At 38.3% G+C, this 144,179-nt stretch overlaps 2 protein-coding genes and 1 pseudogene across 4 annotated transcripts in view; 2 read left to right on the top strand and 1 right to left on the bottom strand.

Moving 5' to 3' along the window:
- GPR15 (G protein-coupled receptor 15) overlaps nt 1–9,597 on the top strand; it is a 10,820-nt gene extending 1,223 nt beyond the window's left edge. Inside the window, exon 2 of one of the 3 annotated variants that reach the window (XR_009402202.1) lies at nt 472–1,058. Coding sequence is in view for 2 of the 3 variants with exons in the window: in XM_059388152.1 (XP_059244135.1) it covers nt 6,907–7,989 (1,083 nt within the window). In the remaining variant the exon portion in view is untranslated. Of the gene's footprint in view, nt 1–471; nt 1,059–6,869 lie in introns of those variants that run through there. The other 2 variants (XM_059388153.1, XM_059388152.1) reach the window with 2 other exon arrangements.
- A 42,247-nt stretch (nt 9,598–51,844) lies between these two features.
- CPOX (coproporphyrinogen oxidase) lies at nt 51,845–67,508 on the bottom strand. Its single transcript, XM_059392113.1, has 7 exons — nt 66,884–67,508; nt 64,331–64,474; nt 63,973–64,083; nt 62,236–62,377; nt 59,410–59,628; nt 56,130–56,234; nt 51,845–53,892 (listed from the first exon to the last, which is right to left on the bottom strand). The coding sequence occupies exons 1-7, from the start codon at nt 67,413–67,415 to the stop codon at nt 53,805–53,807; spliced, it is 1,341 nt and encodes a 446-aa protein (XP_059248096.1). The 5' UTR covers nt 67,416–67,508; the 3' UTR covers nt 51,845–53,804.
- Nucleotides 67,509–67,833: 325 nt separating this feature from the next.
- Nucleotides 67,834–116,595, top strand: LOC132010586 (large ribosomal subunit protein eL19-like; annotated as a pseudogene).
- The last annotated feature ends 27,584 nt before the right edge of the window (nt 116,596–144,179 follow it).

The following is a 144,179-nucleotide window of genomic DNA, read 5'->3' as shown; positions in this document are numbered from 1 at the left end:
CTCCAGAACTACCTCTGTGATGAAGTCACATGGTAAATAAACCCAGGTAAAAGGGAAGTCTGAAAGAGGAAGAAGACAAGGACATCTTAATTCATAGTCAAGGAAGCTGAGGACAGAGTGAATAACTGACTTATCAAGCTTAAATAGGGTGCACTGACTAGTTTTGTTACATTGGACAACTTAGTTAATCTCTTAAATGTCGATTTCTTTTCTCCAAAATATGAATGTTGAAAATATTCCCTATTCCAATTGACCACAGTGAGGAGTAAATGAAAAAAATGCATATAAAATGTCCAGCCCAGGCCTGTGGCATATATTAAATAATCATTACACTTTAGTATTTGCAAATATCTGTTGAATATCGATAATGTTTGGCTAGGGTCACTATAAACAGCATCTAAAAGCCTCTGATTCCCCTAGAAGCTGGAAGTAAGCCATTTATAGAGGTAGGTGTCCTGCTCTCTTCGGCAGGTTATCGAACCTCTGGACTAACTGCAGTTGACCAGGAAAGACTTGCAACAACCAGATTCCCAGGCTGGGTTCAGAGGATACTTACATCTTCTTGATTCAGGAGGTCGGTGTTTCTCGGGAAACCTGTAAAGGAGGATGCCGCTTGGCATGCATCAAGTCTGCATAATGCATAGAAAACACACAAGACATAGTTCACTTACAATTTAGCATGGACTTGGCCGTGTCTGTGTGTTTGAGGTTGTGACAGTCTTGCCCACTCAGCACAGAGGGCGTGAACTGCCTCATGACACCAGTAGCACTTCTCATTTATCTCTGCATTTTGCATGTTTTCTATTTTGGGTGCTTGCTTGTTGTGTGAGCAAAATCCTTAAAAATTAATGGGTTTAGGGGCACCTGGGTGGCTCAGTGGGTTAAAGCCTCTGCCTTCGGCTCAGGTCATGATCTCAGGGTCCTGGGATCGAGCCCCACATTGGGCACTCTGTTTGGTAGGGCGCCTGCTTCCCCCTCTCTCTCTGCCTGCCTCTCTGCCTACTTGTGATCTGTCTCTGTCAAAAAAATAAATAAAATCTTTAAAACAAAATTAATGGAGTTAAATTCTGCTTCCTTTCCTTACTCTGCTCCTCGGGAAACAGTAGCTGGCCTGACACATTTTCACAAGTGTTAAGGATGATTTAGTGCAACCAAGTACAGATTATGAAATTTAGATTTAAAAATAAACTTGAACTAGATCTCTGGCTTAATTTGTTAATTATGGTTCTAGTTTCACCAGGAAGGTGTTAAGTCCAATAACTGAAAATCTAGATATGCAGGTATTGTAACTTGTGTTACGTGTTTATGTGATGACTCCTTGTGTGAGAATTCCCTTCAATAACAAATTCCCTTATATACTTAAATATTATTTTTAATCACACCTTTTTTAGAAACTGAAAATTATCGTAAGAAAGATATATCTACATTATGTCTTTCTCCTACAATTTTATCCTGGTTGTTTCCTTATAAACTTTGGAATGCAAAAAGAAAAATAGAAATATATGCAAGCTGTGGGTTCCAATCAACAGCCTTCCTCAGGAAATGTCTCAATCTTTGAATTTCCTTGTGCCGATTCACTTTAGGACAATGGCGAAATTAAAGAAAAGGCAGATAGAAAAGTGCATCTAGAATGGCTTTCCTTTTAGCAATTCCTGTCAAATTCTGCACAGAGTAGTGAACTATAGTTGTTTAGATGTTCATGCTTCTGAAGGACAGTGAATGAACCAAATGTACGTGAGAAGTTTAAATCATCCTCTATTTTAATATCATCAACGTGAGTCTTTAGCAAGTGACTCTTTCTGAGTCCCAGTGTTCTCATTCATTAATTGGATATACTGGATGATCAGTAATATCACTTGCAACTCTAAAATTTTCTGATTCATAATTCCAGAAGAAGAATCACGTAACTCCAAAATGGGGTTGTCATAGAGCCACATGTTTAAGTTTCACTAGAAGATTCACGTATCTATACTTCCAGTCTAGACAATGTACGAAAAGACAGAGAGAGTGGGAAATGCAGATGGATAAGGAAAACAAGGAAGTCTCTATGCTTCTGACTAGAAAAGATACAGCAACCCGGCCTTTGCTGTTCCAATGATAAACACGAATCATGGAAAATGGAAGCCGTCTAGGAATTTTGTGAAAAGAAACCATTGGAAATAACTCAAGATTCAAGCATAATTCAATCCAGATCTACAAATATTAATTGGCAGTCTGTCATATGCCAGACATTGTGCTGGATACGGGGAACACCAATGTAAATAAGCACACTTTTTGTGATGCACAACCTAAATCCAGATTAAGTCAACTGTTACAAAGAAGCCTAAAGTGTATGTGCCTAAAATAGGAACAGCACTTTTGTTTATGTCAGTGTAGGGGACCAAAGGAAATAATCTAATAAGTGAAGTGGGGGAAGACCCTGGTAACAGCAAATACATGCCATTTAGTCTGGCATGATATATTACTTTATATTACACAACACTCACTAAGAGACTGTCCAAATAAAAAAATCAGACTCTTAGAAGATAAACAGATCTCTTAAACTGGTCTGTTTAAATGCTTATACCCTTTATGATACTCAAGTAAGAAACGGACAAGAGAATGTTTCAAACGAATGTATGATCACTCTGACCAATAAGATCAAGGAAAAACAAGGGGCGCCTGGGTGGCTCAGTGGGTTAAGCCGCTGCCTTCGGCTCAGGTCATGATCTCAGAGTCCTGGGATCGAGTCCCGCATCGGGCTCTCTGCTCAGCGGAGAGCCTGCTTCCCTCTCTCTCTCTGCCTGCCTCTCCATCTACTTGTGATTTCTCTCTGTCAAATAAATAAATAAAATCTTTAAAAAAAAAAAAAAAAAAAAAAAAAAAGATCAAGGAAAAACAAATACTTTGCTTCATAATCTTTGTCACTTATTCAGGAACAAATCAGTAGAACGTATGCATAGAGATTTCTTTCTGCTATTCTCTTTGCTCTATAATCTGATTAATCCCTACCTAATATGTGGGGAAAAGCAGAAGTAATATGCAATAATGCCAGTTATGGTTGGCTGTACTCACACAAAACCTTTAGCTGACTTGTGAAGCACAGTCTGCAAGTAACCACTAAAGGCTGTGTGACAGATAATATATTCCCTTGAGCAGGTATCTCAGTGAACAACACCTTGCTCTTTCCCCATCTTCAACACTTAACCCAATTCTGCATGTATCTCAGGAATTGAAATGCAAAACAGGGAGGGCCCAGAAGTCTAAGTTAATTCTGAAAATTTTGTGAGAACCAGACTGGAAAACTGCTAAGAAGTTCATGTTTAGGGGCACCTGGGTGGCTCAGAGGGTTAAGCCTCTGCCTTCGGCTTGGGTCATGATCTCGGGGTCCTGGGATCGAGCCCCGCATTGGGCTCTCTGCTCAGCAAGAAGCCTGCTTCCCCCCCCCCTTCTGCCTGCCTCTCTGCCTACTTGTGATGTCTCTCTCTTTGTGTCAAATAAATAAATAAAATCTTTTTTAAAAAGTTCATTTTTTATTTATATTCAATTAGCCACTATATAATACATCATTCATGTCATATATAGAGTTCAATAACTCATCAGTCACATATAACACCCAGTGCTCATCCCATCATGTACCCCCCTTAATGCCCATCACCCGATTACCCCATCCCTCCCACTAGAAGTTCAAATTTAGAGGTTATTTGAAGAAAAGCCAAAATAATAATGAAGCATAACATATAAAGTTGGTTAAGATATATAAATTAGAGCACTGATTCTAAACTTTATTGTAAGAATCACCTTGGAGGCTTATTAAATATAATGTGTTGGAGTCCACGCCAAATGATTCTGACTCAGTAGATCTGAGACAGGGTTCAGAAAGCTGCAATTTGGGAGTCACCCCTGGTGATTCTAATGGGGGAAATGTGGCCTAGCATCCACTAGTTCAAAACAGTGGCTTTGAGAATCCAAAAAACACTTCAGTTGGTTATTCTTATGCTAGAAACAATGCAGAGATAATGGATGGTCTCTCCCTTCAAGGGGCTCATGATCAGCTTAGGAGGTCAGACATCAAAACAATTAACCATGTGAAAATGAGGTAATAAGAACTTAATAAGCAGTATTGTAAAAGTTCTTAAAGAACACAAAGGTGGAAGCAATTATTCCTGCCAGGAATGGAAAACATAATATGTAAAGTTGAATATAAAGTATATCTATGTACTTGTATGTAAAATAAGGAAGGTTACACATTTTTTTCTGGAAAAACAATTATTAAAAGTGAGCATGTGTGTTGTCATTCAGTTATTAATATTTACATCTTACTCTTTTTTTTTAAATCTTTTTTTTTTTTAATCATCACCTTGTTCTTGCTGCCTTTTCATAGGCTTATAATATCCAGTGTTGTTTCTGAGTTTTGGTCTTGTCTACTTGGTTATTTGTTGTTAGTATCCTCATGTTTATTTCAAAAAACAAAAATTCTAAATTCTAAAATGACCGTTGCACTAAGCTTATTTAGAACGATGACTTCCCCTACTTTATCTAGTTGGCTTTTATTGTGGGTTCTGTCTTATAATAGCTTTGCACTCGGAGTTATTAAAAGCCCAGGACTATGCTATTTGTTCCGTTTTTGCCTAAAACACTTAATCTGTTTTCCGACTTGGGTCCCAGGATAGTTTTGATACATGGTAGATACTCTCGCATTGCAACATTCTACCATTAACTATCATATTCCAAAGTAACTGTATTTATGATAAAGCAAAACATTTGGTCTACAGCTGCTTCAAAGTTAGTGAAGAAGTCAGATTTATTTGAGATAGTTTACACCAAACCAACAACTTTTGAATGCTGAAAGAAAATTTAAGGCTGACAGAATAAATATAGGCCAGACGTTTTCCTCCAGAGTATGAGCGTAAACTTTTTTCCATTTTATAACACATTTTTGCGGAATTCTGGAGACATGAGAAAAATAGATATAGATACAGAGAGACATATATAGATGTAGTGTTTCAATATTCTATGTTTACCCCATCAATCCTTGTCAAGTAAATATTGTCCTACTTCAAACTATTTGACAAAATGAATTTATTCTATTAAATATGTAAGACTTACTCAGTGGGAAAGATTTCTATCCCAGAAATGTCAAAGCATTAATTAGTTTCTCTCATCTGCAGCCTATACTTAGAGAAGGATACGCCCCCCTGAACAACACAGAGCTGGCAGGGACACAAAAGGAGGCAGAGCCAAGTCATAAATCAAATTCCAAGTGACTTTCTGGGACGGCCCCCAGATCAGGGGAGCCCTCATCCTTCCCTGCCCTACACACACTCACACATCTGAGACTGGGGTAACATTAGAACACATCAGGAAAAAGAGCAAAATCACTCTTTTCAATATATTAATTATGGGATAAATAAAAATTCAGTAGAAAGGACTTACATGCTTATCAATGGTGTTTTTAGCCACTGGCATACATTTTTCTATGCAATAGTAATATCAACCTGAAACTGGAAATTTGGCAATAAAATGAGGTGGAGGGAAAGAGAAAAGGAAAGAGCCTTGAGCTACGTTGGCCAGTAAAAATTGTAAGTGAATGGAGTCAGTTTCAGAATTTATATTTCACCATAGTTTTCCATGTAGAAAAAGGAATACATGAGAGAAAAATAGGATAGGATCCTTCTGATGTTAGCCTGTTTCTCAAGTGTTTTGAAGGAACCCCAAATCTTTCTTTTATCATCCCTGTACCAGCAACTCTTTTATAATGTCACTTACTAGAGGTCTGTCTCTCGCTAGGTCAGTAATCCCCAATGTGAAGCTCACTGATGTGTGAGCTTTTTTTTAAAAAAGTCATAGTTCAAGAGCTAAAAAATCACTGCTACAAGGTGTGAAGAAGAGAAGATCAGAGGGGACCTAGAGTCTGCTGAAGGGTAACTATTTGAAGATTAGTAGAGAGCAAGTCTCCTAGTCAAGGATTTTAAATCTAATAAAAGGAACTTCATTGGTTAAATTACAATAGCAGATAAGAGTGTAAAAATTGCAATTTTTAAACCTGTGCCTGTCAGCTACATAACTAACAAAAATGCCTACAGTTGAACCAAAGGAATACATACTTGCTAGTTATACTGGACCATGAAACCCAGAGTTTTCCTAATTAATTCAAATAAACTAGCATTTCCAAAGCACCTATGATGTGTAAGGTACTGTGTTAAAATTTTTACATGTTATAACAACAACAGCACAAGACATATTCCCAGTTTCTGGAGGACTTTTTAAACTTACTGAACAAACAGTATTAATTATGCATGATCCAAAAGAGCCAAATAAGTGTAAAGAATCCCATACCCTAATTGGAATCATTATGTTTGCTGCAGATGTGGATGTATATGATTAAGGGAATTATTAATTCACTCTTTCTGCAGTGAAAGACTATTTTCCTCGCTTCGACGTAATTAAAAGGAGGATCTTTGTCACCGTCAAAAATCTAAAAGAAAGTATCTTGTATGTGTAACAGTTAGATCAAAAAGATTGTCAGTGTCAGAAAAGCAAAGGATATGTTTAAAGTAGGTAGGGGGAAAACAGCTAATGTGTTTTTTTAATATCTGGATTTAGAGAAAAAAAACAATATCTTCAAGACAAAAGTCAAAAAGCACCCCAGTCTCCAGGGCAAATGCAAATAAAGAAAACCACAACCACAACCACCAAACACCAATCAGGGTGGTGTTCCTTGTAGGCCCTTTCTGAGGATTGGTAGAAACTGCATTTTTTTCATCTCTGTTTTTATGCTTGTCCCAAGATCTTTTAAGGGGTGGGGTGGTGCGGGTGGTGGGGAAGAGGCAGCCAGTAGATAAAAGAAGCCACCTGTGATTTTGAAAATGTATACAAAAACTTCCTAGATGAAGAAATACCAGATTTGGCAGCCGATCTTTAGCAATGGACCCAGAAGCAACCTCAGTTTATTTGGATTATTTCTACGCTACCAGCAAAAATCCTGATCTTGAGGACACCCACTCCCATGTTCCTTATACATCGATCTTCCTTCCAGTCTTTTACACAGCTGTGTTCCTGACTGGAGCATTGGGGAACCTCATCCTCATGAGCGCCTTGCATTTCAAACGGGGCAGCCGAAGACTGATTGACATCTTCATCATCAACCTGGCCGTGTCTGACTTCATTTTTCTTGTCACATTGCCTCTCTGGGTGGATAAAGAAGCTTCTTTAGGACTGTGGAGGACAGGCTCCTTCCTGTGCAAAGGCAGCTCCTACATGATCTCAGTCAACATGCACTGCAGTGTCTTCTTGCTCACATGCATGAGTGTTGACCGCTACCTGGCCATCGTGTGCCCAGCCATATCCAGGAAATTCAGAAGGAGAGACTGTGCCTATGGAGTCTGTGCCAGCGTCTGGTTTATCTCCTGCCTGTTGGGTTTGCCTACTCTTCTGTCCAGGGAACTCACCCTGATTGATGGTAAGCCATACTGTGCAGAGAAGAGGGCTACATCCATGAAACTGACTTGGGCCCTGGTGGCCTTAATTTTTACCTTCTTCGTCCCTTTGGTAAGCATTGTCACCTGCTACTGTTGCATAACAAGGAAGCTGTGTGCGCATTACCAACAGGCGGGGAAACATAACAGAAAGCTGCGGAAATCCATAAAGATCATCTTTATTGTCGTGGCAGCCTTTGTCTTCTCCTGGCTGCCCTTCAATACTTTTAAGCTCCTGGCCATTGTCTCTGGGCTGCAGCAAGAAGTCTACTTTTCATCAGCTTTTCTCCAGCTGGGCATGGAGGTGAGTGGGCCTCTGGCATTTGCCAACAGCTGCATCAACCCTTTCATTTACTATATCTTTGACAGCTACATCCGCCGGGCCATCGTGCACTGCCTGTGCCCTTGCGTGAAGAACTATGACTTTGGGAGCAGTACAGAGACATCAGATAGTCACCTCACTAAGGTTCTCTCCAATATCATTCATGCAGAGGATTTTGCCAGAAAAAGGAAGAGGTCTGTATCACTCTAAAAGTGACTGTGACATTTCAATCTCTGTTCATAGACTGGAGAGTTAATTGGTGTCAGCAACAAAGAAAGAGGAAAAGTATTGCTGATACTATTCATAGTGCTTCATAAATACAAGAAGAGTTTATTTTTAAAGAGACGACTGAAAAGTCCCTGTGTTCATGGGTATGATTGTGTCATATGCTGGTTTGGGGTTTGAGTTTTGTGTTTTTGCTTTTATTTTTGTTTTTTTGTTTTGGCTGACTGGACTTCTTTGTTTTTAATCAAGTTCACAAGGCAAATACAACTCCTATGGTCCTTGAACTCTGACAGAAAGGTTCTGCTTGGATCAGTTCCTTTCTTCATGATTGCTTGTGTAACGTTCAGGACTTTTCCTCTCTCAAGAACCGTGATGCCTTGATCCACACCACCCTTCACACTGGGCTCCAATTGGACTACATCTGAATGATTCTGCCCACTTTCATCTAGTGAGAAAAGTGGTAACAATGCAGATAGCAAAAATTATACCTGTGCCCTGTAATTAATTGTTACTGAGTAATAAATTAAGAGTCTGGCCTTAATCTTTACAAGTTTGTATAGTGATTCTTCACTGTTTTCCAATGTTATCTTTCACCTTTTGCCATTCACAATAACTTAGGACTGGCAAAAAATTCATGGGGGAAAAAACATTCTGTATTGTGTTTATGAATCAGGACTTATTTTATCACATGCTCTTCTAGAATATCTTAACAAGGGAGCATCAGGCAAAGTTTAACCTTTGTTTTCCTTGTAAGGTATATTGGTAAAAATATATCTCATTATGATGGTATAGTAACTATTTTTCAATAGAGTTTTACTATGTTCTTTGTTTTCATTGACTTCATAAATTAGGATATGACTTTGCTTTAATTACATGTTTTTAATTACCCAGTTATTTAGTTATCAAATGAAAATGTTACTGCTAATATAATTGGAGATCATCAAATGCTTAGCTACAGCATCATGTGGATTATCATTTTGTCTTTTAATTAAAAATATTAGTGCTACACATTCCCTATGGCATCATTTGTGTAGTGTATATAATTTTTTGACTTGATTCAGTAATATAGTAAGATAGGATGCTCTGTATTCAGCTGAAGTTAAAAATCCATAATGAAGATACTACTGGTATTTCATATATATACACATTTTTCCAAGCCTGGAGACTTTCCTGAACTCTTTCACCTAAGAAACATTAGGTCTACTTGTACCTGCACTCCTTTTAAAGACTTTGAAGTTAAAAACATGTAATTAGCAGCAACCACAAAAGACTTTACTGCAGAAAACATACTATTGTAAACATCTTTTGATTCAAGAGAAAATGGGTTATGTTTTGACCTTCAGTGGTGACTCAAATGAATTACTATGTACCTCTAAATATTAGGTTTGAATATCAGAGAAAGCTTAGAATCTTTTCAGGGATCAAGTAATTCAAGTTCATCCTATGTATCTTTCACATTAAGAGAAATCTCAAATATTGGGCATATTCTTATAATCTGTTTGGAAGTTGAAAGTATAGTTTTTGGTTTTATAAATCAGTTAATTTGTTAATTTCTCTTAAACTTTTATCAAATAAAAATATTATTTCCTTATATGTGTATTCTATCTTATATTAATTTCTATCAACACATTACTATTAATAATGATATTATAGCAGCCTTTTAATACTTTTTCATAAATATAGAAAAAAAGGACTATAAATCATAAGAAAGAAGTTTTCTTGGAAAACTTTAAAACTGAATTCAAAACAATTAAATATATCTCCAAATGTTAAACAGAAACAAAATACAGAAGGTAGAAGACATCTGCTTTTTAAAAACAAATCAGCAAAAGCACTATTACCAATCAGGAAAATAAGTGTCCTTGAGAAATGCTACTTTAAAAAAAATAGCTCAATCAATCAGGTAAAGTGTTAGGAAAAGAAAAAAAAATGGGTTATTAGAAATGTTGGGTCACTGAACAAATCATTTTAATCTTTCATATCTAAGGGTAGTTGGTAATATCTAAGTCTATAGAATTCTCAAGGACATTATAAGACTCATAAATATAAAGGTTTTTTTAAATCTTGAGTTAAAAATTATTATATAAAGCTAGTGGGTTTTCTAAAGTGTTGCTTTAAATTTTTCAAACTAAAAGCTTTCCTGGATGCCTCAGTTGGTTGAGTGTCTGCCTTCGGCTCAGGTCATGATCTAGGGGTCCTGGGATCAAGTCCAGGTTGGGCTTCCTGCTCAGAGGGGAGTCCTCTTCTCCCTCTGCCCCCTCTTACCCATCCCCATGTCCCCTGCTCCTGTGTGCACTCTCTCTCTTTCTCAAATAAATAAATAAAATCTTAAAAATAAAATTAAATAAAATTTCCAAACTGGAATATCAAGTGACAATCACTCTCATTTAACAAAGATTAAGAATCTGCCTTACTTCTGTTTCATCCCTTTAGTTTTTTCTGGGAATATATAAAATAACATTGAAGAAAAGTGTATTATTGTACTTCTTAACATCTTAAGTAGATATGCTAATTTTGTATATTAGAAAATCTTGCGTATTGTATATTCATAATGTTCCAATGATGGAAGGAGAAATGGACATAATTTTACAGATAGAATAACTCTGATAGTAAAAAGTTTGAAACTTGATTAAGTTGGTGTGTCATACATGAATTCCTCTAGTAGGAAATGTAATTTACATTATAAGAGCATTAAAAGGTTTATTATAAATTATATGGCTATAATTTATAAATCATTATAAATCATATATTATAAAATACATGGTTGTAATTTATATTTTAAATTACATGTATCTCATTTTAGAGATTTTTAAACCATAATATTTCCACATTTTAATACAAATTTATTTATATGCATATATACATACAGATACATGTAGAAACATAACTTGTCAAGATTTTTATGATCTCGAATTACTCTGAGAACTACTTGGTATTAATTTCACATCATTATTAAAACAAATCATTACACATTGCCATGAATTTTTCTAGAAAGTTAATCTGACAGCCTAACAATTGTGCCTTGCCAGTTATATCTAAAGTTAGAAAAACAAAACAAACCTTAAGAGTAAATATATAAGGAAATCACTGCAGAGTAATCTTATTTATTGTCATTTGTCTAAGTGGTCCAAATCCAGGACTTTAACAACAAATATAAAAGCACAGTCATCTCCCAAGCATTTCTCAAGCAATTTTTCTTGAACTTACCACAGAAAAGCTCTCCAAGAAAGTCTGCATGAGATGTCATCAAATAACTTATAATTAATTTTAAAATCAACGTACGGAAGGCGCACACAGTCACAAGCACGCATTTACTCCATTTGGGCCATAGTGAGAAACCAACCAACCTGATGCTTCTGGAAGTCCCATGATTTGTGCACTGTAACAAGTCAAAATCACCTCTGAGTGAGACTAACGCTAGTGAGAGTAACAGTCTTAAAGGAAATCTATGTGCGTGACTGAAGGTGGAATATTACTAGGGGTCACAGTTAGTTTTTAAATAGATGCAGAAATGTACAGGATGGTGGTGAGCTGAGTGAAAGAACTCTTCTATGATTCATCTCGACTCCTTCAATCATTCTCTATACCCCCTGGCAATCTCAAAAGTGAGAAATGACTTGTCAGCCGTGCGTGCCACAATGAACAGTAAGCATCAGTTTTCCTGCAGAGTTCATTCAGAGAAGTTAAGCCATATTAAAATAATAACAAATATTCCTGCAAAAGAGCCACTGGTATAGCCAGGGAGCGAGATGATGGCATTCAGTACCATACAGAAGTGCCAGGAAAAAAAACTGGAGGATAATTCCAACCATCCGAATATCCGTAAACAGTTACTTGATTTTGCCTTCCACAGAGATTGGTATGGATAGGACTGTCTGTTGCAAATGCTGCGTCTTGTTTTAAATTCTTTCCTTTGAGTCAACATTCTTTGTTTTTATCAAGTCTATGAGTAAACAGTTATGACTAGCCTTTACGTAAGTGTACAGGGAAAAACTGTAGTACTGGTTACCTGATTGTACACTGCAGATACAAAAATCCACCCGAGAATGAGCTAACTTATCGCTTCTTTGTCTTTGTCATCTGCTTAGTAGAGTTACATTTCTGAAGTATAAAAATGGGAATTGCATCCTAAGACTGCATCATGCAACACTGAAAAGAAAACAAACAAATCTACTTTTAAATATCCAATGTGTCAAATTGTTTTTGAAGTGAAGGCTTTTATGACGAGTTAATTCACAGTAAAACATAAACTCACATGAAATGTCTATTTACTAATCTCAAAGTGGGGGGAAGTATTCTGTTAGTTGACTGATCTTATTAAATTAAAAAGTTCTTCGTTTAAGTATGTGAGTAACAACTTTATAATATCCAAAGGTAACTTTTAAATTATGGTGGAACTTTTTTAAGTTGACTATATGTGATTAAGTTAAATTATAGTTAACTTGGGCAAGTCGCTGATTTAGAGAATTTATGATACAATGTTCATAATATTTTTATAATGCTCTACAGACCTAGTAAAAGATATCAATTTGATATCATTCAGAGACTTTCTTATTTGTTACTTGATATACTAAGCTAGTTTCCTATCACTGCCATGTTAATAAGAGTTAGGCTTCATATATGAGTACTTCGTATGTCAACGCTGATGGGACAAGACATTTTTATCTGCTGGCCCCTATGAGTTCTGATTGGAAAGATTTCACTTCCGTATTACCATTAGTTCAAAATGAAATATAAACGGTTCTCCCTGCTAGAATACTTTATGATCTATACTGTATAAATTCACTCTTCCATTTGCTCTTAATTATATACAAGACAGAAGACATAAATATTCTCGTGGTATTCTTAGATCAAATAAAATGTTACGCATCAAACAATATGTGACTAAAGACTATTTTTAATTTTTAAAAAATTTCCTGTGGGAGAGTCTTCAACAAGCAACTTTGCTCTTTTCCTTTTCGGAGAAAATCATTTAAGAAATTTGTATTACAAAACTTTTACAAATCTCTAAATTTACAAATTCTAGAATAGCATACCATTTACTTTATATAAATTTAAGACAGTGTAAACTATTTAGAGCTATGGTATGATGTGTAAAAAATTAAGCAGAATTGAAAGGTCAATTCTGCACGTTTGACCTCACCCACCGGGTCATTTATTGCTCATCACATCGTAGGTCAGTGGTTTAAATTTATGCCTTTTATGCCATAGACTTGTGGAGTTCCTTGAAAATAGTCAATAACTCAAAAATTACACTGTTCTTGCAGTGTCTATTGTACACAATGTACTATGATAGCCCAAAATTTGTTGTTATAACTGAGGGATTCATAAATATGCCTAGAGCTGTCACTTATAATACTCCTCGCTCTTTCTCTCTCTCTCTCATACACACACACACACACACACACACACACGCAAATACACAAACACATGCTGTACAAATGCAGTTGATAAGTACCTATTGAATCTTGTTGCTAATATTTTCTAAAGTACTTGACAGAATGCAAGAAAGAAGAAAATAAAGAGAAGAAAACATATAGTAAATAGGAAATATAAAGAAAAATGGCATATGTAAATATATCAACAATCACAATGAAATTATAAGTGGATTATAATTCCCTGTTAAAAGGTGCAATAAATAGCCTGTTCCCACAGTCATATACTATATACATACATAACTAATAGACTGTAGGATTTAAAGAGGTAACAGTAGAACTTGTCTCTTCATGAAATTTATAATCTCCACAGTTACCTGTGTTTTTGAACCAAGGAATGAAGTACTGACACGCAAGAGGAGCTTGTTAGACCAGGAAAAAAAAAAGAAGGTGAAGTCAAATTGCTTTCTTTGATCTTTTCCAGTGTTTAGGGAAAGGCCCATGAACAGTCTTATATAAGTTACTTCATGTAATTGCCATTTTGTATATGGTTGTTTCTTAAAGAGTGTCACATTTCCTTAAAGAAATGTTCATATTGGTATCCCCAAATAAAAATGCCTTTGTTGTTTTTAAAGACTCTCAGGTATAAATGATTATTTTAAACACGGGAATGCATATTATTATGTTTAAATTTATTTTCAAATGACAAACTAAAATAAGATATGCAAAGTAGATAACTATACAAATCTTGCCCAAAGACATTGATTTAATGAGATGCCCTCTCACTTACCCTTCCTTTTAGACCAAAAACAAAACTGACAACTCAAGGGGAGAAGTGGCAACTGAGAAATGAAACTTGACCCATGGTTTCATGTTTAAAGCAAAAGGAAAAAAGAAAAAAGAAAAAACGAAAAACAGATTCAGGCCAGTTAAAGGTAGATGGAGGTGGCTACTCCATTTTAATGAAAAAGATGTCATACAGTGCACCTGACTCATGTGCATTAATAAAAATGTTTAAAATTAGAAAATTAGTAAAGAATTGGAAAAAAGTAAATGCAAAACTGTATAACTTATACAGTGTTTAGGATTATAAACAACAGCAATTTCAATTCTATAATTCAAATATAGAAAAAAAATACTACCAATAAACTTATGAAAATATTTAGCATGATAATCAAAGACAGCCAAATTAGAATAATAAAATACAATTTTTACCTAGTCAATTGGCAAAGACTTAAATGTTAAGTACTGAGTTGACCAGGTTTGGAGATGTGAGGTATGGGCAAGATTCCCTGGACTGTCGACGGAGTATAAGTTGACTAAGCTAGAGAAAATTTAGAAACATGCATAAAAAGCAATTCTGCTTCTAGGATTTTCATGTAATCATGGAATATAATTGTGTATGTAATTATGGCCCTGTGCAAAAATATATGTGCATGCATTTTTATTTCAGCATTGTCTGCAAAAGTAGAAAAGTGAAAATAACCTAAATGTCCACTGATTGAGAATTGACTGAATAATTAAGGTTCCTATACATCCTTATAATGGAAGATGATATAACCTTTAAAATACTCTACCATGTACTGACATGAAAAAGATCTTCATAATAAATTAAATGAAATTAAGTTAAAAAAAAGAAAGAGCAGGCTACAAAACAGTACTTCGAGAATAATCACATGGTTGCAACTATATCATTTACATTAGAATACAGCAATTCCAGAACCCTATAGAGCAAAATGTTAGCTTCGTTCCGCACTACATAGCAAGGTAAAGGGAGATTTTTATTTGTGTTATTCTTTGTATTTTCTAAAAAGAATATGCATTAATTTTGCAGTAAGAAAATAAAGCTGAAGTGCGCCTTGGTGGCTCAGTTGGCTAAGCTACTGCCTTTGGCTCAGCTCATGATCCTGGAGTCCCAGGATCGAGTCCCATTAGGGTTCCCACCTCCACTGAGAGTCTGCTTCTTCCTCTGACCTTCTCCCCTCTCATACTCTCTCTCACTCTCTCTCTCTCAAATAAATAAAGAAAATCTTTAAATAAATAAATAATAAAAATAAAGCTGAATTTAGTTCAAGTTTTTTTTTTTTTTAAGATTTTTATTTATTTATTTGAGAGAGAAAGAGAGCACAAGAAGGGGAGAGAGGCAGAAGAGAAAACAGACTCTCCACTGAGCAGGGAGCCCGATGCGGGGCTCGATCCCAGGAACCTGGGATTACAACCCTAGCCAAAGGCAGATGCCCAACCATCTAAGCCACCAGGCATCCCTAGTTCAAGTTTTTTAAATGAAGTACACAAGTAAAAATAGTAGCTAAAAGTAAATTTGTTGTAAAACACTAATTCTGCATCATAGGTCCTCCAGTTCTTCACTGTACTGTATTTCTTTTTTTTTTTTTAAAGATTTTATTTATTTATTTGACAGAGAGAAATTACAAGTACACTGAGAGGCAGGCAGAGAAAGAGAGAAGGAAGCAGGCTCCCCCTGAGCAGAGAGCCTGACACGGGACTTGATCCCAGGACCCTGAGATCATGACCTGAGCTGAAGGCAGCAGCTTAACCCACTGCACCACCCAGGCACCCTGTACTGTATTTCTGATTTCTGAGTGAGTATAACTCCTACACTGGCCTTGAAACTTTCCCTAATAATTTAATGATTCTTTTCAATAGGGTCTTTCTGTTACCTGTACAAGTACCTGATTCCTTAAGAGTAACAATTTCAAAGTTGTAACATATTTAAAATTTTTAAATGGTGATCAAGGCTTGACCATTCCAACATTCAATCCCCGTTTCCCAGTGCCTTCCCATGGCACAGCAACACTGCCACCTGCCTATGGAGTCACTGGAGGTCTGTCCCCTGGCTAAGGAGAAGGGAAGAGACATTCTTCATTTGTGTATATCTATATCCTTGTTCCAAATCAGGCCCTCATGACTGTTGAACTAAGTTGACCATTCTAGGATTATCACACCTTTGGCTAACATTAAGATAAAGAATTTTTACAAATATTAAATATTCCAGTTTGTAATATTACTTCTTTTGCTTCTAATATGTTGTAACTATGAGGGCCTGGAAACCTGTACCCAGTTACACTTCATTTAGGAACACGCATCTCGCCATTCTCCTTTAACTTTTTAGGTCATTCTAGTTGTATTTTGATTAGAGAAATAAGTGGTATAATAATTTTTACTTAATTCCTACTCAGTTCTTTCTCTCTGGACATTGATTTCCTATTTAAGTGGAAAACTTTTCTTTGGTGCAAATCCAATACTATTTGCAATAAAAAAAAAAAATAGTGACTCGCAGTTATAATCATACGAGAGTCAAGAATTCCTCCAGACATTGCCAGGATACTGTAAGCCTTTTCACAAACTCCAAGCCTATATTTCATATTAGACAGTAACTAATGTATATGACTCTGCACTTTTGAGAGGAAATGAGGAAATGGGTCAAGTAATTGGAAGATAAACTCTATAGAAACTAAGAAAATGCCAGAGCAGCTAATAGTCTCCTTCTGGCACTACCTGGGAAGAGCAGAGCTAGCTTAACTCAAACACCATGGTATAAAACATTTAAATTATTAGCTTATAATAGTCATCATGATATAGCTATGACCACAGGGAGAGTGATATAGCACTGTGGCTAAAGAACACAGATCCAAATTTGCTATCTATAATCTACAAAGGTGAGCAAGTTTCTTAACATTCCTGTGTCTATTTCTCTCCATAAAATGTGGACAGTTACACTTGCCTTAGATGATGTCTACTCTAATTAATTAAAGTGAGAATGTAAGGAATTTGGCACAGTATCTGGTACACATTAAGAGCTGGATGAGGGGTGCCTGGGTGGCTCAGTCGGTTAAGTGTCTGCCTTCCACTCGGGTTATGATTCCAGGATCCATCCCCATAGGCTCCCTGCTCATCAGGGACTCTGCTTCTCCCTCTGCACCAACCCCCCCCCCACTCATGCTTTCTTTCTCTCTTGCTCTCTCTCAAATAAATAAAACCTGAAGAAAAAAAAAAAAAGAGAGCTTGATAAATGACCATTGAGAAACAGCACCATTTTGTAGATGAAGGAAATTGGATTCAAAGAAATCAGATTTCACATCATTCTTAATGAACTGGACCAAAAACAAAACTTTGATTTCAATGAAACCCAGGGCTACTTATGTGATTCCAAAACTTATGCATTTTCCACTTCATATTTTTTCCCCCTCTGATTCCCAGATTCTTTAATGGATTCTGTTAACACCACAACCTTCCCTTGTTTTAGTTTATTCTTTCTATCTTTAATTACTCTTCAAATTCAAGCTCTATTTCTTATTTTTTTCTAATGTGAATATCTCAAATCACTAAACCCTTTACCTATTTATGGCTAACATAATAAAGATACTGTTCAAGGGAAGAGGAAGTCCACTTTATTGAAAATACAATCTCAAAAGAATATTTTCTTGCAACACATTTCCCTGAATGTGATCCCCTCATTGTGATTCATCAGAAATGACATCTTCTGGGGCGCCTGGGTGGCTCAGTGGGTTAAGCGTCTGCCTTTAGCTCAGACCACGATCCTAGGGTCCCAGGGTCCAGAATCAGGCTTCTTGCTCAGTGGAAAGGCTGCCTCTCCCCCAACTTGTGTTTTCTCTGTCTGTCTCTTACAAATAAATAAAATCTTAAAAAAGCAAGCAAGAAAGAAAGGAAAGAAAAGAAAATGACATCTTCTATCCCTCTCAGTGGTCACTAAAAATCTGATATAGACAATCCAACATATGCTGCATGTAAGGAGGGGACAGCTGTCTCTTTTCCTCCCTCTCACACCCAACCCCACATTAAAGGACAGTAGCATCTAAGACAGTGACCTCACAGGAAAACATTTTCTTTTTTTACAGAGCATACAAATACTAGGTAAGAATTATAGTCTCATATTCTTTCTTTTTCAAATTTTTTCTAGCCACCAATTTCTTATGATATTCCCAAAACAAGAAGAAAAGAGAAATCCAGTGTCAAACTCCCACCATAGACTATGTGTCTATGGACTATGTCCCCAGAACTAGTATCAGACACTGAAAGGTTCATCATCTTATGAAATGCTGTTTGCTATGACAAGAAGCTGCACTCGCTGCTCTACGTGCAGAAAAATAGACAAGACTTGTCCTCTAGGAACCTCATTTATACTTCTTAGAAAACATGTATAAATTTGCATAAATGACTCCTGAATATTAGTAAGGATTTCCAAGTGGAGCTTTAAAAAAGAAAGGGGTTTTTCAAATTAGGAACATTATATGCTGCCCCAAACATGTAAAATCTTGATTTAAAATTTATTTTAAATAAATAATATTTACTCTAAATAAGAAATAGTATTTTTTCATGCAGCATTTTTAAGAGGGTCAGTTAAGAATGTTCTGAGGTAAGATGACAATAAGGTCAGTAATCCAATGACCACAATCTAGGAGAAGGGAAACATAATTTCTTAAGAATGAGAGAGCATAGTATTCAAGAATTAAACCTGCTATTTATTTTATAAGTATACATGTTTTTTGAGAATAATTATCGCAGCTTGCTTTATTTTGGAAATATATTAAAACGTTAACAATAGTTGTTTTAGGTAGTAGAACCAAGGACAATTTTATTTTTATTTTTAAAAATTTTTATGCAAGCTTTACATTTTTTTCTAATGAATATGTATTTCTTTCTTAAACTGTAAAATAAAGGATGCTGAAATAAATGTCAGATGTGGTATAAAGCATGCATTAATGTTTCAGCCCAATTTTGTCTCTTCCTCTAAAGTCAAAACAGGATTTTTTTTAATATCATGTTCAATTTTAAATTTAATATCCATAACTTTGGGATTTATTAACTTTGGACAAAGCCTCAATAAAACTCAACCAGATCATATTTGTTCTCATATCAAGTGCAGAAAGTCATTGTTCAGTTCAAAGCTTCCAATTTACTTTTACATTAAATTGGCTTGCTCATTAAGTCAAAGGTGAGGCTAGTTTGTGTGTATAGATATAGTTTTTTAATCTTATTTTAAAATACCTCAACTTTTCAATTAAGTGCAAATTAGAATTGATTAGATAATAGTTGACTATGAGCTTTACCATTTAGTCCATATGATCTATTTTAAAGTATTTGCAAACAACATACTTCTCAAAAAGTGTAAATATTCCCAACTGAAAGATTTCTAAAATATAAGAAACTAATTTTTTAAATTGAGCAATCAATTAGGGAAAATGTTGACTTTTAAAGCTTTTCTCTGTCACTTCGACTTTCCTAGAAACTTTTCTAGCTTTCAGGATGCCTAAACATTGTTCACTAAGCACTCAAGGAAGGAAAACCACTGGCTTGACATCCATTTTCCATTGTAACTGTACAGCTCTTACCAAAAAAAATGCACAGGGCAGATGAGTTGTAACAAGTATCTGCAGTTCTTGGGGTACCTGGGTGGCTCTGCCCCTTCTACAGACCCATGCTCTCACTCATTCTCTCTCTCAAATAAATAAACAAAATTTAAAAAAAAAAAAAAAGTATCTACAATTTGCATTTCAATGATTTTTAAAAACAGAGATTAAGAACAAGACCTATGTTTCCAGAGTATTCATTTAGTACCAAGGAACTGCTGAATAGTTTGCATGTTATTGTGCTTAATCCAACCTGTGAGAAAACCTATCCAGTCCTCCTTCCTTTTCTTTTTCCACAGTGGTCAGAGCACTTTTTCAGTCTGAACCTTTCTCCCCAGCTTCTCTACCTTCTTCTCTCAATAAATCTCTTTCATACTCCATGGGGTCTGCTTCTCTGCAAACCTGAACTAACATATAAAGAAAAAATTCTGAGAGAAAATATAAATTTCTAGGGTTAAAGAAGCCTTTCGGAAAATAGTTTCTTTCAGACATGTCAAAGATGGAGCATGTTGTACATTGGAATAACAAGTGTTTTGTGCATTTTTATACTGTTAAAGTCATATGTTAAGCAGAGAACTATAAATATGTGCCTCTGAGAAGTATTTTGATTAGCTGTCTTAAGAAAAGTCCTCGATGACACCTCAGGTAATAGGTAATAATTCTCAGCTCTATAGTGATGGCTACTATTGTAGTCATCGTTAGAGTTTATCTATTTGCACTTTTCTACTCTTTTCAACCTTTCACCCACATACCTAGAAAATTAAAATGAAGAATGCCTTCAAATAATGGAGTATAAAAAACATGATGTGATGTAGTAGAAAACATAAAGGCTTTAGAATCAGCAAAATATGAGTTGGAAACCACAACAACAAACCACTAAAGAAGTCTGTGTCACCTTGAACAAGTTATTGACATTCTCTGGCTCAGTTTTCTCACCTGTAAAATGTGGGTAACGTTGTTCCTTGGCGGTTATTGAGAACTAAATGAGCAAACTTACGTAGGTGATGAGAGTAATTTTTGTTTTGTTTTTAAATTCTGTATGAATCCTGTATGCCCAAACACAGTTACATATATTTCAAAAACAAATTTTAATTTAAAATAATTTAATTGTGGAGACTTAAGGTTTATCAAGTTGCTGTTAGAGTATATATTAACTATATGTAACATTAAAGATAAGGCAGACTATATACATAAATGGATATGTTTGGATATGTATATAGCCAAAGACGCAGACCCAAAAAAACAGGGTCCTCGTTCATGGTTAATAAATTTATTACAGTGTCTGGGTGGCAAATTTTATAAATTATATTTGAGAACTACTTTGTTCAAAACATTATAATACATTTATTATTTAGGTCTAGCTAGGCCTGTAACAGAAAACACCTCTAAAGGGATAGGATGATCAGTCCTTACTCCTGTGGCTTATGTGTTTTCTTGGAAGTCTCTAAGGTTTTTCAACTGGATTAATCAATGCAGATATGTGCATGCCTATAACTCTATCATAAATTATGTATAAAGAAGGAGAGAAGGACCTATGGATCTACCAAATCAGGATAGCTTTTTGCTCTGAAGATAGGAGAAAATATTGGCTATAGTCAAAAAGTTCTCTCTTAGAAAGTCAAAACCTTTCTTGGCTTTGACATTTTGATGACTTAAAATACAGAAAAAAATATCCACAAAAATAGATCTGCAAATATTTTAAATGCTCCTCAGACTGAAAAATTGAAAATATCCCAAACATTTTATGCATGTCTCTATGTAGGAAAAAAATAGGAAATACGTAATAATATTCTTCCCACCTGTAATTCTGGTGCCTACAAACAACACTACCTTCTGGAATAATTAACTCTGTTTGGGGACAAGGGATGGGTGGGGAGGTAGAAGGGACAAGACGATGGGAAATAGGGGAAAGATTTGTCACTGTTACTGATTTTCCATTTATTTTAGGAAAAAAATTCTTTCCCTGTGTTTTTTTGTATCTGAGAAGACTAGCCAGTTGAGGACCTAAGAAGTTGAGAAGCCTTCTCAGGGAGTGAGAGAGCAGGCAGGCAAAGCCCTCGAGAAAAACTCATGTTCTCCAAATTGCACATCAGCTCTGCCCTGCGGGCCCTGACCCAGTGGGAGAGGAAATGACCTGTGGCTTCTACTCCCTCTACCCCTCCACCCTTCGGTAACCCTACAAATAGTGGCCATGAATGAATTACTTCAGCCACTGAACCATCTTCATGTGAAAGCCTGGCAACTCTAGCCATTTCTCTGCTTTCTGTTAAGGTCAAAACAACATTTATGGTTTTTAACATGTTAAATGGTTGTTTTCCCCCCTTGTTTTACTGTAAAACATAGAATATGAAAAACAAGAGAAAGACCCTCATGATCTTTAGAAATAGTGCATTTGAAAATTTCAGCATAAAGATCTAGTTAAATTCAGACTTAATTCAGTTAAATGTTATGTGCCAAGTTTAAATGCAAATTTGGTTCTCTGCATTTAAAGATACATAACTGTTTACTATGTTCTGTTTAATGCAGACATATCACAATGTGCATGATAGATAAAATTAAAGGCTTATTTATATAAATTTTATAGAATACAGCACAAACATTGCTGTCAAAGGAGTTGTAAAATCATCTAATTTAACCCACTCATTTTTCAAATAAGGAATTAAGTGAAGAATTTTACTCAGAACCCTAATTTTTTTTTAATTTTTTAAAAAAATCATTGAGCTAGGTGTGTCTGGGTGGCTCAATTGTTAAGCATCTGCTTTCAGATCAGGTCATGATCCCAGGGTCCTGGGTTTGAGCCCCGAGTCGGCTCTCTGATCAGCAGGGAGCCTGCTTCTTTCTCTATCTCCCTCTGCCTCTCCTCCTCTTTGTTTAATCTTTCTCTCTCTCTTTCTTTAATAAGTAAATGAATTTTTTTAAAAAATATTTGAGCTAGTATACATGGGTACAATTATAAATGCTGTTAAATTAAGACAATGTTATATTTCTGTTTCAGCTGTTAAATAGCTACTGCCCTGAGTCCTCTGGGTGCCCACCTATCATAGCCTTCTGTCACCTTCCTTAGGAGCTCCTGGACCCTTCAATATCAAGCAACTAAAGGATTAAAGTCACTCTGCAAGCAAGAGGCCTTTGGGCACCAGCCTAATGAGAGGAGAGTATCTTTTCAGACTGGCTGGTGCCCAAGAGAGTACAGACTGTTGACAGTTTTTTGTTTTGTTTTGTTTTGTTTTGTTTTAAGATTTTATTTATTTGATAGAGACAGCAAGAGAGGTAACACAAGCATGGGGAGTGGGAGAGGGAGAAGCAGGCTCCCCGCAGAGCAGGGAACCCTATGGGGGGCTGGATCCCAGGACCCTGGGATCATGACCTGAGCTGAAGGCAGATGCCCAACCACTGAGCCACCCAGGTGCCCTGACTGTTGACAGTTGTTGAGTATCACCCCTGCATGCAGAATGGTAGCAACACAAATTCCCAGCTGTATTGGACGTTTGTTGTTTGACCCAGCATCCATTCTCACACTCCACCCCCATCCCTGGCAATCATCTATCTGTTCTTTCCCACACAGCTCCTATGTTTTGGTAAAATTAGAACCCACTCTCAGCCCCTGGAAAAGCCTGGATAAACTTCAGGTTCTCGGTAACTTCCATCCTCTGGCTACAGGAAGCACAGGGCCAGCAGGCGACCGCCCCACCAGGCTATCCAGAATGCCAGGACAACACTGCTCTCTCCCTTCCCAGGCCCTGTTGAAATTTGTAACCACCTTACTAAGAGCAAGGGACCCAGTCTTGGAATAAAATTAACATTGTTGACGGTAAAGAGATAAGACAGAAAAAGCAACACAAAACAAAAGAAACTGTGTCCTTAGTGGCATGGCTGAGCTGCTAGTTCAACCAATCCTGAAGTCCTCCCTAATTTGGACTTTCCAGTCACCTGAACCTAAGCATTTCTTTTGTTGTATAAAGCCCTTCTGAATTGGGTTGTTGTTTTTTTAATCTGAAAGCTTATGGGACCTCATATGCTAATACCATGGCTTCCCACCTAAGTCTGCTAAAATTCTCCAGGACAGCCCTTTCGTTAAATTACACCACAAAGTTACAGAACAAAGCAGAATTTCTCAAAATGTGTTCTGAAGAATGGTTTAAAATAAAAAATACAAGAAAGAAGTGTTGGCTAGTGTATGGAGACAAAAGAAACTTCTTGCACTGTTGGTGGGAATGTAAATTGGTGCAGTCACTGTGGAAAACTGTATGGAGGTCCCTCAAACAATAGAACTCTATGATTTAGCTATTACACTACTAGTCATTTGCCCCCAAAATACAAAAACACTAATTCAAAGGGATACACGCCCCGCTATGTTTATAAAAACATTATTTGCCATGGCAAACTATGGGAGCAGTCCAAGTATTTATCAACAGATGAATGAATAAAGACTAATATATATATATGTGTGTGTGTGTATGTGTGTGTGTATACATATATATATATCAAATATTACTTGGCCATAGAAAGGATGAGATTTTGTCATTTTCAATGACATGGTTGGAGTTAGATCATATTATTCTGAACAAAATAAGTCAGTCAGAGAAAGACAAATACCATATGATCTTACTCATATGTGAAATTTAAGAAACAAAACAAATGAGCAAAGAAAAAAAAAAGGGACAAACCAAGAAACAGCCTCTTAACTATAGAGAACAAACTGATGGTTACTAGAGGGGAGGTATGTGGGGGATGGGAGAAATAGGGGATGGAGATTAAAGAATTCATTTATCATGATGAAATAAATTAAAATAAAATATAATGATTTTAAAAAAAAGTATCCCGAAGAGCACAACTTCTAAGAGAAGTTGATAGTTACGGTCCTGGAGAGGAACAGCTCAACACACAAAGTCAAGTAGATAGACCTGGATCATCTAACCAAGAAGATTTGTGGTATACTCAAAATACAATTTAATTTTTTATTCTCATTCAATTTTTTAAAATTTATTTAGTAGTACAATAATTCCCTGCCCATGCTTAATGACCTTAGCAGATCTATTGACTTTTCTACTTATTCTTTGGGGAAGATCTTTAAATCTCTTTAAATAGTATTAATTCAGAAAACAGAACAACTTCTGTTCTTTCCTGCCCCTCACCATTCACCTACTCACCAGCTGCTAGGGGAAAGGTGGGGAGGGGGTAAGTTTGCCAGATTTTGTAGATAAAAATATAAGATGCCTAGTTAATTTGAATTTCAGATGAATAACAAGTAATTTTTAATATAAGTATGTCCCAAATATTGGATAGGATATACTTATAATAAAAAATGTTCAACATTCATCTGCAATTCTAAATTAACTGAGCATCTTGTATTTTATCTGGCTGCCCTAGGTGAGCCCAGGAAAAAGAGGTGAGTGACTTCACGTCCCTTGGGCATAGCAGATGGTGAAGGTGACTCATATGTGCCAATTTGGAGAGTTCTTTGGACATTGCATCCGAGGAGATCTCTCTGGCATCAACTGTCAAGACTTAAGGGGTACTCCTTGTTCCCTCCTGACATCCATCCCATTTAGCACCTAGTCCACCAGCAGTGAGGTCCCACAGTGATTACCACCCTCTGCATTGTCTTATGGGAAGCAGTGAGACATCTTTGGCCCTTTGCAGCAGGAAGCTCCCAGATTGGCCACCAAAATGCTAATAAGTCAACTTTTGCATCAACCTCAGTCTGCAGTGTCCCTGACATACGGGAACACATATTTATCTCTTAACTAGTCCCACGGAAGCCACTGGGCTTGTAAGAGGCAGCAACTTTCCCAACAGTTAAAAGTGGGGACCCCATAGCACAGTGACCAGCCTTTCCCAAGAAAATCTCACAAAAACCTCTCAATTCTCTGAAAGGATCCAAGAATTGTGGAATAGGTACCCAGATATTATGCTTGTAAAGTCTGCATATGGTGACTTAGCAACTCACTTGGGAATTTAGCATTTATTTTATCTTGATGCCTAGCTGAAATTTCAATTTTACATTCTGTTATATAGGTTTCTTTTCTGGGAAAATTCTCACAACTTTTAATATAGCATACATTATGAGTCTACATGAAGGGGTGGTAGGTTGCAGTAGTTCCCAAATGTATTTAATTACATAAACTTTTTTTTCCTTTTTTTCGGGAGATTTGAACAAAATGGGTGTTCTGTGGCACAGACTTTGGAATGCATTGTTCTAGAATATTTTTTGTTTTGTGATTGAAAGCAAGTTTAAGAGGTCTGAGTCCAGATTTGAATTCTGGCTCTGCCACTTAGCGTATAAATTTAGGCTCTGTGCCTCAATTTCTTTAATTAATTAAAGAGAATGGTATCTACCTCACTGAGTTGTTGTGGAAGTGAAATTAGTCAAAACATGGCAAATAACTTGGAACAGTGCTTGGCACAGAACACATACTCAATAAATTCAGCTTCTATTAGTAGTAACAGCATTGGTTGCGGTCAAAGTAGGAGTCGTGGGGCTGCTTACGTGATCATTATGAAATGGCAATCTTAAACGCATTGGGACACTGTGTTAGTTTGCAAATCCACCTGTTTCTACTTCTACAGATCTGAAAAGCAAATGTTTCCGTACACTGGAATATACCTAAGTGAATCAAAATGCCCCAGGAGTCCTTTAAATAATACCATAATTTTTTAATCCTCTCGTGTTTAGGAACACAAAACTTTTTTGAAACGTTGGGCTTCATTTTCACAGAGTTAGAAGATTCTATAATTAAGAACTACCCTTGCTGCTATCATTAGGTAATTTTTAGAGAAAGGAGAGAACTTCCTCTCAAAGAAAAAAGAACATCCTTAGCAACTTTGGGTAAGAATAATAACAGCAAAACACAGAGTGATCTAGTTCATAACCAAACTTCTGAAACATGCAACCATTCCTGCCATGCGATTTTTCATCACTCGCAGCTCTGCCTGAAGCCCCCGACCCCCAACTGAGAGAACCAGCTACGCACACCACTGTCGTTGCTTTTTGAGCAATGTCTCCCTTTCATGTGAAACTCAGCGAGGGTAGAGGAAAACACCAAAAACACAAGCCCCGCTAGCACACACCCCAGGACCACTCCCTGGAGACGCATGGTTGTGTCCTAACTTGCAGTAAGCAGCACACGCCAAGCCAGGGGGGACGCTGGAGACGCCGGGGAGAAGTCGCAGTCAGGATGTTTGGTTCTGAGTAGCACGGAAAGCTTGAGTAGCCATGTAGATATTGCATTCCCAGTATTGACAGACTGTATTCTTATGGGACGAACTATGCCCCTGCCCTCAAATAAAAAAGGGTGTGTTGAAGTCCTAACTGCTAGACCCTTAGAATGTGACCTTATTTGAAGACAGGGATTTCCCAGAGGTAATCAAGTTAAGATGAGGTCCTTAGAGTGGGCTCTACTCCAACAGGACTGATGCTCTTATCCAATGGGGAAAAATGGACACAGACATACACAGAGGGAACATGATGGGAAGAGAGGGAGAAGATGGCATTTACAAGCTACCAGAGATTGGAAGAGAGAACAAAGCAATTCCTTCCTTAGAGCTTTAGGGCAAGCATTGCCCTGGTGACAGCTCTCAGACTTCTGTCCCCCAGAATTATGAGAGGACACATTTCCATTGTCCTAAGCCATGCAGTTCAGAGCACAGCTGCAGCAGCTCTGGGAAACTAATAAATTATCTGAAAGTAGATCTCTCCCAATGTGCCAGTTCCTAAAAGCGGCCATCCTATCCTTCTTCCTGCCCACTTTCAATAACTCCTCGAAATCCAGGAGCTCTCCAATGACGTTGGTAGAAATTCTACATAGGAGAAGCCCACATCATGAAGATACTAAGGAGATGAAATTAAACTGACGAGAATGCTGTTTTCTTATTCTCAATTTTTATTTCAAATGGTTAAGAAACCATCTCTTTTACTGAAGGGGTAACAGGTATATTCTTCTGAGGGAAAACATTTGTGTTAGAGGCCAACCAAGTTGCATTAAGAATACAGACACACCTGGAAATGCTGCTAGTTTGTTTCCAAACAGTATGGATGGCAATAGAGTCAAATATATTTCTGGTTTCTCAGCGCATGTACAAGTTACATTTACACTATACTGTAGTTTATTAAGTGCACAATATGTCTAAAAAAAGACAAGGTACATAACTAGAATTAGAAAATACTTCATTACTAAAAAAAAATGTGAACCATCATCTCAACTTTCAGTGAGCCATAATCACCTATCACAAATCATGATAACCCATACAATAATAATGAAAAACTTTGAAATGTTGTGAGAATTACCAAGATGTGACACAGAGACACGAAGTGAACAAATGCTTTTGGAAAACGGCATTGAGAGAGACTTGCTTGCCACAGAGTTGTCAGAAACCTTCAATTTGTAAAAAGAAAATGCAGTATCTGTGAGGCACAATAAAATAGCACACAATGAAATGAAGTGTGCCTGTAAATTTTAATTTTACCAGATAAACCCTGGGATTCAGCCAATGATAGAAAAGCCGCAGCACTTACTGGCTCTACTTCGTTCCCTGTAACTAGCAGGGGGAAGCCTGAGCCCAGCTCAGCCCTGCCCATGCCAGCTCCTGAGCCACCCCAGTGTCCTCATTTAGGGGGCACGACTGAAACAAAGTTGGGGGAGGAGGAAGTGGGCTAATTGCCTCATGTATGCCCTGACCACTGACTATTTGCTGAAAATGTCTTCCCTACCTAAAAAAAAAAAAAAAGAAAAAGACAGAAATTTTTGGTGACTCAATCGCCTTAAGCTTCCTGGTAAAGCACATACTTCAAAGCATACCTTAGAAAATGTTCACAGGACTTAAAAACATTTTCCCTTTTTTCTATTGTTCTCTTTCTTCATCCTTCCTGCAAAACACCCTATGGAGGCCTTTACTCCTCAGGTCTCTAATCTGAATAGTGGCACATCAAGTCCAAAGTTTCTGGAGAGAAAGATTAGACAAATGAAAATAGGGCTATACATTTCATGGGATTGGACTCCCCCAAAAAACACTAGCTGTGGGGCTTGGCATGAGGACCTTCCCCATCTGGTTACGGAGACCTATTTCTCTGCATGAAGGCAGGAAGTTGGACTGCATGGCTTCAAATGACCCTTGCAACATGAAAATCCTATGACTTTGATTCTCTGTTCACAAGAGAGGAGGGTATGGATCCTGTAATCTTCTATCTCTGGTTAATTTTAAAAAGAACAAAAAGAAGAAGTATCACTGAAAACATGGAAACATTACTGAAGCACAGTAGAGCGGTTTTATGGTAGATGCCTATGGCAAGTGTTAGAGCGTCCGATGATCCTATAGGGAAATAGAGAAGTAAGTCTTGCAACTAGAAAAGACCAAGCCATTCCCAGGCTGTGGGCAAGCAGAGACCTTGGTCGCCTTTCTGCACTTCATGTTCCACCATTTGAGTCCAAAGCCTTATTACAATCAAGGGAAGATCTCCGTCTCTCTCTCTCTGTCTTTTTCTCTGTCTCACTCTCAGATTATACAAACTCTTACTTCACATTGAAGATACATCTTATATTCTCTCATTTTATCAGCTGATGTTCCAGGCTCCCAGGAGGAAAAAGATGGCTTGCCAAAGTTACAATAATTCAAGGTGGCACAGTAGCCCGAGATTGGTAACAGCAGAGCTTGAATCTGTGTTCAAAGGGAAGCAGAGGGGGAGCAAGACACCGCCACACTGAAAGAGGAATCATGCCCCACCCGCAAGCATCACTGAAGGGGGCTGCCGACTTGAAGCAACCCCACAGACAAGGAGCCAAAGGAATGAATACCCTTGAAACCAACACAAGGCATTTGAAAAACATTTCAGCCCTTGCTAGTTGACGTACTTCTTGAAATAATTCCCACAATGTCCCGAATCAGGTAAAAATGTATCCTTACAGAGGAAAAAGCCAGAGGCAGAAAATTGTTGTGCCAATGAACTCTCTAAGCAATGCAGAATTTTTGGTGGGATAGATATAAATCTAGAATGCTTCCTTACGCCCAGAATAAGCTCTTTTACCTGAGAGAACAAGGTTGTCCAAAAAAAAAAAAAAGAAAAAAAGGTCTTAAATTTTGCTACTTGTCATTCTTTGTAATTAAATATCCAAGAGACTGGGTTTTGTTTGGATACACTCAGTGTGAATCCAGGGAACCAGTGACCACACTCCTGGACTTAACACTGGTGGAAGTCACTCTGGAGCCCTCTCTTAAATGCCCAGCATTTGTGTCAGAAGGCCATTGGAATCACACTTCTACAGTCTTACCCTAAAGCTATTTCAATCTGAGAATCTTATACTATGTCCTGTTTTAATCCCATGTCCCCTCCATGTTGGATCTATTTTAGTTACATTCCAATGCCCCAAAGCATAAGCCAAATTCTCTACAAAGTCTCATCAGGAGTAGCCCATAATATTGCAAATGGTTTCCACCTTTTGCTCCCATACTCACAAGAGATGTGACTAATCAACTGTTTCTAGTTCCTGGAAATTGTGAAATATGGTAGTGTCTCTGTCAACAAATTCTCTTGTTAACCAAAGGAATTATCTTCTGCATCCTTCCTCTTTTAGTCCCTCCAGGCCTTTCCAAATGGTGTTCATATATACTACAAAAGCCTTATTAGAGTCTATTGCAGTAAGTCATTACCACATAATAATTGCTCATTCCCCTGCAATTAACCTTCAGTTGGCATTGCTTATAAATTATGCTCCTCTTTCTTATCTGCTCCTGTTGATCTTGTAACATCCCTGGTAGTAAGGAGTAATCATAATTAATTAACATTTAACCTCACGGTGGCCATGCTATAAATACTCTGGTCAGCAGTTTGTTTTCTTACAGGTTTGTAATTTACAGCATTTACAACTAAACATTTACAACTAAACCAGATTTCCTCCATTTCTGAGTGAAACCAGAATTTAACTGAGGCAGGGAGAACATCAGTTAGGGGATATAACATTTCCTCTCTGTCTTATGCTTTAAGATAAATGAAATCCTGCAATATCAAGTTGAGAGAAAAAAAAAACTTTCTTAATGCCAAAGACAGGTAATTTTTAAGATAATGCAAGACACTTAAAGAACTTGTCATATCCAATAAGGAATATAAAGGAAGATTCGCTTCAAGGGAATATAGATAATTATAAGATAGTTTATTCTTGGTCCATTCATTTGCTCAACAAATATTAAGCATCACCAAGCCAAATATTTGCCAGTTGTTGGCAACTGGCTTTGTTCACAGGCTCTTCCCAAACTTTAGATGTTGCCTGGAGGGTAACTACCAGGTCATTCCACCTACTACCCCTGGATCGGTCTGAAACAGGTGGGATTAAGGAGGATGGATCATAGATCTGGCCCACTTTGCCATTCCTTACCATCTTTCAGCATTTTTATTATAGATATTGATTTATTCCAATGCATAAGAATAATACTACCTAATCCAAACCCTTTGATCAGAGTGATTACAAGAACATGTATAAATAGACAAAAAGAAACATTCCAACTGAAGTCCCGTTTGTTCATCCGATTAGAATTTTATTTTATTTTTTTAAAGACAGATGTTTTGGTCAAATAGTTGACTTTTTCTATCCTGTGTATGGGGTTAAATCAATTTCTCTAATATCAGAGTTTCCTTTCACACCCACTTTATTCACTGTCCTGCTGCCCAAAGTCCTTGTGTCTAATGATACCAGGCTGACACTACCCATCCTGATAACACACTGAATTCTTGCCAACAAGAAAGAATGCTCATGAGATGCAATGAATAGTTAGGGACTAAACCATTTTAAAATATTATTGGTTTACTTACTTTCTAGAGGATATACATACAGGAACAATAATAAAAGTTCAGAGGAGCCAAAATCTTTCTTCCCCCTCCCACCACATAAATTACCTCCTCCTTTACAAACAAGTGGTTATTTACAAAGCTGGTTAAAAAGTAGTTTAAACTTATGATTCATTTTGAATTTCTCAGCCACATATTTTGTTTTTCTCCAATTATTTAAGAATTATTTTATTGCACGTATCATTCCAAGTAATTCAACATTGTTGTGATTTTTTTAAAAACATAGAAAAACAAGGGAGGGGGAACATGGTACTCGTTTTGAAAATGTCATTAAAATCAAATTTATCTCAGGAAGGAAAGGAAACCAAGAATGCAGCTTAAGCAAAAAGATTTTTCTAGTATTGTACTTGTTGACTCGGAGGTGACTGATGATTAGGAAAATAAACGCACCCACCCTTTTCTGCTATTCAAAATACCTTCTTTACACATAAACATGCAGAATCTTACCTTAAAGGGGACCATCAAGGCTACTCTATCTCTGCTCTTTTATTCCTACTAAAGATCATTCCTTGGTGTTTTGAAAAAGTTAAATGAAATCCGGAAAGCCAAATAGAGACAAATAGAAGGAGGGGAAAAAAAAAAAAAAAAAAAAAAAGAGGAAACCAGATGTGCGCCTGTATTTCATGAAGAAGGGTTTCTGAAGGCTTTTCGTAAAACGTCTTTGGTCTAGCGAAGGTGGAGGTTGCCCAGAGCATCGCGTGCCATTCTAGAAGGGCCCTGGGGCTGACTCATTTGCTCTATCATTTCTTGCGAAAACGAGAGGTGAGAGCTATCACTGGAGAGCAAAGGGTGACTTGGTGACTGATCTCTTTACTAAAATGAGTAAAGCAATCACACGCGATGTTCAGTCTCCCCGCTCCCAGAGAAACAGAGCAGCTTTATAGAAAGGAAGTTATTTCTATCTAAGAAGACAGGTGGCAACTGAAAATAAAAATGAAGAAAAGAAGAATAAACATCTTTTTCAGATTTGTATCAGCAGTTACAAATAATGAGTGTTACTCCAGTTCTCTTCTTAACTGCATATTGCAAGTTAAAATAGAATTATCGTGTTTGTAAAGTTGTCTTTTTCAAGTTCTCTGCGTTTCTAAATGTGTCACTTCACTTTTAACTGTCCAAAGAACCCTTTAAAGTTTACTTCCTCTAAAACAGGTGCAATTTTAATAGAACGTTGGGGCAAAAGCCACACACCCACCCAAAGTGTTGAGGAAGGAGCGTGGGAGCAGTGGGAGGTAGGAAGTCATAAATGCCCTAAGAGAAGTCGTGGGACAGTCAGAGTTCCTTCCCTCCTGGGGCAAAGGGGCTGGACTTTTGATTGAGCTGAATTTCAGGGACAGACTCTAACGTCTTTTCCTGTGGATCTAGGGAGGAAACAGTAACAACAACAACAACCCTTGTGAAGCACTTAACTTGAGTGGGAGGAGGGAGAGACAGACACTTTTCTAAATACTTTATAAGCCTATCTATTTTAGTCCTTCAAACAATCTGGAGAAGTAAATATTGTTATCCCAATTTTAGAGATGAGGAAGTTGAGACACAGGGTTTAAGAAGGAGAGGAAAACTGATGAGATCAAGGCAGACTGATCCGTTTGCCATTTTGGAGTCTAGATGTTTCTAAAGCAGATCTACGTTCTATGTGACTGGACAACATTTTTGTATTACTTCAATTAATGAAGCATGTTCTCTTATATGATCTCAATTTATCTTCATTAAAGCACTGATAGGGGTGCACAGTGGCCCAGTTGGGTAAGTGACCGACTCTTGGTTTCAGCTCAGGTTGTGATCTCAGGGTTGGGAGATGGAGCCCCACTTTGGGCTTCGCACTCCGCAGGGAGTCTTCTTAAGGCTCTCTCCTTTCCTCTGCATCTCCCCCACCACCGTGCTCACTCTCTCCAAAATAAGTAAATAAATCTTAAAAACAAAACAAAAAGCACTGATAGGATGCTCTTGCTGTTAAGCCTCTTACTCAGGTAAGGAAAATGAGTCTTGGGATCACTCATCCAGGAAATGATAAAGCCTCAACTAGAACACAAATCCTGTGCCTTTAGTTCTTTAGCTTTTTCAGTTTTGCCTTCTGCCTTTCATCTCTGCTCCCACTCCTTTCCTTATGAATCATGGGAAGGCTCTGATGTCTGTAAATTCTCACATCCACCTGCGGTGAGAACTGAAGTGTTAGTCCATCAGCTCTTCAGCTTTGTTCCCTGTTAAAACGTGAAAACCCTTAGGAGAAGGGGCACCTCAAATCTTTCATTTGCACTTCTGTTTAATAAACTTTACTTTTTAGAGCAGTTTTGGGTTCACAGGAAAATTGAAGGGGTGGTACAGAGGTTTCCCACACACCCTTAAATGAATGGGTTTGCCCCACACTTGCACAGCCTTCCCCATCATCATCAATTTGATGAATGTACAGTAATGCATCATTATCACCCAAAATTCATTGTTTATGCTAGGATTCACTCTTGGTGTTGCATATTTTAGGGGTTTGGATGAATGCATAATGACATGTGTCCACTATTACTTTATCACACAGAGTAGTTTCACCGCCCTAAAAACCCTTTATGTTCTGCCTATTCATCCCTACCTCCACCCTAACTCCTGGCAACCACTGATCTTTTTATTTACATTTCTAAATGTAAATAGTTTTTTCAGTTTGGGGGGTGCCTGGATGGCTCAGTGGGTTGGGCCTCTGCCTTCGGCTCGGGTCATGATCCCAGAGTCCTGGGATCGAGCCCCGCATCAGGCTCTCTGCTCCGCAGGGAGCCTGCTTCCCCCTCTCTCTCTGCCTGCCTCTCTGCCTACTTGTGATCTCTCTCTGTCAAATAAATAAATAATAATAAATCTTTAAAATCACTTTTTGATGAGGGTAGATGAACATTAGAACAACAAAAAGACAAAAAAACATAGAAGATGAGGGCATTTCATTCCCAAGGTATATGGAGTGATGTGGGTTGGGGAACTGAATATCAAAAGAAAAACCCTAGCAACTTTTTACAATTGAGTTAAGAGACGCAACTCTCTGCCCCAGCCATCCATACATCTTGCTGAAGGCTCAGCTCATGGATTTCAAACATTTTTAACAGTGAAAACCTATGTTGGAATAAAAGCTTACATTTATGTATATATATATATATATACACATACATGTGTATATATATATATAATATTAACTAAAAATGTAATTGGTAAAATTTTATGTTAAAATGAAAATTTAGTTACTTCAGGAGACAAACCATAAGTGACTCTTAATCTCACAAAACAAACTGAGGGTTGCTGGGGGGAGGGGGATAGAGAGAGGGTGGTGGGGTTATGGACATTGGGGAGGGTATGTGCTATGATGAGTGCTGTGAAGTGTGTAAACCTGGCGATTCACAGACCTGTACCCCTGGGGATAAAAAATATATGTTTATTTTTTAAAAAATTATTGAAAAAAAAGAAAATTTAGTTACTTCAATGAAAGTTATAGTCTTATACACACCTCAGCATCTACGTCTGCTAACAACCTCCAATCTATTCGTTTAAAATTGCTGTTGTATGGCATTGAAAAAATCTAATTTATAATAATAAATAATACAAATAGTTCCTTAAAAGAACTCACCTGGCTGTCTTGGACTATTTCCAATAAACTGAATCAAAACTTCTTGAGGGCACTACTTTCTTTCATTCCCTCGTATAAATATGTATCTAAAACATAAAGTTAGCATTAACACTATCTATATAAAATTATCAAAATACGACCAAGTTATGTGCTCAATTGCTTTTATCTGAGTGTTGACATATGACAAAAACATTCACCAAAAGGTATTCTTGGGTCTTGCCGGAAACACGATCACATAACCATTATGATGGTATACTTTTAGTGGTGTGCCTTCATAGGCTTAAATTTTGCATGTGTCAAGCTATAAGGCTTTCTAAATCAATCACTTATCTATTAGAGCAATCTCTGAACAGAGCCACGGTAAATGCCGGAAGAGAAGACTATTGAAGAGGACTAGTCTTGCCAGATAGTCTAAGATATTATAAAACTCTAGTAATTAAACTATTTGTGTGTTGGAATAGATAGACAATCAATGAAAGAGAAAAGAGTACAGAAATAGACCCAAATATATATAAGAGATATGAATATGATAAAGTTGAGCAAAAAAAAAGTGAATTTACCATTTTTGGGGGGGAAAAAGCCATATGGAAAACAACAAAAAAAGAACCTGGATCTCTCTCATCCCTTATGTCAAACTACATTTCTGGTGCAGGGATGTGCTAGACCTGCCATACACCAGCTGGCAGTAGCCAATTGTGCGCATCTTTTCCTAGTTCACTCTGTGTTCGGTTCACATTGATAGCTTATAATTGGGCATGGTGAAAGTGTTTACACTTCAGTAATTAGCAAATACTACAAATCAGGACTCTTCCTCTTGGTAGGAAAAAAAAAATACATGATGTTTTTTTAAGAAGATAATATGAAGACTTCTTTTAGTAATTTTAGAGGTGATAAAGTTTTTTACAAAATCCAAAATATTTTTTAAAAGATAACCTACAAAGACTAAAAATCCTCTTCTCGGAAAAAGCTCTACAAGTAATGTTAAAATTAAAATGTCAAAATGGGGGGAAATATGTACACATATAAAAAGAGGGCTAATTTTTCTTATACAAAGAGCTCTAACAAATTAATGGGAAGAAGCTGAGCAATTTAATATAAAGGTGAGTAAAAGACAGCAGTTGATAGTTAACAAATATAACAGGCTAATAAATCTATGAAAAACATGCTCAACCTCATCCATAAGTAAGAAATCCAAATTAAAAAAAAAAAGAACAAGAAATACATTTTTAAATTTATAAAATGGCAAAAATCTAGTGTAGGCTGTGATGCTGGGGTGAATGTCAGGAAACCCACTCATTCATTGCCATTGTAGGACATTATTAAATTAAACAACATTATTAAGTGAAATTTGCAATTCACATTCTTTCCACCTCAGTAATTTGACAACTAGGAATTTGTTGTATAAGCTTTCATGTTTTCACAAAAATGAGCAGACCAAGATGATTGTTATGGAACTGTTTGTGTTGTAGTTATCTATTACTGCATAAGAAATTACCCCACGATTTAAAAGCTTCAAGTCATAATAAACCTCATTATCTTATACAGTTTATGTGTCTCGGGAGAGGTTCTCGGGCAAGACTGTAGGCGAGGTGTGGGTGGAGGCATCTGAAGGCCTGACTGAGGCTGGGAGATCAGGTTCCAGTGTGACTCACTCATATGACTGACAAGCCGAAGGATGCGCAATTCCTCACCCCACAGACTTCTCAGTCAGCGGAAGAATGGAGGATCCCCATGACATGGTAACTGGCTTCTACCAGACAGAGCGACCCAAGAGAGAGCAAGGCAGATGTCCCAATGCTTTTTTATGACCTAGTCCTAGAAGTTCCACATCACTGTATCCATATTTCCTTCTTCTTACATGGGTCAGCCCCATTCAGTGAGGGATGGGGATTCCCAAGGGCAAGGCCCGCACATGAGACTCACTAGAGGGCATCCTTTGAGGCTGGTTACTGCAGTCTAAAGTAACAATGACAAAAAAAAAAGAATCTCAGTATCCATTAACAAATAAGGTGCTGGTTAAAAAAATTGCTTAAACGAAATGTTATAGAGCTTTTGGAAAGAAGGAAGCAGAAGCATCCTGTATGTGCTGCCACAGAAAAAATGACCCAAATTTGGAGCATACGTTTATATGTTTATAGTAAGAATCCCTGAGTATTCTCATAAAAATAGGCATATAGGCGTAATTGCATAATGATATACATAAGAGTATACAATTTCTGCAACAACTTATAAGGAGTTTTATTAGTGGGTAGAATTGAGGGTGATAGTGGTTAGGGATATGTAACTTTTTGTTTTTTGCTGTATACCTATGTGGGTAAGGTTTGAGAAAAATATTACTATGTACATATATTACATTTATAATTTTTAAAGCTCGTTTAAAAATATGCTTCATAGATATTTATAGGACAGATAAAGAAGGGGGATGTTATTTTAGCCAAGCTCAGACTTCCTCCTTACTCTAGCTCCTGCTCAGAGCTGCAAGGAAAAACTTAAGAGGATTTTCTGAATTGGAAGATTGAAGTCTCCCTAATCTCCAGGTCTCTAGACTCTGCAAAACTGGATTCACATGAGACGGGAGTTATCCCAAAGCAAAAAGCCGCGGTGGTGGATTTCCCCCTATTCTGAGGCCACAGAGTCCTACGGAGGGTCTGGCAGCTGAAAACGTGCAGGAATGGCAGGATTCCCAGTGGGTAGCAGTTACACAGGGTCACTCAACCAGCACGGAAAGCCTCTCGACACTGCAGTGTGAGTTAAACTCAGCTACCCTGGATTTCCAACGCATCTGCTACCAGGAGAACGGGGAATGTGAACATCGTTCCTGGAAGATCCTCGGGGACTGCAAGAGTGATCACTTACGATGAATTATCAGGCTGGGGATGTGGGCCCAGCTCAGTGTATTACAAGGTCAAGTTTGTATTACAAACTTCTGTGACAAATTCAAAAAGACCTCCGCTGGGTTGAGGAAGAGGGCAGTTGAGGACTGTCCACAGCAAGCATGAGCAAGCTAGAGTTATAGGTTTTTAAGGTCTCCTCCTAATAGTTCCTATCAAAATGCCACAAACACAATGATAATAACTATATAAAGACGCAGCTGACATTTATTGAATGCTGATGATTCATTTACTAATTATGCCCATTTTACAGATTAAAATGAGGAGAATAGGAGAAGCTAAGCAATCTTCCCAGGGATATTAGATAACTTTTTTTGGAATTTCAGTTTTAACAAATAATTCAAAACAAATAATTAAAAAAAAAAAAAAGTTGAATCAAACATTTTAAAAACTCCCAAAGCACTTCTGCCTAAGAAATCAGAAAACCACTGATCCAACATTTGAACCAGTAAGTAGAATTTACAGAAGGATAAATTTCTGTTCAGTATAAAGCATAAACGTATTCATAATTAAACTGTCAATCACGGAAGGAAATTGCTTGAGATAGTAAACTTCCCATCACTGGAAATGTTCAAGGGAAATTGCAACTGCCACCTGTTAGGTGCATAGTAGAGAAGTGTGAACAGCGTATCCTGGGGTTCCTTTCACATCTAGTGTCTGATGTTGCTGTGAGAATGGAGGCTTCTATTTTGTTATCCTTCAGGTTGAACTGAGTTGAAGCTGCTGACTGCAGAAGGCGTGATTAAGCGTGTCTCCTAAGATTGTGGGGTTTTAGTAATAGTGAACAGATATAAAGTACTTAATTATGTGTTTTGCGCTGTTTTAAGTGTGTTACATATATTAACATAAGTAATCCTTTCAACCACCCTAATGAGACAAGTATTATTTACACTGAATTATCTCAGGTCCAAACCTCAATATCTTGCTACAAAATCCATGCTCTTCCACACTGTGATATTGTAGTGAGATAGTCGCAATTATAGGACCCTACCGGAGAAGAAGAGTTTAGCTAAAATACTGCAGATAAATGAATAAACAGACACAGGAAGTGGTTTGTTGCATAATAGGGAGTTTCTGTCCATGTTTCTAGTTATGTCTCCAAAGCACAGGTTGATACTTTGAAAAAAATCAGTGCCAGAAAAGCCTCCATATCATTAACATTCTTTGCTTCTGAATTGAGTACAAGTCAGCTTAATCTAAAATGTTTAATTTAATGAAGAATAAAAAAAACATACAGAGAAAACCATAAAAATGGCATTAGCAGAGAGTAAGTTCCCTGGTCTTTTTTTTTTTTCTTTATTTTTTCCATAAAGAAAAAATAGGCTTTGTTTTCACAGAACTACCACCTGCATTTACAGGTCCCTTATTGAATGCAAATCATGGTGACTTACTGAAAGATACCCAGTTGTCCGGGGAAGTCTTGACTCCAAAGGAGCTTTCCTAACTCAGACAACCTGTGGCTGGGAACACTTACCCCAGCCCCACACCTCAACTTGACTCATACTTGCAATGGGGATAATGGTACCTGTCTCATAGGAATATTTCTAATATTGAATACATTAACTCATGTAATTTTAGAACAGTGCTGGCCACGGAGTAAATCCCCAGTTAGGGGAGCTATTAATATTAGCTAGTGTGAGGAGAAATAGAGCATTTAAGTGTAAATCTAAATTTGCGAAGAGGTAAATGATACTGCTAAGCAGTGCGTGAGAATCAGAAAAGAGTTACAGGTACCAAATATTCCTGGGTTCAACGTGGGGTGAGATGGATATGGTGGGGGCACTAGGGCCGACTGTCAGGGGTATGAGGCTTTTGCAGGGCCAGGGAACAAATTCTTCTGGCCATCTTTGATGTGACATACTTTCAAATGCTGTCCCCAGTCTGTGATGTGCACTTGGCCATAAAGGAACAAAACAGAAAAATAAAGAAGAGAATTAAAATGTTAAATAATACATGGGAAACAGGGCTAAATAAAAGAATTAGATACACAGAGGTAAAATGTTACTTCCTTCCCCCAATAAATATATATATTAAAATGTGTTTAATATTTTGATAGATGTTAAGTACCGATCACTGAATTGTTTTCCACTTTTCCAGCTAAATTTCTCCATTGGATGTCTCAAATTTCTTAGTTTATTTTACTTTATTTATTTGTTTGTCAGAGAGAAGGGGAGGCACACAATCTGGGAAAGCAGCAGGCAGAGAGAGGAAGAAGCAGGTTCCCCCCCGGACGCGGTTCCAGGACTGTGGGATCATGACCTGAGCCGAAGCTGGACACTTAATGGACTGAGGCACTCAGGCATCCCTCAAATTTTTTAGCTTTAAAAGTAATGATTAGGGGCGCCTGAGTGGCTCAGTGGGTTAAGCCTCTGTCTTCGGCTCGGGTCATGATCCCAGGGTGCTGGGATTGAGCCCCACATCAGGCTCTCTGCTCCACGGGGAGCCTGCCTTCTCCTCTCTCTGCCTGCCTCTCTGCCTACTTGTGATCTCTCTCTCTGTCCAATAAATAAATAAAATCTTAAAAAGTAATGATTATTTCTTACATTGATCAGAACAAGTGAAAAGCAGTTTAATTTTGATTTTTAAATTAAATTAAAAATTTTTTTTCACACCAAAAGGGTTTTTTATTTAAGACCCCACAGACTGAAGCCCTGGAATTGGTAAGGTCACTTTTGAAGGCCACTGCTGCCCGGCCAGGTGGAAAGCTCCCAGCAGGTAGCACAGGTGTTTATGTGTAAGGCAACAAAGTCCAGCTTTCCCCACACAGGAACACATTCAGGCACATTTATAATTCCTACCTGGAGGGGAGTAAGCATAATGTAAATAACTCAACTTTTCTTCCCGACAAGTTTCATCTACTCCTTACTTCTAAAGTGAGCCTGGCGGTGGGTATTAAGGAGGGCACATATTGCATGGAGCACTGGGTGTTGTACATAAACAATGAAACTTAGAACATTGCATCAAAAACTAATGATGTATTTTATGGTGACTAACATAGCACAATAAAAAAAATAAATAAATAAATCTAGTGAGAGTAAATAAATAAAGTGACCAATATTCATTGGTCCATTTTTCTGATCGCTTGTTTTAATGTCTTCGGGGTGATTTTAACTGATTTACTAAATACCTAATGTTCAGACAACACTTACGAGGTTACAGAACTCTTTCTCACACATTATCTCACAGTAATTTGGAGAAGTTCACATTACTCATTCTAGTTTCCAAATGAGGTAACTTAAGAGTAGAGTCTGTGTGACTTTCCCTAGATCACAGAGGGGTGGCTGGTCCGTCTGCTGCTGGATAGAATGGGAATATTGTAAAAGGTTTCAGAAATGATCAGTGTGCATTTAAAGGACCCCTGGTGTCTGGTTGAAAAAGGAAAATTTGGGGGAAGGACAGACAATACAGACTTATATTTGAGTCTCTGCCTATATTTTTTGTGTGTGTTGTCCTCTATTGGTCTTACTTTCATTTCATTTTTGTTTTTGTTTTCCCTCTGAAAGAAAACTAGAGGGTTATTTTTCCTCACAAGCTTCACAACCCTGCCAGGGAGAGCAACTAATTCCCACGACTTCCTGACTGTGGCCTGGGGCCCCTATTCAGAGAAACAAGAGAGAGAATGATAGCACAAGATGCCCCTCCAGCAGCAGAGACACTTCGGAAGGCTGGGTCCCAGGAAGCTTTTCCCAGAACTGTCCCATTGCTTCATCCTCATTGGGACTAAAGTCAATTGTTAAAGCCACAACCCTGTGTACTGGCTTCATGAGCACCTAGAAAATATGGCCTGGGTTAGCAAAGCTACTTCCTACTGTGAAATGCTTTAACAGAAGTGGTGGTTCAAGACAAGCCTGGAGCAACATAAAGAGTTTTTTCAAGAGAGAGGGGGGCAGGGCCATTGAAGGATGTGTTATCAGGAGCCCAAGATGCCCCAAGAACCTACTGATAAGCGGTCCTTGGCCACCAAAAAAGGTGAGAAGTTGCACCCAATCCTGGAAATATGAACTTGTGGCCTGATGGCCCCTTTGGAGTCTCTTTAGTTTTAGTGTAGGATGTAAGAAAAAAAGGATGAAGAGAAGTTTCAAAGATTAGGAAAAATGGAAAGGGAGCACATACAGAGGAAAAGAAAGGTAAGTGGAGGGTAAAGCCTAGGGTAAAAGATAAAGGTAAAGAGAGGGCTTTAGCAGTGTGACACTTTGTTTTCATATGTCAACTTGGCTGTGCTACTGTGCCCAGATAGGTGGTCAAAAATTATTCTGGATGTTTCTGAGAGGGTATTTTTCAATAAGATTTACATTGAAATCAGTGAACTTTGAGTAAAGCAGATTGCCTTCCGTAATGTGGGTGGGCCTTCTCCCATCTTCTGAAGGCCCAAAGAGAACAAAATACCCACCACCCTCGAGCAAGAGGAAAATCTGCAGCCGTCGGCCTTCGTTTGGACTTGAACTGAAGCATTGGCTCTTTCCTAGGTCTCCAGTCTGTGGGATTCAGATTTTGGACTTGCCAGCCTCCATAACCACATGAGGCTATTTCTTAAAATAGATCTCTGTGTACACATATATACCTTGATGGATGGAAATATATCTATCTCTCTATCTATCTATCTATCTATCTATCCATCCCATATACATCCTACTGGTTTGATTTCTCTAGAAACCCCTGACTAATACAAGTAAGTTGTAATCCTCAGACTACAAGAAAGAAAATTGAAGCTGGTGAACAAAAACCAGAGATATAACACTAAGAAGACAAACTGTGGCTCTGGCAACATACGGGTACAGAATACAGTCTTGGCTTCTTAATTTTTTAGCATTCGTTTCCCTTTGCTAACTTTTCTTACTTCTAATTGAATTCATCCCATCCTATTTTATGTGTGATTATAAATCATCTTAATTCTTTTTTATGATACATTAGAAGTATCATAAATAAACAGATTGTCATTATTTGAAGTAATTATGTAAGGCTAGATTTTTGGTTTCCACATATAAGGAAGGGACACATGAATTATCCAAATCAAAGAAGAAATGATGAAGAGATACAGGTGATAAATCCCCAGGATTTAAAAAGATGTTCAATGAAAGCCCAAGTGTGTGTGCAAAGGAAAAATATTGTAATAACAGAAAAGAAAGTATTGAAATTAATCCAGAGGATAAAACATCAAGTCACAGCGATATGATAATGAACTAAAAACTCTACATTTAAAAAAAAAAAGATGAGTTACAAAAAAGGGAAAATGAGTTTGTTTTAGGATATCCATCTAAATTTTTATGAGATTTATGTAATTAAAAATATTTTATAATGAGAGAAAATTGAAGGGTTCAAGGAAAAGACATAGGAGTAGAGAAAACAGTGTCAAACAATGAAAACATTTGCTATGTTGTCTTTGTACATACACATTTCAAATGTGTATACTCTAACATATTTTTCTGAATTGATAATAACTGATGTACAATTTCATCCTATGCCAATAAGAGGAATCTGAGGCATTTATGACTTTATGTAATATGATAGCAAGGCACTGAAAAATTATGAGGAACAAATAACAGTGAAAGAATGTCCCACCGCAGAAGTATAATAAGAATGAGAGGACTCTACCCCAACTGCCCACATAAGAACCTGGCCAGGGTGTAAACCTAACCATGTATCAACACTGAAGAAAAGCCTAAAGACTTCAGGAAGATGTGTTCTTCAGCTTCTAACTCATTTTTCCTCAACAGAAAATATTCTTCAGTCTCATCTCTTTGCTCACCTGTGCTGTATCTCATACCAGTCTGACCATGAAGTAACAATATTGTGGTGGCTTCCCACAGATTGTGTGACCATCCAGGGAGGAGGCCAGATATTTTCCCTAATATTTGGGTTGGCTTATGCCCTCCACAGAGCTTCCTCTAATTTGGTGGGAATCAAAGGGGAGCGTGAAGGGTTGTGAGTTTTTGTTCTTTAATTGGGTAACTTTCCTTTCATTTCCCCATTCTAGGGATTGTCAAGGAAACCATGTTTGAGGTTTTGCAGCCATTGGTAACAGGCCCTTCAAGTGTCACTAAAATATAATTTGAAGAAAACAAAAAGGAAAGCTATAAAAACTGGAATTTTTTTAGGTTTCTTTCTTTACAAACACGAATATGCTCAAGTTCCTCTACAACTCATGAGATGTCTCTGTGGTTGAACCAGAAAGCTATTGCCTTTAGAAAACATAACCCAGAAACTGTGGTCATCTTGGTTTTTGGTCATTAATTTCAGTGTAACTGCTAAACGCCCAAGCTAAAACCCTAAAGAGGTCACATATCTGGGGCATTGTCCAGCACCCACCCTCTGAAATAACCTTCCCCATATACCTTGCTGGGTGTGAAAGCTGTGACTATACAGTTTGAATTTTACAAACAGTGGATTTACTTACTAGCATGTATAGAAAAGATACTTGAGTGCTACACAGAAAGTTATACAAATCCTGAAGAGTTATTAGAATCTGTGAAATAACTCTTTTTTTCTACCACATCTGATCTCTTAAAGACTATTCTGAACATCGCATGAATTTAATTTATCTTAACAGGGAGGGTAAAAACAGGAAGAGCTCTTTAAAAACATTGATAAAGTAATGACAACTCATGATAAAAAATTAATGTAACAGAATGGAAAGTTCTTTCTGATAAGAAACACCAACATGATGGAAAAATATGCATGAAGAAAATAATGTTTTGGGGCACCTTGGTGGCTCAGTCATTAAGTGTCTGCCTTCAGCTCTGGTCATGACCCCAGAGTCCTGGGATCAAGCCTTGTGTTGGGCTTCCCACTCAGTCGGAAGCCTGCTTCTCCCTCTCCCACTCCCCCTGCTTGTGTTCCCTCTCTCACTGTTTCTCTCTCTGTCAAATAAACAAATAAAATCTTTTTAAAAATTAAAAAAACAAAATAAAAAAGAAAATGATGTCTTGAGACCCTAAAAAACCCACATTTTTTAAATACTTGTATTACTCTAATAAATAAATGCCTGCAGTTAAGAAAATCAAATATAAATAAGGCTTATAATGAAAAGCAACCATTTTCTATCCCATTTCTATCTACCCCAGTCCTGCTCTCCAAAAGCAATGACTTTTAAATCTTTTAGGTCCATCTTCTTTTACCTCCATATTTCTAAATAATAAATTTAATCTCTTACCTGTCTGAGGACATTAATACTACAGGTCTGTTGGTTTGTTGTCTCTGCTTATTTCTATCTCTCTCTTTTTCATATTTGGAGATTTTCCCAAAAGTCTGATGATCCATTCCTCTAAAGAGGCACTAAAAACTGGGTTGGGTCCTCTGGGGGTGAAGAGATGGATATGCAAAAATGGGAGCATGCAAAGGAAAGAGCTAATAATTTTGTGGTAAAATGCCAAAGCTCCCACTGGTATTTTTTTTTTCCTTTATATCTGTTCCAGAAAATAGTTTTCTAGAAAACAGCCCTTGAATATCCTGCCCAGCTGGAAGGCAAACTCTCTTCGAGAAAGAGGGTGAGCAATGGTTTTGAGTCCCCAGTCAGTAGCACACTTTCCAAAAACCCATTTTCAGTCCCAGCCTGTCCCTTGCCTTTGAAAGTCTTCAATTATAGGGAGAAATGCTTACAACATAAAATTAAAGGGGAAACATCAGGATACAAAATTATATACCCAGTATGATTTACCTATATTCAAACATGCATGAAATAACTAGAGAGAAATACACCAAAATGTTGAGTAGTTTTGACTATTTCTGAGTAGTGTATAAAATGTGATGGTTAGTTGCTTCTTGATACTTTTGTTTATTTTCCAAAATGTCCACCAAGTATAGAAATTAATTTAAATATTAGGGAAAAAATATTCAGTTCTTTAAAAAAACACATATCAAGATGTCAACAAGAAAACCCACCAAATTGCATATTGATATCAGAGTAAAAAGTTTCTCAGCTCCTAGCTTAAAAGATTTACAACTAAATTTTTAATATTTCTTTACATTTAGAAAATCTGAGTAGTATGCTAAGAAATATTCTACTGATATGTCAAAGTATTGAAATGGCCATTTGAGAACTTGGAAGCCCTGTCAAGTCCTGACTCTATCTTTCTCCCCACTCCCCACTCACAATTTGTGTAGTCATTGGGTTTTCATTAGTTTTATCACCTAAAAACAGCCAACCTAGGTGAAAATCACAGACTGGGGAGTATACTCAATAGTATCGCAATAATGTTACATGATGAAAGACAGGGACTACGCTTTGTGGTGAGCACTGAATAAGGTACAGAACTATTGGATCAATGTACTGTACACCTGAAACTAACATTGTATGTCAACTACACTTCAATAATAAAAAAAAGTCTACAGTCTAGCTTTGTAGCTTCTGAATTTTATACAAATGAAATCATACTGTATGTCTTAATCTATAGGATTGTTGTGGTTTTTTTTTTTTTCACTCCATATTATGTTTGAGGGTTTTGTGGGTAATTCTGGTATTTATATTTCTATTCTAGTGAATACCTTTATTATTACATCTTTATTTAGCATCTTAGTTCTTCATTTCTTTAGACAGTATCCATTAGTTTCCTCTAAAATCAATGAGAAATTAGCATATTTACATTTTCTCCCCTGTAACTCCAGCCGGAAGTTAAGCCATATCGTTTGTACATTTTCTTCCTTTGATTTATCCATATAGTCTGCTTTCTGATTTCTCCACATTCATTTTTAGTCCTTAAAAGTAAAATTATACACCATTTATATGGACAAGCAAATTTTGAAGTTTTTTGATCATGTGCTACTTTGTACCCTTGAAATATCCTTGCTTATTTGTAAATGAAATATATGCATCAATGTACTCATTTATTATGGACAAATGATTAATTACACATAAGAGTAGAACTTTTGAAAGGATAAAAATGTTATCTTTCTTCACTGAATTCCCATGCACATACCCCGGAGTAGAGACGCTCTCCTGATTTAGATGAACAGCCTTCAGTCCTTTCAGGGTAATGTATCCTTTTAGGAGTCAAATTAGCACTATGAACTCTAAGAAAAATGCACGCATTTCAACGTGACGTCAGGCAAATCACAACTCAGGAACTTCTTAGGAATTCAACGTTATTGGGAATATAGACATTGCCCACTCCAGAATCTCTGTAATGAAGAGGGGAATGAAACATAAGGGAGCCATTTGTCAAGATAGTCAGAATAACCCTGCTTGATTAAACATGGAATAACGTGTGTAGTTAACCTCTCCAACAGTACCATAGTTGAATGAAGGAGAGATCCCAAGCAGTTCTCGTCTCTCCTTCCTCCCTCTCCTTTTCTGTCCTGTTTTCCTTCTCTCCTGTCCCTCCTCTTCCCCTCCCTTGTCTCACCCTCCTGGTTCACTTCACATTTTCTCTTCCCTCCCCTCCTGCCTTTCAAAAAGGCCCCCAAACCCAGGATTAGATTTTCTTCAGCAAATGTGCTCCACCTACTGGTACCTTAAAGAGTTTCATATTTAAACACAATTTGAGAAACTAGAAACACTATCAGATATGTAGAGGGAGATGATTTTATTACCTAACTTTTAATACCTCAGGATATCTTAGTAATTTATGGACTAAGATCATTTCTAAAAATTTAAACTTAATACTTGATTTATCAAACATAGTCATACGGAGCATGTGTTATTTTAATATTCTCTCATGTAGAAGCTCAGCTATTGTAATGTTTTGGGTTTTGGTTTTTTTTTAATTTTTATTTTTTAATAAAATTTACATTTAGAAAATCTTTTTAAATTTAGAAAATTTTTAATTTTAATTTTTTTTAATTTTTACTTCTTTGAGAGAGAGAGAGAAATCACAAGTAGGCAGAAGTAGGCAGAGAGAGAGGGGGAAGCTGGCTCCCTACCGAGCAGAGAGCCTGAAATAGGAGCCCGAAATAGGGCTCGATCCCAGGACCCCGAGATCATGACCTGAGCCAAAGGCAGAGGCTTAACCCACTGAGCCACCCAGGCGCCCCAGCTAGTGTAATGTTTTAAAACTTATCACAATCATATCCAATTTGTCTCTCTCTCTTTTTTTTTTAAGATTTATTTATTTATTTTAGAGAGGGAGAATGTGAACAGGGAGAGGGGCAAAAGAAGTGGGAAAGGGAGGGAATCCCAAACAGCCTCTTTGCTGAACATGGAGTTGGATGAGGGGTTCAGTCCAAGGACCCTGAGATCACAAGCTGACCTGAAATCAAGAGTTGGTTGCATAATGGACTCGGGCTCCCAGGCACCTCCCCGAACTTGTCCCTTTTGATGTCCTGCTTCTCTATTCCATTGGTTCAGGGAGATGCTTCTCACCCTCCTTCTCTGACCCCTTTTCCCAAGCTAATTTTTCTGCCCCCAGTCAGTCGCTGACTTTCCTTTCTTTCTACACTGCATGAACATCCTTGCATGACTCACCTTCTTCCACTTGTTCAGTTATTGCCTTTACACCAATAATTGGTAAATATTTGTTTCTAGATTGAACTTCTCTCCTGAGCCTTAGACTCACATCTCTAAATACCAGCTTGCAGGCACGTCAAGCTCATCCAAACTGTTCTCTCTTTTGTTCAGGACATCAAACCTTGTCCACTTATCCACTGCAATTGAACAAGTCACCCCAAATTTAATGACCTAAAACAGCAACCATTTTATTATGTTCACAGCTTCTCTGAGTCAAAGATTATGACACAGCAGGGCCGGCTTGTCTCTGCTCCACATACAAGGGCGTTAGCTGAGAAGACTATCTTGCTGTTACAAGATATTGTATTCGCCTCACATTACCAAAACAGTGGAGGAGGAGAGGGAGGTAAAGATGAAAAGAGGTTCTTGTTCTTTGTTTCCTAGAAACATTCACATTACTTTTAAGTATCACACTCATGTTAAATAGCATATAAGATCAAGTTCATAACAAAGAATAAAAACTACTTCCTACAGAAGTTAATCTGTACTGATATAATTTAAAATGTTCTTTTGAACAGACTTAAATTTTTAAAGATTTTTTCTTGTCAGAGAGAGAGAATATGTACTGAAATTTTAAATTTTTAAATATTTCATGTATTTGTCAGAGAGAGAGAGAGCAGAAGCAGGGGGAGCAGCAGGCAGAAGGAGAAGCAGGCTCCCTGTCGAGCAGGGAGCCCGAGGAAGGACTCCTTCCCAGGACCCTGGGATCATAATCTGAGCCAAAGGCGGACACTTAACCAACTGAGCCACCCAAGCATCCCTCTACTGAAGTTCTTAAAGAAACTACAACTTTAGCTATAAGCAACTGATAAGTTAGCTTGAAATTTTGCAAATTAAACTTATTTGAAGGATGTAAAACAGCATACATGGAACATTCTGAAAGTCTCAGGCTGCCTTATTAAATCAGAAAAGGCGAGCAGCTTGACCAACCTGCATTTTTAATTTATAGATGCATTATTCCCTTGCTGTTAAACAGGCATCCAACTGGTGCAATTTTATTTATAAACTTTAGTTTGATACTTCCCTATCCATTTCATAAGCAAATGTGTCCATGACAGGGTTGATGTTGCAACTCTAAAGGAAGACAAAACCAATCTGCTTTCCCAGATGACTGTATTTGTGTCAACTCCTTGAAACCATGATGGATTAAACTGTGTCAATTTCTATATTCAAGCATGCTTTGAAGTATGAATGGAATTAATAGGTGAAGCATTTTTTTTAATTAACATATAATGTATTAGCCCCAAGGGTACAGGTCTGTGAATCGCCAGGTTTACACTTCACAGCACTCACCATAGCACATACCTTCCCCAATGTCCATAATAATAGGTGAAGCATTCTTTAAAATGCTGATTACTGATTCGTGACTTTAACTTCTAGACTCAAAACCAAGTACATTGATTGGAAGGTGAAATCTAGTTTAATTACCTTGCTCTGCTGGTCTGCTAGTGTGTATCTGGTATTAACCGACCCTTAGAAAGAGGTCTGTGAGGTTTTTTTCTCGTATCGCTTATGACTTGGTTTCGGGTAACAATACTAGATTTAGTCAACTATTTGTAAATGTCTAAACTTCATTAACTTAAAGGTGTTAATTTAGGTTTATTATGAAATTGGAATTTTACAAGTATGTTTCTTTAGGAAGGAGGATCAACTTTTTAAAATGTGGAATTTCAAATACACAGTAGTTATGTCAGGGATAATACAATACAACCCTGAAAACCATTTCTAAACAGATTTTAAGAGATGTATACTTCTCTTAAGGGGAACTTCCGTCTTCACAGACTAGAAATAAGACAGTTATATAGAAAGCCAAACAATACTAAGCTTGATCACACAATATACTGCAGAACAGTGTTGAAAGACACAAGGGTTAACAAGTCATTCACAAGAGAGCTGGCATTATAAATAAAGACCCTCCTTGGATATTCTGGAGTAACCGTAGTATACATTAAATGACTGAGTATATACAGACTGTGATGAAAGCAATGCAAAAGATGAATGTGCAGAGGGGTAGAAGAGATTGACTCCATGGAAGGTTTCTTGGAAATCTGAACTGGGCATGGAAGGATGGACAGAAGCATAAGAGATTCTAAGCAGAGGTGGCAGCAGCCTGACCACAGGCCAGATGGGAGAGGGTTAGGAAATGTTCAGCAACATGATGAGTGGTGGTCATGAGGTCTGAATGTAGAAGGAAGGGCAGAAAAGCAAGGGCAGAGTAAATTGGTAGATTGCTTTGAATGTTGGGTTGAGTTTAGCATCTTTTCTGTAGAAGGGGGGATTCTTAGAATACTTGAGGATGGCAGTGATAATGGGAATTAGGGAAGTTCTTCTGAAGGGAGAGAATGGAGTCAAAGTGACCAGAAACAGGTAGGACATTGAAGAAGTCCAAGTAAGAGGGAATGTGGGACCAAGGTAGAGTGGTGGCAACGGACAGAAGATTGGGAAAACAAGAAACAATGCAAAGGTATACTCAACAGGATCTGACTAGGGCCATGAAAGAGGGAAAGAATCAGATTTACTTTGTGGTTCTGGGATCTATTTCCCTTCCCTTTGAGTCTGGAGCTGGTCTTAGTGATTCACTGGGAACCAATGCAGTTTGGAGGAAGTGATACTACATAACCTCTCTGGGACTACATCAGAAGGCAACCATGACACTGCTGCCTTGTTTGCTGGAATACATGTTCTGAGCCACCTGAAAGCACCATGGTCCACAGTCCTGAGTCCCGAGCTGAACCTAGCTTCAAGTTGTCCTAGCCTGGGCACAGAGGTGTCAGATGATTCCTGGCTTGATGAACTGTAACAGGAAAAGCCACATAGAAGGATAAACCATAAAGGAACAGATTATTCGGCCTTCTAATATGGCGCTCTTTAGCATACAGAGTTTTTATCTCATTAAACACTCAGCTGTGTGGGTGGGTAAGCTGAATACAGTGATGGATATAAAGCAGTGGTTAGAAATTTTCTCCAAAACATTTACATGCTATCCCCCAAATCCCCACCCCTATGACCACTAATATGCATGTATAAGACATGGGCAGTTAGGTGTTCAGGACATTAGGAGGTACACCCTAGGCGTCTAGTAGACTCAGAATAAACATCAGTATGAATTTAAAAGAGAAATTCATTCTGAGTAAGAGTAGAATGATCTTTTCTCTAATAGTTACTCAATTCTTTTCTTTTTCCCCATAGTTCTCATCTGTAAGAGAAATACATAGTTACTGAAAGTATGAAAAACTGATACTCTGAAATTTTGAAATTTCATCTCAGTCCAATGCCCAGGCCTGACAGCCCTAAACACAATTAAATACACTAGCAGAACTATAAACCAAGAGACTTTTTATTGTAAAAACTGAGGTTTATTTGAACATTTGTTCCTATATACCTGTATTTTTCTCATTTAATCAGCTTTATTGAAGTATAAATGACATATACAATAAAATTCCATGATTTTAAGTGCCAAGGTCAAAGAGTTTTGATATATGTAAACAATCTGGTAATCACTGCCACAATCAATATAGAGAATATTTCCATCCCCTCAAAATATTCTTTCATTTCCTTCCACAATCAATTCCCAGTCCTAGCCCTAGCAACCACAGACTCGCTTTCTCTTATTTGAATTTTGGCTTTTCTAGGTTTTCACATAGCATAGTCATATAGGAAGTCCTCTTTTGTGCTTGGCTTCTTTCACTTGGCATAATGCCATTTTGCTATTTGCCCAAGTACTTGTTCCTTTTCACTAATGAGTAGTATTTTCACATACTAATATAACATCACCTGTTTATCCAGTCATCTGTTAATGGGCATTTCTGTTGTTTCTAAGTTTTAGCTACTGTCAGTAAAGCTGCTATGGAAATCTGAGTGCAAAACTTGTATTTTTTTGTGGGTAAAATGCCTAGAAATGAGGAATGATGGTTTTAGTCCTAAAAAATATTTATTTTCTCTTTATCAAGTATCCTTTAAAAAATGAAAAATACAAACATTTCTTAGCCATATTTCATATAAAATTTACCAGCAGATCTGTGGTAAGACAGTTGAAGAGTTCATACATTTTCTAGCCCTAAAGAGTCACACACAATCACATACATTTAACATATTCCAAGATAAGGCTTAATAATAAGGAGGAAGATACTAATCCTTACAAACTTCAATATATTATATCAATTAAAATACACTCAAAATAATAAAATAAAGAAATACACTCACACTATTATGTGAACAAAGAAGCCACACTAAGGATTCTGTTGTGATTTTTCTCTTAAGGGTAAAGAGCTGTAGAATCTCCAATTTAATGAGAGAACAAATTTTAATTAGTCCACCTTCCAAAGAAATACATTTATAAAATGCCTACATGCTTCTCACAGTAGTTATGTTGACTTTAATTAACAAAGGAAAATATCTCATTTGCCAAGTGAGAAATATTTCCTAACCCCTGGATTGTTCTTAGTCTAAACTTCCATATAGAAAAGTCTGGAATAGGAAATTTTAAATATCAGACTCCAAGGTTATAAACTTTCACATTCAAAAGTGCAGAGAATCCAACATTAAGAAATTATAGTTCTTCAAAAATCAGAAGCACATCTTAGAAGTCCCTTATTTAAGCAACAGGGATGTCAGTTCAGAGTTAACAACTACAGGGAATCATTGAATTGTTAACACATGCAGAGATTAAGAAAGCTTCAAGTGTTCCTAAATATCATTATAAAATGAACATTTTACAATATTATGATCTCTAGAGAAAGACATATGAAGATCATGATCAACGAAACTGCAGTCACAACAAAATAAAAATTTTACCTTCCTTTCAAGCTGATTTCTAAAACATATTAAGCCTTAACCTCACTGAATTAATGAAAATAAAATTTATCCAACAGATTTTTGTGGCAGAAACTAGAACTTTAACAAATACAGGAAACGAAAATAGCATGAGAAGTTTCCTGACACAAACTATAATTAGATTCCCTTAGCTCAACACTGGGAAACTCAATTCCATATTTTGTAAACTAGTCATATGAAATGATTCTAAAAGTATAAATGAGTTTTATATCAACCAATTGACACTGACAAGCTGCCACATCACCACCTGTCACCCGCAGCTTCCAACAGAAACTTGTAGTACTTGAAATACACGCCAGCATCTGCCAAGGAAGCAGGCTGCAGAGTGGAGACTGGAGCTCCAAGACACGGTTACGAACCGCCACACAGTGGCAAGGCTGCCAGCCCGGGGAACGGGGCGCACAGTCTGTGTCCTCCCCAAGCCCCGGGAAGGCCGCTCGTGTGCATCAGTGCACCCAGTCTCTCGGATGGCGCAGAACTTCCAGAATTTCTGCTTCTTTGGAGTTCTCTGGGGGTGAATGCATGTATTCCCACCTACAAAGGTCCAAAACAAAAGCAAAACATGTAATAATAAAAACTGTAATGAACAATACACATGCCTCTACTCAAAACAGATGAAAAATGAAATTCTAAGAGTAAAAAATGTCTTATACCTCCTTGTCTCCAATGCACCCTGTCTCCAATGCCTTTTACCCACTAGCCTTTTTAAAAATACGTGCTGCTATAACAAATAGCATGGAGGACAAGGGGAGATGGAGAGGAGAAGGGAGTTGAGGAAATTGGAAGGGGAGGTGAACCATATGGACTCTGAAAAACAATCTGAGGGTTCTGAAGGGGCGGGGGTGGGAAGTTGGGGGAACCAGGTCATGGGTATTAGAGAGGGCACGGATTGCATGGAGCACTGGGTGTGGTGCAAAAACAACGAAAACTGTTACGCTGAAAAGAAATAAAAAATTAAAAAAAAAAAACTTAAAAAAATAAGTAAAAAAATAAAAATAGGTGCTGCTAAAGAAACAAAGTATTTTAATAATTCCTGACCATTCTTTGGCTAACATTAATATCCTGGAGCCAAAATATACTTTTACTATAAACTAGGGTGTCATAAAACATAGAACCTCCAATGATCCATGGGCAAACTTTATTTTTAGCATAATACTTATGCATTTATTTTAATGTGTTACCGTCTATTTGTGGCAATAATAATCAGTTTGCCTTTTTAAATAAATTCTCAGAAAAAATAAGAAGAGTATAAAATTTAAGTAAATAATACTTCAGGTAATATACAAATATAGTCAAAATGGTTAAGCTATAGTGTGAAGTCTGGCAGACAATGGTTTAGACCAGGCGTCAGCAAACTTTTCCTATAAAGGGTCACATAATAGATAACTTTAATTTAGGCTTTGTGGGGCCACACAGTCTCTTGCATATTCTTTGTTGTTTGTTTTTAATAATCCTTTAAAATACAAAATTCATTCTTAGCTCAAGGATTGCACAAAGACACATCACAAGTGAACCTGGAGGTATCCTACAGCTTAAAGTCTGCACACCCTTGGTACAGGTTATAAGAAACCAAAAGTGACCTGTCATGGTAACGATTCAAATGAGCAAGGGATAGATTTATAATCCACCCACACGTGCAGCTTAGAATGTACCTTAAAATTAGGGGCCTGATTAGTAGTAATCAGAAGACTACTGGAAGCCTCCAAGACTTATCTCTACTTTTTATTCACATCTTGTCTCCAGGGTGGCAGAACACCTAGCAGTGATGTGTATGAACTTTCAGCGAAGGACATGAGACCCCAAGAACAGAGGTTATACAAGGACAGAGCCAATGCCTTTCAGAAGGCAGGCACAACCACAGAAGTCACTAATTTCACCAGCTAGATCTGGACCGTAGAGTGAGGCAAGACACTCTTCCAGTGCCATCTAAAGTCCATTCATATTTGGGCATTTACACTCACAGGAAAAAGAAGATACTAGCTCTTACAAAACAAGCACATAATTTTTCTTTTTTTTATGATCTTTTCTATTTCAGTCTGGACACACATCATTTTCACTTTCTTATAGCCAAAAAGTCAACCTAACTGCACCAACATAAATATATCTGTTTAAAACTCCCCCCAAAGGGGCGCCTGGGTGGCTCAGTCAGTTAAGCATCTGACTCTTGATCTCAGCTCAGGTCTTGATTTCAGGGTTGTGAGTTCAGGGCCTCTGCTGGGCTCCACGCTGGGCTAGAAGCCTACTAAAAAACTCCCCGCAGCCACAGACCCAATTAACCTTTATGGAAGGTCACCACAGCAACATACAGAGCAAAAAGAGAATGCCAAGCACCGGCAATAATCCCTCATCTTTCAAACCAGCTTGATACTTCATACTGGACAGTAAGACTTTTCCTCACAAATGTTAACAATTTCTAACAAAATTAAGCTGAAAAACCTGATATGCTCAAATAAATTTCCTTTGCCCATAAATCTTCCTAGAAAATCACCAAGTAGGCAAGGATGTCACCATCCACTCTATCTTCTCACCCTCTATCCTTTTCCAGCTGTTACCTGCAAAGCCATGTCAATCATCCTGTCATTCATTCTTTAACAATAACAAAAAAAAATAAAATAAAATTACTTTCCTTATTATTTGACTGTGACTTTATTATAAAATCAGTGAAGTCAAAACCAATGAAATCTTAGGTAAGACATCTGCTGTGTTCATGTTCATGTTTTGTAGGGGTTAGTAGACCGAGTGGAGGGATAATTATGATGGGTTACTCTTACCGAGCAGTTAGAGGTAAAGACATCAAGATGCTTTCAATCCTGGATCCTGGAGTGAAGAGGCCAAACTTTGTACCCCGATCATATAGCAGGTTAAATTCTACATACCTGACATAAAGACAACATTAAAGGCAAGTTGAATAAAATCTTTCTTAAGATTAGCCCATAATGAATACTCCAAAGGAGAGTGGGGGGGGGGGCCCTTCCTGCCCACTGCCCCCACCCCCAATCAGCTGGAACAGGCACAGGGAACACCAGTCTACAGCCAGTTGAGTCTTCTCCATCTGGACATGCATAAATAAAAGGGTATTCTACCCAACAAACAATAGGATATAGATTCGGCCCCAACACAGGGCAGTTAGCAAAACAAGAAGGTTATATTGTCCAATAAATAAACAGAATGGACACAAAGCTGAGAATTTTAAGGCACAAAAACAATTAAGAAAAAGAAATGGCACCCTTTATCAGGATAGAACAGTTCTTTCTGTCCTTCCCCTGTAGTCTGAGATGTCTCAGAAAACTTCATTTCACCACCTGTAATTTCCACATGCTAAGATAAAAACTTTCGTTATTGAAAGGCAACTAAGCTAATGGCCATCTATTAATAATTACTAATATATTCTAGATATTTCCTTTTCTTAAAGTAGTTAATAGCACTGATAAGCGGTCATACAATTCAGTCTTCCTGCAGCTTAGTGGCAATCATGATAATAAGCAGTGGCTGAGCTGCAGTGCTCAGTTTTATTCTGCTAAGAAAAATATCCTTAGCATCAACTAAAACTTGGTTCAAATGTATTTGTTTTCCATTAACTGCCCTGGCGTCAGATCTAAATAAACTCTGTCTAGCTTAAAAATCTCTGCCTTTAACATGATGGGATCTTCTGTAAAAGGTCATTTAAACTTCAAAGATAATTTTTACTACTCAAATGAAATTAGAATGACCCATAAAGCTGAAAACTCAATGAACAGTCCCCCTTTAGACCATTTCCCAGCTCATTCAGAAACTATTCTCTCGGTCTAAACTTCCCTCACAGTCTTGTTTACCCACTGATTCATCTTTCATCACACCTGGAGGAAGATATCCTCTAGAATTGCACACCACTTGAATGTTTAGAAAACACCCTTCTGTGTGCAAACTTGCCAAAATCCCTGAGAAAATTTAAATAAATTATATCCATGGATCCCTTTCTAGTCCTCTGTATTAACTCATCACAGATTGAATTCTGGGTATTAGTAACTATTTAATACCTTCTTATACCTGTTCAAAAGATAATATAAAGCAAAACTTCTCAATTTTTTCCTGAGACCATAGATAAGAATTTCGGCCCTCAGCCACGTTTTTTACCCCTGATGCTGCCTTTCTAAAACATATTTAAGGGATGGCTGTGATTCTCCAGTTTGTATGGATGTCTCTTTCAAAGGCCCTTGTATGGAACTCCCTGAATACATTTTCTGTAAGGATCCCTGTACCGCTCTCCTTTTCTGAGTGAAGAATGCCTCTCTGACTCCTACCAGGTTTTACTCAGATCTGATCTTCCTGTTCCTTCTCATACATTTATCCTCTCCGAGGTGCCTGCAAACCATGAACCTTAGTCATTCCCTTCAATTTAACAGATAGCTAAATTTTGTCCTGTTTCCCTTTCCCAAAATATAACAAAGTGACAATAAGTTAAAGATCTTTAGTTTCTGGGGTGCCTGACTGGCTTACTCGGTAGAGCATGTGATTCTCGATCTAGTGGTTGTGAGTTTGAGCCCCACGTTGGGTGTAGAGAGTACTAACATGCATACTATATACATACATACAATACATAAATACATACAATCCATCAATCCATCACTCAATCAGGGAATCTCCTATTTGGGGTGGAAGGAAGTGCAGCCAAGTGGAACCTGTGAAGGGTACAGGTAGGTAACGGTGCCGTGTGTAAGAAGGTGAAGACAACGCTGACAACAGTAGTGAAGAGCTGCGGTTATCTGAAGTCCCAGAGGTTAATGCCATCTTAAGGCCCAGAGAGAAGGGTGGTAGAAGGAGGTTCTCTGTGACAAACAGTCATAAAAACCAAAACCAATACAAAAAACAAACACCAAAGAGAACACAAAACAGGATTCTGCTGTCTAGGAAGTTTTAAGGTTTCACCTAATTCATATTCACAAAACCTGTCAGCTTTGCATATAAAATCCTACACAACACTAGGAACACTGCCCTTTCTAGAGTTTTATTTTTAATATAAATTTTCACTGGATATTTTTTTACTTTATTGACATATAACTGTTATATTAGTTTCAGGTGTATACCACAATGATTCAACAATTCTGTATATCACTTCATGCTCATCTCCGAAAGTGGACTCGTAATCCCCTTCAGCCTATTTCACCCATCCCCCATACCTCCCCACCGGTAACCACTAGTTTGTTCTCTGTATTTGAGTCTAGGTTTGTTTGTTCGTTTGTTTGTTTCTGGCTCAGTAGGCAGAGCATGAGACTCCTGAACCAGGGGTTGTGAGTTTGAGCCCCACTTCAGGTTTAGAGAGTAGTACCATACATACACACACACAGTAAGGGAAACTCCTATTTTGGGCAGAAGGAAGTGTCTAACATATTGGCTGGCACACAGTACGGACTTCTTAAATAGTGAATATTGTCATTAAGTATAAATAATTTCTGAAGTGATCATGTCCATTATAATGATGTCCATGAAAACTTAAAGATGGATGGGAAAGTGTGGGATTCCAAATTTATAAAGCAGCAAAAACATTAAATTATGCCCCTATCCTGGCATAAGGCTGGAAGGCACTGCTAGAAGACTAAAAGAAATCAGCCCAATTAAATCAGCAAGTACCACGACATGGCTGCTATGAGTCTCTAATGTACAGACAGATGAAATAAATTTTGCTTTTTTTAAAGCTTTTCATTTATTTGAGAGAGAGAGCATGGGGGTGGGGGGATCGGGGAAGAAGCAGAGGGAGTGGGAGAAGCAGACTCCCCAGTGAGCCGGGAGCCCAATGCAGGGCTTGATGCCAGGATCTGGAGATCATGACCGAGCCTAAGACACATGCTTACCCACCTAGGCGCCCCAACTTTGCTCTTTTTACAATACTATTTTGCACAATTTTTAACATTCATTTAATATTCATCTAGTTATACAAAGCAGCTCAGGATAGTATTAACACAACTCTAAGAAAGTATCTGCCCAAGACAACACACCACCCACGATTACTCCAACTGCTCCACTTCCCCCGCCAGTTATGCAATGAGATGATCTAGTCTCCTGCTGCTCACTCACCGTCCTCTCCGGAGCTGCTGCCACAGCTTCTCCTGGGGCGTGAATGAGTCATCATGGTGCTTTTTCACAAGAGGAATGTAAGAAGGAACAACCGCCTGGGCGCAGCTCTGTACAAAACGAAACACTTCCTCCTTGGATGGAGAGTCAAGGTCATCAAAAAAGATGCCCCCAATGCCCCTTCTCTCCCCACGATGGACGATAAAGAAGTAATCATCACACCTGGAAAACACAGCAAGGCCATACCAAGGATCAAAGGGGAAAAAAAAAAAAGACAGAATCAATGTGAGCATTTCAGCTTAGAGTGCTACCCTTGACTAAGGCCAACACAGTGCCCTTACTTTCTGTCCAACTATGAAAATAAAACCACGGCTTTAGACAGATTTCCTGCAATCAGCATCCATGTAGAAAATGCTTGATTTTATCTGCAAAGCAAGTAAGGAATTTAACACCTGTCTATCAAAAGGATATGGAACTCTAAAAACTTTAGTGAAAAAGAAACAAAGAGCCCAGTATTAACAGTGTATTTCTTCAAACAAGGGATATGGCTGCCCTTGGCAACACTGGTGCTTTTGCAAGAGGCAAGACGGGGATCCTCTACCAAGAACACCAACCAGGTCTGTGGTTCAGCTCTTCAGCAGTTCTTTATTCACCAAGAAACGGTATTGTAAATAATCTCTAAGGTCCCTTTCAGCAATAACATGGGAAGGCCCTAGAAGTAAGGGAAGGGCTGGTGGAAGGAGATGTTCAGAGAACACCTACAGACATATGAAAGGTTCCCTGTGAACCACCACATCAAACTAGCCATCTGGTCCTGAGTCTTCCTCCTCTCCGTGCCTACAAGAGCAGGCTTCTGAAATGCTAGATTTGTAAGAATAGTTTACATTGTAGAAATAGCTTGTTAGAGGATCTCTAGAAGAATAGGGTATGTAAAGAGAAAAATCTGCACAAGCAAAAATAAAAGTTATTCAAAAGGTTCTATTCAGGGCGCCTGGGTGGCTCAGTGGGTTAAGCCGCTGCCTTCGGCTCAGGTCATGATCTCAGGGTCCTGGGATCAAGTCCCGCATCGGGCTCTCTGCTCAGCAGGGAGCCTACTTTCTCCTCTCTCTCTCTGCCTGCTTCTCCATCTACTTGTGATCTCTCTCTGTCAAATAAATAAATAAAATCTTTAAAAAAAAAAAAAGGTTCTATTCAAAATTGCCTTAATAAAAAATACAGCCTTAATAGCTTAAAATTAAAAAAAAAAAAAAAAAAAAAAAGGCAGCAGCTGCAAATCCCTAGAGCTGATGCACTGGCCTAATTCACCTTGACTGTGACTTATTTTCCTTCACATGCGTATTTTATTAACACAGTTGAAGGACATCCTGAGCAAGGTTGTGAAGTTAGCTTTAACCAAATCACAGTTTCAAAAGCTCCATGAAACTAAAAAATTAAGAAATGTGCTAAATACTTATACTGGAAACTTCTCTTTAATTAGTCTGGTTCCTAGAGATCACAGTAACTAATGTCCCTCAGATGGAGTCATCTCAATAATAGCAGTAAGAGAAAACAAACAAAAAAAGACAACGTTACCCATACCAGTCCTCTTCCTGGAAGAATCCTGATTCGTGAGAGAAAAAAAAAAAACCTTCCTCACACATCCAAGCTTTCATGTCTATATAGTTTTCAGTGGTAATATCAATCAGGAGAATGGGTCTTTCCTGAGGATCTTAAAGCTGAATTCCAAATCTTACATAAATTATCAAGACTCCACAGTTATTAGCTCTAAAAGCAAAGCAAAACCACCCTCCCCCCATAAAAAAAACACCAAAACCGGGGCGCCTGGGTGGCTCAGTGGGTTAAAGCCTCTGCCTTCGGCTCAGGTCATGATCCCAGGGTCCTGGGATCAAGCCCCGCATCGGGCTCTCTATTCAGCAGGGAGCCTGCTTCCTCCTCTCTCTCTCTCTGCCTGCCTCTCTAACTACTTGTGATCTCTCTCTGTCAAATAAATAAAATTAAAAAAAAAAAAAAAAAAACACCAAAACCTCTACTGTCCCTCCTTTTTTAAGAATGCCAATTAGCTCTAAGCAGAGCTGGGTACTTTACTCTTATTCCAAACAACTATGCCTAGACTCCATTTCACATCTACTAAATATCCTGGATCTCCTCACAACTCATTTGTTTCCCTCTCCTTTATCATTCTTTAACAGAGTTTCCAATCCCACTCTTCTCCTTGTCCAAAGCATCTGGTATATTTGCATATTTCCCTAATAGTTCTCCAACCCTTCCCATGTCCTAATATTCCCATGGCAACAACAGTTCTCATCTGGGATGAGAAGTTAATATCCCACAAGGGGATTAAAAAGTTTCTAATTCTGAGGTATAGATCATGTTGAAATTTATATCCTAAATCATTTGGGGTCAAAAAAAATGCTGCTACCCAATTTTTATTATAGATATCCAAGTATTTCTAACTACATAATTTTCATAAAACCATTTCAAACTGGTAACCTATTTCCAGTGGGCAAAAAAACCCAGATGAACCTTCTGGGGCACCTGTGTGCCTCAGTGGGTTTAGGCCTCTGCCTTCAGCTCAGGTCCTGATCTCAGGGTCCTGGGATCGAGCCCTGCATTGGTCTTTCTGCTCAGTGGGGAGCCTGCTTCCCCCCCTCTTTCTCTGCCTGCCTCTCTGCCTACTTGTGAGCTGTCAAATAAATAAATAAAATCTTAAAAAAAAAAGATGAACCTTCAAAGCTGAAAAGGTATTTAGTGACATAGTAGTTGCCTTCGGGATCTACAGAAGGAAGCAATGAAATATATTTGAGACGTCATAACAATATTTTTACCCACCATTTCTTAAATTTAGGGTAGAGATCGGGACCATGCTTGTCACAAGCCTCCTTTAGAGTTCTGTGAAAATGGATAGCATCCTCTTGGTTCAAGTATGTTGGAGTAAGGTCACATCCACCACCAAACCACCACTGCTTGTTACCTACAAAATCAAGACATGAGATTCTCATGCAGGCTTTGAACTCTGAGATACAGCACACTTCTCACTGTATTTGCAAACCAAATTGATCAGCTTAGTTTGTTAACATGAAATGGGTGACAATCAAAAAATATTTAACTAGGGCGCCTGGGTGGCTCAGTGGGTTAAGCCGCTGCCTTCGGCTCAGGTCATGATCTCAGGGTCCTGGGATTGAGTCCCGCATCGGGCTCTCTGCTCAGCAGGGAGCCTGCTTCCTCCTCTCTCTCTGCCTGCCTCTCTGCCTATTTGTGATCTCTCTCTGTCAAATAAATAAATAAAATCTTTAAAAAAAAAAAAAAAATTTAACTAAATTTAGCTCTAGATAGCCAGTAAAGCCTAGGCAGGAAAGAAAAGGTAAAAGCAGAAAGAAAAAGAAGTAGGAAATTAAAAAGTGAGAGAGTAGAACCAGGAGGAAAAGGACATGCATGGCAGTAAATGATGGAACATCACGGAAGTGGACTCCAGCTATGTATCAAATTTCGTGAGGCGTGTAAGATGCCTCTGCTAGGGCACAATTTAAAAAACAAAGGCAAGACAAGCAAATCTCTGGCCCAAGCATTGACAGTTTATAAAACTGCCCAGGAGATTCTGATGTAACCTGTAATAAAAACCACTGTCCCCCTCTCCTTAGCCCAGAAAGGGTAAAAGCACTTGCAGAGGACCACACCCTACCACCTGAGACTATTTCACGTGCTTAGTTGGGTCTGTAAGTTGTCAGTACCAGTTACCAACTTGTAATTTTAAGATTTTTTTTTTTTTTTTGACAGACAGAGATGACAAGTAGGCAGAGAGGCAGGCAGAGAGAGAGAGAGAGGAGAAAGCAGGCTCCCTGCTGAGCAGAAAGCCCGATGCGGGGCTCAATCCCAGGACCCTGGGATCATGACCTGAGCCGAAGGCAGAGGCTTTAACTCACTGAGCCACCCAGGCGCCCCCCAACTTGTAATTTTAAAAGTCTGAACCACACCAAATGTCTTCAAGACGCAAGTTAAATACATGGACTTCAAACGCCATCACCTGCAGAGATTCCCATGGCCCCAGAGAGGTCCTGCACAGATGCTCTGCCGGGTGGGAACACCTGGCCCAGCTAACTGCAGACAGGGGCTGGAACTACACGTCCATAAAGAGGCACAATTAATTCCACTCTATCTTAAGCCCACTGACAATGTGCCGGTGACCAATGAAGCAATTACTTTGGAAGATGTTTTCCAAGAGCAAGTTCTCCATTTCAATGTAACCCTGTACATAGGTTTTCCTGTGGATTTCCTAAGGATTCCCTTTCCTGTGCAAAGAACCCTGAGTGCACTCTGAGTCTGTGATTCACTAAATCATTCGCTCTGTGTGGAGGAAATACGGGGACATCAGAGCCCAGTCAATACTGTTTTCTCCTTTCACCTCTAGAGCATAATCCATTGCTCCTGCCAAGGAATCAGGCTTCCTCTTCCTCCTGAAAAACCTAGTTAAGATTTATAAAATCTTTCTCATTTAGATGATACGCTCTAGCTTGTTTTAAGATACATATTCTGCACAACAGTATTTTGCACAGCTCCAGGGATGCTTACCATCAGCTTCTTCTATTTCAAAGTATCTGTAGTTGAAATGGATAGTAGGAGCATGAGGATTCTTGGGGTGGATCACAGAGCTCACACCCATAGCAGAAAATGGCAATTTACCTGGAAAGTAAAACACAGAGTGAGTGTCAATCAGCCGGCTTGATTAACTTCAAGATAGTTTCAGGATCGATTGTCAAAAGCCGCTTTTTGTCTCTTAAATTTTTTTTTAAAAAGGGAATGTGAACATGCTTCTCTGGCATATGCACCCAAATGGATTTTTACAGCAGCACTATTTATTTTACAAATAAAACTTGTGGGGGCAAGATTTGCAAGGGCTGTGACAGGCTGTGGATACTGTCAGATTTACCATCTTTAGTCTTCAGAATTTTTCCTCGGCTTCTCATTTGTTTTGCTGCTTCCTCAGAAAGATTCCCATGAACAACAGAAATGCTCACCCCAGCCTTTTCAAAAACATGCCCATCTTGAAGTACACAGCTGATGCCACCACCACCTGTTTACAGAAACAGAAAATGAGAGAGTATAAGGGTCGATGCAATATCCAAAAGAACCCTCATGTGAAGGTGTGGGGTTAGGAGTAATTTTCTCCCTATTTTTATTTTCCAAATCTTCTACATTATCAGTATATTTGTAATTTTTAAGTACAGTAACATTAGATAATCAGCTTAGCTTGATGACATTGCTACTGATAGTAGGCAAATACTGTATTTCCCCCACATCACTAAACTGAGGATTTCTTCCACATCTAAAATAAATCACACGAATATTTTCCCTTCAACTACTGTTCAGAATGGCATCCACTCATTATGACATATGAGAGAAGGCTGAGGTTAAAAACGGGTACGGGTATGTCTGAGGAATATTCTATTATTATGAGTTTAAGAGCTCCATATCATTTCAATTGTTTTTTCTGTGTGTTGTTTACCATTTAATTTTGTTCACAGGCAATTAAAAAAAAAAGTAGATAGTCAAACTCTTCAGGGATTTGGAAGCTTAAACTAAGTAAGACACATATTAATATTTACGTATCTGAGCCTTATTATTCATAGTTTGTATTTAAGACACTAGAGTTACCACCAAAGCAACTGTTTCTCAGAAGTACCTATTTGTCTTGTTTTATCCTAGGAATTTTTAGAGCTGGATGGGAAGTAAGATGATCCAGTGCAAACCCTGCCCTCACCCCCCACCCACCTCCCCGCACATTTCAAATGAAAAGGAGGCCCAGAAAGATAAGACAACTTATCCACGATTACACAGCTGGCAAGGCTTTCTTGCCACAATTTGTCTATGTATCAGACAATATTTTAAGCACTCCATTCTTCACCTTCATGTATTATTTCTAATCTCATTTCACAGATGAGGAAACAGAGGCACACAAAATATTAAGTAACTTCTGAAGGTCACACTAGCTATTCTAGTACTTGAGGTTGTGGTCCGGCTCAATGGTCTTCACTTGAAAACATGACAAGATGGAAAACACTTCAAAGACCATATTTAACTTCATTTTGTATAGATGTGGTGGTATCAAAGCTCAAAATCTGCTGATGAGAGCTGCTACAGTAGGCCTAGCTAAGAAGTCAGGAATTCTTCAAGTTTATGACCAAGATGTGGAGTTTCACTCCATAGTCAATAAGATGGTCATGAACAGGGGCACCTGGGTGGCTCAGTGGGTTAAGCCTCTGCTTTCGGCTCAGGTCATGATCCCAGGGTCCTGGAATAGAGTCCTGAGTCGGGCTCTCTGCTCATCAGGGAGCCTGCTTTCTCCTCTCTCTCTCTCTCTGCCTGCCTCTCTTCCTACTTGTGATCTCTCTCTGTCAAATAAATAAATAAAATCTTAAAAAAAAAAAAAAAAGAAGATGGTCATGAATACATGATTCTATAAAAACAGGGTTTTTCATTATTGAAGTATTAGTGACATATTATATTAGTTTCAGGTGTACAATGCAATGATTCATTATTTGTATACATTGCAAAATAAGTCTAGTTACCACCATCACAGTTACAAAATTCTTTTTACAATGAGAATTTTCAAGATCTATTCTCTTAGCAACCTTAAAGCATGCAATACAACATTTTTTACTATACTCATCATACTGTACATTACATTCTCATGACATCTTTATTTTGTAACTGGGAGTTTGTACCTCTTGATCCCCTTCACTCATTTTGCCCATTCCTCTCACCCGCTCCTTCTGACAATCACCGATCTGAAGAAATTTTTTTTGTTTGTTTGTTTTTTCTAAGAAAGAAGGTCAAAGGGAGAAGCAGACTCCCCGTGGAACCGTGAGCGCAACGCGGTACTCGATCCCTGGACTCCGGGACCATGACCCGACCTGAAGGCAGTTGCTTAACCAATTGAGCCACCCAGGTGACCCAAGAAATGGGTTTTAATAATGAAGGATTTGCCACTGAAAAGAAAGATTTTTCCTTTCTTTGCCCAGTATTTCTTGTGCAACTTGACAAAAAGACACACTAACACAATTATACCTGCTGGAGGAATCTCACCAGATATTTAGCAAATAGGAGGCAAGTTCATCTTTCCATCTCTACAGGAAGAGAAAGGATAAATGCACCCAAAGAAACAGATAAAATGTGGGTAAGATTGATGCTCAGCTACAACTCTGGACATCCAAGCTTGCTGGCTAAATATAACCGCAGGACTTCTAGAAAAATGCCATTATAAAAATCTCATAGATTTTGAAGTGTACAGTTTTAGAGTGATCAAAGATCTGCATCCAGACGTCTGATGACCCTTTTAGTATCCATCTTTCTAAAGGTGTCCCTTCTAACCTAGCAGCCGCTCTTGTAGGTGCCTCTTTCCTACTCTATTCTCATTTTCTACCCAGCAACCTAAAGTCGACCTCTAATTCCCATCTCCACCTCCCCCTAGGGACCTCCTCACCTTCCTTCCTCTCCCACCGGTCCACGGAGAAGCGCGCGCCCCCGTCTACCTGTGCCAGCGCCTGGCACACCTGGGCCTGGGTCTCCAGGATCAGCAACTCCATCTTGGTCTTCATGTCGCTCGGCCTCCCCCGCAGCTCGCGCAGATCGGTCACCGGTGGGGCCATGAAGCAGCTGCAGCGGCGGGTCAGCTCATCGTCGTCCTCCTCCCGCCTCCCGGACGAAGGGCTCCGCGCCCCCGTGCTCTTGGGCACCATCTCCACCCGTTCTACGAGCCCGAAGGCGGCGGCGGCCAGCCCGGCCAGCCCGGCCAGCCCCGCCAGCGCCGTGGTCAGCCCAGTCCCCAGCCGGGGGCCTCCTCCCGCCGTCGACTTGTGCCCCAAACCCCGGCACTGCTCGGTGCCAGGCGCACCCGGGGGCCGGCAGATGCGTGCGGCCGCACAGCGCCCGGGCCAAGCGCACAGTCCTCTGCGACCGGCCCGCGACGCTCGCCAGCAGGAGCCCGCGCTCAGCCTGCCCAAGTGCAACGCCATGCTCCCGCGCTGTCACCCCTGGCGATGCTTACGTCCCCGAGACCGGCCCCTGAGCTCCCTGGGGGGTCCCAAGACGGCGAACCGCTCCGGGAGGGAGAGTCTTTGGTGAAGAAGAGCTACTACCGGGTCGGCTCCCGGGCGGCCTGCGGGAGGCGGGAGGCGGGGGATGCCGGGAGCTGTAGTCCGGTTCCTATCGCCGCCTGCAGGGGCGCGCCAGGGAGATAAAGAATCCCTCCTCCCCAGAAGGGCGCGTCCCAAAACTGAGGAACTGGGTGCGGGGGAAGCGAAAGGGCAGGTGGAAGAGAAGGCAGAGATAAGAGAGGCTTTCTAGTCACGTACAACTTCGGGTGGGCTGTCCAATCAACCACAGGGTTAAGACAAAGTAGGGCTGAACGCTGAGGACTAACGGGGCAGGAAAATGGCTGGAGACCCCCGACCCATATTACATTTTCAAACACGGTTGCAAATCATGGTTCAGAATCTACAGAAAGCCCCCTGGAGCCTGGTTCTAGTCCAGGAGACCCTGGAGAGCTTCCAGGATTGGCTGGGGGCGGAGCGTGGGAGGCTCCTTACCAGCAGTTTCTGAGCAGAGTAGGCAAGGGCGAGGTAGTACAGCGCACTTAAGGCAAGTCCCACTAAAAGACTTCCTGGGATCAATTCATATCACAGTTCATCATTAAAATCTTCCCAGGTCTTGCTCCTACACTGCCCACTTGATTATTTTAGAAATAGGAAAAGCAAAGTGATTGTTTTACTAAACCAGCCTAAAACTAATATGACCTGGTGTGTTGGGGGACCAAGGAATATGAGATTTAAAAATACTTAAAATCTGGGATGCCTGGGTGGCTCAGTCAGTTAAGTATTTGCCTCCAGCTCAGGTCATCATCCCAGGGTCTTCCCATAGAGTTCCCCCTCTGCCTACTGCTCCCCCTCCTTGTGTGAGCGTCCCCTTTCTCTGACAAATAAATAAATCAGATATTTTTTTTTAATTAAAAAATAAAAATACTTAAAGTTTTACAATTGTGGGGGGCTGCCAGGTATAGTTCACCTGTAGGGCTTTCAACAACTCCTGTAGATTTGGCCTGGCAAACATTCACACTGCTTCCCCCTTACCACCCCCCTCCACACACACACATACTCTCTTTTCAAAAAGGAGGAAAGAAGCTAACATAGATTTGACAGATCTTTTTTGTTGTTGTTATTCCTATAACCACACCACAGTTCTATGTTGTCTGGACATTAAAGTTTTAGAATGGCTATCATGGAAATTATTTTAATTTCTAATGGTAGATTATTTAAGCCTCTGGTGGTGGTCTCTACAGATATTTCCTTAGTGGCTAGATGCAGCGATGGGACTTCCACAGCTTTTGGGTTAGACCAGCTGATCAAGCCAACCAGAACTGCATCTGGCAACTCTCACAATGGGACACAGTGTTAGCTGGGTAGGCACACTTGACTCGCTAGTGGATTCAATGAAAGGTAAAGGCTTGAATTGAGAAGTGAGTAAACTACTTTGGGGGGAGAAAACCAATGGCTTTTAGCTATAGTGTAACTTGCTGCCAGACTGAGTTGCGAGAGGAAAGGGAAGATAAGAAACACCACTTCAGAAAGGGTTGTTTGCTTCTCTTAGATGCCTGTGATAGGGTTTGGCTGGGCCTGGGGTTAGTAATTGAACCTCATTAATGGAAAGAACCTCTCTAACCCGTCTTTCTATAAGAACCCCCTTTCATTATCGCTCTGATTCTGAGACTACTCACAAAGCTAGGAAAAGATAAGCAGGCACAGGCCATTTTGAACATACGCCCAGTCAGATAGTCTGGTCTTGAGCCAATTGTGTACTAGTTTGCAGGTTTCCATACCTCCCCGTCCTTAACCTCTCTGTGAAGAGGGCTGCCCTCCTTTCGAATCTGATATCCAGAGCCCTCCCTACGCTGACCTAATTACACTATGCTTAAGAAAGGCCTTTACAACTATCAACCTTAAAAATAAAGTAGTCAGGGCGCCTGGGTGGCTCAGTGGGTTAAGCCGCTGCCTTCGGCTCAGGTCATGATCTCAGGATCCTGAGATCGAGTCCCGCATCCAGCTCTCTGCTCAGCAGGGAGCCTGCTTCCTCCTCTTTCTCTCTCTGCCTGCCTCTCTGCCTACTTGTGATCTCTCTCTGTCAGATAAATAATAAAATCTTTAAAAAAAAAATAAAAATAAAGTAGTCAGAAAAATAAATAAAATAGTCAGTTATTTAATCAACAAAGATGAGTTTATCTGGGACTAGCAGAGGAGTTACAACTCCGGACATGCAGACTCCAGCACACCAGAGGCAAGAACAAAGAACAGGAGGAACAAGGAACAAAGGAGAGGGACTTGCTTTTATAGAGGAAAGGAGGGAGTTGGGAAGGGTTGTTTTGGAAGAAAGTTCATAGGAGGAGAAGGAGAGTTCCAAGTTGTGGTGCCTTCTAATTGGCTGGGTTGTTGCCGGGTGAGGAGCAAATCTTCCTTCTCCCTGCAGGCTTACATAAAGGAAGCTGTGGTGAATATTGAGTGAGCACCATCCCTTCATTGCTCCTGGCCCTGTTTTGAACTGGGTTTCCTTTATCCATTTTCACATAGACTGGTTAGTGTGCGATTAAATCATCTTCTTGTGGATACAAATTGTCTCCAAAGGATTTGATCCCTGTTTTTCAGTGTGGAATTGGAAAAAAAAAAAAAAATCCCCTATTCAAACAATTTCAAGCTTCAGAAAGGTAGTGGGAGCAATAATAAGTTCACAATACCTTATAAAGCGTAAGGGATATGGTAAGGGCTCTCATCCTTTTTTGAGCTTAGTTGCCTATACTGCCTTATGTTCTAAATGACCCTACCAAACAAAAAGATTCTGAATAACCTTACACAAACTCATGAATTTTTGGAACTCCACATGTTTCTCAGAATCCTTATGAATTTTTCCTCTCTCTTATTCCCCAAACCACAACTGATTTTTAGGCCTGCCCTTTTCTAGAGAGAGTCAGAAGGGACTCTGATTTCATCCCCCTGACAGCTTTACTGCCTTTTAACAACACACACACACACACACACACACACACACACACTCATGAGTCCTACTAGCTTTACTAAACTATACCATTTTCACCAATTCCCCAATTTTGAGATCCGAACTTAGGAAATGCATGATCAAAGTGATTCAGTTTTGCTACTCCCAGATAGATAATTTGACTCAGGCTAATTATTAACAAAGTATTGCCAAACATATATATTTACCGTGGTGCCCTTTTGCCAATCTATTAAAAACTCTAACAGGGATGTTGGTGGGTAGTCGTAGTGAAATTAGCAAAGAAATGGACTTTTTGATATTTTTATTCTATTTTTTTACAATTTATTTTTTAAGTGTTTAGGTCTTCAGAAACAAGTATTTACATACTTTATTAAAACAATTGGTTCTTAAAGTTAAATGTAGGTTAAATATCCAATGCAATGTGGTGTTGTTACCTTGCTTTTTTTTAACTGAAGTAATTTTAAAATTACTTTCTCAGAGAGGTATGAATACCACCCAAATATTCCAGAAAAGTTTTATGAAAGGGAAGGGTCATGGTGCATGTCGCTTAATCCTTCACCTTTTGCATTTAGTCCCTCCATATTTTTTTCTCTACACTAATATGCATATGTCTACCATTTGTGGTGGAGATTATAAAAGTGACATAAAAAAGTTTACAGAGCAGTAGGATAGATGGAGTCTGGGTCCTGATATATCCTTGAGCTGATGTCATAGCCCTGGGCTGGAGTTCTTGTTATATGAGAAAAAAATAAAATAAGATGCTGTTTGTCAGGATGGAATCACATTAGAACATGATGACCTTCCACTATAACTGGGGGGAATGATAAGTGTAGGATATCATTTCTAGAAAAAAAAGGGAAATATGATAAGTAGACAGTACCATTGATGCCCACTATGGAGAGAAATTTTTGAAGATATTTCTGGGGTATTGAGCTTGTGAATCTAAGATAAACAAAAATATAGAATTCAGAAAGAACTAACAAGTTTAGGTGTATAGGAGGTAATAGTTTTAATCTAGACAATTATTAAAAGTTATTTCTACCAGGGTACCTGGGTGGATTAGTTGGTTTGGCCATCAACCCTTGATTTTGGCTCAGGTCATGGTTTCAGGGTCCTGGGATTCAGCCCCACATCAGGCAACATGCTCAGGGTGGAGTCTGCTTGGGGAGTGTCTCTCTCTCTCTCTCTCTCCTCCTCTGTGCCCCCCTCAAATAAATAAATAAATCCTTTAAAAAATGTTATTTCTACCAGTTCAGCCAAAGTCTCCAGCTGTTCCATTTGCTACATACAAGAGCTTCCTGATTACCCCACCCCTTCACTATATAGTGCTCTCAACAACCATTCTGAGGTTTAAGAATGTCATAAGCTAACTGAGAGGAAGAGTTGTCTGGGAAGATGTTGGGAAAAAGTCTATGCAGGTATCCTTTATATTTTGGCAATCAAGGAACAATGGGCATGAGGCAATGAGACATCCAACAACTATAAGACATTCAACATTGCTCACATGCATCTGCATCCGTGGTGATTTCATGGCCCTTGCAAATGGTGGTATTTGCTCAAGAGATGCAAAGTTACTTTCACTCATGACATGGCGAGTTCATCTCATCCCGTGAACTAGAATGCTCTCTTGGAAAATACACATCTAAGACTTTTCAGCTTAATCCCATGCCAACATCTTTTTAAATTTATGAGTCCAGAATCAATTCCCTAATTTCTCTGTACCTATTTACAGCAACATTTTCTTCTATGTCTAACTGTTGATCTAGGACAAGGACCTGCTTCTAGAAATGATGAGGTCAAATGAAAGCAGAGGGAAAGGGGTGCCTGAGTGGCTCAGTCAGTTAAGTGTCTGCCTTCAGCTCAGATCATGATCCCAGGGTCCTGGGATCAAGTCCAGCATCTGGCTCCTTGCTCAGTGGGGAGCCTACTTTTCCCTCTGCCTACTGCTCCCTCTGCTTGCAGCACCCCCTTCTAGTTCGTTCTCTCTTTCTCTGTCTCTAATAAATAAATAAAATCTAAAAATAAAATAATAAAAATAAAAATCAATCTAAAGAAGAAGGAGAAGGAGGAGGAGGAGAAAAAGAAGAAGAAGAAAGCAGAGGGAGAAAAGGGGGAAGTAGTCTTTCACTGCAAGACATGCTGAGATGTTGGTAGATTACAAATGGAAATGCAGGTCCAGAGAAGGGAGGAACTGGAAAGGTAAAGATTTGTGAGATACCCACAGCTCTGGAATGATGAAAAATTCATGGGAGAACTTTCAAAATAAAAGGATAAAGTGCTCCAAGTCAGAACACATGGAAAGAGTCACATTTAGGGATGAGGGAAACGAGAAGTCGTAGGGCCTTTGGTGCCATGTCTCTCAGCATCATGGAAGGGAGAAGTCTTCAAGGAGGAGAGTGTAGGCAGAGAGCAGAAAGCTGCCCTCTCTGCTCAGAGAACACAAGTGGTGAGTGCCAGATACTGGATGTTACAAAGTCATCAACTGCCTCGGAGACAGAGCTTCAGAAACCCAAAGAGATGGCTGCTAAATTGAAAGAATGCATAGAACAATAGTAATTCAGGGTGGACAGTTATTAGACTGATCTTTTGTTTGAGGTGGAAAATTAGAGCAGGCTTTATGTTTGTTTTTTGCTGAAAGGAGTGAGGCAACAGAGTGAAACTAAAAATGCAAGAATTTGGACCACTAGGAGACCCCAGGGCCAGAATCCAGGTTTGCTTTCTCTGCTCCTTTTCCTAGATTGAACCATTCTGCCTCCATTGAGATAGCACGGGGGAATGGGAATGAGGACTGGGGCAAAGGATTAAACCCTCTTGGTCCTAACATTTGTACCTTCAAGGGACCTGGCTTCTTGGTTCAAATGTCTGCCCCCCCCCACCGCCACTCCCACCCTAACTTGCACCCAGGCAGCCTTAATGTTCTGGCCTCAACTATAATTGAAGGGTTATGAGAACTTTGTAGGGTAACTACTCTTGGTCAGACTAAGTGCTGGATCATTCATTTTTCTCTGTAGACATTTATTTAGCACTTTCATGTGCGATGTTCAAAAGCACCCCATAAGGTAGATAGAAACACTGTTACTGCCCCTATGTGACGGATCAGGAAACTGAAGCGTGGCTCTTGCTTCTTATGCCTTCTTATGTTACTCTGGGGTGCTTCATCTGACCCAGAAGTATTTTCAACTAAAACGATGAAACCAGTATTTTCTAAAACATCTGTATCTTACTGCCCCTCCTCCCACTTCAAAAAAAAAAAAAAAATCACCATGCAAGCAGAAGCCAAACAAATCAATCTTAATAATCAATGTGGAAAAAAAAATAATGATCGTTCTGTAGTCTTTAAAACTTTTTGTCAAAACATTAAAAACTCAATTACTATGCAGGGCACCTGGGTAGCTCAGTTGGTTGAGCATCTGTCTTAGGCTCCGGTCATGATCTCAGGGTCCTGAGATTGAGCCCTGCCTCAGGCTCCCTGTTTTGTGGGGAGCCTGCTTCACCCTCCGCCTCTTCCGCTGTCTGCCACGTCCCCCCGGCTTGTGCTCATGCTCTCCGTCTGTCAAATAAATGGATAAAATCTCAAAACAAAAAAAAAAAAAAAAACCTCAGTTATTGTAGATTATAAATGAAAAATATAAAAATGAATATTTATTTAGTGCACTGCAATTTAAAGACTTAGAAACATTGAGAATTAGAGTGTCTTATTTTTTCTGTGCTTATCAAGAATAGTTTGAAAAGTGCTGGCCTTCCCTTCTTACTCTGTAACTTCAGACATAGCAGGAGCATCTTTTCTATACCTGGGTGAACTGTCATGCTCTAAGTTCACATTATCTTCCAACATTTTGTTCTTTGTACTTTCAATGTCATGGAATATCCCAAGAGTGGCTTTAATTGTTTCTTTATTTAAGTGATTTCTACACCCAGCATGAGGCTTGAACTCCTGATTTCAGGATCAAGAGCCACACGCTCCTGGGACTGAGCCAGCCAGGCTCCCAGTCCTGCCAAGAGTTCCCTTTTTTTTTCCCCCAAGAGTTCCTTTAATGTGAAGTTGTTGCTGTTTTATTAGCATCAATTCTGGCTTGTCATAACTACTTTATTCGTTTATATTAATAAGTTTGCCTTCACCAAGTTCCCATGATTCTTAATTTTCTGTCTCAATTCAGTTGGGCCGTGGTGCCCACATATTGGGTCAAACCTTGAACTACAGCATCAGCTTTTCCCTGGGTCTTCAGCCTGTGGGCTCACTCTGCAGATTTTGGACTTGCTAGCTTCCATGAGCCAGTTCCTTAAAATAAATCTCTCTCTCTCTCTACACACACACACACACACACACCTCTGTTTCTCTGCAGAACCCTAAGAGTTTCTGTGGCTGAATATGTCTTAAAATGTGGCAAAATTCCCATGCTCCACTCTTTCTTCTATAATTCCAAGTACATTCAATAGGACTTCACTTCTAGTGTTACTGAAAGTTTCTTCACTTTTTTTTCTTTACTACACTTTCATCTTTACTTTTTGTTTTGTTTTGTTTCTTTACTACACTTCCATCTTTGTTGGCCAATTATCTCTTTCCTTTATCCATTTTTGTGAAACATCATGTGGACTGATCACTGAGAGACAAGGAAGCAACATAGCTCCACTCTTTGCTTCTGGGCATAAACTGAATACCACGAGTGCAATGACCAACGACCGATGGACTTTGAAAGAAATAATATGATTGGTCAGTGAACCCTACACACACCTGTTACTTGTGTTGTTATTTGTGGACTGAAGAGCTAGCGCAAAGTTTGTAATTTGTGCAATTATCCACAGTTATATAATATGGTAACTGAAATTTGAACAGTGTTGTTGGGGGAACTGGTAATGTTTGACTAAGCCATGGTAGCGAACTGTAATTTGTGCACACTGAAACCCTGCAGTGCGAGGACTGCCTGTATTCACTTTGAAACCAGGTGTCTAGATCTATAATTTAGAAGTCTCTACCATGAAGGACCCAAGGGCTAAGCAAACAAGGTTCTCAGCTCGCAGCATCTCTGTAAAAATTCTCTCATTTTATTAACTGGCATTCTTGAAATACTTGAGACTTATTTTCTTAACTATTTTCTGTAAATAACTGGCTGCTTAGAGATTCCCATAAGAAATGTCCAAATAGAGGCAGTGGTTTGTGGTAGAGACAACTGCTAAGAATTCATGTTCCCTTTCTTCTTTTAATGATGGTCCTCCAGGTTTCGTGGGTTGGGCAGCTGCCTGAGTACCACATTCCCATCCTCCCTTAAAGCTTGTGACCAAATTCTGGCCAGTGGGGTTGTAAGTAAAGCAGTTGTCTGCCACTTCTGGGTTTGACCTTAACAGGAACGGGTGTGCTCTTCCCCGGCCTCTTCTCTGCTGGCTGGGATACAGATGCAAGGGCAGGAAGTGGAGTCGACATTTTGAACGGAGAAATGGAATGTGTGCGTTGAGCGTGTGTCAGAGTTCACGATATGGACCACTATCTCTGGGCAGTTATCTCAGAGAGAATAAAAGTCGATCTTCTTTTAGCCATTACATTTTAGGGTCTTTTGGTTACAGACACTTAACTCTGACCTAGAAAATACATGGATGGCTTCCTGTTTGGGAATAAGCAATAGCCCAACATAGTAAATGGGATTTTTACAAGTCATACTAAATAGAGGATTCTCCTCCCTTCCAATTTATTTTAAAGAGGACAAGAGAAAAGTGGAAGGGCCTAAGTCTAATCCTCTTCCAACCTAATAAACTGAGTAGGACCTACTGAGGACAATTAATGATACAATGAAGATACCACAAATAGGATGAGAAAATCTGCCCCTTGCACAGAGTGCGTATGGTGTTTCTCATTTAGCACATACTGTGCACTAAGGGTATGAGCCTTCATTCCCAACAAACAGACTTGTTGGATTGGAGGCTTCCAATATTTAAATTAAATTCTCAGGAGCTGTTGTGATCTGTTGAGAGAGGAGACAATTATCTGGCAATATTTATAGAATACTTTTGTGACAAAAATCAATTTTAGGTAGTATTCATAAGTTAAGACATTGACACGGAAATGATTTATCCTAATATAGCCCTTAAAATTTGTACATCATGAAATTTGGCTCTTTTGTACAAAATGAGAAAAGATGATTTATCATCAACAAATGTGTAATGCTCATGTGTATACACTAGAGGGCACTCGTCCACTATTTTCTGTTTGAACAAAATTTACAGTTGCGGTTTTTAAACCAGTGCACAGAAGAATCACCGTAGGATCTTGTTTAAAATGTATAACTTTGGGCTGTGAATGGGCCAATGAATCTGCATTTTTAGTGAGAGACTATATGGAAGCATGGTAAAGAGGATGGCTTGTGGAGCCTGATTGCCAGGATTTGAAACCCGATTTTGCTGCTGTGAAAGTGAATAATTATTTAACCTCTGCGCTGTTTCTCATCCATCAGATGAAGTTAGAAGTAGCACTTAAATAAAGAGAGAAAGAAAGACAGAAATAACGTACCTTTTAGGGTTATTATAATGTAGGATTAAATGAGTGAACTAAGAACATACAGCCTAGTGCCTGGCAGTAAATATTCATTCTATTATTACAAGCATTCTTTTTTCCCTTTTTTTTTTTTTTTAATTTTTTAAAAAGATTTTATTTATTTATTTGACAGAGAGAGAGAAACAGTGAGAGAGGGAACACAAGCGGGGGAAGCAGGAGAGGGAGAAGCAGGCTTCCCACAGAGCAGGGAACCCGATGTGGGGCTCAGTCCCACGACGCTGGGATCATGACCTGAGCTGAAGGCACATGCTTAACAACTGAGCCACCCAGGCAAGCTTTTTTGCTTTTTAAAAAAAAAAAATATTTTATTTATTTATTTGACAGAGAGAGACACAGCAAGAGTGGGAACACAAGCAGTGGGAGAGGGAGAAGCAGGCTTCCTGCTGAACAGGAAGCGCAATGCGGGACTCATCCCAGGACCCTGAGATCATGACTTGAGCCTAAGGCAGACACTTAAAGACTGAGCCACCCAGGCGCCCCTACGAGCATTATTTTTAATAAAGACATTCATTGATTTTGTTGTGGGAAGATTTGAGGAACACATGACTACTCTTGAAAGATATATATTCTCCTGACACTCTGCAACCAGGCTAATAAGCCTTCAGGTCCTGACCTTTTGCTGAGTGGTAATGGAATGGCAGGAACCAAAGGTACAGGATAAACGGAGCCAAGTAAGACTGGTCTTCACATGTTCTTTAAAGAACTTGTACTTTATTCAGAAGTCAGTGGAAATCCTCTGAAGGCACTGAGGCCGAAAGTGGCATGAGTAGATTCACATTTGCCTCGGATCCGCTCTGCAAGCAGAGTAGGAGCTGGAATGTGAGGGGTGAGGCTGGAGGCACGTGGACAGAGGACCTCAGGCAGTTGTAAGGGTGTACAGGCTCCTTTCCATCCTAAGGAAGAGACTTCAGAAAGCATTAGGATTATTCGCTTTAGTGACTCTAATAACAACAGTTTGAACCTTACACATCCTTTCTTCTTAGGAACTCAAAATAGAGTCAAGTTTGTAATAAAACACTCTCTCCTCTCCACCTCTGATTTCCATCCACTAGATGGTGTATACAGGACCCAGTCAGCATGCTCCCTAGGTTTTGAGCCAGCAGATCCTCCAAATAGGACTCATGTGAGCTCTGCAGTCCCCAGGGAAAAACTGGACTGCTCTCCACGGCACCAGAAGCTGCGAAGGGAGATAATTTTGCATCTCACTCCGCGATCCTCTAGATGGTGGGGTAGATTTCCAGGAACCATGGCAACTTTGAAGTGACTGGCGGAAGAGAAACAAACTTCTGCTCTATCACCACCCAGCCAGAATGGGAGGAGCTGCCAGGCAAGCAGAAGGGAGGGAGGATGAGAGAGCTAAGGTCACAGTCTCCCACCTGGGCTCTGCCTGGAAATCACCAACACTCTTTGGCTACCAGCTACCGTCAAATTAGCAGTGCCAGGGAAAAATAGCTACCTGAGTTTTGTCTTTAATACCTAAGGAGTGACTGGATGATTTCACGAGAAAAGAATTTATCCCTGGGGGCTGCCAGCTTGTGGACTCAGCCAAGCTTTATATCTAGTCTCTTAAAAATATACTTGGTTTTAAGTCTCTGAAAACATGTAAAATATGAATGGGTAAAATGGCTCTTCCCCCTGTTAGAGTTGTTAAGATTGAAGAATCCTAGAGTATTATCTTAGACTGCCTAAGGTAGAACCTAATCCAATGGTTTAAAATTTGTTTTAGTATCAGATCCCTTGAAATGAAATCCTATTTAAAAAAAAAAAAAAAAAGGTGTGGACAGAAAGCAAACCTGTTTCTATTGAAGGAGGTTTCTGGTTGGCAATGCTGTCCACTTCCTATCATATGACTTAATGCTTTGAATCCCTAGGACCTAGAGAAGCAGAGATAATGATTAAATCAAGTCTTCCACTTTACAGAGGAGCAAAGTGAGTCCCAGAGAAGCACTAATTATTTGAATAGAGTGCAAAGGCCATGAGGGGAGGCACAGAAAGAAAACGGAAGGTACCAAACAAATTCATGGTAGAGAATGGAGTCTGGGTACTGTTTTCTTTGGAGTTGGATCAGTGAGTCAAGAAGAAAGGCAAATGGGAATAGGTGGGGGTGAGATGAAGGTTTAACTTCGATCCAGAGAAGGATTTACAAGAGGAAGGGATACAAACTTTGGAACTTTGATGTCCCCCTGGAATTTATTTAATGTAGCAAAGTTGGTTCTCTGTCTAGAGAGAATCAAAGCAAGCTTTGAATTATAGTCCTGCATTAAAGTGGAGACCTCCAGCCCTCCCAGCCACTAGTCACCGTCATCCTTGGCATTATCAAACATCCATTAAAAGTCAAGACCAGCTAACCACAGAGGCGCATTTCCCGCCGGACACTGTGAAGGTCAGTGGTTTAGACAGAAAACAAGATGGCAATTTCCTGATAATTCATGGGAGAAACATGACCCAGTTCCAATCTGTGGAGGCTGCTAGGCAATAGGCTTAAGCAATGGAAACCAAAACAAGGCAAAAGGACCCACAGTGACCCCTGAGGGGAATACAAACAGGGCTCAGTGAGTGACCCACCTCAAAATAGTCATAGACCCTAACCAACCAATGGCAACAAGGCACAGTTCTTAAGATCACAAAAAAAGGGGAAAATTCCATATACCTCAGACTCCTTTACTCTGCCCTGTAAATGCAGCCTCTCCCCACCGCCTTGTGGTAGACAGTCTCTCCTTCGCTGTCCTGCCTGCCACTCCCTTGCAGTGTTGTATTCAATAAACTTCTCTTTTGTTCAACCTTTCACCATCCCCAGCACACCTCCCCGCCATTGGAGCACTCCACACAATCTTTCTTACTTTCTTTTCTAGGTTAAAAATCAAACTCAAAATTTACCTGGTCCAGGGAATGTGTGTGTGCCCACCTGATTCAGTTAATTATTAGGCTTAGCAACTTCTATTCTTAATTCGCCTCACTGAACCTCTGTTCTTCACCTATAAAGTACAGATAATAAGAAAGATTTCTCAGTGTTTTTATATGAATAAAAGGAAATAAGATATGTTAGCTATATAGCACAGTGCCTGACAGCAATTATTTGAAAATGGCTAGTTTCTTCTCTGGCATGGATCTCTGATAGACCAAATTAATAAAAATTTGAAAGAGGTTAAATTTTTCTTTAATATCTTTCCATCTTTTCTTTTAGAATCTATTCTAATTCTGGACTCTCTTATTTTTTATTTCTTCCCATCTCCTCTACCTTTCTTTTAATTCTGGAATAACTATGATAGACTTTCATTAATGTGGAAGTTAACTCATTTGTTAAGAATCAAAGTGGAGAATGAATCAGACACCAATATCCAGTACAATAGTTTGCTTTTAGTAACAAAATTTTCAAGTTTCCCCCTCAGACATTCACACAGAGATGTTTGTTTCTCGTGACTGTTTTACCTCTAGATGGTTAAAGAACATCTTTTATCTGTAGATAATAAATTCTATACCATTGACCAAGGGTATCTCTGCAGATCAGCATTTGGTCAATCCAGACCAGCTGAAATTAACACATGTTATTCAAATGGAAATGTTAGAACTGGAAAGTGCAATATCTGAAATGAAGAAGTTCAATGGATGGGCTGAACAACCGACTGCCGATTTAGAAAAAAATTTATTGGGGCACCTGGGTGGCTTGGTGGGTTGAGCCTCTGCCTTCAGTTCAGGTCATGATCTCAGGGTCTTGGGATTGAGCCCCATATCAGGCTCTCTGCTCAGCAGGAGGCTACTTCCCCCTTTCTCTCTGCCTGACTCTCTGCCTACTTGTGATCTCTCTCTGTCAAATAAATTTTAAAAATCTTTAAAAAAAATTTATTAACTTGAAGACAAAATTAACTGTATAATTAACTGCATAATTCAAATTCAATAGAAACTGAACAATGAAAAAAAATGACTGATATAAGGCTGGACAGAACCTCAGTGAGGCTCAATTTGTGAGACAATATCAAGAAGTTACATATCTTTGTAGTCAGAGAGAGAGAAGCGGGGAGGGAGAAAGGAGGAAAGGGGTAGAAAAAAATATTTGAGGATATAATGGTCCAAATTTCCCAAATTTGGTCAAAAGTATCAGTTCACAAATATAAGAAGCTCAGTAAATATCAAGTAGGATAAATACAAGGCAAACCACACCTTGGAATATTATAGTCAAACTAATGAGCACCAAATAAAGAGAAAGTCTCCAAAGACAAAAGACATATTTCATACAAAAAGAGAAACATATAAAAATGGCTGACTTCTAATGGAGACTATAAGACAATGAAATTGCATACTAAAGTTCCTAAAGGAAAAAAATCTATCAACCCACAAGTCTATATCCAATGAAAATCTTCCTTAAAAATGAGGGTAAAATAAAAACATTTTCAGATAAATAAAAGCTGAAAGAATTAATCACTATTAGACTATCAAAGACTACTTTCATTTCTTAATTTTAAAAACAGACTGCTTAAAGCAAAAATAACATTGAACTATCATCGGTTTTTAACATATGTATGTATAAAACTTATGACAACAATAGCACAAAGGATGAGAGGGGAAGTATATGGGATTCTGCTGTTGTAGTGTTCTTAATTTTACACGAAGTGAAGTGTTGTGATATTAATTCCAACTAGATTGTGATGATTTAAGGATGAATAATGTGATCTCTAGAATACCACTTAAAAAAATAAAAAGGTGGGGCACCTGGGTGGCTCAGTGGGTTAAAGCCTCTGCCTTCAGATCAGGTCATGGTCCCAGGGTCCTGGGATGGAGCCCCACATTGGGCTCTCTGCTCAGGGGGGAGCCTGCTTCCCCCTCTCTCTCTGCCTGCCTCTCTGCCTACTTGTGATCTCTGTCTGTCAAATAAATAAATAAATAATCTTCAAAATAAATAAATAAATAAATAAATAATAAAAAGGTACAGCAACGATAAAGAAATTAAGATAGAATACTTAATATTTTTTATTAATCAAGAGAAGGGAACAAAGGAGGAAAAGAGAAATGAAAACAGACGAGAAAAATAGAAAACAAACTGCAAGATGGATGTACCTGCTTATCTTGAATAGAAGAGAAATGTCCCTTTCTGTGGACACTCTAATCATTGTGAAAGAATTTTTTCACATTATACCTTGCACCATAGTTTCATGTTTATAATTTTTTCCCTCTTACTAGACAACAAACTCTTTGAGGATGAGAACCATGTCCAAAGGGAAGAAGAGATGAAAACCATGCAGACCTTTAAGTTCACTGAAGATTCAGTTTAACTGTCTTCTATGTGACTAGCTTGCTTCCATGTGAACTTAAAAAAAGAAAAACTGAGTAGTAAAGGGTAGGTTTGAGCAATCTTTACACATACTTGTCATACTTTCAAATAAACTTTTTGCCCACTGGCCAGTTGGCTTAATCATTTCTACGTGGTGCCAACTGATCAAGAGGTCACAAATACCTCTAAACTAGATGGTGAAGAGGTTTCTTGTTGATTAGGGCCAACTCCAGCTAATTGGTGGTGCGGCCAAATCACACTGAGCAGTGAAGAATGTCACAATTACATTAGTGTCAGCCATGGGTACAGGTAGGAGCAGTAACAGCACACCTGGTATATAGGTATATAACACTGATTTGGGGTGTCATAATGTTCATGTTTACTATGACTATAAGCCTGGATTTTCCAGAATGATCTCATAAATACACCCTAAATTATCAGATAGTGTGTTCAAGTTTGAGGTTTGGAGTATATGACCCTCATATTTATGACAATATTATTTGTATGAATTAACATAGAGTTTCCTAAAACACTCTGTAAAGCCCATTAATTCTTATTCTTCCCATTGCCACTCTGCAAATGATGTGATGAACTTGCTAATTTTGGTTCAAGAGTATTCTTCCGATCCATAAGCATGGAAGGTTTTTCCATGTTTTTGTGACTTCTTCAATTTGTTTTGTAAGTGTTCTGTAATTTCTAGGGTAGAGATATTTCATTTCTTTAGTTAGGATTATTCCAAGTATCTTATGGTTTTGGTGCTACTGTAAATGGAATCAATTCCCTCATTTACCTTTCTACAGTTACACTGGTAGTGTATAGGAAAGCAACCAATTTCTGTGTATTGATTTTGTATCCTGCCACATCACTGAATTGCTGTATGAGTTCTAGTAATTTAGGGGTGGAGTCTTTGGGTTTTCCACATAGAGTATCATGTCATCTGCAAAGAAAGAGAGTTTGACTTCTTCATTGCCAGTCTAAATACCTTTAATTTCTTTCTTTTGTCTGATTGCTATTGCTAGGACTTCTAGTACTATGTTGAACAACAGTACAACAGAACAACAGCGAGAGGGCATCTTTGTCGTGTTCCTGATCTTAAGAGAAAGGCTCTCAGCTTTTCCCCATTGAGAGTGTTATTCACTGTGAGCTTTTCATAGCTGTTTTTTATGAAATTGAGGAATGTTCCCTCTATTCCTATGCTCTGAAGAGTTTTAATCAGGAAAGGATGCTATATTTTGTCAAGTGCTTTTTCTGCATCGATTGACAGGATCACATGGTTCTTCTTTCTCCTCTTATTAATGTGTTCTATCACATTGATTGATATGTGAATGTTGAACACCTTTGCATCCCAGAGATAAATCCCACCTGGTTGTGAAGGATAATCCTTTTAATGCACTGTTGGATCCTATCAGCTAGCATCTTGTTGAGAATTTTGGCATCCATTTTCATCAGGGATATTGGTCTGAAATTCTCCTTTTTGATGGGGTCTTTGCCTGGTTTGGGGATCAAGGTAGTGCTGGACTCATAGAATGGGTCTGGAAGAAACAGAGGGAACTCTGTTTCTGTTTTTTGAAATAGCTTCAGGAGAATACATATTATGTCTTCTTTGAATGTTTGGTAGAATTCCCCAGGGTATCCATCAGGTCCTAGACTCTTGTTTTTTGGGAGGTTTTGGATCACTGCTTCAATCTCATTACTGGTTATTGGTCTATTCAGGTTGTCACCTTCTTCCTGTTTCAGTCTTAGCAGTTTATAGGTTCCCAGGAATGCATCCATTTCTTCCAGGTTGCTTAATTTATTGGCATATAGTTGTTGATAATTATTTCTGGTGATTGTTTCTATTTCCTTGGTATTAGTCGTGATCTCTCCCCTTTCATTCATAATTTTACTAATTTAGGTCCTTTCTTTTTTCCTTTGCATTAGTCTGGCCAGTGGTTTATCAATCTTACTACTTCTTTCAAAGAACCAGCTTCTAGTTTCGTGGATCAGCTCTACTGTATTTCTGGTTTCTAATTCATTGATCTCTGCTGTAATTTTAATTATTTCTCTTCTCGTGCCTTGCTTATGGTTCATTTGTTGCTTTTTCTCCAGTTCTTTAAGGTGTAAAGTTGGTCAATTCAGGATTTTTCTATTTTTTTGAGTGAGGCTTAGATGGCTATGTATTTTCCCCCTTAGGACCACCTTTACCGTATCCCATAGGTTTTAGACTGATGTGTTTTCATTCTCATTGGTTTCCATGAATTAAATTCCTCTTTGATTTCCTGGTTGACCAAACATTCTTAAGCAGGATGGTCTTTAGCTTCCAAGTGTTTGAATTTCTTCCAAATTTTTTCTTGTGATTAAGTTCCAGTTTCAAAGCATTGTGGTCTGAGAATATGCAGAGAATAATCTCAATCTTTTGGTATCAGTTGGGCCTTGATTTGTGACCCAGTATGTGGTCTATTCTGGAGAAAATTCCATGTGTGCTCGAGAAGAATGAGTATTCTGTTGTTTTAGAGTGGTATGCTCTGTATGTATCTATGAGGTCCATGTGGTCCAGTGTGTCATTCAAAGCTCTTATTTCTTTGTTGAATTTCTACTTAGATGATCTGTCTATTGCTGAGAGTAGAGTGTTGAGGTACCATACTATTAATGTATTATTATCTATATGTCTCTTTATTTCGTTAAGAGTTGGCTTATGTAGTTGGTTGCTCCCATGTTGGGAAATAGATATTTATAATTGTTAGATCCTCTTGTTGGATATACCCTTTAAGAATGATATAGTGTCTTTTTGTATCACTAACTACAGTATTTAGGTTAAAATCTAGTTTGTCTGATATGAGAATTGCTACCCTAGATTTCTTTTGAGATCTGCTGGCATGAAAAATAGTTCTCCATCCCTTCACTTTCAGTCTGATGTATCTTTAGGTTCAAAATTATCTCCTATAGACAGCTTATGGTTGGGTCCTGCCTTTTTATCAGAAGAATAAACATTATAAAAATGTCTATACTGCCCAGAAGAATGTATACTTTCAATGCCATCCTGATCAAAACACCAATGACATTTTTCAAAATGCTAGAACAAATAATCCTAAAATTTTTATGAAACCAGAAAAGACCCTGAGTCACCATGGAAATGTTGAAACAGAAAAACAAAGCTGGAGGCATCACTTTGCCTGATTTGAAGCTATATTACAAAGTTGTGATCACTAAGACAGCATGGTACTGGCACAAAAACAGACACATAGATCAATGAAACAGAATAGATCAGATATGGACCCTCAATTTTATGGTCAACTAATCTTCAACAAAGCAGGAAAAAATATCCAATGGGAAAAAGACAATCTCTTCAATAAATGGTTCAATAAATAATGAACCATTCTCTTTCACCATACACAAAGATAAACTCTAAATGAATGAAAGACCTCAATGTGAGACAGGAATCCATCAAAATCCTAGAGAAGAACATAGGAAGTAACCTCTTCAACATCAGCCACAACAGCTTCTTTAAAGACAGGTCTCCAAAGGCAAGGGAAACAAATGCGAAAATGAACTTTTGGGACTTCATCAAGATATAAAGTTTCTGCCCAGCAAAGGAAACAGTCAAAAAAACAAACAGGTGGGGCACCTGGGTGGCTCAGTGGGTTAAAGCCTCTGCCTTCGACTCAGGTCATGATCCCAGGGTCCTGGGATGGAGCCCCACATTGGGGAGCCTGTTTCCTCCTCTCTCTCTGCCTGCCTCTCCACCTACTTGTGATCTCTGTCTGTAAAATAAATAAAATCTTTAAAAACAAAAACAAAACAAACAAACAAAAAAAAAAACAGGCAACCCACAGAATGGGAGAAGAAAGTTACAAATGATACTACAGAGAAAGGGCTGATATCCAAGATCTATAAAGAACTCCTCAAACTCAATGTTCAAAAACCAGACAATCACATTTAAATAAAAAAAAAAAAATGGGCAGAAGACATGAACAGGCACTTCTCCAAAGAAGACATGACAAATGGCCAACAGACACATGAAAAATCTTCATCATCTTTAGCCAACAGGGAAATTTGAATCAAAACCACATTGAGATACTGCCTTACACCAGTTAGAATGACAAAAATTGACAAGGCAAGAAGCAACAAATGTTAGAGAGGTTATGGAGAAAGGGGAATCCTCTTACACTTCTGGTGGGAATGCAAGTTGGTACAGCCACTTTGGAAAACGTTGTGGAGGTTACTCTAAAAGTTAAAAATAGAGTTACCCTAGGACCCAACAATTGCATGGCTGGGTATTTACCCCAAAGTTACAGATGTAGTGAAAATAAGGGGCACATGCACCCCAATGTTCATAGCAACAATGTCTACAATAGCCAAACTGTGGAAAGAACTGAGATGCCCTTCAACAGATGAACAAATAAAGATGATGTCTTCCATATATAAAATAGAATATTATTTGGCCATCAGAGAGGATGAATACCCAACTTTTGCATCAGCATGAATGGAACTAGAGGAGATTATGCTAAGTGAAGTAAGTCAAGCAGAGAAAGTCAATTATCATATGGTTTCACTTATTCGTAGAACATAAGGAATAGCATGGAGGACATTAGGAGGAAGGAAAAAATGAAGGGGGAAAACATCAGAGAGGGAGAGGAACCATGAGAGACTAGGGACCCCAGGAAACAAACTGAGGGTTTTGGAAGGGTGAGGGGATGGGTTAGCCCAGTGACGGGTATTAAGGAAGGCACATATTGCTTAGACCACTGGGTGTTATACACAAATCATGGAATACTACATCAAAAACTAATGATGTAATGTATGGTGACTAATATAACATTAAAAAAAAAAAGAGTATATGAATTCACTTCATTCTTACTATTGTTCCTATGAAGGCTCCCAGAGCAGTAATTTGGAAATAAATACATAAATGAATAAACATAAATAAAATGTTTTTATATCTAAGATTTGATTATCTAGGTGCAGGTATACTGACTGCACTTTCAGCATTTATGAGTGGACATTCTTTTTTAATCCCTTAATTTTCACATCACATATGAAAAGACAAAAGAAGTGAATTTGCCGTTAACTACACACAATTTTTTGAAATGGGGTGATTTTCCCTAAAGCTTATTAAAAGAAAGAGCTAAGCTTCAAGTTATAACCAAATGTTTTACAGTAAGAGGAAATTAGAATACCCAAGAAATGAGCACTTATTCTAGTTCTCTTTTAGTCAGTGTGTAGTCTCAACCAGGAACTCTATCAATTTTCTTCAGCCAACTTTGGTCAGAAGAGCATCAAGGAGTCATTTGGCTAACATTTTATAAGGAAAGTTTACATCAAATATTTCTCCTTGAAATTTAATTTATTTTTAGGAGTCTATTCATGGGCATTTTCAAATGATACTTAAAATTGTATAAACAGGGTGCCTGGGTGGCTCAGTGGGTTAAGCCGCTGCCTTCGGCTCCGGTCATGATCTCAGGGTCCTGGGATCGAGTCCCGCATCGGGCTCTCTGCTCAGCAGGGAGCCTGCTTCCTCCTCTCTCTCTCTGCCTGCCTTTCTGCCTACTTGTGATCTCTCTCTGTCAAATAAATAAATAAAATATTTTTTTAAAAAAATCGTATAAACAAATGATTCAATGTTAAAATCTGAAATCATCCAAATCCTCTCCCCTCCAAAAGTATAAAAAAGATAGATGAAAATAAGAAAAACAACTCATTTTCACCAACAGAAGAAAGATTATTGAATGCAGTATGGATTTGAGCTTTTTCTTTCTTTTTTTTTAAAGATTTATTTATTTATTTTAGAGAAAGAAAGTGGGAAGGAACAGAAGGAGTGGGAAAGAAAATCCTCAAACAGACTCCCTGCTGAGCATTGGGCTCCATCCCAGGATCTGAGATCATGACCTGAGCTGAAACCAAGAGTCAGACGCTTAACTGACTGAGTCACCCAGGTGCCCTAGTTTTTGTTTTTGTTTTTGTTTTGTTTTGTTTTGCTTTTATACCAACACCACAATTCTCATACTTTTTGAAATCCTTTTGAAGTTGGAGTCAATAGCACAGATTGTTCTTTATATATAACCAACCTATTGAGATATAATTCATGTACCACACAATTCACTCATTTAAAGGTAAATTTATACACAGAGTGGTACAATCATTTTAACAATCAATTTTAGAATGTTTCATTATCCTAAAAAGAAGCTTTGTACCCATTACAATAACTCCTCATTCTCCTCAACCCCCTCAGACCTAGGCAACCACTAATCTAATTTCTGTTTTTAAAGATTTTCCTATTCTGACCAGTCCCTATAAATGGAATCATAAAATATGTGGTCCTTCGTGAGTGGCTTTTTTCATTCAGCATAAAATTTTCCAGATTCACCATGTTGTAGTATGTCTAGTACTTCATTGTTTTTTATTGCTGAATAATATTCCCTTGTGTAGCTGTACAACATTTTATCTATTCATCATTGATGGCTATTTGTGTTGTTTTCACTGTTGGACCATTATAAATAATGCTACTTCAAACACTCATGTACAGGGTTTGTTTTTGCTTTCGTTTTTGTTTTTAAAGATTTTATTTATTTGATAGACAGAGATCACAAGGAGGCAGAGAGGCAGGCAGAGAGAGAGGGGGAAGCAGGCTCCCCGTGGAACTGAGAGCCCAATGTGGGGCTTGATCCCAGGATTCTGGGATCATGACCTGAGCTGAAGGCAGAGGCTTAACCCCTGAGCCACCCAGCTGCCCCAATGTACAGGGTTTTTTAAGGACATAAATTTTCATTTCTCTTAGGTATATATCTAGGAGTAGAATTGCTGACCCATATGGTAACACTGTATTTAACCTTCTGAGGAACAGCCAGCCTGCTTTGTAAAGCCCAAACAGTGAATAAGCATTTTTATTTCCTCACATCTTTGTGGACACTTTTTAAATTATATATATCCTAATGGGGTGATGCAATACCTCATTGTATTGAATTTTTTTTTTTCGTTTCCTGTTTTGTACAGACTTATTAGCATGAAATCAGTCTAAGATTTCACCTATTTTCAGTAAGACCTTACCTAGATGACACATATTCTAAATGACCAATGAATTCTTTAAAATTATATTAACATTGATTAAATGTTCGTAAAAACATCTAAGAATCTGACACACTTGCTGGGAACTGACTTAAAAACCAGTAGCCTACAATAGGGACCACAATAAGTTGAAAGCTGCTGGGGGATATGTTTTAAAATCCATAATGAATTTTCAATTTCTGGTAATGGCAGACAGAATAATTTTAACCAGTTGCCCCCAGAAAATCTCGACAAACTTTTTCAAAAAATCTACCTGTAGGTATTGCAAAGCCAATATGGCAGTGAAGATCATTAGGGCTAAGATTAAGGAAAGGAAGGAAAAGGTTTAGGGTGGAACAATACAGGAGAGCCTACCAGTTTGGTTACTTTTGTCCTAAAAGTATATACCAACTATGGAAGAGATGAATAAAAAGTTGAGCAGAGTTTTTAATACCTTCATCTGGATGGAGGACAAAAACTGGATAATGGGCTAATCAAGGAATGTGGGTGGGGAGTAGGGAGGTCCTAGTAAATACCCCAAAGACTAAACCATAAGAGTATAGAGATTAAGATTAAGCCTACTCCTATGAAATCTTAATCCCAGATACTATATCAAAGTGAACTTGCATTGCTAGTAGTTCTAGACACTCCTCAGACAAATATAAATCCATTTAAGAAGAATTCAAAAGCCCCATGAGTCCTCTGCAGGATTAAAGAAAAAAAAAAATCTAGGCACATCAAAGTAAATTGATGAAAATGGAAGAGAAATTCTTTTTTTTTTAATGAATTTTTTATTTTTTATAAACATATAATATATTTTTATCCTCAGGGGTACAGGTCTGTGAATCACCAGGTTTACACACTTCACAGCACTCACCAAAGCACATACCCTCCCCAATGTCCATAATCCCACCCCCTTCTCCCAAACCCCCTCCCCCCAGCAACCCTCAGTTTGTTTTGTGAGATTAAGAGTCACTTATGGTTTGTCTCCCTCCCAATCCCATCTTGTTTCATTTATTCTTCTCCTACCCCCTTAAGCCCCCATGTTGCATCACCACTTCCTCATATCAGGGAGATCATATGAGGAAGAGAAATTCTTTAAAAAGAATAAGAATTATTGAGATTATCTTCAGAAAGGCAATAATTCAGCTGGAAGCTGCCTTAGTCATATAAATAATGACAACCCAAACACACTGGAATGATTTACAGAGTTCTGAAAAATAAATATTGCCAATCTAAAATTCTTTTTCCAGCAAAATACCCTTCAAATATGAAGGAGAATGCATTACTTTCTATTGCTATATAACAAATTACCAAAAATTTAATGGCTTAAAACAAAGCCATTTATTGTATCCCAGCTTCTATAGGTCAGAAGTCTGGGTATAGCTTAACTAATAGAACATTAAATGAAACAATAATAATATTGAAATCAATCCAAAAGAATGCAGGAAAGAGAAAAGAAATGGGCATGACATATAAAAACTGAACACTAATACAGTATATTTAAACTCAAATATATTGGTACTCACATTAAATATAAATGCCCCCGGAAATAAATAATTTTCACACCAGTTTTTTTTTTTTTTTAAATTTTCAGTAAGCTCCACACCAAATGTGAAGCCTTAACTTACAACCCCAAGGTAAAGAGTCACATGCTCTATAAATTAAGCCAACCAGCGGCTCCTCAGACTGGATTTTAAAAACAAAACACAGCAACTATAGACTGCCAATAGTAGGTAGATCTTAATTATAAATATATAGAGAAGTTAAAAGATGGGGGCACCTGGGTAGTATAGTGGGTTAAGTGTCTGCTTTCAAATCAGGTCATGATTTCAGGATCTTGGGATTCACCTGAGACCTGAGATCTTTGCTCAGTGGGGAGTCTGTTTCTTCCTCTCACTCTCCCTCTGTGCTATTTCTCTCTCAAATAAATATATAAAATCTTTTTAAAAAGTTAAAAGATGGACAAAATCATAACATACAAACACTTATGTAGCTAAATTGGTATCAAACAAAATAATATTAAGGCAAAAATATGACTAGAGTTAAAAAGGGAATCTTCATAATGATGAAACAGTTTACAATGAAGATGTAGCAGTATGCACTTAAAATATATAATCACATTTTATAAAACAAAAATAGACCCTCAAGTGAAAATAATGTTTCTATAGAGAGGGAGTTGTTGATATTTCTCCTGGTTACTGATAGAACAAACATCAAACTTTGTAAAGTTAAAGAATATTTAAACAATACAACTAATAAAATGATTTAATTCACACATACAAAACATGTAATTTAACAATAGAAAAGCAAATGAACAAAAGTTGGTCTTACCTTGGGTCATAAAAGCAAGTCTCCATAAGCTTTCAAATGATTGGCATTGTACAGAATATGCAGCCCAAACACAACTGGGCTGGAAATTAATAACAAACAATGACAACTTTCCAAATATGACAAAAGAATAAAAAATAGGAATAAATCTCTAATTACTTAGTCCAAAATTTAAAACCTTTCCACAAATTATTCCAGGCCCAGTAGACTTCAGCAGTAAATATTATCAAATAGTTAAGAAACAGCAACACGGAACTCACACAAATTCATTCATACAATATTTCAAAAAGTAGAAATATTTCTTAACTTCTCTAAGGCAGCATAACCCTGATACCAAAACCCTGCAAGGATGTCATGAGAAAGGAAAATTTCCAGAAAACTTACACTAATTAACACAGAGGCAAAAATTCTGAACAAAATATTAACAAAGTCAAAAAGTACATAGGAAAAATAATCTGCCCCAGGGATGTCTGGGTAGCTCAGTAAGTTAAGTGTCTGACTTTGGTTCAGGTCATGATCCCCAAGTTTTGGGATCAGTTCCCACAGGCTCCCTGCTCATCAGGGCACCTGCTTCTCTCTCACCCTCTACCCCTCCCCTCAACTAGTGCAATTTCTTTCTCTCTCTGACTCAAATAAATAAATAAATAAAATCTTAAAAAAAGAAAAGAAAAGATAATCCATCCTGAACAAGTTACATTTAGCTGAGAATGTGAGGTTCTTTTAAATTCAAAGATTAAACAACATAATTCACCACAGTAACAGAATAAAGGAGAAAAATCATAGATCATCTAAACAGGTGATGATGAAGGCATTTGATGAACTTTAACATTTATTCCTGACTCAAAAACAAAGAAACAAACAAACCTCTTTGGTACTGTTACACTGAGAAATTGTTTGGCACTTTCTTATAAAACTAGACATAAAGGCTCCAGATGATCCAGCGATTGCACTCATGGGATGAATTTCCATACATTCCATACATTCACACAAAAATCTATACATGCATGTTCATAGCAGACTTATTCATGATAATCAAAAATTGAAACAATCCAGGGGTCCTTCAATGTGAACAAAATGTGATGTATCTGTACTGTGGAATATTACTCAGCAACAAAAAGGAATGAATTACTATATTTATATACAAAACAATTTGGATGAATTTCCAAGAAATTATGCTGAGTGAAAAAGTCAATCCCATTCATTACTGTATGACTTATTGGATTTATATACAATTTTTAAAAATAAAAATTTTAGAAATAGGGAAAAAAATCAGTGCTTACTAGATGTTAGGGATAGTAAGGAAGAAGAGGATAGAAGGGAAAAACCTTTGCTTATAAAAGGCAACAGGAGGAATTTTTGTAGTGATGCAACTGTTCTGTATTTTGAGTTTGGTGGTAGATATAGGAACTACACATGAGGTAAAACTGAACAAAACTAAATACACATTAGTACAAGTAAAACTAGGGAAATCTGAATAAGATTGGTGGATTGTAATATAAAGTCCTGATTATAATATTATACTATAGCTCTGCAAGATGTTATCATTGAAAGGAACTGGGTAAAGAATACATAGAATCTTTCTATGTTATTTCTTACAACTTTGTATTAATCTACAAATTATCTCATCAAAACTCCAATGAGATACCACCTCACACCAGTCAGAATGGCTGAAATTAACACACAAGAAACAACAGATGTTGGAAAAGATATGGAGAAAGGGGAACCCTCTTATGCTGTTGGTGGGAATGCAAACTGGTATAGCCATTCTGGAAAATAGTATGGAGGTTCCTCAAAAAGTTAAAAATAGAACTACCCTATAATTCAGCAATTGTACTATTTGGTATTTACCCAAAGGATAAAAAAATACAGATGTGAAGAGGAACATGCACGCTAATGTTTATTGTAGCATTATCAACAGTCAAACTATGGAAACAGCCCAAGTGTTCATCGACTGATGAATGGATAAAGAAGATAGGAGATATACTCATGTGTGGAATTTAGGAAACAAAACAAGTGAACATACGGGAAGGGGGAAAAAGAAAAGGCAGAAGCAAACCATTAGAGCCTCTTAATGATAAAGAACAAACTGAAGACTGATGGAGGAAAGTGGGTGGAGGGTGGGCTAAATGGGTGATGGGTATTAAGACGGGCACTTGTTATGATGAGCACTGGGTGTTGTATGTCAGTGATGAATCACTAAATTCTACTCCTGAAACCAATATGATACCATGTTAACTGACTAGAATTTAAAAAAAAAAAAATGGGGAAAAAAATCTACAAATTATCTCAAAATAAAAAGTATGATCACAAAATAACTCCTAATAAACTGGTAATAGTTGAGAATTTTCAAATCTAATCAAAAGTATTTCTTAAAAAATACAACTAATATACTTTTTGAGGATATATTGAAACTTTTTTTAAGATCAAGAACAGAATAAATACCTGCTGTCCTCACTTTTATTCACCACTGTATTAGAGGTTCTAGCTTTGGAATAAAGCAAAACATGAAATAAAAGTTGTAAGGACAGGAAAAGAAAACTGTCATTATTCACAGATCATATGGTTGTATAAGTAGATTCCCAAAAAACTACAGGTAAATTTTGATATTAATAAATATATTAATGAAGCTACTGGAAAAATCGATGTACCAAAACTATATATATAATACACAAAAATAAATTGTATACATTAGTAAAAAAAGGAAAAAATATAAAACACATTGTTTACAATAAAATAAGATTAAATGCTGAAGAATAAATCTAATAAAGTTTTGTAAGTCCTCTGCATTGAAAACTATAAGCATTATTAAGAAAAATTAATGAAGATGAAATAAATGACAAAAATGTCATCAATGAGTTTTTCAAAATCATGAAGTATTATGAAGTATTATTAAGTATTATGAAGACATCAACTTCTTGAATTGATCTATGGAGGAAGTACTATACCAATCAAGATCCCAGAAAGTTTTTGTTATTATTGTTGATGAAACTGACAAGGTGATTATATAGTTTATATTGAAATATAAAGAAGGAGAGCTAAATCACTGTTAAAGAACACCATGGGAAACTTTGCCCTACTGAGAATTATTTACAGGAATTATTAAATTATGTCTAAAATATTAAAAAGCAATATAAGCTAAGGGAGGACAGTACTTTCACAAAAACAGACAAAAAGCCCACTGACACAAAATAAAAAATGCAGAAACAGTTACTGCTTGGTTGGACACACAATTATGACAAAAGTAGAGCTGCAGAAAAGTGGGTGAAAGATTATCTTTTCCATAAATAGTGCTGGGTCCATGCATTAATCTTGTATAACTGTCATAACAGATAACCACAGACTTATCTTAAAACAACAGAACTTTATTAACTTACAGTTCTTTCTGTCAGAAATCCAACACAAGTCACAATGAGATAAATCAAAGTACTGGCAGGGCTGTGTTACTCTCTAGAGACTCTAAGAGAAAATCCATTCCCTTGCCATGCTCAGATTCTAGAAGCTTCCGGGGTTCCCAACTCACTGTTCCACATTGACTCTTGGCCCCCTTGCTCCATTTTCAAAGCCAGCAATGTTGCATTTCTCTGATTATTCTTCCCTACTCACATCTCTCTCTGACCACAGCCTGGAAAGGTTTTCCTGTTTTAGGGACCCATTTGATTAAATGTGGTCCGATCAGAAAACCCAGGATAGTCTCCCCATCTTGAAGTCATATCTGCAAAGTTCCCTTTGCCATGAAGATCTCTGTGATTAGGACATGGACATCTTTGCAAGGCCATCATTCTGCCTACCACAGTCAACTAAGCATTCCAATGTAAAAAAAAAAAAAAGAGAAACTTCCTATTCCTCTTACCATACACAAAATTGATTCCAGATAGACTGTAACTCCAAAAACAAATAGAAGTTTGGAGGAAAATATAGAAGATTCTTATCTTCATGATAATAGGGTGGTGAAGAATTTCATAATTAAGACACAAAAACATTTGACATAGGATTGAGAAGTTGGTCTACATTAAAATTAAGAACTTCTTTTCATTAAAAAGTCCTATTAAAAAAGTGAAATGCAAGCAACTGAGTGGGAGAAGATATGAGGAACACACACCACCAATGAAGGGCTGTGTCATTTTGGGTTCCCCCAAAAGCCATGCCTGAAAAGGGAACACAGGTACAAGAGTGTGTGTTACACTTCACAAAAATACAAGTCAACAGCATCCCCCCTCAACTGAAAAAAAGGTGTGAAATGTAATATTTAACATTTATGAAATGTTTTTGATGGCTAACCTCTGGACTAAGGATTTTGTATATATTAACTCAGTGAAGGCTTAAAACATGCTCAAGAGGTAGATGCCTTTATAGTTGCCATTGAGGAGGAAGCTGAATTACAGAGTAATGTCCTAAAGCTACTAAATATTGTTCCTGATAGTGGAGATTTTGTCTTTTTTTATGCTACGTTCTCAGTGCCTAGAAAAGTGCCTCTTAACAGAATCAGTGGCAAAAACAGGATTCGAACCCATGCTGCCTCTAGTAAAGACTGCATTCTTCACCAGAGCACAAGACAACTCATAATGTTTCTCATCAATTTCAAATGTCCTACTCCAGCTGAGGCTATGAGAATAAAGACAATAAAGGTACAGGAAAGTGAAAATTAATTTAAAAATTTCATTCTTTAATGTAGATGCCTTAGAGAAAAGGCAGATGAGAGAAAACAAAGGCCTGAAGAATGTTGTAAAATACTTCTCTTCCCCACTGGGTTTAAGGTTGTATTTCTGTCATTGCCAGTCACGTTAGCCCTTACCAATGAACTGCACGGATTTTAAAAACTTAACTTCCATAACCATTGTCTCAACATCCCAGCCTAATCCTTCACGACACTCTCTCTGCTAAAAGACATGTTGGGGTCATTGGAAGCCAAAATCATCTTCTGAAAAACAAATGTTCCTCTAAGAAATAGACAGCTGGGGCTTTCACATTAAATACAGAGCATATTCCCCCCAGCAGTGTGGGACCCTAACAGTTCAGGGATGCTGATCAAGAAACATGTTGTCCAAACTACAGATCTCCCTTTAGAAGTTTTTATTGCTGGTGTTGATGGTGGGGTGTTGGTGGTGTTGGTGACAGTATGTGTGTGTGTGTGTGTGTGTGTGTGTGTGTGTGTGTGTAAATTCATGCAAGGGTGCACTCTCCTTTTAAAAGAAGTGATTACAGTGTAATTTCATATAAGTCCCCAAAGTCTCTTCTAAGATATCACAATTTCCCTTCCACTGGAAGATGGCCAGGTTGTTTTATGGAGGGTAAGGGGAATTATCTCAAAGTATTACTCATATTTTTTCACTGAAACATGCACTTAAGGATCACTAATCAAAATTTGTCAGTCAAAGCTACCGATGTGGTTATTACCTTGATTGTACATACAAATTTTTGGCACTAGTTATTATGTCTCTAGGGAAAATGAGTAGTTTAAAATATTAATGTATTTCTATTACTTATGCATTTTATTTTCTATGAAGTATATTTATGTATATATCCATTACCATATCAAACCACAATACTATTAACTGAGCCTACTGAAAACAGATGATTTATATTTTCATTACTGTAAGTTTCTTTATAGTGACTTACTCAGTAAATAAAACTTATTTATTTTGAAAACTAAAATTTCATGTACCCTTACTTGAATTATATGTAATAAAGTTGCAGCCTGAAGGGAAACGTTTAGAGAAAAAATAGCATATCTGGAGGGCTATAGAAAAAATTATAAATATATGATATGCAGGATTATTTATTATTTCTCAAATATTATATCAACCCCCTAAAAAAAAATCATCACCATGACCAGTGTCAAGGAGCTTACAGCCTATTTTCAAATAGACTTCAGGTCTGATGTTCAAATCCTAATTCATTTTTAATTAATTTTTGTATATGGTGTCAAATAGTGGCCCAGCTTTATTCTTTTTCATGTGGCTGTACAGTTTTCCCAACACTATTTATTGAAGAGAATGTCCTTTTCCCATTGTATATTCTTGGCTCCTTTGTTGTAAGTTAATTGACCATCCATGTATTTCTGGGCTCTGGGTTTGTAAGTCTTTTACTATTCTTACATCAATAAATCAGAAAAAGAAAGCATTTATTTTTAATACAATGGCATGAACAGCACATTAGAAAAAGCATGGATTTTGGGAGTCAAACAAAAATGAATTCAAACCCAGACTCTGCCACTAATTAGTGGTGTTACTATAGGTGTTACTATACCTCTCTTAGACTTTGTTTTTCACTTTTGTAAGAAGGAATAAAACATGGCAGGACTGTTGCGAAAAATTTTTATCCATCAATTTCATCAACATTTAAGCATTTATAAATACTATAATAACAACACAAAAATTTAAATAAATAAAACTCTCCTGCATCCAGCTATGGTTTGTTCATCAATATCTCGAAAATGTGGCACCAGAACTCAGCCCAAATATGATATAACATCAGCTAAAAAACTCCTCAAGTCCTTGATTATCTCTATTACCACGCAGCACTGACCAGCTAGCTATTTCTGGGAGGTGCTGGGTAAGTGTGTGTTGCATCGGTGGAGCCTGAGAATATGAATCAGTACATAGTAAGAGCAGACTGGTTATCTTCTCTGATCTGCTTCCTAGAACTGCTTATTGAAAACTGAACAGCAGCCTTGAGGCTTCAAAAAAGGCTCATTTATAGTATCCTTCACTGTGGTAAAAAGGTCTGGTTGGAACCCAATGAGGCAAAAGAAATCACCCACACCAACTCCTATCAGTGGATCTGGAGGCTAATCAAAGATGGACTGATCAGGGGCACCTGGGTGGCTCAGTGGGTTAAAGCCTCTGCCTTCGGCTCAGGTCATGATCCCAAGGTTCTGGGATTGAGCCCTGCATCAGGCTCTCTGCTTCTCAGGGAGCCTGCTTCCTCCTCTTTCTCTGCCTGCCTCTCTGTCTGCTTATGATCTCTGTCTGTCAAATAAATAAAATCTTTAAAAAAAAAAAAAAAAGATGGACTGATCATTCAGAAAACATTCACTGACCATTCCCACACTCAGTGCTGAATAAACACCTTGCCCTGCTATAAAGGCAGGTATAACAGGCACAAGTATGCAAAGGGCACTGCCAAATGCCTGAGAAGTAACCTGCATGAGAAGTCAGAGCTGGCTGCTCAGGAGATGCAGTGAATATAAGAAGACTGACAACTGCATGTATCACAGCCTATACTTGAAGGTGAAGGAGAATGTGTTTAAAAACAAGCTGATTTTTATGAAACACATTCATAAGCTGGAGGCCAACAAGGGTAGCAAGAAGATGCTGACCAAGCTGAGACACACAGGTCTAAGGTCAAGGAAGTACATAAGTGCTGGGAGGAATAGCTCCAGGTCAAGGAAAAGAACAGGACAGAGACCAAGAACTAAGGCTCCCCTCTTTTGCCTGTACATACTGGCCTCCAGAATTGTATAGCTCCATCATTATTCAATAAAATAAGCCTTTATTTGCCTGGGTGGGGTGGATGAATTACATTTGTTTTTCTGCCAACTATGTGGTCATAGCGAGCATTTGACCAATTGAAAATCTAGGTCTTTTTTCATATGAACCGCTGTTCAATAAGCTCTCCCTGTTTATGGATGATTGAATTACTGAACGGAAATACAGGATTTTTTGCTAATCTTCAGTTACATTTTATCATATTAACTTCAGCCAATTTGATTTTACCTGTTGAGTTCTGTTGGCCCTTAATCTATCATTATGCATGCTAATTATGCCTTCCAGACTTAAGGTGTATAAATTTGATTAAAGTGTAAAACTCTATTCATTCAATGCAACAAGCCCCTGCCCCAGAAGAACAGCAAGGATATCCAGCTAAGACCAAGTTTACCAATCATAGAGAACTGCAAAACTCCAGTGCTAAGGGAAAATAATATATAGATTTCATGGGGATTTTTCCCCCTACAATTCTTTAGTTTTTCAATTTTCATTTTTTTCTCTTTCCTTTTCCAATCAATTTCTTATCTTATCAACTCTCTTAAAAATCATTTTTAATTTTTCATTTTTTACAGTTATATTCTATCTTTTCATTATATTTAATTTTATTTTTGTGTATATACAAGTTTTTCTTTCTTTACAATTTTGAGATCTAGTTTTCTAATGAAGAAACCAAAATACACACAGGATTCAGTGTATTGCTCTATTCTGTTCACCTGTTAGATTATATTCTTTCTTCTTTAATTTTCACCTTTTTTTTTTTTTCCTTTGGTTCAGGTCTCTTCCGATTTGTTTAGTGTATATTTCTTCTAGGGTCATTGTTGTCATTCCAGTATTTTGTTCTCTTGTTCATCTATTCTTCTCTGGACAGAATGACAAGACAGAAAAACTCATCATAACAAAAGAGAACAAGAGGCAGTACTGACTGCCAGGCACCTAATCAGTATGGATGTAAGTAAGATGTCAGAACTAGATTTCAGAATAACAATTATAAAGATACTAGCTGGGCTTGAAAAAAGCATAGGAAACACTAGGAAAGTACTTTCTGGAGAAATAAAAGAACTAAAATCCAGTCAAGTCAAAATTTAAAAAGATTATTAATGAGGTACAATAAAAAATAGAGGTTCTAATTGCTAGAATAAATGAAGCACAAGACAGAGTTAGTGATACAGATGACAAAATGATGGAGAATAAGGAAACTGAGAAAAAGAGAGATAAACACTACTGGATCATGAAGGGAGAATTCAAGAGACAAATGATACATAAAGTGAAAAAATATTAGAATAATTAGGATCCCAGAAGAAGTGAAAAGAGAGACGGGGAGGGGCAGAAGGTATGTTGGAGCATATTATAGCAGAGAACTTCCTTAATCTGGGGAAGGAAACAGACATTTAAACCCAGAAGGAACAGAGAATTCCCCTCAAAAATCAATAAAAATAGTTCAACACAAGACATATAATAGTGAAACTTGTAAATCTCAGAGACAAAAACAAAATCCTGAAAGGAGCTCAAGACAAGAGGTCTGTAAACTACAAGGTTAGAATAATAAGACTGGCAGCAGACCTAACCACAGAGAGTTGGCAGGCCAGAAAGGATTGACATGATATATTCAGTGTGCTAAGTGAGAAAAATATGCAACCAAGAATATTTTATCCAGAAAGTCTGTCAATCAAAATAGGAGAGATAAACTCTTTTTTTTATTTATTTACTTTTAATTTATTTATTTAAGCATAACAGTATTCATTGTTTTTTCACCACACCCAGTGCTCCATGCAATCCGTGCCCTCTATAATACCCACCACTGGGTACCCCGACCTCCCACCCCCCACCACTTCAAACCCCTCAGATTGTTTTTCAGAGTCCATAGTCTCTCATGATTCACCTCCCCTTCCAATTTACCCCAACTCCCTTCTCCTTTCTAACTCCCCATGTCCTCCATGCTTTTTGTTATGCTCCACAAATAAGTGAAACCATATGATAATTGACTCTCTCTGCTTGACTTATTTCACTCAGCATAATCTCTTCCAGTCCCATCCATGTTGCTACAAAAGTTGGGTATTCGTCCTTTCTGATGGAGGCATAATACTCCATAGTGTATATGGACCACATCTTCCTTATCCATTCGTCCGTTAAAGGGCATCTTGGTTCTTTCCACAGTTTGGCAACCGTGGCCATTGCTGCTATAAACATTGGGGTACAGATGGCCCTTCTTTTCACTACATCTGTATCGTTGGGGTAAATACCCAGTAGTGCAATGGCAGGGTCATAGGGAAGTTATATTTTTAATTTCTTGAGGAATCTCCACACTGTTCTCCAAAGAGGCTGCACCAAATTGCATTCCTACCAACAGTGGAAGAGGGTTCCCCTTTCTCCACATCCTCTCCAACACGTGTTGTTTCCTGTCTGGCTAGTTTTGGCCATTCTAACTGGTGTAAGGTGATATCTCAATGTAGTTTTAATTTGAATCTCCCTGATGGCTAGTGACGATGAACATTTTTTCAGGTGTCTGATAGCCATTTGTATGTCTTTATTGGAGAAGTGTCTGTCCATATCTTCTGCCCATTATTTGATATGATTGTCTGAGATGGATGAGGTAGAAACCAGAGATACAGTAGAATGTATCAATGAATCTAGAAGCTGGTTTTTTGAAAGAATCAATAAGATTGATAAACCATTGGCCACACTAATCCAAAAGAAAAGAGAGAAAGCTCAAATACATAAAATTATGAATGAAAAGGGAGAGATCACAACGAACACCAAGGAAGTAAAAACAATCATCAGAAGTTATTATCAACAGTTATATGCCAATAAGCTTAGCAACCTAGATGAAATGGATGCATTCCTGGAAAACTATAAACTCCCAAAATTGAACCAGGAAGAAATTGACAACCTGAATAGACCAATATCTAGTAACAAGATTGAAGCGGTGATCAAAAACCTCCCAAAAAACAAGAGCCCAGGACCTGATGGATTCCCTGGGGAATTCTACCAAACTTTCAAAGGAGAAATAACACCTATTCTCCTGAAGCTGCTTCAAAAAATTGAAGCAGAAGGAAAACTTCCTGACTCTTTCTATGAAGCCAGCATTACTCTGATCCCCAAACCAGGCAAAGACCCTACCAAAAAGGAGAATTTCAGACTAATATCACTGATGAATATGGATGCTAAGATTCTCAACAAGATCCTAGCCTACAGGATCCAACAGCACATTAAAAAGATTATCCACCATGACCTGGTGGGATTCATCCCTGGGCTCCAAGGATGGTTCAACATTCGCAAATCAATCAATGTGATAGAACAAATTAATAAGAGAAGAGAGAAGAACCACATGGTCCTCTCAATTGATGCAGAAAAAGCATTTGACAAAATCCATCATCCGTTCCTGATTAAAATGCGTCAAAGTATCGGTATAGAGGGAACATTCCTGAACTTCATCAAATCTATCTATGAAAGACCCACAGCAAATATCATCCTCAATGGGAAAAAGCTTGCAGCCTTCCCGTTGAGATCAGGAACACGACAAGGATGCCCACTCTCACCACTCTTGTTCAACATAGTATTAGAAGTCCTAGCAACAGCAATCAGACAACAAAGAGAAATAAAATGTATCCAAATTGGCAATGAAGAAGTCAAACTCTCTCTCTTCTCAGATGACATGATTCTTTATATGGAAAACCCAAAAGACTCCACCCCCAAACTACTAGAACTCATACAACAATTCAGCAACGTGACAGGATACAAAGTCAATGTACAGAAATTAGTGGCTTTCTTTTACACTAACAATGAAAATACAGAAAGGGAAATTAGAGAATCGATTCCATTTACTATAGCACCAAGAACCATAAGACACCTGGGAATAAACCTAACCAAAGAGGTAAAGGATCTGTACTCAAGGAACTACAGAACACTCATGAAAGAAATTGAAGAAGACACAAAAAGACGGAAGACCATTCCATGCTCTTGGATAGGAAGAATAAACATTGTTAAAATGTCTATACTGCCTAGAGCAATCTATACTTTTAATGCTATTCTGATCAAAATTCCACTGGTATTCTTCAAAGAGCTGGAGCAAATAATCCTAAAATTTGTATGGAATCAGAAGAGACTCCGAATCACTAAGGAAATGTTGAAAAACAAAAATACAACTGGGGGCATCACGTTACCTGATTTCAAGCTTTACTACAAAGCTGTGATCACCAAGACAGCATGGTACTGGCATAAAAACAGACACATAGACCAGTGGAACAGAGTAGAGAGCCCAGATATGGACCCTCAACTATATGGGCAAATAATCTTCGACAAAACAGGAAAAAATATACAGTGGAAAAAAGATAGTCTCTTCAATAAATGGTGCTGGGAAAACTGGGCAGCTATATGTAGAAGAATGAAACTCGACCATTCTCTTACACCGTACACAAAGATAAACTCAAAATGGATAAAAGACCTCAATGTGAAACAGGAATCCATCTGAATCCTAGAGGAGAACACAGGCAGTCATCTCTTCGATCAGCCACAGCAACTTCTTTCAAGATATGTCTCCAAAGGCAAAGGAAACAAAAGTGAAGATGAACTTTTGGGATTTCATCAAAATCAAAAGCTTCTGCACAGCCAAGGAAACAGTCAAGAAAACAAAAAGGCAACCCACGGAATGGGAGAAGATATTTGCAAATGACAGTACAGGCAAAAGATTGATATCCAGGATCTATAATGAACTCCTCAAACGCAACACACACAAAACAGGAGAGATAAACTCTTCCAGGAAAAACAAACTAAAAGAATTTGTGATCACTGAACCAGCCCTGCAAGAAATATTAAAGGGGATATTTAAAGCAAAGTGAGAGCCCAAAAGTGACACTGACCAGGAAGGAACAAATACAATATACAGAAACAGAGATTTTACAGGTAATACAATGGCAATTAATTAATATCTTTCAATAGTTACTCTGAACGTAAATGGGCCAAATGTCCCAATCCAAAAACACAGGGTATCAGATTGGATAAAAAAGCAAGACCCACTGATATGCTCTCTGCAAGAGATGTGTTTTAGATGCCAAAACACCTCCAGATTGGAAGTGAGTGGGTGGAAAACGATTTGTCATGCTAATGGACCTCAAAAGAAAGCTGGGGAAGCAATCCTTATATGAGACAAATTAGATTTTTTTAAGTTTATTTATTTGACCGATAGAGATCACAAGCAGGCAGAGAGGCAGGCAGAGAAAGAGGGGGAAGCAGGCTCTCCATTGAGCAGAGAGTCCGATGTAGGGCTCGATCCCAAGACCCTGGGATCATGACCTGAGCCAAAGGCAGAGGCTTTAACCCACTGAGCCACCCAGGCACCCCAAGACAAATTAGATTTTAAACCAAAGACTGTAATAAGAGATGAGGAAGGGCACTATATGATAATTAAAGGGTCTATCCAACAAGAAGATCTAACAATTGTAAATATTTATGTTCCTAACATGGGAGCAATTATATAAACCAATTAATAAAAATATTTAAAGAAACCCATCGATAATAATACTTTAATAGTAGGAGATTTTAACACTCTCCTCACTGCAATGAACAGATCATCTAAGCAGAAGATCAACAAGGAAACAAGGGCTTTAATGACACACTGGACCAGAGGGACTTCATAGATATATTCAGAATATTCTGTCCTAAAGCAACAGAATACACATTCTTAGGGAGTGCACATGGAATAATCTTCAGAACTGATCACAAATCAGGTCTCAACCAGTACCAAAGGATGGATATCATTCCTTGAATATTTCCAGACCATAGTGCTTTGAAATTGCAAGTCAATCACACGAGGAAATTTAGAAAAATCTCACATACATGGAGGCTAATGAGCATCCTACTAAAGAAAGAATGGGTCAACTAGAAAATTAAGGAAGATTTTAAAAATTCAGGGAAACACAGGCACCTGGGTGGCTCAGTCATTAAGTGTCTGTCTTTGGCTCAGGGCATGATCCCAGGATCCTGGGATCGAGCCCTACATCAGGCTCCTTGCTTAGCAGGAAGCCCGCTGTCCCTCTCCCACTCCCCTGCTTGTGTTCCTGCTTTCATTGTCCCTCTCTTGCTGTCAAAGAAATAAAATCTTTTAAAAAAATTCAGGGAAACAATTAAATGAAAATACAACTGTTGAAATCTTTGGGATGCAGCAAAGGCAGTCCTAAGAGGGAATTATATAGCACTACAAGTCTTCCTCAAGAAACATGAAAGTCCTCAAATACACAACCTAACCTTACTCCTAAAGAAGCTGGAGAAAGAATGGCAAATAAGGTCTAAATCAGAAGAAGAGAATTAATAAAGATTTGAGTGGAAATCAATGAAGTAGAAACCAAAATAATAGTACAACAGATAAATGAAACTAGGAGTTGTTTTTTCAAAAGAATTAATAAGATCCATAAACCCCTGGCCAGACTTATGTAAAACAAAAGAGAATAGACCCAAATAAATAAAATTATGAATGAGAGAGGAGAGATCACAACCAACACCACAGAAATACAAATAACTTATAAATACAAATAACTATAAGAACATATTATGAGTAACTATTATGAGTAACTATATTATTAGGCAATCTAGAAGAAGTGGATGCATTCCCAGAGATGTATAAATTACCAAAACTGAAACAGGAAGAAATAGAAAACCTGAACCGACACATAACCAACAAGAAAATTAAAGCAGTAACCAAAACTCTCCCAACAAACTAGAGTTCAGGGTCAGATGGCTTCCCAGGGGAATTTTACCTAACATCTAAAGAAGAATACATATTCCTCTGAAGATGTTTCAAAAAACAGAAATGGAAGGAAAATTTCCAAACTCTTTCCATGTGACCAATATTACTTTAATCCCAAAACCAGACACAGACCCCACTAAAAAGGAGAATTACAGACCAATATCCCTGATGAACATGAATGTCAAAATTCTCACCAAGATCCTAGCCAATATGATCTAACAGTACATTAAAAAGATTATTCACCATGACCAAGTGAGATTTATTCCAGGACTGCAAGGTTGGTTCCTCCACAAATCAATCAGTGTGATACACTCCATAATAAAAGAAAGAACAAGAACCATATGATCCTCTCAATAGATGCAGAAAAAGCATTTGACAAAGGACAGCATCCTTTCTTGATTAAAACTCTTCACAGCATAGGGATAGAGGGAAAATATCTTAACATCACAAAAGTAATATACGAAAAGCCCACAGTGACTATCATTCTCAATGCAGAAAAACTGAGAGCTTTTCCCCTAAGGTCAGGAATACATCAGGGCTATCTACTATCACCACTGTTGTTCAACATAGTACTAGAAGTTCTAGTCTCACCTATCAGACAACAGAAAGAAATAAAAGGCATCCTAATGGGCAAAGAAGAAGTCAAACTCTCACTCTTCACATATGACATGATACCCTATGTGGAAAACCCAAAAGATTCCACCCCAAGGTTATTAGAATTCATACAGGAATTTGGCAATGTGGCAGCATATAAAATCAATGCACAGAAATCAGTTGCATTTCTATACACTAACAATGAGACTTCCTATGAGAAATTCCACATATGAGTGAGATCACGTGATAATTGTCTTTCTCTGATTGACTTATTTCTCAGTGCCTGAAACTATTAAATATCATCCTTTCTTTTGAAGATATGACATAGAAATCCCTGTTTTCTCCCTCTCCCATGATTTTTGGGAACTTTTGAAATCTGCTTTTCCAAAATGCAAAGTACTCATTTTGCTCTGTCAATTGTCCCTTTCTTAAAAAGCAACAACTTTAAACTTTTAGGTTCCTTTTTGCTTTCTAACTGTTCAGTCAGTATAATTCACTGACTGCTTTCTATGCCAAGGCACTCTATTAAGTGCTCTGGGAGATACAAAGGTGACTGAGAAGGCCCTGTCTTTATGAGGTTTATAAACTAATAGGGGAAATAGGGAAACACATGCACAAAGAACAAAATAAAGAGCATAATAAGTGCTCCGCTAAAAACATTTTTATTTATTTTTAAAGATAAAAATTTATTGATTGGAATTAAGTCCAGAAGAGAGATCCTTGCTACTTCCTTAATCATTAGTAAGACAGTAAGGTGAAATAACACCGTACAGACAGAAAGTTTGGATCAGGTTGAAAAAAGTTTAAGAGGAGCTGTATAAGTAATAAAAAAAAAATTGCCTTTGTATTTTCAGCACATTCTAGAGGAGAAGGTACATTGGACCAAGCTGATCATATTCCATAATTCAAAAGTCATTTCATAAGATTACCAAAATTTAATAGTGGTATTATGGATCAAATTTGATTTAAAAGTCTTGCCATTTGCGACAACATGGATGGAACTAGAGCGTATCATGCTTAGCGAAATAAGTCAAGCAGAGAAAGACAACTATCATATGATCTCCCTGATATGAGGAAGTGGTGATGCAACATGGAGGCTTAAGTGGGTAGAAGAAGAATCAATGAAACAAGATGGGATTGGGAGGGAGACAAACCATAAGTGACTCTTAATCTCACAAAACAAACTGAGGGTTGCCGGGGGGAGGGGGTTTGGGAGAAGGGGGTGGGATTATGGACTTTGGGGAGGGTATTTGATTTGGTGAGTGCTGTGAAGTGTGTAAACCTGGTGATTCACAGACCTGTACCCCTGGGGATAAAAATATATGTTTATAAAAAATAAAAAATTAAAAAAAAAAAAAAAAAGTACATAAGAACTATGGCATTACTATGGGCTTTCACTTTCTACATTATATATTGCTGAAATTTTGGAACACTTTGTAATAATTATATACTACATTCATAATTAAAAAACAAACAATATATTCATAAATATGTATGTGAAGTTTCCATCAGAGAAAAGCATTGTGTCAATTCTCTAGAAAGGTTTTATTGGGTTCTTTTTCAAAATGAAAATAGATAGATTATAAAAGTTTGAAAAAATAGGAAAAAAAGAAAAAAATCACCTATAAAATTCCCATACTCGTACAACTAATTGTTACTAACATTGCTGAAGGGGTCATATTAGCAGTTACTAGTCCAGATTCTATGGTCACTTTTCCCCACTTGCTCACACAGGACCCTAATCTGAAAAGTTCCCCCAAATTCTTTTGGGAGTTCAGGTAATGTTTTATGCAGACTCCAAGCACAACCAGTTAGCCATCTAGTCAGCTCTCATTTCTTTCCTCTTCCCCAGCTCTAACCTTGGTAGTGCCTGCTGCTTTCACAGACAGCAGCCATGGAGGGTTTGCAAGCACTGACAGGCCAAAGCAGCACAGCTGTGTGGAGAAGTCACATGAAGGCTCCCTTCTCTCCCAGTAGAGGGCTCCCTGGCAGGGCCATTTGTGTTCCATGTCTTGGCACTCCTGCTCTTCAAAACGTGGACCAGCAGCATTTGGTAGGTTTATCAGAATTGCAGAATCTCAGGTATCTTATGGTTCTTGGTGCTATAGTAAATGGAATCGATTCTCTAATTTCCTTTTCTGTATTTTCATTGTTTGTATATAAGAAAGCAACTGATTTCTGTACATTGATTTTGTATCCTGCTACATTGCTGAATTGCTGTATGAGTTCTAGTAGTTTGCGGGTGGAGTCTTTTAGGTTTTCCATATAAAGTATCATGTCATCTGTGAAGAGAAAGAGTTTGACTTCTTCACTGCCAATTCAAATACCTATTATTTCTCTTTGTTGTCTGATTGCTGTTGCTAGAACTTCTAATAACTATGCTGAACAAGAGTGGTGAGAGTGGGCATCTTTGTCGTGTTCCTGATCTCAAAGGGAAGGCTGAGAGGTCAAGGATCTGTAGTCAAGGAACTACAGGACATTCATGAAAGAAATTGAAGAAGACAGAAAAAGATGGAAGACCATTCCATGCTAATGGATTGGAAAAATAAACATTGTTAAAATGTCTATACTGCCTAGAGCAATCTATACTTTCAATACTATTCTGATCAAAATACCACCGGCATTTTTCAAAGAGCTGGAGCAATCAATCCTTAAATTTGTATGGAATCAAAAGAGAACCCGAATTGATTAGGAAATATTGAAAAAGAAAAACAAAACTGGGGGCATCACATTGCCTGATTTCAAGCTTTACTACAAAGCTGTGATCACCAAGACAGCAGGTGTCTGGCACAAAAACAGACACATAGACCAGTGGAACAGAGTAGAGAGCCCAGATATGGACCCTCAACTCTATGGTCAAATAATCTTTGACAAAGTAGGACAAAATATACAGTGGAAAAAGTCTCTTCAAAAAATGGTGCTCGAGGGGTGCCTGGGTGGCTCAGTGGGTTAAGCCGCTGCCTTCAGCTCAGGTCATGATCTCAGGGTCCTGAGATCGAGGCCTGCATTGGGCTCTCTGCTCAGCAGGGAGCCTGCTTCCTCCTCTCTCTCTGCCTGCCTCTCTGCCTGCTTGTGATCTCTCTCTGTCAAATAAATAAATAAAATCTTTAAAAAAAAATGGTGCTCAAAAACTGGACAGCTTTGTGTAGAAGAATGAAGCTCAACCATTCCCTTATACCATACACAAAGATAAACTCAAAATGGATAAAAGACCTCAAAATGAGGCAGGAATCTATCAGAATTCTAGAGGAGAACATAGGCAGTAACCTCTTTGACACTGGCCACAGTAATTTCTTTCAAGACATGTCTCTGTGGGGCACCTGGGTGGCTCAGTGGGCTAAGCCTCTGCCTTAGGCTCAGAGTCCTGGGATCAAGCCCCATGTCAGGCTCTCTGCCCGGCGGAGAGTCTGCATCCCCCTCTCTCTCTGCCTGCTGCTCTGCCTACTTGTGATCACTCTATCTCTGTCAAATAAACAAATAAAATCTTAAAAAAAAAAAAAAAAGACATGTCTCCAAAGGCAAAGGAAACAAAAGGAAAAATGAATTTTGGGAACTTTATCAAGAGCAAAAGCTTCTGCATGACAAAGGAAACAGTCAACAAAGCAAAGAGGCAACCCACAGAATGGAAGATATTCGCAAATGACAGTACAGACAAAGGGCTGCTATCCAGGATCTATAAAGAACTCCTCAAACTCAACACACACAAAACAGATAATCATGTCAAAAAATGGGCAGAAGACATGAACAGACACTTCTCCAATGAAGACATACAAAGGGCTAACAGATGCATGAAAAAATGTTCATCATCACTAGCCATCAGGGAGATTCCAATAAAAACCACATTGAGATACCACCTCACATCAGTTAGAATGTCCAAAATCAATGAGACAGTAAATAACAAGTGTTGGAGAGTTTGTGGAAAAAGGGGAACCCTCTTACACTGTTGGTGGGAATGCAAGTTGATGCAGCCACTTTGGAAAACAGTGTGGAGATTCCTTAAGAAATTAAAAATAGAGCTTCCCTATGATCTTGCCATTATACTACTGGGTATTTACCCCAAAGATACAGATGTAGTGAAAAGAAGGGCCATCTGTACCCCAATGTTTATAGCAGCAATGGCCACAGAAGTAGCCACACTGTGGAAAGAACCAAGATGCCCTTCAACGGACGAATGGATAAAGAAGATATGGTCCATATATACTATGGAGTATTATGCCTCCATCAAAAAGGATGAATACCCAACTTTTGTAGCAATATGGACAGGACTGGAAGAGATTATGCTGAGTGAAATAACTCAAGCAGAGAGAGTCAGTTATCGTATGGTTTTGCTTATTTGTGGAGCATAAGGAATAACACAGAGGACATGGGGAGATGGAGAGAAGTGAGTTGGGGGAAATTGGAGGGGGAGATGAACCATGAGAGACTATGGACTCTGAGAAACAATCTGAGGGTTGTGGAGGGGAGGGGCGTGGGGGTTTGGGTGAGCCTGGTGGTGGGTATTATGCAGGGCATGTGTTGCATGGAGCACTGGGTGTGGTGCATAAACAATGAATTCTGAACACTGAAAAGAAATTTTAAAAAAATTTTTTTTAAAAAAAGAAATGCAGACTCTCAGATCCCTACATCAGAATCTGCATTTTAACAAGAATCCCAGATGATTCGTATTTAAATAACAGTTTGAGAGGCAACTACTTAAATCCCCTCCCTTGGATTTGAGAGGCAACTACTTAAATCCCCTCCCTTGGATTAAAACCTGAATTCCCTGGGAGGCAAGGACAATATTGGGTCAAGTAACAAAGCTGACAACTAATAGGACTTTTGATAATGATGCCATCCCTTTGATGACCTTATCTTTGTGACTGGGCCCAACTGGGAATGCTTGGTACTTTCTCTTAGGAAGAGCTCTCATCTCTCCCTTAGGAGATGCCCTCCCTCCTCACTGCCTCGGAGATACAAACTTTTGGTGAGCTGTCACTTCTATTTCAGTTCAGCTAACCATGGCTGAGGCTCAAACTAAGAATCCACCAGACTATAGGAAATTTTACACTGCTGCACATGTAAATTATATGTATTTCACATATATTTATATATATTTATATTTCATATATATTTTACATACATCCATAACTGTAAAAATACACTTATTAAAAATAAATGAAAAATATATTTTTATTTAGTCAATGTTTATGTAGTACCTATTACTTACAAAATACTCCACGGTGGTCTATGGGAATACCAAAGTAAGTAAAACAATTCTCTGCCCTCAAAGGAAGCAAATGGGACAAGTAGGGATCTTTCCAGGACAGTTGGAGGAAAGAGCCAAAGATTCCCAAACAAAGCAGTCTTACTGCAGTTTGGAGAAGCCACTATTAAATCTTGTCCGTATAGTCTCTGCATGCCTATTCTCCAGGTGGAATGGCCTGCTTCCATTTCCATTCTTCTACATTCTTACCCATCCTCCAAGACCAAGTTCAAATGCAAACTTAGGAGTAAAGTCTACCCCAATCCTCTTAGCTAAATATGCTTTTGACACTTTAGAACTCCCTACATATCCTGCCTTGAGACAAATTATGTATGTTGAGGCCTTATGGGTGGGGGATGAATCATTTGCAGGCAAAGAATGTATTGTAGTCAGTCTTCTTGGATTCCCCCTAGAGTCTAGCTTGATGTGCCATAAATAGTTTTTGAAGAAAGAAACAACACTATTAATGTTTCCCTATTCAGGAAATGTATCAGCTTTCTCAAATCATTGTCAGAGTGAACATGAGGGAGAATGCTGAACACTGCTAGGGTAGTTAGGAGGATTAGGCACCTCCCCGCTCAATGCCGCAACCCCGCAACCCCACCACCACCATTTTTTTTTTTTTATCAGACTGGTTCTTTCACACAGAAACAATAGCCTCATTAGTGATTAATGGTTGTTATTTCCAGCTGAATGGAATTTCATCAAGTTGTCAGCTGGATAGAAGTGGGCTGGCTGTATGGCCTGTTAGTATTTAAGAAGACTCCTACCTTAATGGATAGCACTTTCTATGCCTGGTTTTCCCTAAAGCTGAGATGGCATCCCAGGCTCAGAAACCTCTCTGCGAAGAGTGTAGGATTGCTGTTAATTTTGTAGCATCTTATCAGCTGAATGTCAGTGATGCTTATTTTACTATGGTTAGTATGCGTTCTTGAGGCATCGTGAGGGAGGTTTCGCTCTGGTTTGGGTGATGACATATCTTCTATATCCTTAGTAATGGTGGTTATGGCTGTGTTTGTGGTTTGATACTAGATGACACCGTAACTTAGTAGCTAGGGTTTTGCTGTGCCATGACCCAATGATTCAGAGCTGCAATTGCAAACTATGGGAGATAATAGGAAGAATCCCAGTTCTTTCCTATGGTTTCCCAATGCAGTATGGGCCTCAACTATGTGGGAAGACTGAATAAACAGTTTTTCACCCATACAGTACTTTAGAGTTAATGTAGATTATTAAGATTGATGAAGTAGATGGATATTTAAAATGTCAATTTATACTGAACTTCTGCCAGGAGTCCGCATGATTACTGGAAATAAGTATGTCAGGTTCACAAGTCAGACCCCTAAAAAGGCCATAATGGCCTAAGATTAGGCACCAGCATATTAAAACCTGGGTACCTTCTCTTTGAGACAGCCTGGGCCTTCTGGAATTCAAAAAACAAACTAAGGAAAGAACAACGAAGGCCCCTTTCGGACAACCACAGAAATAATGAAGTAAGCTTCTGTAAAATTTCGTCTTGAAATTCAGCTTCTCTGACCTCTGTTCTGTTCCCATTCTCACCCCCTGTTCCAGACCTGTTACTATGATGAAGATTCTGATGCGCCTGTTTATGTACCCTTTTTCCAAGACCAAGCAGTGGTGAAGCAAGAACATGCAAAGCAGTTCATAAAATATCTAAAAAACCGTCAAAGTAGAGTCTGCCTTCCGGTGACTAAGGTGACTGTACCTTTGTTAGGATGATCTCCACATGGCCTTTGCCGCTGGGTCTAGAGCACTTAATGATTAGTTACCACCTAACTTCTAAGGTTACTTGTTTTCTCTGTTTCTTTCTTTGCTTTCTTTTCTTTCTAAGATTATTTATTTGAGAGAGGGGGAGAGGGAGAATGATTAGGGGAAAAAACAGAGGAGAAGGGAGAGAGAATCTGGAGCAAATTCTGTGCTGTGCATGGAACCTGACATGAGGCTCAATCCCAGGACCCTGAGATCAGGATCTGAGCTGAAACCAGGACTTAGATGCTTAACTGACTGAGCCACGTAGGCATTCCTGGTTACTTATTTTCTTACATGGAATTATAGCCACTGACTTTAAGGGCAAGAATGTATCTTTGTAAACTCTTCATATTATTGTGAGTAAATCATAACCACTAAACGCTGTTTGATTTTTGTTTTGTTTTGTTTGGGTTTTCTTTTCTTTTTAAATTTTTGTTTATTTCAGTAATCTCTACATCCAGTGTGGGGTTCGAACTCGTGACCCCAAGAGCAAGAGTGGCATGGTCTTCAGACTGAGCCAGGCGGGCGCCTCTTCTTTTCTCTTGTTTTGTTTTTAATGTGTGTGTGGTTTGTTTTTTTTTTTTTTTTTTTTAAGATTTTACCTATTTATTTGACAGAGAGAGAAAGAGAGAGCAAGCACAAGCAGACAGAGCAGCAGGCAGAGAGGGAGGGGGAAGCAGGCTCCCCGCTGAGCAGAGAGCCGGATGCGGGGCTCCATCCTAGAACTTCCGAGATCATGACCTGAGCTGAAGGCAGAGGCTTTAACCCACTGAGCTGCCCAGGCGCCCCTTGTTTTGTTTTTTTAATGGGCCAGCAGCACTAGCATCACCTGGGAACTTAATAGAAATTCAAATTCATGGGCCCAGTGGGACAAACTGATTCAGATTCTCTAGGCAGTGGAGCCCAAGGAATAGTGGCTTAACAACTTCCCAGGTGATTCTAATGCTCTGCATAGTTCGAGAAGCTCTCCCCTAATGGCCTCTTCCTAAATGTGTTAGCATCTTATAGTAGATCTTTAGTCTAATTCAGATACATGTTCAGGTATTTAATATGGCTAAGTCTTCAAAAGAGTAAAACAAATTCTTTTTCATTAGGACATACACTCCAAAGAAACAGTCTAAACTTCATTTGGGGGTATTACATGTAGAAACATCCCTATTTACCTGATGGGTTCTTTTAGTTCCAGCTTTGTAAAGAGAACTAGATGTCTGCTAGTAACAGAACAGAACCACCATCACAGAATTCCAAAGCTAATGTAACAGTGTGTGTAAGTATGCTGATGGTAACCACGTTTTGCAACACATTAAAATTACCTGGTGAGCTTTTGAAAGTCTTGATTCTGAGTTTGTACTCCATATCCATTAAGCCTGAATTATTCATGTCTGAAAGCCAGACATGCGTATTTAAGATGCCCTGCTGAATCCATTGTGCCAGAAAGCTTGGAAACTATTAGCCTGTGTAAACCTAGTCATAATCCAACCCAGGATGTAGGGTGTAACAAGGCTGAGGTAGAAAAGTGACTCCCTGTTCTCAACAGAGGCCTGACGCAGAGTACTGGGGAACCGACCGGGAAGCTATCGTGATTGCTCTGGAGGTGGAAAGGAACTTATACAAGCACCTGCAAGAGCTGAAGAATTCGGCTTCTAAGAATCGTGAAATTGATGTAAGTAGTTAATTGGTTCTGAAAGCAGGGTTATCTTTCACTTCCAATTGTGACCTACTTCTAAGACATAGGTCTGAAACAGTGGATCCCCCAATATGTTTATTTCTCCCCGAGGAAGTAATGAACTTATTTCTGGAAGTTGGTTGGGGGGAGCGTAAGTGTGCTGGAGAAATGCCACTGAACTCAAGATCGAGAAGACTTTCCAGGAATAATACGCTCAGATAATTACACAAAACAACTTCTGCTGCTGGCTTAAAAATCTCCTAGATTAAAAGGGCTTAAATTTTAATGAATACCAGAATCACCTGGAGGGTTAGTGAAATAAACTGCTGGGCCCTATCCCCAGAATTCAATTCAATTGAATTCAATTCAATTGAATATGTGGTATCCAAAAAATTGCATTTCTAACAAGTTCCCAGGTGATGATGTTACTGGCCAGGGGCCACATCTTGAGAACCACTATCCTTGAGTGTCCTTGAAAAACTGAATATTAATGGTGACTTCTTGTCCTATAAACTTTTCTGAAGTCTTCTTGATTAATGATGAACACTCCACCTTGTAGCGGTAATTTTCTTACCAATCCCCTACCTTCTCTGGGTCAGTGAAGAAAAAAATGTCCTAAAATGAAAGTTATCGACCCTAGATGATACTGGATTCACTGAAGAGTTCTGAAGAGATACCTATGACCTAAGCCTTACTCCAGACCACTTAAATCTAAAACTTAGGGAATGGGGTCTGGGTGCCTACTCAAAACCCCCATATGATTCAAATAAACAGGGTGGGAAAGCCATTACACCAGGAGCTCATTACTTAATTACCTACCTTTTCACACTTTTTCTACAACTTCCTCTTTTTGAGAACCACTGCCATGATTAGCTTGTCACTGTTGGAGAATTACCTGTTCACAAAGCATTCTTGAATAACTTTTATAATTATTACTAACTTATATAAAAATTTATACCTATTAATATTGCATATTACATTAAAATTTTGATGAGATATCCTAACACTCATATTCATTAAAAGTGGTTATTTGTTTTCACCTGGAGTTCTTGAATGTCTTAGATCAGTGCTCTTTGAATTTCAAGGTGCATACGAATAGCTTAGCTCTGTCTTAAAATCTGGTTTCATAAGTCTGGGTGAGACTTGAGAATCTGCTTTTCTGACAAGCTCCCAGGACCGCTGGTCCATGTACCCACTATAAGTTGGTAGCAGGATCTTGGGTCATCTCCCATTGCAGATAAGGTCTTTAATGAGTCCTCCCCTATCTTTTTTTTTTTCTTGTATTGTAGCTCTTAGAATTCGTGAAAATTTTCTTGAATAAACAGAGAAGGAACATAAGATATCTGCAATACCAGCTTAGCTATCAGGAGGAATTAGAAAGGCTGTCTGGGAGGGAAAGCACACCTGAACGGTTTTTGGAAACATGGGGCCAAGAGGCTTCAACATCTGAAGGCCGCCCATCAAGTCATCCATAGCAGTAGTAGCTCCCGAAGGCAGCTACTTAAGAATCTTGATCTGTTTGACAGAAGACTGCTTTCCTTTTAATCTAGTATCCCAGTCTTCACTGTTATGCATGGAAATAAATTTGGTTTTGCATTACAATTTTGTGTTAAAGAGATTGCTATTGGAGTACAAGAGGGTTATTTCCATCATTGAGAGTTTGGTGAAAGTTTCTCAGGGACAGGGGATGCATTAGACTTGAAGGAAAATAAAACAAAACAAAAACAATTAAAAATTTAAAAAAAAAAAATCCTTCCCTTATTGTCCCAAGGACAACCAGATGCCCAGTCAGGATTTGATAAATTCAACCAGTCCAAGTGGATGCAGTAAAAATTAAGTAATTTCCTTAGGTCTTATTAAAGCTCCCCTCCCCCTTAGCTTATATACATATTTTAAGTTTACAAAATAGTAGGGTTTTCTTCTAATTAAATATAAAGCCAAACTTGAAAATAAGAGCTCTTGGGTTAGAAAAGGTGGCTCCTCCCTAAAAGTGGACAGTGGACAGGCAGCTGCAATCCAAATGTCCTTTCACAGCTGGAGGTAGACTTAGGGAATAGGAGGTTGGTACACAGGAAATTAAGGCGCTGAAGACAGTATGGGGATATCCTTACTCACACCATTATGGGCCCAACACATACTAGGGTAATTGCTTTAGGAGCATATAATGAGCGTGTAAAATTGGGTCAGAGCCAAAGACCTCATGTAATTAGTAAAACCTGGGAAGAAAGGTGGCTCTATAGGATTGTGTACTTGCTCCAAAACTTACTATATTCATGGCCTTGAATATTTTTTTACCTCACTCATTGACTCAGTTTCGTTGTCTGTAAAGTGGAGTTAATTTTATTTAGTTCATGGTTAGTGAGATTAAACTGTAAAATATCTAGAAAAGTGCCTACTCTGATTATGTATTCCATAAATTTGTAAAATAGTGCCAATTCTTAAACTTGAGGAAAGCCATGACATGATAGAAGCAATTACAATGAACAATCAGTAAGACTGAAACAGAATCTTAAAACATTTAATCTTAGACAAAAAGGAGTCTGAAGCAAGAAAAAGTGGTCATAAGAACCAATTAGATACCATGAGGTAAAAAGAAATAAAGTTAACAAATAGACTTATATTCAAACATACCCAATCAAACAAGTGATTTAAAAGTAAGCTAAGAAATTTTCAGTCAAAAGGATAAAGAAATTTAAGATGTTAAGACATGCAGTTCTAACAAAAGCTATAATTAGAGCTCTAGGAGGAAAGAGAATTTAAAGTGGTGGGGCAGGGGAGATCTATGGTAATGAAATTTTAGAGCATCAAGGATAAAAAGTCTCCCACAAAAGGATATCGCTTAGAATGAAAACTGACATATTAATCACAGCTTTCTCATCAATATTAGATGAAAAGAAAAAATTGGAGAAATCCTCAAAATACTGATGAGGAAAATAAAAGTTCAGGCTGAAATAGACCTATTCAGATATTAAAATATTGAGTTTACAGAAGCTTCTAACTTAAAGTAGACCTTCACTGTGAGTGATATTGTTTTAATGGCAAAAAAGGAAGGCATACAGGTCCAATATAATCTGGCCAATAATTAATTTTATATAGTACTTTATGCTTTAGTAATTTCAGTGAGGAAGGGAATGTTCCCTGGCAATAACGAACCACATAATAGATTTTGTTACCTACCTTTTCACACTTTTTCTACAACTTCCTCTTTTTGATAACCACTGCCATGATTAGCTTGTCACTGTTGGAGAATTACCTGTTCACAAAGCATTCTTGAATAAATTACTACTTTTAGAATTATTACTAACTTATATAAAAATTTATACCTATTAATATTGCATATTCACATTAAAATCAGGACTAAGACAAGATTGCTTTAACCTCAATGCTACTTTGTATATTGCTGGAAGTTCTCAACCAGGGTTCCTTAATCTCCACACTGTTGACATTTTGAGCCAAATGACTTTTTGTTGTGGGGAGATGTCCTACACATTGTGAGATGTCTTGCAGTATCGCTGGCCTTGACTTACCAGAGAGTTGAGACAATCAAAACTGTTTCCAGACATGGCCAAATGTCTTCTGAGCAAGCAAGTTACTGTGCTTGAGAACCACTATTCCAGATAATGCAATAGAAAAACTAAAGGAAAAGAAGCTACATATGTGTAAAAAGACTTATTTAATATGATATGATTATAGCTAGAAATGAAAAACTGTTATAACTTATAAGAAAGTTTAATAACGTTGCTGGGTAGAGGATAAATATCTACAACACAACCTTTCCTATATATAATCGGTAAACAGAAAAAATATTAAAAATATATTTTGTGTTTATAATATCCACAAATACTTAAAATATCTAGTAATAATCCAAACAAATGCAATTTGAAATCTATATGAAACAAAAATGCTTCCTGTAAGAGATAAAATAATGAATTTGAATAATAGAAAGAGAAGAGAAGTTCAAGTTTGTGATGCCTCCCAAATCAATGTATAGAGATTAAAGGAATTGGAGTCATAATCCAATAGGATTTTGAGGGCTTGGACAATTTAGTACTAAAGAAAAATCTTCATCATGGGGAAAGCCATGGAAACATACATAAAACTTGTTAACATCATTGCAAAATACAAACCAAGACCACAAGAAGATACCATTCACTACATACTCATCAGAGGGACTAAAATTAAAATAGCTGCCACCATCATACCCTGGCAAGGTGAAAAACATTTGAAGCTCTTGCACATTGTTGGTGAGAATGTAAAGTGGTGCAACCACTTTGGGAAAAGGTAGGGCATTTTCTTTTAAAACTAAGCCTATATCTATCTACCCGTGAATTTTTGGAGAATACAATTTAGCCATAGGAAATATTATTGACTAAAATTGTATAGAGAAAGCTATAGAGAAAAGAGAGTAGGAAGAAGTTACAAGTCCTCTCACTTGATGCTCATCATAGGAATCAATAGATATTATCTAACTAAAGAAGGTTCTAAGGGTATTATATAAAGGTCTATTTATAAATGGAGTTTTGAGTGGCACAGTCAGTTGTCACCTGATTCTTGACTTTGGCTCAGATCGTGGTCTTGGGGTCATGGGGTTGGCGCTGTGTCCAGCTCTGTGCTCAGCATGGAGTTTGCTTGGGACTCTCTCTGCCCCTCCCCACTGTGCGGGCTCTCTTTCTCTCTCTCTCTCTCTCTCTCTCTCTAAAATAAAAGAAGTGAATCTTTTAAGGATAGTCTAATTATAAAGGCAGGTACTAGAATAAAAATAAAGAACTATGATTTTTAAAATGATAGCCTCCACATTGGAAATGTATATAAATATAATATTCACATGTGCAATTTATTTTGTATCCCTTAAATTAGCCCTCCTTTTAGTCCTAGTTCTAATGTTCACCCCGTCATTCTGATGAAGTTTCGCCTGATCACCTTTCGGTTGAATGAGTTTTTGTTCTTTGGGAGATGCTTCAGTAAGACCTAATGTGGACAATATTCCTTGAGTCCTTGAAGCTACAGAAATTTTTGTGTGTAGCTTTGACACTGAAAGGCAGCTTGAAGGGATTTCAAATTGTTGGCTCCAACTTTCTTTCCTTAAGTTTCTGATAGGTATTGTTCCATTTGTTAGCACTGATTGTAGCTGTACCAGCTTAGCTCTCTTTCACTTAAAAGGGATACAATGTTTTTGCCCAGATGCTCAAAGTTTGCTACTAGTGTTAGTAGTACCCTAGTTACCCTCTAATGTTTGTATGATCGGTGTTAGTACAAGGTCTTGGTGTTGGTCATTCTGGGACAGTTCTCTCATATCTTGAATGTGACTTTAAATATACAAATTCAAATCTTATTTCAGAACATTTTATAATGTATGTTACTCTATTCTTTTGGTTTTCCTCCAGTGCAACAACTCAAATGAATTTTATTTTGAATAGTTTTGCCTATCTTTTATAACTTTCTCTTCACTTTCTCTTTTAAAAAACCTTTTTCCTTATATATGTCTGTGTATATTCTCTATTTTGTGTTACACTTTCTATAGTATCTATGTCCTCTTTGCTCCTTCTACTTCAGTCTTTTACAAAATGATTTTGTCTGTGTCTTCTATTTCTTTTTATTTAAAGATTTTATATATTTATTTGAAAGAAAGAGACAGAAATAGTGAGAGAGAGCATGAGCAGGGAGAAGAGGGAGAAACGGACTCCCTGATGAGTAAGGAGCCTGATGTGGGCTCCATCCCAAGGCCCCAGGATCATGACCTGAGCCGAAGGCAAATGCCCAACCAACTGAATCACCCAGGCACCCCTGTGTCTTCTATATCTTTCCTAAATTTTGCTAATTGATCATTTCACATACTTCATTGACCATCACCTTCCCTTTGTTGGCCCTGTCTTCCCTGAGTTCTTGTAATTTTTTTATTGTTTTCTTTCCTTCGATTATGATTTATCTCCCTTTATTCATGTTGAGATGTTATGTTAGAATATTCCTCTGCTTTAGAGCAATATTTTTCTAATGAGTGTTTGTTGTCTACAGGAAAGTTTTGTATCTATTTTCAGTTCTATTTTGCTCTTTTGTTTTCCTAGAGTAGATTTCTCTGGATCTAGTTCTAGTTGCACAATTACTTTGCTAATCCAATTTGAATGATTTGGATTTTCTCACTTAGAAGGAAGGTTTTTTGAAGTGAGGGAAAAAGTAACTTTCCCAGTTTCTCAATTAAAGAGCTCCCTCCCTTATTACAATGATAAATGCCACTTTGGAAACCACACCTCACTTAGATTTCAGATCTTAACTTGATTCAGAAAGGTCCCTATCATCGGTTCCAAGCTTCTGTGGTATCTTCACTGCCTCTGGTGAAGAAGCTACCTTCACTGGACCATCCTGCTTCTGATTGCCGTTTTGTAACTCCCCTTTCTTTTAGAAGTGCTATTTTATAGAATCTGCCACTTCTGTGTGAGTCCTCATCCAAACACATTCTAACCCTTCTGTCTTCTCCTGTCCCATCACACCTGTCCTCTTTGATCACAGCAGTCGTCACTGATGAGGGGTCCCATCCTTTTGGGAGAGAATATTTACTGTTGGTTTCTAACATCTGGCACTCCTAGAATTCTTCTGCACACCCTGTTCTCAGAAACACTCACAGCACTGTGTGGCTTCCTGAACCAAGCCTGCTGACTTCAGATGATAAAACCAGTTACTATTCAGGATACATCAAGGGAGACAGTGGAGCACAAAGAATCCAGTACTAATACATATCATAAAGCACACACACACTAAAATGTTTATGTCCCAACTGAGCAGTACTTCTTGAGTGCAAAGTCATATGTTTTGCCTGCTAAAGTAGGTTCAGGAATAGGACTGGGCTGGCAGAAGGCTCTTCCAGACCTATCAGGTACATAAATGGAAAAAGGCAATGTTCTATAAAGAATCATGACAACCGGGGCGCCTGGGTGGCTCAGTGGGTTAAGCTGCTGCCTTCGGCTCAGGTCATGATCCGGATCCTGGGATAGAGTCCCGCATCAGGCTCTCTGCTCAGCAGGGAGCCTGCTTCCCTCTCTCTCTCTCTCTCTGCCTGCCTCTCTGCCTACTTGTGATCTCTGTCTGTCAAATAAATAAATAAAATCTTAAAAAAAAAAAGAATCATGACAACCAGCTATGTTGGAGGAAGGCAGCTAGTTTTGTGACTACATAAAAGAGAGGTAACTGCATTAGAAAAAATTCAAAATCACTTAGCCTAGATTACTACTCTGCCCTTCTCACCTACAGGAAACTTGAAAATAGAGGCTCCAGAAATTCCCAAGTCAAACAACAAGGAGAAATATGAAAGAAAAAAGAGGGTGGGGAGAGAGTGTTGGCATGGCATCTCTTAGATGCTATTAGAAAAAAAGGAGAAATGAAACATAATTTATTAACATATGAAGAATACTTTGACATGGAACAGCTGAAAACCAATGAAAAACCCTTTAGTTTTAGCTATTCTAGCGGGGAAGTACATCCACTTATTGTAGTTTATCATTATTGACGTATAATTGACATGCGATGTAATATGAGTTTCAGGTGTAAAACATACTGATTCAACAGTTCTTTGCATTACTCCGTGTTCACCAAGATAAGTGTAATTACCATCTGTCACCATACAACATTATCACAGTATTATTGTCTATATTTCCCATGCTGTAGCCCCCAACTCTGATTTTTTTGTTCCACAACTGAAAGTTTATACCTCTCCATCTCCTCCATAATATTGAAGTTTAAACTTGCATTTTCCTGAGGAGTCTGAAAAGCAAATGCTTAAAACTGTTGAAAAGAATATCATAGGATGACTTTATTCTCTTCTTTAGTTCTCTGTAGAGAGAGAACTGAGCCTGATTAAGAGAAGTATCGCAAATGCAATCTATTAGAAGCGCAAAACACAGACACTGAAGACTCTGCAGTATTCTCCCTGTTAGCACTAAAGATAGGATCACAGGTTCACCTAATGGAGGTTCACTAAGCTCACAGATACTACTGATACTATTATCATCATATTTACCTTAAGCCTGAAAGATGCAAGGGCAATTATGCCTTTACAAACAATTTTCTGGTGCCTCTTTTTAATTCCCAGCAAGGTGGTATTACTAGCAGAAAATAAACTTCTTTAAAAATACTGTGGATAGTTTCTTAAATATAAGAAAAAAAGACTGCTGGGGTTTGTATCTCTTCAGTCATATTAAATCAGATCACTTAAACAAGTACTTACTGAGCATCTTCTATTTGTCATGAACTTAACTTAGATGTTGGGAATACAAAATTGAGTAGGCCTTGTCACTGAGACATGCCCAATCTAGTAGAGAATGCACATATAATGTAAATCACTAGAATTTACATGAATAAAGGCCTGTATGAGGCAGAGAAGAACATAGAGAAAAGAACAACCAAGTGCTAGGGAAGAGGGGATGTGATACAAAAGCTTCTGATCATTTGGACTTGGATGGAGGACTCAGAGTTGAATAGAATGGGAAAGAGAAACAAGAGTATTTCCAGGTAAGCCAATGGTATAAGGTCAAATCATGAAGTGCCTGTTGTACTTGTTAATATGCTTGGGTTTTGTTCTTTAGGGGATGAGGAAGCAATGAGGAATTTAGACAAAGATGTAATATGATTAGATTTGCAATTTAGAACAATGACCTATAGAACAGTCACTGATGGTGTTGCTCTTTTTTTGTTTTAAGATTTATTTGTTTATTTGAGAGAGAGAGAGAGAGAGAGAGAGAGAATCTCAAGCAGATTCTGCCCTGAGTATAAAACCTGATGCATGGCTTGATCCTGGTGCCCTGGGGTCACTATCTGAGCTGAAACCAAGAGTTGGCCATTTAAATGACTGAGCCACCCAGGTGCCCCTGATGATGTTTTTGACACTGCTGTCTGTGGCTATCACGTGGTAAAACAAATAATTATGTTGGCATTTTTGAGAGCTGGGATTTCCTGTATGGAATAAAGGAGAAATAAATGTAGGATCAGTGAGGTTAAGTAAAAGTCCTATAGATACTTAATTATGAATATCAGAATATCAGAGCTCATGATGTATATACTTAAAAAAAAAAAAAAAAAAAAGTCCTAGGTGTCCAGTGAAAAAACTTGGAAACAAGCAGCAATGATCATGCTTACACCCTCATTTTGGTCTCTAAAGACCATTTGTCACTAAAATGAACAAAGTCTCCTTTGAGAAATGGCTGCTTACAGTTTGAGTCGGGAAATTTATTAAATAATCCAGAAACATTACCATATTAGAAGCAAGGTTGTCAAAAAGAACTCAGAACCTACTTGAAGAGGATTCCTTTCAGTAAGGATAGACAAGGATAGCCACTTTCATGAGAAAAGTAACTGCAATGGGCTGAAACATACCAAATACGCTTAAATCTATGAGTAAAATATTAAATAAAAAATAATAAGTACTTAATAATAATAAGTAATTATTAAATAATCATAATATGTTAAACAAAAAAAAAGTGGTTTAAAAAAATGGTCACCTTTGGAAGATAGTAGAAAGCTAATTCAAACTCCAACCTTGAAAACTGGTAAGGGAAAAAATCAAGGATTTAACCTGTCTTTCCTATGGGAAGTACCTAGATTACCCAAAGTAGTTAATAAGGGAAATTTCTCTTTCTACAAGATAATACAGTGTGCATAACATATTTTTGCCAAACCTTAAAAATAAGTAAACAATGATCACCAATGGCTGCTATTAACAGAAAAAAAAAAAAAAAGCCAATCAGGCATTTTGTACCTTCTGATAAATTACATGCCACTACTCAAGAAGTAATTTTGAAAAGAAAAAAAAGAGGATTAAATTATGTCATAACAAGCCTCAAAATTTAACTACCCTCTGTGGGAAATACAGAAGTAAAGAATCTATTGAACAACACAACCGAGATGCACTCAACAAAATCCAGAATGTGGGAAACTACAGGACAAAAGTCTCAGGTTCTTCAACAAATAAATAACATGAAAAAAAAAAAAAAAAGAGGGAAGAGAAGTGTGGCCTTTGTTTGATCCTGATTGAAACAAATTTTTAAAATGTGAAATTTGAACACTAGTAGAATATTTGATGATATTATGAAATTATCAATTATTTTTCAGTGTGATCATTATATTATGGTTGTGTATGGTTATTATATTATATATTATAATATGAAATTATCAATTATTTTTCAGTGTGATCATTATATTATGGTTGTGTATGGTTATTATAAAATAAGAATCATCATCTTTTGGAGACAGATGGAAATATTCATGAATGAAATGATAAGATAAGATTAGAAAGCAGGGGGGCACCTGGGTGGCTCAGTGGGTTAAAGCCTCTGCCTTCGGCTCAGGTCATGATCCCAGGGTCCTGGGATCGAACCCCACATCGGGCTCTCTGCTCTGCAGGGAGCCTGCTTCCTCCTCTCTCTCTCTGCCTGCCTCTCTGCCTACTTGTGATCTCTGTCAAATAAATAAAATCTTAAAAAAAAAAAATTAGAAAGCAGGGAAGAAAATGGGATAAAAATGTAACTAGCTTGGTTATTACTGAAACCGGGCAATGGGGTCCTTGGGAGTTCATCACACCATTCTGCATATGCTCAATAATAACTTTTTTAAAAAATCACTTATTTTAAAGGACAATTTTATTTCCCTAACATCTGGATGATGGGAAGGTCAATTTACTATAACCTACAAACACTGATGTTGGCCCTCTGCATTTTTTGACAAGGTCTCCATGTTTTTGTCTCACAGCTCATTTTAACGGTCATCACCACAATGTTCATCCCACTGTGCTGACAGAGGTGTCAAGAGTCTGGAGAATTTGTAATAGGCCCTCTTCAAGTTGCTACAGTTGATCACTGGACACAAAGACGTCTGGTGTCTTGTTTCCTTTAAGTAAAGCACAGTGTGGATTGCCACCAGCAAATGGATTATTGGAGTATTTAACTACTGGAGTAGTTCTTTTCTGCATAATTTTTCTAAAAGAAAAACAGGTCTCTAGAGAAGGCCTAAAAAGCAGCCCAAACACAGATGTCCCTGATGTCTCCAGAGCCTCTCACATACCAGCCGTGTCAGCTGGCTTCCTGTGTCGCTTTGCTGGGCGGCTGTTTTCCCTGTTTGGCTCTAACCAGCTCCATCTCATGCCTGAATACTCATGCGTAGCCGACTTTACTATTTGGGGTATAATGAAATGGAATTACAGCAAAGCACAAAGAAGTGACCAAATTATAGTAGAATAACCGCTGTCTCACTGCCCTTGAGCCTCTCAGCCCTCTTGCCATCTCTAGGTGGGGCCAGGCCTCTCTATTCCAGGATTTCTCCAACATTTGAGTATTTGGATCTCCATCCGTCACTCAGGAAGAAACTAAAAATTGTTGTTTCTTTAATATGCAAATTAATAAACTCTTCTTTGTCCGAACCGGACCTAGAAGACCAAAATCTGTTCACATATTTTCCTAAATAGATAAGCAACTGTCTCTCTAAAAGGAATTCTGCCTCCCTCCTAGGCTAAGAAGCTCAAATTCTTGCTTACCTCCCAGGATAGCATACATTTAAAATAACTTCTTTTTTCTTTTCCTTATGCAATATTTCTGCTTAAACCTGAGTAGGCACTATGACTTGTTTTCCACATTGATGTAGTAAAATGAGATTGTGCCGACTCTGCACATACAGAACAGATGGGTGTGAGCCAGCACACCCACAAGAAACATCCCCAGAAAAGATGTTGTTTTTTACTAGTTGCTTTGTGTTATAAGGTGCTTATTGACATAAAATATTGTCAGGAAGACAATAAACTTCCTGTGCTGAGACTGATTTTTAGTATTTGTTATAGTAAGTTAATCTACTGTGAAACAAAGTATAAACATAGATGGAAAATCCACTTAAATGTGCTACTTACAAAGAAGCATAAAATGATGGTAGAAGCGTGACATGTTTTAAAAGCCATTGTGGAGGCAACAGTGTAATAACAGCAGCCAGCGTACTCCTGAGTATATGATTCACACATCCAAGTGTTTCATAATAATGCATTTAATTTACTTTAATTCATCCTAAGTGCTTTTTACATTTAATCCAGGGAACAACTACCTGGTGGAGGTTCTGTTATTAGTCTCAACCACAGTGAGGAAACCAAGAAGGTCAAGTAACTCACCCAATGCCATCTGGCTCCAGAGCCTCCACTCTTCACCATCATCCCCTAACTTTCTCACTGGAAATCCATCAGGTATGAAGATCCTCGATTATCTGAATTAGAAATAAGAGCAGGTAATCTCTTGGTCCCTTGTTCTTTTACCCAGTCTTTTACCCAGTCTCTGTATGTCTGCTTCTTTCTTTCTCTCTTTGCACTGTCTCCACTTTGTTGATTCATGGTCAGCTGAGTCCTCTCAACTTGATGTGTCCATCACTGAAGAACCAGTGAAAACTGACCAATGGCTTTGAATTCCAACTGCAAAGTACTAGGAGAAAGACTTCATTTAGGCTGAGAAGTCAGGGATCCCTTGCCCTTGGGGACAAACAGCTGCAGCTACGGAGGAAAGACAAGGTTACATATCATAAAAATGGTTGCCCAGGCTCACAAAAACTAGTTTTCAGAGAAGTGTAAGGACTGGAGGGAAAAATGCTTGTATTATTACACTGGTGTATGTATTCACTGTATTAATATTCCTCGTATATACAAGTTCATTTGGATTAAGATCATAAGAATATTTGCAGGCAGCTTGCCCTTTCAGAATAAAACCTATGTGTATTCTTTCATTACCTAACAAATATAGAATGTGTATGGACTTAAGATAGAAATCTGCTTTCATTTTCAATGTCACCACAACAAACTGCTGCAAAGTGTCTTAAAAACCACAGAAATTTATTCTCTCACAGTTCTGTAGGTTAAATGTCCAAAATCCAAGTCTTGGCAGGGTTGGTTCTCTCTGGAGGCTCCGAGAAAGAAACCGTTTTATGCCTCTTTCCCCACTTCTGGTGGTTGTCTGCCATTCTTGGCATTCCCTGGCTCGTAGATGCATCACTACGATCTCTACCCCCATCTTCCCGTTCCTTCTTCCCTGTATTTCTCTTCTTGTATCTCTTAAACTTTTCACTGAAGTGCAGGTGCACCCTAATCCAGAATGATTTCACCTTAATCTTTTATCTAACTACATCTGTGAAGACCCTTATTCCAAATAAGGTTACATCTTGACATGAATTTGGGGCATACACGATCTGACCCACTACTGCATCCATAATGCCTTTCTGTGACTAAGACCTTAGGACCACCACTTGTCCCCTCCAAATTGATTTGTTTTACTTTTACCAAACACTTAATATGTGGCAGGCACTGTTCTAAGTATATCACCAATAATAACTCATTTAATAGTTATTATGAACTGGTATGGTTTTTCTCCTGTGTATTCCCTCCCGTGAGCAGAAGGCTGACCACCCAACCCTCAGCAGCTGGCCAAGGATTGTGCGTGGTCACCTTGATCAAGACGGACATGAGACCCAGCTGCAGTTGCCCAAGACTGACAGTCCATGTGGGCTCCCGCTTAGAAGTGAAAAATCATCTCCTGGAGAAAGCTAAGTAAGAGATTCAGGAACCTGACAGAGGAGATTAAGGTATTTATGTCAGTATTTCCATGGAAAAGAATCAGCAGGACAGCTTCGAAAGAAAGAAAGAAAGAGAATAATGAAGACAGCTGAGCAGCCCTGGCAGCTGGCAGAGGTGGCCTACCCACGCCATGCAGCATTCACAGTGTTCAGGAATGTTCCCTGCACTTCGGGACCAGGAAGCTGTGTGGACCATGTGCCCCTCTTGGTTTTTCTACATTGTCACTTGTTTCTCCTTTCTTCCCTTCAGACTCAGAGAGCCAACTCCTCACTGAGGTGCTCAGCTAGACTGAATAGATTTTTAATATTTGTCTCTTGTTTGGTTTTAAAATACCATGAGGATCTATAACCTAGTAAGCTGGAAGCCAAATATGAATCCAACAAATGAAATTTTATTTCCTTTTGGCTGAAAAACTCACCTAAGAGTTGACATAAGATTGGAGGTACCGATTTACTTAGAACTGATTTTTATCAGCCCTGGGGGTGCAATGCTGTGTTTATGTCTTCATGAAGCCTAAGTGAGCTAAGTCTCCATCCCGGAGGCACTTCATAAAATAGCCTTGTAGTCTGCCAGAGGGTTAACTGCCAACAGGCGACAAAGGTACCTTTCATAGAACAATGAATGGATAAAAATGATTCATGTTTTCATATCATGTAACCTCAGATGTATTAACTGTACATCACAGTCAATTTTGAATTGATGTATATAAATATAAATATAAATCTTATTTAATAGTATTTAAGCTGCAGGATATCAAGGTGAAGAAACATCACACAGGTACTATACTTCCTTTTCTGAGGAAAAGGTTAGTGCATTTTACGTTGTATGCAGTGTACTAGTATCATGTTAGGCAGAATTATGACATTGTTATTGTCTTTGAGATTAAGTATAATTCAAAGAGATGTGTGTGGGTGCCAAGTTCGTAAGGGATGGATTTGTGATTGTTAGTTTTATGTGTCAACTTGGCAGGGTCATGCAATGTCCACATATGTAGCTAACATATTTAGCTTTTTCTGAGTATATCTGTGAGAGCATTTCTTGGTTAATTTAGTGTCTGAACTGGTGGACTTGATAAGGCAGGTTGCCCTCCCCAGTGTGGGTGGGCATGACCAAATCCACGGAAGGCCTGAATAAAACCGAAGCCATGGGGGAAGTAAAAATTTGCCTCTTTTGCCTAAGCACATGAGCTAAACATTGATCTGTCCTCAGAGAAACTTGTGCCATCAGTCCCCTGGAATTCAGACTTTGGACTTAAATTGAACCACACACCAGCTTTCCTTGGTCTCCAGCTCACAGAGAGCGAGCGGATAGTGGGATATCTCAGCCTCCGTAACCAAGTGAGCTAATTCCTCGAGGTGAACCTTATAATATATGTTGGTTTTGTGTTCCTGGAGAGCCCTGACCTGACTAATACAAAGGATCCCTTTTTGCCTTTCTCCTACTTAGTTTCCATATAGTTTCTTCATGGTCATATAAATTGGCATAATCTGTTAGCTTCAGATTGGAATAAAATCAGTCCATACCTAAATTTTGACTTACGTTTTGGGTTAGAACAACAACAGTAACAAAATCATAATGGCTAATTTTTTTTTCAAATAATACCAAAGCATGAGAAGTTATATTAGAATAGACATGTGTGTACCATACCGACAGCATCTTAAGTATATTCTATCTTTTTGGAAATAACTTTGGAATTATGTATTTATGCAGTATTTCCAATTATTTTATTTGGCTTAAGAAGACACATTTTGGGGGTGCCTGGGTGGCTTAGTTGGTTGAGGGTCCAACTCTTGATTTCAGCTCAGGTCATGATCTCAGAATTGTGGGATTGAGCCCTGAGTTGGGCTCCACACTGGGCATGGATCCTGCTTAAGATTCTCTTTTTCTATTTCTCTGCCCCTCCCCTCACCTCTCCCTTTCTAAAAAAAAAAAAAAAATGAACAAAAAAAGGACACATTTTGTTGGAAATAACCAGACATTTACTAATGGGGTATGTTTTGGTCCCAAGATGTTATGGGTTAGTTGATGGATAATTTATCTTACTGTGTTATATAAGTAGAGCAATTTCATTTTGAAAACTATCAGGAGATCAAAGCCTGACAGATTCTTTTTCTTGAGAGAATGAAGAGTCAGAGCAAGTGGGGGAGGGGCAGAGGGCGAGGAAGAGAGAATCTTTTTTTTTTTTTTAAGATTTTATTTATTTATTTGACAGAGAAATATCATGAGCAGATGGAGAGACAGGCAGAGAGAGAGAGGGGGAAGCAGGCTCCCTGCTGAGCAGAGAGCCCGATACGAGACTTGTTCCCAGGACCCTGAGATCATGTCCTGAGCCGAAGGCAGCAGCTTAACCCACTGAGCCACCCAGGAGCCCCTAGGAAGAGAGAATCTTAAGAATCTTAATCTGAGGGCTCCACCCTCAGCCCACACAGGTCTTGAGGCAGGTCTGCATCTCATAACCCTGAGAGAACAACCTGAGCTAAAACAGACTTCGACGTATAATGAACTGAGCCACCGAGGCACCCCTAAGCCTGATAGATTCTTACTACATTTTATTTGTGAACTTTTCAACTTCTAATTGTCTTATTTACAATTTATAAAATGATTTCAAGAAAAAAGGTCAAATCTTAACCCATCTCTATAATACTGACTGAATTAGAAACACAGCAGAAATAAAATAGAAGATTTCATGATATTACACAATTGTGGTTTTATATTTTTTCAAATTAGCCATGGTAGACAAAGAAAGCATTCCCTTCCACTTTTTGCCATTAGCTGCCCTGTCTTCCTACCCTTTATTATATTCATGCCCTTGAATGCAAACTCAATTCTGGCTTGAAAGAGGAAAAGAGAGAATTAGAAATTTGTAGTTCTGAGCTGGCCATTCTAAAATTTGTTGACTTTGCCTCTTAGAAGCATTTTTTTTTTTTTTTTAGGTGCTTATATACTTGCTTCCTCTAAGAACTTAAGCTTATTGGGGCACCTGGGTGGCTCAGCGGGTTAAGCCGCTGCCTTCGGCTCAGGTCATGAACTCCGAGTCCTCAGATCAAGCCCAGCACCGGGCTCTCTGCTCTGCGGGGAGCCTGCTTCCTCCTCTCTCTCTGCCTGCCTCTCTGCCTGTTTGTGATCTCTCTCAATAAATCTCTCTCAAATAAATAAAATCTTTAAAAAAAAAAAAAAGAACTTAAGCTTATTAATGATGCTGTAGCTTGGGGTAAGTGAAAACCTCCATAAAAGGTTAGAAAAGGACCACATGGAACAAAAGTCCCAGTGAGAAATCTAGCTCTGTCTATGATTTTACCAAGTCCTGTTACCTTTCTAAGATCAAGAGTTCCCACCTATGAAATGAGGAGGGGATCTGGCTCATTTGCTCTGTTCTTCCCCCTTTCCTGCTGTGACACACCTAACAGCTGATCATCTCATGATCCCATTGAGAAAAAAAAAAATTTGAGAAGAATTGGTTCAGCTCACAGACCTATACCCCTGAAAATTGACTATGTCCACATATGTGAATGATGAGAATGGTCTTATTAAGAATGTTCATATAGGGCACCTGGGTGACTTAGTGGATTAAGCTGCTGCCTTCAGCTCAGGTCATGATCTCAGGGTCCTCAGATCAAGCCCAGCACCGGGCTCTCTGCTCAGCGGGGAGCCTGCTTCCCTCTCTCTCTCTCTGCCTGCCTCTCTGCCTACTTGTGATCTCTATCTGTCAAATAAATAAATAAAATCTTAAAAAAAATAAAAAAAGAATATTCATATAGTGGATATTATTATTGTTTAAAAAAGTAATAAATCTTTTTATATGTTTGAAAAATACTGGTGAAAAATACATTTTCAGAGATGTCCAGCTAAGGGCAAGTAGATTGTCTATTTTTTATCTGTTTGTTGTTGGTTTTGTTTTGACATAACATGAGGAGCTATAATATACACTACCAAGACTCAAATAAAAAATCAGCAAATGAACTTTATTTCCATCCAGTAGAGTAACTGTACAGAAGTCCATCCTTATCCACAGTTTTGCTTTCCCCAGTTTCAATTGCCCATGCTCAGCCATGGTCCTGAGATGATCCTTCCAAGGAGCCGTCAAAAGGTCTATGGTACCTTAAGGCCATGTCACAATGGCTACCGTGGTCATTCTCCTCACTTCATCTCAACACCTTTGCATTTTATCATCTCACATCATCACAAGAAGAAGGGTAAGTAAATATTTTTAAAAGAAGAGAGACCACATTCACATATTTTATTACAGTATATTGTTATAATTATTCTATTTTATTATTGTTCTTAATCTCTTACAATGCCTAATTTATAAATTAAACTTCATCACAGGTCTGTATGTAAGGGGAAAAACCTAGTATATAGAGGGTTTGGTACTATTCCCAGTTTCAGACACATCCACTGGGGGTCTTGGAACATATCTTCCGTGGGTAAGTGGGGACTGCTTGTGTAATGAAGGCATGTTTTCAACATGATATTCCTAAAAATATTTACAAGCATATTGGGTAATCACCATTTATCTCGAAAGGAAAAATAGAATTAATTCCTTTTTCTTTGGAAAAATAAACATTGATATTTTTAAGTCCTCTACTCCAAGGTAAACTAAACTGAACTGATTTCTTTATGCCTTTGCATATTCTGACATGACTTTCTTAGAGGGTAATAGTGCAAACAGCATGTTCTCCTTGAAGCAGTGTTGTCTGAGAAAGTGGTTGGAAAAAAGCTTGTGTAATGATGAGAATCAGACTTGGAGCTGGAGACCTGGGGATTGGTCCTAATTCTGTAGCTCACTCTATGACCTCTGGTAAATCACCTGACCTCTGAAGTTTTGGCTTCATTTTATGATAATCCCAGGTAATCAGCTGTACCTCTCAGAAATACAGTGAAAACAAAAAAAAAAGCTAGTGACTTTTTAAAAAGAAATATCATTTATTGGGGCACCTGGGTGGCTCAGTGGGTTAAGCCGTTGCCTTCGGCTCAGGTCATGATCTCAGGGTCCTGGGATCGAGTCCCGCATCAGGCTCTCTGCTCAGCGGGGAGCCTGTTTCCTCCTCTCTCTCTCTCTGCCTGCCTCTCTGCCTACTTGTGATCTCTCTCTGTCAAATAAATAAATAAAATCTTTAAAATAAAAAAAAAAGAAATATCATTTATTACCCGACAGAAATACAGTCATAGTAATTAATTCTTAATTCTAACAATGTATCTTTGGTTTATTGACTAAAGAAGGTTCATTTTTAATCAGTATTTATTTTTATACAAATGGAAGCTATTGTAATACTTGAAAATAGTTCTCTTAAGTTGGTTAAACATTTCATTCTGAAAATCTGTTTATATTACCCCTTTGTTTAGTAAACTATAATGCAAAGCCAAGTGTCTTTTCAGCTTTTTTCAGTTCACACAACGGCTAACAACTTCTTAATGATAAATAAATTGTTGGATGATAAATGCTATTAAGATGTTTTCCTATTAGTTTTTACTTTAAGAGCAGATGCTTATTCTTATTATAGATAGAACCAACCTTTGAGCCACACCTAAAATTTCTTCCTACTGACTGTAATCATGGGAAATTGCTCAGAAGTGAAAATTTAATGTTATTTAACTAGAGCCTATTAAGCACTTACTGTATACTTTGAAAGATTCAAGATAGGAATAAAACATTGTTTTAGCCTTAAAAAGTTTCTCATAATCTGATTGCCACAATTTACTCCAGTGTCTTACACTCCTCAATGTCTGGAACAAAAAGTCACATTAATATCTTCCCACCACTTTATTAAAGCCAATTCTTCATTAAATACATAAGATGAAGCTAACAGCTAAATAACAGAGATGGGCATCTACATTCTATACAATTTGTAACCTCATTTAGAAAGTGGAATCTCATACTTCTTTTTTTTTTATTTTTGGGGGGAGGGATGCTTATACTTTTAAAGTCTTCAGTATTGTCTTCATTGCTTGCAGATGTTATAAACATCTTTATAACAACAAGAGTGAACTGTACCACATACAGGGAAAGAAGGAAGAAAAGGAAGAAAAGTAAAACAACAACAAAAAAACCTTTACTATTTTTATTCTTTTTAAAATACTATAAAGGTTGTAAAAATGTATCTCATTTTTTCAAATATTTTTTTATTTATTTGACAGATAAAGATCACAAGCAGGCAGAGAGGCAGATGGGGCTTGGGGGGTTTGGTGGGGCATGGAGCAGGCTCCCCGCCAAGCAGAGAGCCTGATGCGGGGCTCCGGGGCTCCATCCCAGGACCCTGAGATCATGACCTGAGCCTAAGGCAGAGGCTTTAACCCACTGAGCCACCCAGGTGCCCCAAATGCATCTCATTTTAATTTAATCAAGAGCTAGCAATACCGCATCCTTAAAACATTTACTTGCAGAAAAATTCTTAGCTTACAGGGAGGAAATAAGGAAAACTAGTTGAACTTTTCCAAAATTATAAAGTACATGTGATAAAAGCCACTCAACTACATCAAATCAAGAAGAGGCAGCAAAGACAGTGAGATACGTGTGAACTATGTGCGAACTCCAAGTTGGCAGTGGCTATTGAAATTGGTGCACTATTTCTAGCAACATAGAACAAAAACCCTAAAAGAGTCATAGCTTTTGACCTAGTGATTTCACTACTAGAAATTTATCTTAAAATAATAAAAGCTATTTATACATACCTTTGTAAAACGGTAGCATTTATAACGGCAATGCCCTGGAAACGGAGTCCAACTGTGCAGTAGCACACCGTGGCTGATTTTACAATGACGAATGATAGGAGGGAATCTGTGCAACCATTAGCAACACATGTTAACTCTTTAATAGGAAAGCATACTTTTATTTTTAGCAGTTTAAGGAGATACAATTTACTTAGGGTTTTCAGCCCAAATGCGCCTTCTTGCAGAGCCCTGGCTCTAGTCCCTCTGTGGCGAAAGGGGGCGTCCGCGAGCCGCCGACCTCTGTCCCAGTGCCCCACCACCACCCCCTGGGGGCCTCCTGTCCCGGGCGCCGCCTCCGCCTGGGTCTCCGCCCCCAGGCCCAACAGCGGCCAGCTCCCCAGCTCGGGCTCCCCAGCCAGCGGCTCTCCCGGCTGCGGCAAGTCCACCGCTGCGAGTGCGGGCGCTGCCAGAGCAGCTAATGATGCACCAGAAGAGTCCGTAACTGACACGAGGAGAAACTCTGGGGGGATATGGAGGTCTCCCATCTGAAACTGTCAATATGGCATCCAATCAAACATAGTACGAAAAAATTAGAAGAAAATACCATGACTCGATAATCAAGAGCTTACTCATTAAGATTTGGAAGGAGTTTCATTCCATGGGAACGCCGTAACGTGCTCAGAAATTTCCAAGGAAAGCCTAAACATTTGACTGCTCTGCCTCCCCTCCTGTAGTTGAAACCATGGGCACAGTTTGAATGTCGTGGTACAAGAAAGGAATTGGGTGAACACTACACGGGTATATGGAACTTTCTGGGGTTCTCCCGTGAAAGACAGGCTGACATACCTCTGGTGCCTGGAGGCGGCCTGCTGTGTCCGGCCGCATTTTCACCCTGCCTTCAACACAACTCATGAAGATCGTGACTTTTCACTGATACTTTTTTAAAATAGTTTTTCTATAACAAAATCCTTATTCTATTACAACTTAAGATAATAAGGCAGTATAAATGAGTTACCTAAAGTAACATATTTGTGTGTTACCTTTCACTATTTCTATTTCACTCTAATTTTTAGTTGTAAAATGGTTAAATTGATTCTTACTGTTACCTCTATTAAGTGTCAAAGAACTTCTTTTCTTAGGAATAATGTATTGCTTTGCAATATTTAAAAATAAGCCACTAAAATTTGCATACCCTATGCACATTTTTTAAATTTAAATTCAATTAGCCAACCTATAGTACAACATTAGTTTTTGATATAATGCACATTTTGATTAACTTTCTGTATTCTTTAGCCAAAGGCACATGTTCCCACAAATCCTTCATAGCCATTGATACTTTCATTCTCCTTTGTAATGATCACAGCTTCTGATCATGTTAATCCTGTACCATTTTCAAGGACTTCTAACTGATGGTTAGTGGGGTATTTGAAAAGTTCTTAATTTGACCATGTGTTACCACTTAGTACTGCAATGTAGCTAACTCAATTTACCCTTGTAGTTTAATTTAACAATTAAAACATTTTTAACCCTCTTAAAAAAAAAAACAACAACTCGTCTGCTGGGGTACCTGGGTGGCTCAGTGGGTTAAGCCGCTGCCTTCAGCTCAGGTCATGATCTCAGGATCCTGGGATCCATTTCCAAATCGGCTCTCTGCTCAGTGGGGAGCCTGCTTCCCCCTCTCTCTCTCTCTCTGCCTGCCTCTCTGCCTACTTGTGATCTCTCTGTCAAATAAATAAATAAAATCTTAAAAAAAAAACTCATCTGCTTAAAGTGTACAATTCATAGAGTGTTTATTATTTTATAATTTTTTATAATTACTAAAATTTTTCAATTTTTTTTCCTTTTAAGATGAGAGAAGAAATCAGTAGATCTAAATGCTTGGGACAAAAAACAAAAACAAAGAAGAAGGAGTCACATTCCTTTTTTTTTTAAAAGATTTTACTTATTTAAAAAAAAAAAAGATTTTACTTATTTATTTGGCAGAGAGAGACACAGTGAGGAAGGGAACACAAGCAGGGGGAGTGGGAGAAGGAGAAGCAGGCTTCCGGTGGACCAGGGAGCCCAACGTGGGGCTCCATCCCAGAACCCTGGGATCATGACCTGCACCAAAGGCAGAAGCTTAACAACTGAGCCACCCAGGCACCCCAAGGAGTCACATTCTAATTTGTTTAAGAACTATTGAAATATTGTTGCCACTCCACCCATGCAATGAACAGAATTTCTGCCTAATATCTAAATAAATGGCCAGTCTAACAAGAGCTTCTAAAAATTCAAATCCAGATGATTGCCAGAGGTAAGGGGCGGGGGTTGGAAAATGGATGAAGGGGAGTGGGAGATACAGGCTTCTAGATATGGAAAAAAAGGTACACCATAGGGAACAAAGTCAATGATATCATGATAGTGTTGTATGGTGACAGACAGTACCTATACTTGTGAGAATAGACTAGCACAGAAATTTATTGTATGTCATACACCAGAAATTAATATAACATTATGTGTCAAATATACTACAACTGAAAAGAAAAAGAAAAAAAATTACTAACCTAAAGAAAAAAAAATCAAATTCATTGCTGCAAGCAAATTACCTCTTTATTTTCCAACTTGCATAAGGTTCAGATTCTTTCCCAACTGGTCCTAGCAGTTCAAATCCAGCAAGTCTACTGTCAACTTTGGGACCCAGAGCTTTGGTAAGTAGGGCATAATATCATATGCATTGGCTTTATTCTCAAGAAAAATAATGCAATAGTAGTAAACACACAGCTTTTGGATTTGGACTTGGATTTGGATCCTGGATCTGCTATGTATTAACTACTCTGAGGCTTACTTGGCCTGTGACATAGGGCTAGTGGTACTTCCCTCCAGGGTATTAACCAGCACAATGAACCTAAAGCACTCAGCGCAGTAGCTGGAATGTTGGTGAGGCTCACTGACCGGTGAAATTATTGTAATTATTAATCCTATTATATTAGCACAGACCAAAATATACACAGGCCTTGTTTCTCAGACCACACCAACCCTAAGAAAACCAATTAAGGGTGTGAGCTACTCCTAAGAAAATTTTGTTTCAATGCCTCCCCTCCCCCATTTCCTAGGAACTTCCTTGCAATACCTCTCCGGCTGATGATATTCTAGGAAGGAGGGGAGTCCTACCACTTCTTCCTTCTGCACATCAAAGCTCCCATGCACATCCAGGGAGCTATTCTACATCCACAGAGTCTCCACTACTAATCTTCCTCTACCACTGCCAACCTGCCCCAAAAATGTACCGTCCTCATCCCCAGCACGTGGTTCTGCTTTTCCTAAACCATAGCTTTTGGGAAGTTCTAAAGGCTAGTCTTATTCCTTGGGGGGAATACCCAGGCATACCAGTCTGTGACTATAGAATAAAGTTAAACTTCTACTGCTTTGGCTGAAGCCCCATCAATTTATTTTCTGGAAATTTCCATATATACACATCCACTTAAACTGTGTGCCAAATATTTTCAAGATGTTTCCAAAGTGTTGCCCAAAGCATTTTGGTTATAAATCCCTTAGGTTCTTCCAATAGTTTTCCTGGAATGCAGTCCAGGAGCTGAATTATCTAAAAAGGTCAGAGCTCTAAGAGTTGAAAGAGAGTAGATGCCTGGGATTTGAGGGAAGCAGGCAGCAGAAAAGAATTTGTAAGTGGGAGGGGCTACCCAGTCCTCACCTGGAGGACGCTTGTGTGATCAAGCAACAATGAGATTCCTAACTGTGAAGTTTGGTGTGGAATACATTGTTCAGCTTGGACAGAGAACATTTGGCAGTGAGATCAAGGTCAGAGGCCTATCTCAAATTTCCAGTAGGCCCTGGGATTCCTCATAGAATCCTGAGATAGAAAATGGGTCCCACTACTCACTCCATGAATAAAATTAAATTTTCTGTCAGTTAAAAATTGGATTTTCTTCCAAACTCGGTGGAAGAAAACAGATTGATTTAGATAATTTGGAAAAAAAAATGTATAAAAGTTATTTTTAGAAGTTATATTTCTTTCACTTTGAGTGAATGAAGTAAATCATGGTTACTTTCCTAGTTCAGCTACTTGCAGGGCTTGAGCAAATATCCTAGGCTCATTACTGAGAGGTTTTTTAACTTCTCTGTTACCTTGAAAAGTTACATTCTCAAGGAATGATCTGGAAAACAAAGACAGATTTATATACAATGGATTAGCTTCTCTTAAAATTATTAATGGTTTCAGTCTTTGGATTGTCTTTCTTTGGAATTTATATGATTAAATTCAACTATCTGGATTAGTTAACTGAAATATTTTCTAACAAGGCAATTTGTGAACTGAAAAGAATACTACAAGAGGTGACATAAATACAGTGCAGTAAATAAAACCTTTGGAGACAAAAAACAAGCTGCGAGACCTTGAACAATCTGCTTACTGCCCCTCATGCTCAGCATTTTCATCTATAAAATAAAGATACTGAGCATATTTTCCATCATGTTATAATGAAGAAGAATACATAAAGTACAAGGCCTTCATTAAATGTTCATTTAACCTCTATTGTAACCACAATTGGCTGCTTTATGACCTCCTTTATTTAAATATGTTTATTTATATACCACATACAGAAAAGTGCATCCTAAGCATAGAGCTTGATGAATTATCACAACAGCAGCACACACTTATAATCACATCGCCATGAGATTAAGAAATAGAGCATAACTAGGGTCAGGGAAGCCTCTCGTGTCCAATACCAGTTGTTACTCCTCTCACTCCTCCGGTAATGTAACCGTTAGGCCACCTTTAACGCCGTCATTTAGTTTAGTTTTTTGTTTGTCTTGGTTTCATTGTGATAAGGACACACCATGAGATATATCATCTTAAATTTTAAGTGGACATTGTTGGCTATACACACGATAGCCAACCTCTAGAGCTTATTTATCTTGTTTAACTGACATTTTCTGCCTGTTGATTAAACCATCATTTAGCTGGGTCTGATTTTAATTGTTGTAGATATTGAACCATAGAGCATGTATCAGTATTCTTTTGCTTACGTTAATGAAATTCATTCATTCATATTTTTCATCAAACCGGAGTTTGTTCATGTTCATTGCCAAAGAATTTTTCCATTGTTTGAGTATACCACTTTGTATTTGTCCATTCTTATTTGGGTGAGCATTTATATTGTGCAGGTTGGGGTCATTGTGAATAATATTGTGATAATTCGTACTGGCTGTACCAGTTTTCTATCTCACAAGGGGCAGGAGAGTTCCTGTTATTCTATATCTCTGCACTTGGTACTGACAGTTTCTTCTTTTTTAATTTAACCTTTCTGTGTAGGATAGATTGTTATCTTGACGTTGATACTTCCCTGACAACTACAGAGGTTGAACAACTTTCCTACACTGGCTCATCATTTGGCTATCCCCTTTTGTGAAGTGCTTGTTCAAAAGGTTTTTGAGCATTTTTTTTTTAAGATTTTATTTATTTGACAGACAGAGATCACAAGTAGGCAAAGAGGCAGGCAGAGAGAGAGAGGAGGAAGCAAGCTCTCCGCGGAGCAGAAAGCCCAATGCAGGGCTCGATCCCAGGGTCCTGGGATCACAACCCGAGCAGAAGGCAGACGCTTTAACCCATTGAGCCACCCAAGCGCCCTTTGAGTTGGGTTTCCTGTCTTATCGTTAACTTTTCCTACTAGTTCTTTATATAGGATCTTCTCTTTACTCTGTAGCTTGCTTAGTTGCTGCAGGCATTTGGATTCTCTAGTTCCTTTCCAGTCAACAGTCTATTCTTACCTATTGTAATATTATAGTAAGTATTGATATTTAGTATCATAGTGTTCCAACTTCTTTTCTTTTCTTCCAGATGATCTTAGATCTTCTCAGCCCTTGCATTGCCATACGCATTTTAGAGTTAGCCTGTCCATTTTTCTTTTTCCCCCACGAAACCTGCTTGGGCTTTCATTGAAGTTGCATTAAATCTGTAGGTCAGTTTAGGAAGCATTTTACATATTTAGTATGTTGAGTCTTCCAAGCCATGAATATGGTGTTTCTTCCACTTGTTTGTTTTTGTTTTGTTTTCTTCTGTGGTTTTTATTTTATTTTATTTATTTATTTGACAGAGAGAGAGATATCAAAAGTAGGCAAAGAGGTAGGCAGAGAGATGGGGAAGCAGGCGCCCTGCTGAGCAGAGAGCAGTGTGGGGCTCAATACCAGGGCCCTGAGATTATGACCTGAACCGAAGGCAGAAGCTTAACCCACTGAGACACCCAGATGCCCCTCTTCCACTTATTTGTATCTTCTTTAATTTATTATCGATAATGTTTTGTTGTTTTATGCAGAGAGATTGCATCTTTCATTATTTTTTAAAGATTTTATTTATTTTTTGAAAGAGACGGAGAAAGAGAGAGAGCATGAGCAGGAGGTAGGGGCAGAGGGAGACAGAGAAACATACTCGCCATTGAGCAGAAAGCCTCATGTGGGGCCCAATCCCAGGGTCCTGGGATCATGACCTGAGCCAAAGGCAGATGCTTACCTGACTGAAACACCCAAGCACCCCTCTTTCATTGTTCTTAACTAGATTTTGCTATTTTGATGCTTTTGGAAATTTAAATTTCTCAAGTTTTTATTTGTTCTTAGGATTAAGAAATATAGATTTGGTCTATATTACCCAAAGCAATTTGCACATTTAAAGCAATTCGTATCAAAATACTAACAGCATTTTCACAGAGCTAGAACAAACAGTCCAAAAATTTGTATGGAACTCAAAAGACCATGAATAACCAAAGCAATCTTGAAAAAGAAAAGCTAAGCTGGAGGCATCACAATTCCAGGCTTCAAGTTATAGTACAAAGCTGTAATGATCAGGACCATATGATACTGGCACACAGACAGACACATGGATCAATAGAACTGAATAGAAAATCTGGAAATGAATCCACAACTCTATGGTCAATTAATCTTTGACAAAGCAGGAAAGTCTATCCAATGGAAATAAGACAGTCTCTTCAACAAATGGTGTTAGGAAAACTGAACAGCAACATGCAAGAGAATAAAATTGGATCAATTTCTTACACCATACACAAAACGAAATTCAAAATGGATGAAAGACATAAATGTGAGACAGGATGCCATTAAAATTCTAGAAGAAAACATAGGCAGTAACGTCTTTGACTTCAGCTGTAGCAACTTCCTACTAGATATCCTGAGGCAAGGGAAACAAAAGCAAAAATAAACTATTGGGACCTCATCAAAGTAAAAATCTTCTACACAGCAAAGGAAACAATCGACAAAACTAAAAGGCAGCCTATGGAATGGGAGAAGATATTTTCAAAGGACATATCTGATAATGTTACAGGATTTGTGTCCCCTTAGTGGCCACGGGTCTTGGCCACACTGGTTTGAAGAATGAAGTCATAGACCAGAAAGAGTGGTGAGCAGCAAAGTTAAATTTACTGAGCAAGTGTAAAAAAGCCCCTGGAGAGGGAGAGGGACCTGAGTGAGTTGCCTCCAGAGTTTCTAAGGTAAGGGGGTTTTATGAGCTCTTTTGAGGAACTATCTTAAGCAATCAGGGTGTGCTGAATCATGCCAATCAGGGCTTTGGTCATGTATTGTCTACCTATGGATTAATGTTCACGTGCTGATGGTCTTTTTTTGCTAACATCTGGAGGCTTATGTCTTAACTGTCACTTGCCCCTGACATTGATAAATGCTTTTGTGGTTAGTTGTCTTCTTTTAGGACATTTTGCAGAGGTCATTTCTGTAAAGGCTGCAAAGCAGAATGTCAGGGCAGTCCTGTCAAAGCTGCAAAACAGGATGTCAGTGCTGTTTTATCTTAGCCATCCTGACTCTATATTTCCTTGTTGAGGACCCTGGCCCTGACCACCTAACAGTCCAACTAACTCCTAACAATAAAGGGTTAGTACACAAAATCCGTAAAGAATTTATAAAACATGGGGCACCTGGGTTCTCTATTGGTTAAGTGTCTGACTCTTAATTTTGGCTGAGGTCATGATCTCAGGGTGGTGAGATCCAGCTCCGTGTTAGGCTCTGTGTTGGGCTCTGCACTGGGCATGGAGCCACTTAAGATTGTCTCTTTCTCTTTCTTTGCCACCCCCCTGCCTAAAAACAGCAACAAACAAACAAACAAACAAAAACAACAACAAAACTTATAAAACTCAACACCCAAAATACAAATCCAGTTTAAAAGTGGACAGAAGAAATGAACAGATATTTTTTTAAAGAAGACATACCGATGGCTAGCAGATGCATGAAAAGATGCTCAACATCACTCATCATCGGGGAAGTACAAATCAGAAGTACAATAAGACATTACCTCACACCAGTCAGTATGGCTAAAATTAACAACACAGGAAAAAACAGGTGTTGGTGAAGATGTGGAGAAGAGGAAACCCTCCTGCACTGCTGGTGGTACTGCAAAACTGGGGCAGCCACTCTGGAAAAGAGTATGGAGGGTCGGGGCACCTGGGTGGCTCAGTGGGTTAAGCCTCTGCCTTGGGCTCAGGTCATGATCCCAAGGTCCTGGGATTGAGCCCCGCATCGGGCTCTCTGCTCAGCAAGGAACCTGCTTCCCCTCTCTCTCTGCCTCTCTGCCTACTTGTGGTCTCTGTCTGTCAAATAAATAAATAAAATCTTAAAAAAAAAAAAAAAAGAGTATGGCAGTTCCTCAGAAAGTTAAAAATAGAACTACCCTATCATCCAGCATTTGCATGACTAGGTATTTACCCACATGATACAAAAATACTAACTTGAAGGGATACATGCACTCCAATGTTTATAGCAGCGTTATCAACAATAGCCAAATCATGAAAAGAGCCCAAATGTCCATCGATTGATGACAGGATAAAG

The sequence above is a fragment of the Mustela nigripes genome, chromosome 2 (genome assembly GCF_022355385.1).
Source record: "Mustela nigripes isolate SB6536 chromosome 2, MUSNIG.SB6536, whole genome shotgun sequence".
Classification (NCBI taxonomy): Eukaryota; Metazoa; Chordata; class Mammalia; order Carnivora; family Mustelidae; genus Mustela; species Mustela nigripes.
The sequence above is the reverse complement of the archived record's forward strand: the minus strand, read 5'-3'. Positions and strand labels throughout refer to the sequence as shown.

Excerpts from the sequence above, each read along its gene's own strand:
- CPOX (XM_059392113.1), bottom strand. The coding sequence starts at position 67,415 with ATGGCGTTGCACTTGGGCAGGCTGAGCGCGGGCTCCTGCTGGCGAGCG. Across the intron at positions 64,084-64,330 it reads AATTCTGAAGACTAAAGATG|GTAAATTGCCATTTTCTGCT; the intron begins GTAAATCTGACA and ends TTTACTTTCCAG. Across the intron at positions 59,629-62,235 it reads TACCCTAAATTTAAGAAATG|GTGTGATGATTACTTCTTTA; the intron begins GTGGGTAAAAAT and ends TGTGTTTTCCAG.